The 144,179-nt window shown below is 38.1% G+C and overlaps 3 protein-coding genes and 1 long non-coding RNA gene across 9 annotated transcripts in view; 2 read left to right on the forward strand and 2 right to left on the reverse strand.

Moving 5' to 3' along the window:
• Positions 1–415: 415 nt before the first annotated feature.
• Positions 416–85,695, reverse strand: hmcn2 (hemicentin 2). Its single transcript, XM_084390370.1, has 81 exons — positions 85,051–85,695; positions 82,501–82,571; positions 81,120–81,278; positions 80,774–80,896; positions 73,354–73,525; positions 73,117–73,223; positions 72,880–73,000; positions 72,349–72,612; positions 71,721–71,865; positions 70,582–70,703; positions 69,170–69,442; positions 68,236–68,377; positions 67,780–67,907; positions 65,501–65,614; positions 64,439–64,597; positions 62,834–63,028; positions 58,059–58,154; positions 57,847–57,974; positions 57,596–57,740; positions 56,293–56,405; positions 55,599–55,758; positions 55,344–55,503; positions 49,813–49,940; positions 49,094–49,339; positions 48,756–48,839; positions 42,552–42,749; positions 40,494–40,624; positions 39,835–39,982; positions 39,502–39,628; positions 39,257–39,414; positions 37,416–37,694; positions 37,200–37,342; positions 36,188–36,338; positions 35,865–36,098; positions 34,323–34,436; positions 34,010–34,197; positions 33,738–33,834; positions 31,444–31,605; positions 31,236–31,349; positions 30,953–31,149; positions 29,599–29,680; positions 29,335–29,466; positions 29,096–29,239; positions 28,821–28,980; positions 27,958–28,082; positions 27,700–27,883; positions 27,494–27,591; positions 26,793–27,071; positions 26,468–26,661; positions 26,281–26,362; positions 21,099–21,235; positions 20,878–21,019; positions 19,546–19,690; positions 19,327–19,454; positions 18,978–19,134; positions 18,632–18,753; positions 18,174–18,338; positions 17,952–18,059; positions 17,706–17,840; positions 16,999–17,133; positions 16,604–16,873; positions 15,958–16,148; positions 15,652–15,865; positions 15,436–15,570; positions 15,062–15,252; positions 14,545–14,626; positions 13,427–13,597; positions 12,471–12,623; positions 9,739–9,876; positions 9,482–9,603; positions 8,280–8,520; positions 8,113–8,172; positions 7,376–7,495; positions 6,953–7,087; positions 6,591–6,710; positions 5,484–5,609; positions 5,273–5,401; positions 4,776–5,087; positions 4,525–4,644; positions 4,280–4,406; positions 416–2,022 (listed from the first exon to the last, which is right to left on the reverse strand). Exons 1-81 carry the CDS (start codon positions 85,304–85,306, stop codon positions 1,644–1,646), a joined length of 12,642 nt encoding a protein of 4,213 aa, XP_084246496.1. The 5' UTR covers positions 85,307–85,695; the 3' UTR covers positions 416–1,643.
• LOC311279104 lies at positions 53,941–56,857 on the forward strand. The gene is made up of 3 exons (XR_014625523.1): positions 53,941–54,030; positions 55,347–55,523; positions 55,612–56,857. It is a non-coding gene; the product is annotated as an uncharacterized lncRNA (long non-coding RNA).
• A 6,049-nt stretch (positions 85,696–91,744) lies between the features above and the next one.
• On the reverse strand, positions 91,745–138,071 carry ncs1b (neuronal calcium sensor 1b). Of its 2 annotated transcripts, XM_084390372.1 has the most exons (10): positions 137,908–138,071; positions 134,954–135,071; positions 133,988–134,135; positions 119,033–119,057; positions 104,617–104,755; positions 100,204–100,282; positions 96,750–96,838; positions 96,565–96,642; positions 95,252–95,374; positions 92,283–93,328 (listed from the first exon to the last, which is right to left on the reverse strand). In XM_084390372.1, exons 3-9 carry the CDS (start codon positions 134,049–134,051, stop codon positions 95,276–95,278), a joined length of 573 nt encoding a protein of 190 aa, XP_084246498.1. In that variant the 5' UTR covers positions 134,052–134,135; positions 134,954–135,071; positions 137,908–138,071; the 3' UTR covers positions 92,283–93,328; positions 95,252–95,275. The 2 variants fall into 2 exon arrangements, with proteins under 2 accessions (XP_084246497.1, XP_084246498.1); XM_084390371.1 differs by lacking the exons at positions 134,954–135,071; positions 137,908–138,071 and having other exon boundaries at positions 91,745–93,328; positions 133,988–134,941.
• Positions 138,072–142,621: 4,550 nt separating this feature from the next.
• The window catches only part of LOC311278900 (Rieske domain-containing protein), a 5,207-nt gene continuing 3,649 nt past the window's right edge, over positions 142,622–144,179 (forward strand). For 3 of the 5 annotated variants that reach the window (XR_014625496.1, XM_084390034.1, XM_084390033.1), the window contains exons 1-4: positions 142,631–142,679; positions 143,295–143,503; positions 143,963–143,997; positions 144,100–144,179. The exon at positions 144,100–144,179 is cut by the window's right edge and continues 224 nt beyond it. Coding sequence is in view for 3 of the 5 variants with exons in the window: in XM_084390034.1 (XP_084246160.1) it covers positions 142,633–142,679; positions 143,295–143,503; positions 143,963–143,997; positions 144,100–144,179 (371 nt within the window). In the remaining 2 variants the exon portion in view is untranslated. Of the gene's footprint in view, positions 142,958–143,294; positions 143,504–143,962; positions 143,998–144,099 lie in introns of all 5 variants that reach the window. The other 2 variants (XR_014625495.1, XM_084390035.1) reach the window with 2 other exon arrangements.

Below are 144,179 nucleotides of genomic sequence, written 5' to 3' on the forward strand. Positions count from 1 at the left end.
TCCATTTATGACCAGTGTACCCATCTTGTGATGGCTACTTCCAGCAGGATAACACGCCATGTCACAAAGGTCAAATCATCTCAAACTGGTTTCTTGAGCATGACAATGAGTTCACTATACTCAACTGGCCTCCACAGTCACCAGATCTCAATCCAACAGAGCACCATTGGGATGTGGTGGAATAGGAGATTTGCATCATGGATGTGCAGCCGGCAAATCTGCAGCAACTGTGTGATGCTATCATGTCAATATGGACATGACAGAAGCCAAACAGAACATATAGGAACATTTCCAACAGGAAGACATAGGCATTCACCTAATTTTTAATTTCATGTAATTCTAATTGCTTTTCAGCTATTCAAAGGACATTATATATATATATATATATATATATATATATATATATATATATATATATATATATATATATATATAATCAGAACTGTTTCTACACAAAGACGGAAAGAAAAAACGGCTACTTCTGTAAAAAGTAGCAACATTTTGAATATTTGAAATTTGCATGTGATAAAACTGTAATGTTGAATGAGTATGTCTTTAGTATGCTTGAGTAGACTTTATTGCAAATGTGATTCAAGTGGATTTTTTCAGATGTTCATAAACAACAACATTGAAAAATATAGCCTGCAAGGTATAACTTGTGCACATTTTAGTTTCTTGTGATCTTAAAAACCCTTTCATCGCAATGCCTGTGCTTATGCTTGTAATTAATTTTTGTAGAGAAATAAAACGCTAATGTGCTTTTGTATGACTTTTTTTTTTTTTGCAAGAATCTTTTCCACCAATGAGTTGGATCAAATAATTAAAGGAAAGCAACCACCAAGAACCCATTGATGGGCACTCCTTCAGCACTGCTGGAAAAGCACACTTGTTTGATACTTGATCTAGAACAAATGTGGCTATTAAATTAAAAACATACCCTTTTTTAAAGCAGGAATATCCTAACATATTTTGTGCAACGATTGAAAAGGGATGATGTTTAGAGGTGGTCTGCTTGACTAAAATATATATATATTTTTTTAAGAATTTCATAATCTACATTAAAGTTTCAAGGAATCATGAGCAGAAAGGGCACAACCATATTCATGTTCACATACACATCACAAACACACTTGCAGTGATTCATACGCACACACACTCGTTTACATATAAGAGTACACTCATTAATGTACAAGAACATACCAATACAACGTATGAAAAATATTGTTAGGTAAATACATCTAAACATACCAGTAATTCATTTTAATACAAGAAATTAGCCGGTGATCACGTAACGCTGAAACTGAAGTCTAGCCAAAATGTCAGAAATTTTTCTCTGTCTTTTGTTTCTTCTGCTTATTTTTGCAGCAGATTTAATACTGGATGCATGACTAATATCACGAAAATGCAGAAATAACTGCACAACAGTGAAAACAAAAGATTTGAAAGCTACTAAAATATTTTTCAAATAATAGTAATATTAAAAGGTGCAATGTATTTATTATCTTAATGATAATTCATGAATCCAACATTCCACTCCACAACAGGACACATAAATAGGTGGGAATTGAGTTAATTTACAAATGCTTCTCCTATGTCCCATAAAGCAACAGTACATCAGGGACTGAGTATGCAATCTCGCACACTCAGTAGGGGTATTTAGAAATGGAGATGTAGATAATAAAGATACTCTGGTAGGTTATGCGCCCTTGGTCTGACAGCGTAGTGGCTTGTACTCGAAGTCGCACCAGGCCGGGCCAGTCTAAAGGCTTTACTGTGAAAATGATGCCTCTTCCTGCTTCGTCCTTGATGCCAAATGGCCTCTCTCCATTTTCTCCTCCTTGCTCCAGGATAGTGAAGGATGTGTGGTCTTGGAGAACGCCTGACTCCGAGAAAGCTGACAGACGGGCCACGTTGTGGTGAGCTGGTATGCCCAGAGGAAGAGTGAGGAGCTTGTACTGGAGCAGAGGAAAAGAGCCTGCGGAGCCACAGTCCAGTCTGGAAGTGCAAGGTTTGTAGCAGGTGCTGGGGTCAAAGCAAGACAGCAAATGGTCAATAAGAGTGTCCATGATTAAAAAAATGGAAACATCTTGTGACAAAGCATGTGGCAAGTACTTAGAATTGTTCTCTTTGTATTCATGATTGGTTTTAATATAGTTTTAAAAACATTTACTATTTTTTAAGGAAAACTTAATGACTAAATGACTAGTGTGTATATACACAACCATTACTTAAAAAGTTTTTTCATTATTAGATCACAAATAACAGTTTTTTGGGGAACCACTATTAAACGTGAAATGCTATTTCATGCATACTGAGTTTTTTACACTGTTAAAGAGTTGGATTCCCATGCTAAACATGGACAAAGTTTCAAAAATTAAGTTGTACGTTTGATGTGAGTATTTCTGTGCCAAAAATACTCCTTCCGGTTTGTCACAAGTTTCGGAAAGTTTTTTTCGAGTATGGGCGTGTGTGACGTCAGATGCGGCGGAATTTCCTTATACGGGTCCTAAGGGCACTTCTGCCTCCCGCGATATTTTTTTTCCCAGGATGGTAGGGGAAGACTCATGAATATTCATTAGGGAAGTCATCCCTGATTGGTCTTAACCCCAGTGACGGGGTTAGGGGTAGGTCATCAGACCCCCAGTGACGGTTAGGTTTAGGGGTGGGGTTAGGGGTAGGTCATCAGACCAATCTGGGATGACTTCACTAATGAATATTCATGAGTCTTCCCCTACCATCCTGGGAAAGAAAAAAAAATCGCCTCCCGGAAGGGCGCGCGCGCACCCGTTGACCAGAGCAAGAGAGCGAAAGCAGTACGCCCATCAAAGCGCTGTGCTCGGCTTTAGGGAAGTCATCGGCTGCATTATAATGCATTTCAAGACATAAGTATAACCAGTTCTATTTCTTGGCAGCAAACGTTTTCCGCCTCAGTTGGCATCAAACTGCACTTCCCACATGTACACCTTTAAAGAAAAAAAATAATACGACGACATAAAGTGGAAATTAGTCATTTACAAAAAACGCTAAGCAAATATATACTGTTCCAGTACACACCACATAGAGACGTCCTGCTGTAGTCGTTGCTGCTGCTGCTCGTGTTCAATTTCAGCCTCGGGATCTGATTCTGGATCATAAATGTATGGCTGAATCTGATTGTTAGCCATGGTTTGTTTTGGATAACGTTTTTTTTCCTCACGGTAAAGGATGTCACAGCTTCCAGACGCTCTCAACGCAAAAGCTGCACGCGTTAGTGATTCTTTAGCTCCGCCCACACGGCACGCCTCCAGCCGCTCGTTTTTTTCCGGAAAGACTCAGTACAGCCTATCTTTCTTTTATAAATATAATAAAACTAAAGACTTTTTGGAGATATGAAGGATGCAATACTACTCTATAGGTACTCAAGATTAACATGAGATTGACTGAAACTGAGTGTTTCACCCCCCCTTTAATTACTACTACAGTGACAATGGTATCTCCTTAGCCAATGATCTGAATTAGTTTTTTTACACGCTTTGAGAAGCCAGTTTTAAGCACGGTTATTGCAGGTTTTAAACAAACACTGAGTCCATCTGCCTCTCCGAAATTGTATGTTCTTAATGTGACTAAACAGCTGAAAGCTACATCTTTTATCAAAGCTCCTGGACAAGATGGCATCAGTAGTAGAGCCCTTAGACCTGGTTTCAAAGACAGGGCTTAGATTAAGCTTTTTAAACGTGCCTTAGAAAGAAAAAAAAAAAACAGTGTGGTGTTTCCCTCATTGTTTCAAGCTTCATTGGATCAGGGTCCACAGCTATGGAAAACCTCTGTTATAGTCCCCCATCCCTAAGTGTCTCACTCTATTAATGATTCCCGGCCAATTGCATTAACCTCATTAGTAATGAAAGCCTTGGAAAGGGAGGTTAAGTTAAACAAGTAAAGTAAGACCCATTACAGTTTGCATATTGTGCTAAAAGAGGCATGGATGATGCAAAACTGTTCCTGATGATATGGGAGGCACTTTTGCCAGACTGTTTGTTGATTTCTCCTCAGCGTTTAACAAATCCCATTATTTTAGCAAAAAAACAACAACAACTTGTTAATGAAATTAAAGTCAATCATGGATGAATGATTATAGTTTTTGACTTTTTGACTGGAAGGCAGCAAAGGGTCAGGGTAAATGGAGTCTTATTGAACACTTTATACATTTATATAGTATACATGTATATAAATTTATTCAATTTTTCAATAATTTCATACTTTTACTCAGGCTTTGAGTAATCACATTACAAACAGTTCTCACCCTGGATTGCGTCCTCTTTGGTAGCTGGTGGGGCAGGGTGTGTCAAGACACTGGTAACCCCCCCGTGTGTTAAAGCACATTTGATTTGGTCCACACTGGACACCTTGCACAGTGCACTCATCAACATCTGCAAGGAAATGAGATTTTCAGGCTGTTTATTGCATGTAAAAAGCGTTATAAATCGAGTTTATGAAAGCCATTATGTATCAGTATCATCAAGCATAAAAAAAATATTAAAGACTCACCTTTGCATGTTCGGCCATTGGATAAAAGTTGGTATCCTGGCGGACAGGTGCACTGGTAGCTTCCTATTGTGTTTCTGCACTCATGCTGGCAAGGCTTTCTAAATGCACATTCATCGATATCTTTGACAAAGATTAAAAAAAAAGAAAAATCTGTTAAATTACAGTCTTAAATATATGAATTAAAAATTAAGCATAAATAAACCAATAAAATTAAATAAATAAAACAAAATAAAAGTTATTATGTTACACACCTATGCAAGTCCCATCCTTGCTGGTATATCCAACTGGGCATTCATGCCTGGGACGACGTGAAGATCCGAGGTGCTCCGGTAAGACTGAGAGGCGAGTGAGGTAAGGTCTCTCTAAAGTGGATACCAGCTGGGGCCGCAGCCTGGCTTGTACCCGAGTACTGTTGGTAAAGATGTGCCCTCTCTCAAGCCCAGCACAAGAGCGTCCATCCCCCAGAAGAACAGACCCTGGTGGGCACAGACAGCGGAAGCTGCCTGGGACATTACGACACTGAAAAGCACAAGGGCTGGGCACCTGAGCACATTCGTCAATATCTGCAAAGCCAAAAATAACTTGAATTAGTCTTACTTCAACAAAGCTGGACATTTACTGTACATGTTAATTTACATAGTTTAACTGTGAGTGTCAGCCAATTCACTGACTTCCACTTCTTTGGTAATATCACATTGCACTGTTAATGTATATGTGTGGCATTCCTTGATTATGTTATGAACTTCACCTAAGCAAGGTCGACCCAATCCTTGAGAGCGGTAGCCTCGAGGACAAACACATCCATACCCACCAACCGTGTTCTGGCAGATTTGACTGTATCGACACATGTGACTGCCGTCCTGACATTCGTCTATGTCTGCGAGCAACAGAAAGGCATGTCTCATTTCAAATATTCCCACTGGTTAACGTAACAGGGTTTTAATTGAGTGACGTCTTACCCACACACACTCCATTTTCTGCTGTGGTCATGCCAGCTGGGCAGCTGTCAAAACACTGATATCCTCCATCTGTGTTTCGGCACTGCTGGTGTGCTGGACACACGTTCCTCAAACACTCGTTTATATCTGATTATAAACAAGCGTAAATTATTTTAAGCAAAAAACAAACTTACTAAGCTACAGTATTGATTCTGTTGATTTCTACTGAGCTCAATATTGCCTGTATCATCCAAAAACTTCTATGTATGTGTATTCATTTGAATTTCTGGTTCCACTATTTCAATTGTCCATTTTAGACATTCTACTAGCTAGAAGTAACTTTTCAACTACATGTCATCTAACTCTCATTAGAGTATTAGTACACTGTTAGGTTAAGTTTAGGTGATAGGGTTAGGCTTAGTAGAATAAGATGACGTAGTTGCAAAGTTGCTTATAGTCAGTCTGTTGGGGGAGCATCAAAATAAAGTGTTAGCAAAAATTAAGCAGTCTACTAATACTCTAATTAACTTTGTCAACTTCAACATGTCAACTAAATCTCATAATAATTAGTAGAATGTCTAAGGTGGACCATCCAAATAGTGATACCGAATTTCCTCATAACTGCATTTTGAAATAATTTTGAGCAAAATGAAAACAGAAAATATATGTAAAGAGATAGTTTACCCCCCAACAAAATTCTGTCATCATTTATTCAGCCTTTGATTTTATGTTTCATAGAATGAGATGAGGATCTGTAAATGATGACTGAATGAATTTTCATTTTTGGGTGAACTATCCCTAGTACTTTAAATATGATGTACAATTTTAATATTAGAATTTAATAATATTCAGCTACCAATACTCCATATATGATGCATTTTGCAAAATGTAGAGAACTCCAAAATGTATATAAAAAAGTAAGGTTCCTCTGTATGTGTCTTTAACTAGGTGTATTTAATTCGAAAAAATAAAAAAACTGTGTGCTACAATGTTCTTATTGTGTTCACGCATTGCAAAACCTTTTTACCACCATAGAGGTGGAATACGAGTAAGGTTAGAGACAGATGTCATGGAACTAACAACAATGAACCTGTGAAATTCAATATAGTTTTACAAAGTGACACTGACCCAGGCAGCGATGTCCCACCAGCTGGTATCCTGGGTGACAGGTGCAGCGGAAGGAGCCTAGAGTATTGAAACACTGCTGCTGGCATGGAGACACTGCTGATTCTTGACACTCATCCACATCTGAAGGAAAAGATCTGTCAGTTAACCTTCATCTATGGTTCCTGTATCTAGAACAATCACTTTTACATTCAGTGATGTGATATACAAACATGATAATATTGAGTTTCATAGTGGAAACATCGTTGACTTGAGGAGTAAATAAAGGTAATACATTCTCCATCCATTAAACATGCTGGGAGTATGAACCAAATGCTGATACATATAAAAACAGTTACATTTTTTTTTATAGTAGTCAAGCTAACCTTCACAGCTGGTGCCAACTAAACTGGGTTTGAAGCCTAGGCCACACTTGGCTTGACAGCGATACGTCCCAACAGTGTTCACACACTGCTGGTTGGGGTGACACAAGTGGGAACCTTGGCTGCATTCGTCAATATCTGAATCCAAACAAAATCACTCAGTGCATAACTGTTCTATTTAAAAAAAAAAGAAGAAAATAAGTCTTCCATAACATTCCAGTTTATTTAGCTGATATCATCTAGGAATCTTTTAACTTTATTATGGATAGTGCCATCAAAATACTGACTTCAAGTTAAGCTCAACAGACAGTACAGATGCTTATTTTGTACTGAACTGGAACATCTCCTAAAACAGATCATTTGCATTTGAATTTGACTAAAAAGTCTAATATAAACTGGAGAATTAATGATTAATATAGATCTGACCTTGGCAGGTGTTTGACTCGGTAGAGATGGTGAATCCAGACGGACACGCGCAGGAGAAACCGCCCATGATATTATTACATGAGTGTGAGCAGGGAGAGTCAACAGCACATTCATCCTCATCTAAGAAAAAATAAATCATTCTGATCACATTCTGTAACAAGTTTTGTATTAAAGGTTGTATCAGCGGTTTCAGGCCCAAACATAAATGATCACATTCATCTAATCTTTCCTAACGATCCGCTAGCTACCCGCCCCATAAGCATGCCGTCAAAAAACGCATCTCTGTAGGCAGCCTAGGCTCTGAGATCTGCACACAAAAACAGTTGGTTTCACCACCACTCAAAACCAAAATAAATAGTGTTCCAACCAATCACAGACAGGGGTGGGTGTTGTGAGGTTTTGCGCTCGTGCACGGCCGCCTATGACGGCTGCACGCGAAAACCTCACAACACCCACCCCTGTCGGTGATTGGTTGGAACACTATTTATTTTGGTTTTGAGTGGTGGTGAAACCAACTGTTTTTGTGTGCAGATCTCAGAGCCTAGGCTGCCTACAGAGACGTGTTTTTTTGACGGCATGCTTATGGGGCGGGCAGCTAGCGGATCGTTAGGAAAGATTAGATGAATGTGATCATTTATGTTTGGGCCTGAAATCGCTGATACAACCTTTAATATAGGTGAAAGAATGAGGACTTTTATAGCTAGTATGCAGCAGCATATGATTTTTTGGGAACATACCGGCACAGTAAGATGCCGTGTCCAAGACAAAACCTTTTGGACATGTCTCTCCATCGCCCTCTACACAGAAATGAAACATTGATTATGTAATTTTGAATTGAGCTATTATTTATAAAAAAAAAGTGTATATTATGAAAACATAATGAAAAACTGTACCACGGACTGACCTGGTATGAGTAAGCTGGCAGTCATCTTGAACTCCAGGCTGAGAGTGAAAAGACTGTAGGTGCCACTAATTCCTGTCAGTCTGAGGAGCTGCAGCAGGGGCCCCTGACGATTCTCTGGCCCCTCAAAAACCACAGAATGATTGCAGCGCAGGGTCATGGGAGCCCCGTCCCATATGTGATTCTGTGAGGACCAGGAATAAAGCTGCCCGGAGCCTGTCTGCACATACGACTCGTCAAACTCCTAATGAAAAGAAGAAAATAAAACAAACTTCATTTTTTGGTTAACTATCCCTTTAAAGGCCAATTCACACTGCACAGACAAACGCCAACAAACACGCTTGTTGGGTTTTGTTGGATCGGTGTTACCCCTGTGGGTGTCTGTTGCCGTTGGTCGGGGAATGTTTTCACACGACTGAACATGTTCAATCAGTGTTTGTTGGCGTCTGTTGGGGCAGTGTGAACATGACTGTTATTTTTCATACAATTATAATACAATGACTAACTAATTTGTTCTTTTGTCAAACAAGAACAAACTTGTTTGTCTTTGCGGTGTGAATTGGCTTCAAGAGTGTTTCTAACTACACCCAGGTATTTAGTTCATTATAATTAACTACTTTTCTAACAATATAATGTACATACACTACCGTTCGAAAGTTTAGGGTCAGTAAAAAAAAAAAAATTCGGTTTGAAAGAATGAAATTGATGCTTCAATTTAGCAAGGATGCAAATGTATCAGAGTGACAGTAAAAGACATAACATTACAAAAAGATTGTTTATAAAAAAACAAAATGCTGTTTATTTAGAAATGTTATATCCATTAAAATAATTATCATGGCTTCCACAAGTCTTAAGCAGCACAATTTCAATATTGACAATAATAATAAATGTTTCTTGATCACCAAATCAGCATATTAGAATGATTTCTGAAGGATCATGTGACACTGAAGACTGGAGTAATGATGCTAGAAATTCAGTTTTGCTATCACAAAAATAAATTACATTTTAAAATATATTAAAATATAAAACATATTTATCTTAAATTATTAAAATATTTCACAATATTATACAATATTTCACAAAATACTGTTATACAGTTTAAATAAGTCAAATAAATGCATAAGAAAAACTCTTAAAACTCTTTAAACGGTTTTGTACCTAAATAAAGTCTGAAAATCTTACGTCCATGAGTGTGAAAAACTAACCTGTAGATTGAGATTAGAAGTCAAAAGCATAGGAGGAACAAAGCCGTTGATAACAATGTCCACTAAAAGAGTCCCCTCTGCATCCAGACCTCTGGCCACATGAGTCAGCTTTAAGACCTCTCCTGTCATTCCAAGGTAGAAGACACATTCAGTGGGTAGAATCCGAAATGCAGTCACTTAGCAGTAATTCTGTCCCATTTACAACCACATATATGTTAATTAGGCTCTTCAAAGTAGCATGTATGGAAAGCTGTAACCTGTGTCAAACTCCAGTTGAGATTCCTGTCTGAACTGCCCTTCAGTGAGGGAGAAGCCGTTCTGGGTCTCCGGTGACTGATACACAGTCGTCCAGTAAATCGGGGCAAATACAGACACCAGTACTCGCAACAAAGGACCTGTAATGCAGGAAGAGTTTAAATAATAGATTCAAAAATAAAAACAGTGTTTTATTGCATTAATGTAACATGTTTATGGCAGAGAAACAACATTGGCAATTCAAAGTTGCTGAAAACAGAAATGCTGGTACTTCTTGGATTTCCTTTTCATGTTATCAAGGACCAGGTTCTGCTTTAAAAAACATTTCATGTTCTTAAGTTCTTAAGTCAATACTTTTTTAATGGCTAGTCAACTTTACATTCCTCCACTGCGTGATTCTAGGATTGTTGTCAGCGCAAAACACATTTTTGAGCATGTGAATGCTGATTCTTGTCAGCGCTGGATTCTAGTCAGTGCCATTCTAGTCGTTGCAAAAGAAACAATACATAGCTTACATGTCGCATTAAACTAGCAGATTTTAGAATGTTGCAGGCGATTATTTTACAAGTAATTACATGTTTAATCTAGCCTTGCCTGGATCTTTGGTGTAAACTTGTGAACGCCCCCCATAAACACCTGAACCCTTTCAAAAATCTTGCTTCCATCACCCCCCGTTGTTCTCTGAACGCCCCCGTTGAGAATCACTAGATTAGAGTTTATTAATTAATTAATTCGTTACATTTATATAGCGCTTTTCTAGGCACTCAAAGCGCTTTACAAGGAAGGGGGAATCTCCTCAACCACCACCAATGTGCAGCATCCACCTGGATGATGCGACGGCAGCCATATTGCGCCAGAACGCCCACCACACACCAGCTTACTGGTGGAGAGGAGACAGTGATGAAGCCAATCAGTATATGGGGATGATTAGGAGGCCATGATGGACAGAGGCCAAGGGGCAAATTTGGCCAGGATGCCGGGGTTACACCCCTACACCCCCCTAGTTTGGTTTGGGTTTAGCTTGTACTTATGCATAATTTACTGTTATTACTAAAGTACGTACATGTAACAAGGCCACTGTAAAATAAAAGTGTTATCAGTTTTTGTTCTAGAAACGGAACAATTAATTCATGTATCTGTTGTGACAACACTTCCACAAAACCGAAATGAATTTTTACCAACACACCTTCATGATATTTTGTAACTATTTTACATTATGGTGAATTGGGATTCATTTCTACATTTCTGTCATGACCACTATTGTCAAAAACGATTGACAATTAGCATACAGTTAGGATTGGCGGTATGGTTCTATTCTGGGCAAGAACTCCCTGCGCATCCATGCAGCCTAGCATGGATAAGAGCAGGGAAAGCAGCAATAACCACTCTTAGGGTAAACAGAGCACAACCAACATGAATGTATTGCAGATATCATTAATTCAAGGTTTTAAAGTACAACATAATTTGAGAATTTATTCTGATTCAAAGGGCACTCAGAAGGCCAAATCCTGACTGCACGAGAGGAGGAGCTGGGGATGGAGGAGGGTAAATTGCTCCTGAGAAACGCGATAGCAGCTGATAATACTGAAGGAGCTTATATATGTAGACAGTAATAGGCGTCGTATTACTATAGGTTGTGGTGGATTTTTAATAGATAAAATAGTAAACTGTATATTAAACTAACCATGTTTCTAACATCTAACCTTATTTCTCTTTTTAGGCCTAACATGATAACACTTGTACTAAACATTGAAACACAATGTACTAAAACGTTTTGTCCTGTGTTTTTGAATGTTGTATGTTGTGTTGCCATACCCCTTTGACTTTGGTTGTGTAAGTGTAAAAAAAACACATTTGGGAAATGAAACTAGACAGATGACTAAGTTTGAACCTTGTGATTAACAATGAAGTAATCATCAAAACAAAGTTTGCTTTAGAAGGTTTTGCATATGAAGAAGAACCAATCAAATTCATATAATTTTGCCATAACTCCCTATACTATAAAAACTGTTGTATTCGTGTTAGCTGGTGGGATTCTCAATGGAATTTGTCTGAGATTCTCCGGCCTTACTTCTTCTTGGGGGAGATTCTCTGAGAACTGCTCGAGAGATCCTCCGGCCGTGATTAAAGCATTTAGAGGACATTTGCTGAAGTCTGTTTGTCGATTATTCCTGCGCAGGAAGTAAGCTAGTTAGGGGAACAGGGATTAGCACCCAGCCGATGTCGATGTGTAGACGCGCTAGGGTATAGGGTTAGACTCGGCCGTCGTCGATTGTAGACTCGCTAGAGTTTAAATATTATAGGACATAGTTAGATTTAGGGAAAAATCTACGACAAGGTAGACGTGGATCAGCTGAGAGTCAGCTGATGCGAGCTTGACTAACGTGACCTGCCAGAACTGACGCTACGCTTGATTATCATTTGTACATTTTTGTACAATCTGCTTACAGCATGTCCCATTGATGGTTAGGTTTAGGGGGGGACTATCATGCTTATTTTTCCTAATTCTTTTTTAGTTTTCATTCAAATCAAATTGGACGAATTTATATTAAACATAAAATTTTTATGTTTTCTTCATCGGGTTGCTTTTACTGTTGTCTGAATGACAGTTTCTGCTGTTCTTGTAAGCTTTGAGTGAACATTGCATTGATTAAGCGTGACGGATTGCTTTAGTACACTCAGGCACATGGCCAGGCTACACTGTGAAAACAAATACATAGCAAAGTTCACTCACCAACACTTGGAGGAATGTTTTCCACGTGGGCCTCCAGGGTACTGGTGCCCTCCACGGCATTCTCTGTAATATTGGCCTCTAGAAACGCCACTCCAAATTCCTTCTCATTAACCATGCCTATCAAACTGCCCCGTGTACGCCGTGGAGACTCCCCTACTCGACAGAGAAGAAAGACAGTGTGTCAGGATTCTTGTAGTCTGTAAATAAAATGGCAAGCTTTTCAATCTGCTTAAGTTACGATGAGTAACGGCATATGCTACAGTGAGTTGCTTTTGAATATTGTTTGATTCTGACAACAATGGTATTATAAACTACATTTTGGTAGCGTTTTGTGGTTGGATCACTGAAAAAAACACCTACTCGCCACCCACTGACCTAACACATGATCATTCTGGGACGCGTTATGATGAAAGTGCATCAAAAAAAATGATTCACAAAATCATTGACGTTATTTCTGCATTGTACCAAAACACAGATTTATTGCTGTTATCCTTTAATCCCTTAATTAGCTGTACAGAATCTGATCGAAAGTGGTCACAGGAGACACATTTGAAACATTCTAATATCAGCTGGAAATGGTAAAGTGTCTCGGCTGACCACTGGTGATCTGATGACAAAACACATGTTAATGCAAGGTGTAAATTGGATCTAGGAACATCAGGTTCCCTCAACAAAAACCCAATGGGATTTTTCCACAGGCTTTTGGATTATTCTAGAAAATAAGGGTAACACTTTAGTTTAGGGTCCAATTCTCACTATTAGCTAGTTGTTCATTAGCATGTATATTACTAGGATATTAGCTGTTTATTAGAACTTATAAAGCACATATTAATGCCTTATTCTGGGTAAAATCGTTTCTGGGTTTTGGTCTACAAAAATACATGGTCCTTGCAGCAGTCTATTAGGATTTAGAAGTACATGGTTTATTATTGTTATTTCCATAAACAGAAATGCACCTGGACATAGTGACGCCTGACATTTCCTGGAATCCACGTTTGGACCCTCACATAAAAGGCCGCCATTGGCTGGTGGTGGGTTGTTACAGAATCTGATTCGTTCCTGGATGCCTTGTCCACAGGTGACACTGCACGGGCCCCACTCCTCCCAGTTTGAGTAGCCTCCTGGGACTAAAACAGTACAGAATACGAATAAAAAAATAAAAAAAATGTTTATATATATATATATATATATATATATATAGTGCTATGCATAAGTTTAGACACCCATACTAAAGTTGACTAAAAAGAGGAATAAAAAATCATCTTTTGGAAACTGAACTTAAGGCATTAATTAAAAAAATTAGGAAAAATCCAACCTTTAAGGACACCAATTTTCTTTGTGAATGAATAATGTATTGTAAATAAATAAATGTTCTTCCTTAAAATACAGGGTGCATAAGTTTGGACACCCCTATGTTAAATTCCCATAGAGGCAGGCAGATTTTTATTTTTAAGTATTTTTATTTATTTTTGTTTTAGGATACTATGCATCCTGATAAAGTTCCCTTGGCCTTTGGAATTAAAATAGCCCCACATCATCACATAGCCTTCACCATACCTAGAGATTGGCATGGTTTTATTTCAGTTAGCCTAATAGCTAGTTTGATTTGCATTGAGAGATGATCTTATGTAAAGTACCCCATGCCAATCTCTAGGTATGGTGAAGGCTATGTGATGATGTGGGGCTATTTTAATTCCAAAGGCCAAGGGAACTTTATCAGGATGCATAGTATCCTAAAAAATTGTTTTTAAATACTTACAAATAAAAATCTGCCTGCCTCTATGGGAATTTAACATAGGGGTGTCCAAACTTATGCACCCTGTATTTTAAGGAAGAACATTTATTTATTTACGATACATTATTCATTCACAAAGAAAATTGGTGTCCTTAAAGGTTGGATTTTTCCAAATTTTTTAAATTAAGGCATTAAGTTCAATTTCCAAAAGATGATTTTTTATTCCTCTTTTTAGTCAACTTTAGCATGGGTGTCTAAACTTATGCATAGCACTGTATATGTATTGATGAACATAATAATATGGATAAACATGACATAGGCTGTAATAAAATCATTTACCTTGTACTTTCAGAGATATTGTTCTTTCCGCAGTACCTGCCTCACTTTCAGCAACACATCTGTACTCTCCTGAATCTCCAATCTGGAAAACACACACTTATCTCTCAAACACATTTCTATTATCAGAATTTGCAGTGGTGAGCTGGTCAAGAAGCATTTAAAACCTTGAGAAGCCATTAAAATATTATTCAAGCATTTTAACATTGTACCAACATGGTTGACGGATTGCTTTTGCTCCTCTTTTGTAAGATGCTTTGGATAAAAGCAATAGGCTGTGTGTACACCAAAGTGTTTTTTCCCTAAGGCTAGTGTATTTTTCCAATTGTTCCAGCAGTGTGACAGCATATATTTCATGCTATGCGTAAAAAAAAAGACCACATCAGAAGTACGCCTGCCGTTTTCAGCTGGCTAATAAATCTTTGTTGGACACGCAGCCTTAGTGTAATGGAATACAATGTAAATGTACCAGAAGTACTAAATAATGTAGACATTGTTCACAAAGATAATGGGTGGTTACCGTAGCACTGTAAAGAGCCAGAGAGCCATTACGGAGGGGATGAAACCGCAGAGAGCCAAGTAAGGGCTGGTCATCTTTGTGCCAGCGCAGGGAAGGAACAGGGTCCCCGCTGACAGCACAGTCCAGCATGGCTGCTTTGCCCTGAACTACAGTCTGAGAAGTTTGGGCTTCCCCTCTCAGCGTGGGAGGTTCTGTAGGAACAGGGTATATGCTTAAACTTTCAAACAGTGGCTAGATGTTTAATTTAGAAAAGGTTAATATATTACATTAAACAGCCAGAAGGCATCATATAGACGCAATCAAACATTACACAAACTTGAACTGCTTTTCCACACATTATGGATTTTGGATAGGATTTTAAAAAGTATGCATACCTCTGACACGCACAAATGAAAGAGCCCGTATTGATCCAACGGTGTTCTCTGCAATGCAGACGTATGTGCCACCATCACTTACAGTGACATTGTCAATAATCACTGAACTTCTGCCAGATTCATCAACACTTGCACCTGTAGGCGAATATGAGAGCATTCTTGTGATGTTAGAAAAGTAAACTTCAAAGGAAAGAAGATAAATTCAGACTCTCATACCTGTATAGGGCCTGTTGTTGGCAGTCCAGGATATGGCGGGGGTTGGAGTTCCCTGAGCATGGCAGGATAGGGTGAGACTTTGACCTTTATTCAACGTCACATCACCAGGTAACTCTTTAAAAGCAGGTCTCATGTTGACAGACAGGCGAATGTCCCGTCGAGCTGTTCCAGCAGTGTTGGTGGCTACACAGGTGAACAGACCTGTATCACCAGGCTGCAAATAGATTGTAACATTATGATTTCATACAAGGGTTATTTTAAATGGGCATGCTGGTCATTTATACCTAATTAAAAACATATACTGACCTCTGCCCTTTCAATAATCAGTTCTCCTGACCTCAGCAAAGTGAACTTGCCAGGCAGGTTTTGCACAAGGATTCCCTGTTTCTCCCAGCTCACCCTGGGCTCTGGAAGACCCTGTGCTGCACATGGCAGCAGTGCTTGAAATCCCTGGATGACGGACATCTCTGACTGACCAACAGAAATATGCGGTGGGGCTAAGTGAAGAAGCACATAAAGATATTTATGAACAAAATGTAAAATATATCATTAACAGGTAATATATTTAAGCATATATATATATATATATATATATATAAATATAGATTACAGTGCCAATAAACATTTTCTTAATGAATACTTTTGTCCATTTATATATATTTTTTTATGTCGTATAATGTTAATACTTACAAAACGTGTTTTGGTTGTTTTAAGCATAAATCTCAAAACACTGCAATTAGCATTAATTATCAATGCTTAAAACTAAAAGGTTAGTTCAAAAAAGTTAGTTCAACTTAGCTCAAGGTCTATTTCTTATGCAGTTTTGTATAAAGTAAATGTATCTTGTTGTAAGTGTATCAATAAGTGAGAAAAGCATGAGGCACATAAACAAATTAAAGGGAAAACCCTGTCATGGACTTCAATGATTCTCTTTGTATTGTGCGGAACTCACTTTGCAGAATGAGTCTGACGTCATGGCTGGCTCTACCAACGTTGTTTCGAGCCGAGCAGGTGTAGATTCCTGCATCACTGCGTTGAGTGGCAGTAATGTGCAAGGTCCCGTTGGAGAACAATCTCAAGTGTGTACCTTCCACCACTGGCCTACGCTCCCTGTGCCACGTCACATCTGGCTTTGGCTGACCGTCCGCAGTACAATCCAGACTGACCGGCTGGCCAAGAACAGCCGTGTACTCCAGACGAGGCACAGACAACACTGGAGGAACTGTCATCGATTTTCATTACACAAAGCCATCTTGTGATACTTGCATTGACTAAAACACATGAACATGTAACTGAATCTTTAGTTTGAGGTATAAAGGCAGACTCCCTCCAATAAATGTGACATACCTTGTAAAATGAGGTGGGTCCTTCCCATAGCTGTTCCTGCTTCATTCTGTGCTAAACACTGATACGTCCCAGCATCTCCAAGAGTGACCCGTGAGAACTTCAAAGCTCCATTGGAGAGCACCGTCAGTCTATGACCTTAAAAAAATCAACACTAAAATATCATGCTAGATCATTTGTTTAGCAGATGATCTTTTACTATTATTCTTATCTTCTATTACTATGCATCACACTTTATTTCTTCCTCACAGTATTAATATGACGTGATGTAAAATGGAATGACAGAATGTTGTCTTAGACCTTCTGCTCATGAACATTATTATTTCCTGTTTTATAATGCCATTGATAACTTCCTTTTGTGTTCCCTTTTAAAGATAGTCAAGGTTGAATGTATAAAAAAATATATTAGCTCTATTATTATATAATATTGTTATATTGGCTTCTCCGTACATACACAACCACAATGTGCATAATTTGGTTTAACAGATATGGTTTAATTTTCTATTGTGAAGCTGATAACAGCTTTTTGGAATGTACTACAAATGCATCTCACAGTGTGAGAAGTAAATACTAACTGCGTTATGGAGGATGATCAGATTTCATTTTGGCAGCCAGGCAACAGACAAGTCATAGTCTCAAGTCACCATCGTTTGATGTCAAACCTGTCACGAATCCAGTTTTAATTACTAGGCTACAACCTAGTAACTAACCGGTTGCCACAGGAATGCCTTCTCGCTGCCATGTAATGGTGGGTCTTGGGAATCCTTGTACTTCACAGGGCAGAACTACCGAGTGATGTAATACCACCTGGACTTCCTCTGCCATGGGCCTGATCTCTGGGGGCTCTAAGAACACAAACCAAATCAAACCATATATATTCTGGTAATCGCATTTACTAAGTGTACTTTTTATTCATCGGATGATTTCATGATTTCACTAATAGTTCTGGATCTAACCTTGCACAGTAAGAGTAACGTGTTTGTAAGCCACTCCAACTGAATTGCGGGCAGAACAGGTATATTTTCCAGCATGACTGGGTGTTGCAGCCAAGATCTCCAGTGCACCTACATCAGGATGAAACAACTACAATTACAAACTACTACTACACTGTATAGGTTTAGGAATATCAGTAATAGCTGGAACGTGTAGATTATGGTGGAAGTTTGACTCAGATTCACCTGTGGGCAGCACACGGTAACTGCCACCCCGAGCTCCCAGCTGCATCCAGTTCTTGTTCCAGCTGATGATAGGCTCTGGACGTCCCTTGGCATGACATGGCAACACAACAGGGGACATTTTAACAGCAGTGACACTGCTGACATCATCTTTAATTACAGGAGGAACTAGAAAAAAAACAAAAACAAATACAAATTCGGTTAATGAATTTGCACAGACATACTGTAAAGTTCACAATATGCTACAGTGCTCAAAAATAACTTAATTTTTTTAACAAGTCTCTCTTTGTAAACAGTTTTACTTAAAAAGTGCATTCTTTTATTACAATTAATGCCACTTGGTTCGATTTTTTGCTTGGTATATAATGTACAAATAGTATCCAAATAGTTTTTGGAGCCATAGTATATGAATATGAACATGTATTTTATGTCTTATCATCCATGAACCTGATACATAGTACCTTGCAGAATGACCTCTATGACCCTTCGCTCTTCTCCAACCTCATTGGTCACTGTACACTCAAAGTAGCCCTCATCCTCAACAGACGGCGAGGTAATGATCAGAGAGCCAGAAGACATTAACCTTCAAAACAAAATCATGTTGTAAAGATATATTATTATATATCATAAATAAACTGTCAGTGATTAAATTAAATTTGTATTAGTCAATAAATAAATGCTAACTAAAAATAATGAAAATAAAACAAGTGGAATATCATAGAAACTATTTTTAAATAAAAAATAAAAATTGTTTTTTTTTTATAAATAAACTAAACAAAAAACCCCACAAACAATAGCACTTCAAACCTGTAAGCTCCAGACTGAAGATCCATATTGAGGGGTGAGCCGTTCCTTTTCCAGCTCACCTGAGGAGCAGGTATGCCTGTGCTCTCACAACTCAACACTGCCCTCTGACCTGTGACCACCGTCACATTAAAGGGGCCAGGGCTGATCGAGGGCCCAACTGACAGGATAAATAAGGACAAAAAAGGCAGAGTTAGTCATGTAGGAGGTTGGTGAAAATGTCATTATGTCTCTTTAGTGCAACCCTACTATGTAAAGCGACCTTGGGTTTGAGAAAGGCACTATATAAAATAAATGTATTATTATTATTATTATTATTATTATTATAACCCAAAGAAAGTAAAAAAAGTACCGTAGACTTTAAGGTCCATGCCCCGATGGTCTGATCCTGCCTGATTAGATACACTGCAATAGTAACGCCCAGCGTCGGACAGCTGCACTGTTGCAATACGCAAAGAGCCCTCTGACAGCAAGGTGAATCTGTGTGCAGGCAGAGATTGAATTGAGTTGGTGGCACTTTGAGACCCAATAAATTAAGGCCAGGATTAAATGCTGATGTTCACAAACTTGCCTGCCATTGTGAAGAGGGACTGGACCTCCATCTTTCCTCCATAAGACAGATGAGGAAGGCCCTCCCTCCACCTCACACGGCAGCACTGTATCCTGATTGACATGTGCTATGATCAGTGAGCTGCCCTCTCTGATGACCGGCGGCACTAAGTGAACATGATCAATAAGATATTTATTTCCTGACTGAATCATTAAGAATTAAAGGTGCAGTGCGTAATATTGACAGCTAGTGTTTGAAATGGGTACTGCTGTCCAAATTCAAAATATTGGAGAGGGTTGTTTCTCCCTCCTCCTCAGACTCGACGCTCACGCGGGCGCAATGGACAATGTTTCTTTGCTGGATTCCGTGACTACAATACGCTTGTGTTTTCTGCCAGAAGGCAACCCAGGGTTTACTATTTGGTAAATTGGCAGCGGATCACACAGACCAAAAAATAAATAAAAAAACACAGACATTCCGAAACGGAACGCATATTTCAAAGTAGAATAACTGGCAGTAGCATTGTTTTTCAGAGAAACGAGTATGTGAACTTAGCATGTTTCATAAATATCTGCAAACATATAATTTATGGTATTTTTGTGCTTTAGTACAATCAAAGAGTTACGTACATTCTACCTTTAACAATGAAATGAAATGAAAGCATAAGGAGTATGCTTATGTCCATGTCCACTATAGTCTGATTGACTATTTTTCACTGTACTTTTTTCACAAAACTTTTTGGAGCTTGACAGCATCTGGACACTACACTACTATTCAGAAGTTTGGAGTCAGTAAGATTTTGTTTTTAATAAATGAATATTTTTAATCAGCAAGGATCCATTAAATTGATCAAAAGTGACAGTGAAAAGATTTATAATGCTACAAAAGATTTATAATTCAAATAAATACTGTTCTTTTGAACTTCCTATTCATCAAATAATCCTTAAAAATGTATCACACTTTCCACAAAAATATGAAGCAGCACAAATATTTTCAACATTGATAACAAGAAGAATGTTTCTTGAGCACCAAATCAGCATATTAGAATGATTTCTAAATGACAATTTGACACTGAAGACTGGAGGAATGGATGCTGAAAATTCAGCTTAACCATCACAGGAATAAATTACCATTTAAAATCTATTGAAATAAAAAACAACATTTATTTGAAACAGAAATCTTTTACCGTGACTTTTGATCAATTTAATGCACCCTTGCTGAATAAATACATTTCCTTAAAAAAAATTCAAAAAAATCGTACCCAATCTTTTGAACGGTAGTGTATATGCTTTTTATTTTTTTAAACGTTCATATGTGCTTGGTACATCATGAGTGTGAGTGGCACAAACTTACAGAGAATCTCTACAGTGAAGAATAGACTGGTGCTTCCAGCAATGTTGGTGACCACACAGCTGTACTGTCCACTATCATGGGTCCGGACATCTTGAATTTCCAGATACTGTCCACCAGCAATGGACTGAATTCGACCTCCCAACTGAGAGAAACAGAAAAGGGAGATTAATGTGATGTAGTAGTTATAAATACATCCAGGATGTACATTTATCTGCTCTCACCTGTAGCTTGACATCATCCTTGTACCACTCAATCTCTGGTAGAGGGTCACTGTCGGTTTGACATTCCAGTGTCAAGTGACCTTTGGCTGGAACCGATACAGTTCTGATATCATTAGAGCCAAGAAGAGTGGGTGGAACTGAAAGTGATCAGACAAAACAAATGATTCAGCCTTGTTAGTTCTAGTCTGCACTGAAAAAATTATAATTCTTAATCAGCATTTCTGTCTTGTTATTTGTATTTCTTAAAGGGATACTCCACTTTTTTTGGAAATAGGCTCATTTTACAACTCCCCCAGAGTTAAACAGTTGAGTTTTACCGTTTTCGAATCCATTCAGCCGATCTCCGGGTCTGGGGGTCCCACTTTTAGCATAGCTTATAGCATAATGAATTGAACCGGACAAGACCATTAGCATCTCTCTCAAAAAAATGAACAAAGAGTTTCGATATTTTTCCTATTTAAAACTTGACTGTTCTGTAGTTACATCGTGTACTAAGCGACGGAAAATGTAAAGTTGCAATTTTCTAGGCTGATATGGCTAGGAACTATACTCTCATTCCTGCATAATAATCAAGAAACTTTGCTGCAGTAGGCCTACCATGAGTCCAGCAGGCGTAATGATATGAAACCCCCACCCTCGATCTGAGATGTCTGAATCGTGCCCTCATGAGACGGCCTTTTAGAATGTTAACTGATTTGCGTTCGCTTACCAATATACAGTCCTACCATTCAGACTGTTTCTAGCTCCATGCACCTTTATGAAATGAGTGGATGCAGCTCTCTCCCCACTAAGACAGAGAGGAGTTCGCATCCTGAATTACCTCGACGATTGGAAATGGACAGAGCCCATGTTGAGCTAGCCTGGAGATGATGGCAGTGCTCCTGGCTTTCAAGGATTTTCAGCAGGAGCTCAGGGGGCACCATGTCCTGGTCCGGTCGGACAATGTGACAGTCGTAACCTATATAAATCTCCAGGGCGGTCTCAGGTCCCGTTTTTTTAACAGACTGGTACTGCTGTGGGCACAGGACAATCTCCGCTCAATACGAGCTTTGCATGTGCTGGGCTCCATGAACATGGGAGCAGATATTCTGTCCCGGGACGGACCGCCCCCAGGGGAATGGAGACTCCAGCCCCTGATGGTCTACATGATTTGGAACATTTTCGTCCAGGCGGAAGTGGATCTCTTCGTGTCTGAAGAGAATACCAACTGCCCAATATTCTTTTTGCGCCTCTACGCCTTCCCTCCGGTAGCTTTGCTCCCTCAGGTCATCAGACGAATCAGGGAGGACAGATGCTCGGTCTTACTCGTGGCACCACTCTGGCAGAATCAGCCGTGGTTCCCGGGAATGGTCCAGCTGCTATCTGATGCACCATGGCCGATCCCTCTGTCACAAGGGACCTCCTTTCCCAAGTGAAAGGGTCAATCTCCACCTATGGCCACATGACGAGAGCCTCCAAGCCTCCATCAGGAGAGTCATGAACACGGGCACTAGGGCACCTTCTACCAGGCTTTTACCAGGCTCCTCTATAGACAAAATTGGGCCATATTTTCCAGCTGCAGTTCAGCCCGGCTTATAGACCTCATATCCTGTGAGATTGAGTCCATTCTCTCTTTTCTTCAGGAGCTGTTGGATGGCCACTCACGAAAGCCAACCTTAGGCCTCTTTTACTAAAGACTGCTCTCCTGCTGAAGCAGTCAAGCAAATTGGTGACCTGCAGGCTCTCTCAGTGGATGCTTCCGGCCTCGAGTTTGGGCCTAACGACAGCAAAGTGGTCCTTAAACCCAGACGAGGCTATGTGCCTAAAGTGCTCTCCACGCCCTTTAGAGCATAGGTTACATTGCTCTCTGCTCTCCCCTCACCCTCAGGGTGATCAGACACCACACCCATTATGCACGGTACGGGCCCCTAGGGTGTACATTGAGCACTCCACCCAATTCAGGCAATCGGAGCAGCTAATTGTGTGCCTCGGAGGCCGCTCTAAAGGGCTGTCAGTTACGAAGCAAGAGACTGTCCCATTGGATAGTGGATGTGATAGCACTAACCTAAACATCCCTGGACTTGCAGTGCCCCACTGGAGTAAGGGGCCACTCCACCAGAGGAATGGCCTCCTCTTGGGCGTGGTCTAACAGAATATCCATGGCCGACATCTGTGCAACGGCCAGATGGTCCTCTCCGTTCGGGTTCTACAACCTGGACGTCCCAGCCCTTTAGGCACGGGTTCTGTCGGCCTAGACCGGGCTTCATCCACAGGGGTTTTTCTAAGATAGCAATATCTTTAGACTCCGGTCACCGAACCTGAGCCTGCCATTTCTGGACATTCTAAGTCCTTGCCCCTTCTCACTGACTGTCCCCGGACTACGGCTTCACAGGACGGCTTCTGGGAACGACCATTGCGTATTATGCCGTGCTACTGTGCATAAGCAATGTGTAGCATCTACCTGGATGATGCGACTGCAGCCATATTGCGCCAGAACGTCCACCACACACTAGCTTGGATCATTCTAATATGCTGATTTGGTGCTCAAGAAACATTTCTTATCTATCTATAAATTACAGAAACGTCTGTCTGTCTGTATGTCCGTCTGTCTGTCTGTCTGTCTGTGTGTGTGTGTGTTAACCACATATCTCTCGAACCGTTGGTCCGATGGATTTCAAATTCGACAGGTGTCTTGCCACGGGCACGAGTAAGTGCAGTGCCAAGTTTGACTTTGTTTTGATGAGAAATGCAAAAGATATCGTTAAATATATCATTTTTAGAAGGTTGTGGTTTAAAAATAAACATTCTGACAATCTGTCAGCTACACTGTTTACTTCTGAATATTATAGTTTGGTTCCAAAACGTGATAAATCCATTTTGATTAATTTGAGTAAAAATGTGTTTTCTTTACCAAGAAACCAACAATTACTAAAAACACACACAAAAACTGATTTTGCACGGGCACTTTGCACTGCTTCCTGAATCGACACGCTTATAAAACACACACAAAAACTGATTTTGCACGGGCACTTTGCACTGCTCTCTGAATCGACACGCTTATAAAACACACACAAAAACTGATTTTGCACGGGCACTTTGCACTGCTCCCTGAATCGAGGCGCTTATTCATTTGTGGTTGTAAACTGAATCTGTAAGTCAGCTATGCTGTTTACTTCTGAATATTATATTTCATTCTGGTGCGCTTAACGCTATCGCTACTGTGTAATAGTAGCCTATGCTATTCACCAACTAAACATATCCTATTCAATGCGTTCACGGTCTCTTTCACGGGCATCATTGTAGTTGCCTATTCACAAACTGTTTGCTCAAGCATAACTTTTTCTCGGAGTTCACTGTGTGCTTTCAGACCGCTGCGAAGTATAACACACCGTTGCCATGAAAAACAGAGCGTTGCTATGGATGCGGAACGGACTATTTTCTTTAGCGGAAGCAATACAATCATTTTTAAATCAATAAACTCCTTTTTAAATCAATATTTTGTGTCAATTTATTTATTTATTTTGTAGGTAGCCATGTAATAAGCGGGATAATGTATTGCGAGGTGGTTGTTATAGCGAATAACAACCCCTTCAGGCTGATTCAAGTCCCGTTCAGCCTGTCGGAGTTGTTATTCGCTATAACAACCGCCTCGCTATACATTATCCCTTACATATTATATTTCATTCTGGTGTGCTTAACGTTATTGCTGCTGTGTAATAGTAGCCTATGCTATTCACCAACTAACTAAACATATCCTATTCAATGCGTTCACTGTCTCTTTCACGGCCATCATTTGTAGTAGGCCTAGCCTATTAAAAAACTGTTTGCTCAAGCATAGCATTTTCTCGGAGTTCACTTTGTGCTTTCTTCCATGCATGCACAAATAAAAATGTCACTGAACTTTTGCTGTGTAATTGTAACAATGAGCACTCAAACACACCAAACCAACAATTACTAAAAACACACTCAAAAACTGATTTTGCACGGGCATTTTGCACTAGTTATTATCAATGTTGAAAATGGTTGTGCTGCTTAATATTTTCGTGGGAACTGTTAATTACTTTTTTTCAGGATTATTTGATGAATAGAAAGTTCAAAAGAACAGCATTGATTAAAAATATACATCTTTTGTAACATGTAAATGTCTTTACTGTCACTTTTGATCAATTTAATGCATCCTTGCTGAATAACAGTATTAATTTCCTAAAAAAAAAAAAAAAAAAAAATCTCACTGACCTCAAAACTGCAGTGTATCTGTCACATTTTGAGTTTGTTTTTGCTCTGTTTTTCCTGTTTTGTTCATGTCTGTGTTTCTAAGTTAGCTTTCCAGTTTGTTAATTAGTTCAGTTTTCCTCCGTTCCCTGCCTGTTTGTTTCAATGGTTTCTGATTAATTTGAGTATTATGTTCAGGTGTGTCTTGTTAATTTACTCATCAGCTCCTTTTTTGCCCTCATGTATTTAAGCCCCCTGTTTGAGTGTGTCCGCTCCACTGAGAGAAATTCCTGTGGCCGTGTCTGGGAGAGCGGGTGGCTCGGAGAAGGCCCCTGAGTCCGCTCCAGTGTCGGCTCCAGTCCCTGAGTGCGCTCCAGCCCCAGAGCTAAGCCCCAAGAGTTTGGCAACTCTGACCATGATGGCCATGGCTATCTTGTGTGTGTGGTTGGCACACATCCCCAAAGCTTTCGGGGGAGCTACCGGTCCATGGCCACAGAGGCCGTCCCAGAGCCACCTGTTCTCCTAGAAATGGCCACGGAAGCCATCCCAGAGCCACCAGCTCTCCCAGACAAGGCCACGGAGGCCATCCCAGAGCCGCCCATTCTCCCAGAAATGGCCATGGGTATTTTACCCATCCACGGCCACGGAGGCCGTCCCAGAGCCGCCCGTTCTCAGACTCAAACAGGGGGCTTAAACACATGAGGGCAAACAAAGGAGATGATGAGTAAATTAACGAGACACACCTGAACAGAATACTCAAATCAATCAGAAACCATAGAAACAAACAGGCAGGGAATGGAGGAGAACTGAATTAATTAACAAACTGGTAAGCTAACCTAGATACACAGACATGAACAGAACAGGAAAAACAGAGCAAAACAAACTATAAATGTGACAGTATCTTAAATTAATTGTATTTTTCCACCATATTATTCTTGTGATGCATACAAATTGTAATCTATTTAGTGCTTAAAAAAAACATTTTACTCACGCTGTACGCGCACCCAGTGGTTTCTACCATCCTCTCCCGCTGGGCTACTAGCAAGACAGGTATACAGACCTGCGTCCTCCACCTATTCCAAAACATGACAGAACATATTGGCACAATCACAAAGCCACACACAAATGCAAAACAAGCTACACACCTTCATTCTGAATTAGCCTTAAATTCAAAGCACCTGGACTTTGTTGATTCTGAGTAGCTGCCCATCTCTCTCTATTATTGCCATGTTGTCCTGTAGTGGACGCCCATCTTTCAGCCAGCTTAGGGTAGGAGGGGGGAGACCGGTAGCGATACACTCCAGCTCCAGCACACTGTCCACTGCAACCAGCTGCTCCTCAGGGGATGAAGAGCCGGATATCTTGGGGTGCTCTAATATGTGCAAATACATCATCAGATTTAATGCTTATATCAGATTTTATGTATTTTTGCTCCTAAAAGGACCCAAAAACCTTCTCTAGACTCTCATGTTTACATTCATACATCATTTCGATTGCAAATACCTAGGACAGTCAGGTTGAAAGTCTTGGTACTGCTTCCTGCCTGGTTGCTCGCCACACAGCTGTAGAGGCCTCCATCACTGGGACCCACATCAGAGAGCAGGAAGCGGGTTTCCTGTCCATCGAGGAGAAGATTGCGGTGCAGTGAGAGAGGTTGGCCATCTTTCATCCACAACAAGGTAGGAGGGGGCACACCACGGGCTTCACAGGTCAGCGTTACAGAAGAGCCCTGGACTACGGCCACCTGCTCAGTCGGCTCTGTGCGCTCAACAGCAGGGGGAGCTGATGAGGGAGACAAACAGCAATGGCTAAAAACATGTAGCTAATTGCTAAATGGAAGTTGCGATCGTCTCTTTTCCCTATTGTTACTCAAATCTGAGTGAAATATAAGAAAAACAGGACATGATTTTGAATATTGATTGGATCGTTGTTGAATGCTTTTGCTGCGATCTCATGTGCGAGACAGGTTGCTGAGAAGATATGTTGATGCTAGAGGAAGTAACAAATGCTTGTTATTTGTAAGGGAAATGACAAAATAAGTCATTTTGATGAAAGATTATGAGGGCACATAAACTTCATAACAAATAAGAATGTCCATTTTGATTTCATGGTGACTTTAAAGTGTTTGTTGTGATTAAGTTGTTTCTTTATTCATTTTATTTATATTATTTATATGTATCAATTAAAAAGATTTCCTGATGTACCTTGCACTTGGAGGTCAAAGTTGAGTTCAGCTAATCCAGCTCGGCTACGTGCCACACAAGTGTAAATGCCAGAATCAGACAGCTGCACCGATGCAATCCTGTGCCGACACAAGGATACAGTACACGTAAAACTAATGTAACGTCTATATCAGAAAAGAAAATATCAGAAATCACAGCATTGTCCTTAATCTGTTTGTAAAACTGACCTAAGAACAGAATCTGCAGAGAGCAGGCGTATGCGCGGTGACAGGAGTAAAGGATGACCGTCCCTCAGCCAGCTGATTTGAGGCTGGGGAGTCCCGGTGGCTTTGCACTCCAGTGTGACCACACTATGCTGGGTGGTGTGCACCTCACGGGGGACGCTGGTCTCCCCACTTATGGAGGGAGGAACTGTAGTGCAAAAAATATGAAAATCAATTCACAGATTTGTGCACAATAAACTATACAAAGACAACTGCTCTCACCCAATACAAACAAGGCATAGATTTTGCTCTCTTGGCCAGCGGAGCTGACAGCCAGGCAGGTGTATGTTCCTGAGTCCTCTGGTTTTATATTCAGAAGTGTTAGAGTGCTGCCATCTGGAGAGATACTGAAATACATGCACACATCAGCAAATCAGTTAGTGCTACTTTGAATCATAAAACAAACATTGTTTTACTATTTATAAAAACTATTGATTTAAGTACAATTTAATAGAAAAATACAAATAATTGTTCTAAGCAAATAATATTATAAGCATGTAAGCATATAAGATGTAAGAATTGAAAAATGTAATTAGTTTTTATAAAGATACATTTTTCTGATATTAATCTGATTAAATCTATTTTATTACATAATGATACCATATGACATTACATTACATTATACATTGGGATCAAAAAGTCCCACTAGTGATTTGTGTCTATTTTAGATTTAATTTTTAAACAAAACAAATAATATATAAGATTAACAATCGGAGTGAAAGGTGTAAGAAAAGTGTAATTAAACAATTTAATTTGTTCTTTCTTTTCAGATATTTTTATATTTATAAAAAAAAAGAAAGAAATCAACTCTGTGTGAGAGTTACTCTATATCCTCTTTATATACAGTAAATACTTTTTATACATATTATATTATATTAAATTATATCACATCTTAAGACTCATTTTTAGGCAGGCTTTTAAGTGATTGTATTTGTATCCATTTAGTTAAGGTTGTAATGATGATCATTGTTATTTAATGTTGATTGTTTTATTATGTTTGTAAAGTGTCCTTGAGTATCATGTGACGTGACACTATATTATATTATTAAAATGAAGAGATTAACGAATCAGTTTAAGAGTCTTACTCTATATGCTCTGTTTGTCCATTCTCAAGAGTCTTTCCATTCTTCAGCCAGCTCACTTTGGGAGTCGGTTTACCCATCACCCGACATTCAAGAGTCAGTTCCTCCCCAACAGGTGCACTGACCTCTGATGGGTGACCAGAATCTACAATGGTGGGTGACGCTGATGGTGCCAAATACATTTGGTTATTTAGAGTTTTACATATCACACACAGTGTGAATCAAGAAACAAGACTGAGATTATTTGAAACAGAGATTATTGATTAAGGCAGTTTTACCATATATAGTAAGTGAGTAGTCTTTTTGTGTCTGCCCTTCACTGTTTTTGGCGATGCAGGTGTAAGTGCCAGCATGAGAAAGCTGCAGAGGGCCTAACTCCAGTCTGTTTCCTCTCAGTGACCAATTCCATTGCAAACTGCTTTCTACACATAGAAACAAACAACAAAAACAGCAGCAACATAAATAGAAGCACACTAACAACACACTGACATCTGAAAGTGTGTGGTATTTAACTGACCAATAGGAGAGCCATCTTTCAGCCAAGCAATGTTTGGTACAGGTACACCAGAGGCCTCACAGATGAGGGTGATGTGGGAGCCCAAGTTCTGAGTGAGGGTCTCATGAAGAGGGCCCTCCATCACAGGAGGCACTAAAAATGAAAGTTAGAAAAACATCTGAAATTGCTTACAGCACCTGTAACTGTTGTTATGCATAAGCAAACAGGGAATATTTACATAAAGGTTGCAGTTATGCAACCTTTGATTGGGTTTTTAGGACTCACCATGGACTGTGACTCTAAAGGTGCGCTCTACTTGACCCGCAATGTTGGACACCTTACAGGAGTACACCCCGCCATCAGCCACCTATAGAAAAAGTCAGAAACCATGTCAACAAAGCATTAATTATAAATCAACCACTTATACCACATATATTTACACTTAAAGTCACACCATCATTCAAAAGTTCAATAGTAAGAACAGTAATGTTGTTAAATATTATTTCACAATTTTCTGTTTTCTATTGTAATTAATTTTAATATATTAGCAATTACTCCAGTCTTCAGAGTCAAACAATCTTTCAGAAATCAATCTAATATGCTGATTTGCTGCTCAAGAAACATTTCTTATTATTATCAACATTGAAAGCAGGAAACTGTTATACTTTTTTCAGGATTCTTGAACCATGACTAGAATGTAAAGAAATACAAATTTATTTGCGATACAAATCTCCTGGCATTGTAGATGTATTTACTGTCACTTTCAGCAATTTAATGCATCCTTCATGAATACAAATATGAATTTATTTCAAAAAGGAAAAAAAAATCTTCCTTAAACTTTTGAATGGTAGTCTACAGTGCTATGCATAAGTTTAGACACCCATGCTAAAGTTGACTAAAAAGAGGAATAAAAAATCATCTTTTGGAAATTTAACTTGATGCCTTAATTAAAAAAATTAGGAAAAATCCAACCTTTAAGGACACCAATTTTCTTTGTGAATGAATAATGTATCGTAGATAAATAAATGTTTTTCCTTAAAATACAGGGTGCATAAGTTTGGACACCCCTATGTTAAATTCCCTTAGAGGCAGGCAGATTTTTATTTTGCATGGAGTACTTTCCATAAGATCATCTCTCAATGCAAATCAACCTAGCTATTAGGCTAACTGAAATAAAACCATGCCAGTCTCTAGGTATGGTGAAGGCTATGTGCTGATGTGGGGCTATTTTAATTCCAAAGGCCAAGGGAACTTTATCAGGATGCATTGTATCCTGGATCCATGAAGTAACTGGCCTTTAAAAATAAAAATCTGCCTGCCTCTATGGGAATTTAACATAGGGGTGTCCAAACTTATGCACCCTGTATTTTAAGGAAGAACATTTATTTATTTACGATACATTATTCATTCACAAAGAAAATTGGTGTCCTTAAAGGTTGGATTTTTCCTAATTTTTTTAATTAAGGCATTAAGTTCAATTTCCAAAAGATGATTTTTTATTCCTCTTTTTAGTCAGCTTTAGCATGGGTGTCTAAACTTATGCATAGCACTGTATATGCTATATAACTGTATATGCATTTAAAGTTGTCTATATATTGGAGTCTCTTATAAAACACGAGTTTTCTCAGTGCTTTCTTACCTGTACACCAACTATCTCTAGCTGCTGGCGCTCTATCCTCAAACCATTTCCAGAAGCCAGCTGAAGTCCATTACGATACCATGTGACCTCTGGTTCAGGGACACCATTGGCTTTACAACGCAGAATAAGCGATGACCCGACCTGAGGTGTCATAACCTCTGATTCTGATTCAATACGTGGCACCAGTGTAGGCAGGGCTAGAAAGGGCCAAATCAAAAAGTGTTCATTGCTATAGTAATCTACTGAAGCAACTAATTAACTAAAAAGTCTATAGACCACTAACCATAAACCGTAAGGAGAATGCTCTTTTGGTCTTGTCCAGCTGAGTTTGTGGCTGTACAGACATATTGGCCAGCATCCTGTTGTCCAGCCCTGGGAAGCTGCAGCATCTGACCACCTTTGGACATGAGAATGATGGCACATTACATAAATACATGCTTAATAAGGCATTGTTTATAAACACAGAGAGTTACATTTAGACTGCAAATTACCTGGCAGTATGTGGATGCCAGTGGTGAACTCCAGCACCTGCCCATCTTTGGTCCAGATGATGTCAGCAGGTGGGTATGACTGCACATCACACAGCAGAGAAATCATGTGACCCTCCACCACGCTCATATCTTCCTCACGGCGGCCCACAATCCTTGGTGGAACTAACATTCAAATAAAAATAATTAAGCTACTAAGCATGTATTTTTAACAATGCATAACATTATTTGGTGTTGCATGAACAGATAAGGATGATATATTGTACAGTACACAAAAACAATTTACACTGCCATTTAAAAGATTTTTCATGTTTTTCAAAGAAGACTGATCGAATTGAAATTTTCACATACATATGGCTAGACTAGAGAATACCCATAATGCACTGTGAGAGTCACACATATTTCCAGCATCTCACCAGAAGATGGCACCCTCAGCTGAATCATCCATCCATCCATTTTCCAAACAGTGGGTACAGCGTAATATCATACAGGTAAAAAATCCTTTTTAATTGATTATTAAATATTTTAGTTTAATTGTTTATACATGCTAGTTTCCAACATGTTTAACATAATATCAAGGATCGCTCCTTAAAGGATGTTGGTTTTATTATAAATTTTATTTTATTTTTATGTAAATTTCACATTCATAAATGCAAGTTTACAAAAGGCAAACCTCTTTTTATGGTGCTTGAAAAGGAGATTAAAATGTATGTAGATGCGATGTCAAAATCTAAAAATAGTAAAGCAATTAAAACGATTAATATACGCTCCTCCTTTAACATTTTCACATAATATAAAAAATAAAATATAATGAATGGTGCTCACCTGCAAAGTATATTTTCTGTATTTAAATTGCATTGTAATATCCTATGGAATTGTTATATGTATAACGTATATCTGTTTGTAAACTGATGATTATGTACCCTCTTGTCTCTTTTTTATCATTATTATTATTTATTTATTTATTTTTCTCCCTTGTTCCTTCTTGTTTAGGCATTTGAATTTTTTTTTTCTGGTTATATGAGATATGGCACTGTACATGCTACCTGCTGTTGACAAAGCATAAAAAAAAAAAAAAAATCTTTTCATTTCTACTGGAGCAGCCAGTTTGCTAAGTTTCAAATGATTATTAAGAAGCAGGCAAACACTATGCAAATGCAGCAGCCCTTCCATTCACTCCTTCAAGTGGACTTTATTAGTGGAGTAATGTAGGAAATAGTGAATGAGGGAATAGAGGGCGATTTCGAAGCCAGCCCTGTAGTTTTCAAATAAGCCTGAAGGACTTAATTAGCTGGATCAGGTGTATTTAATTAGAGTTGAAGCTAAAAGGCTTGTTCGACTTCATGCAGCACAGACCGATCGGAGGCTGACTTGAAGCAGTGCATGCAAGCTTCAAATTTTGTCCGACTTGAGACAGTGTCAACGTCACGTCGGTGTGACGTATGGCATCAAAGTGCAACGATTCGACTCAGCCGGCGCAGCTTCTCCAGAGCGGCTGCACAAGCTCTGGTGACGACAGCGGTTCCACGATTGTTTCATGTTTATTCTGACACATTCAGTTCCACTAATCCTCACATATATGTATTTTTGTAACAGTAAAAGCTCTTTTCATGTAGTCGTGATGTTATATTGTGTAATGTTTATCAAAATTATAAAAAAAGTAAACCCACTGCATTGCTATTTATATAGTATAGGCTTATGTTGAACTTTATTCTTGTTCAAACAGAAGCTGTATTAAGCAGTACATCAAATATTGAATGAAAATAACATAAAAGCGCTGTATTACGCTGCCAGGCCAGTAGTTGGCGATATAACTTTGTAAAGAAATTCTACGCACTTATAGTCTGACCACATAATACGCGTGTGCATGACATCACCGTTTACTCACATTCGCGTTTTTGTAGTTTACACTGAAAAGATAATGGTATCGTTTTCAAAAACCTGCACTTTGAAACCAGTTTTCAAAAGTTTGCATTTTCAGGCCCATAAACGCCATTGTGTAAATGAACGGCCAAACCGCATAAAAAGTTTTAAGTTTTAGTTGAAAATGTTGTGTAAACGGCCCCTGAGTTTGCACCCCTGTACTAGAAGATGGGAAACTGCTGAAGGTGATGAAGGTGATGAATTTTTATGTTGGGTAAGTCAAATATTTAGCCTATAAAATATTTTAGAGCAGAATATAATTCATTATTAATTACATTTATTAAGATTTTATTAATTTCTATGATACTTTCAGGGCTGAAAATCAAAATTCCCAGATTTTTCATGACTGTGGGAACTCTGTCAATTGCTCCTACCTTGAATAGACAAGCTGTAGAGTCTCTCGACAGCTCCAGCCTTATTCTCCGCCAAACACTGATAACTGGCTGCATCTGACACTTGTACATTCAGTATCTACAGAAAAGCACAGGTGAGTTATACAAGATGTCTTGTAGCAAAGTAGCAAAATCTTTTAATTATCCATGTCAGATTAATTTATGATCCATTTAAATGCACATACAAACATAATTCACTGATATTATGTTTAGAAAGGGGAGAATTGGGGTAAAACTGGGCTCATGAACATCACCTCCAGCAGTTTCCCATCCTCAAGTATCTGATGGTGAGGGCCGCTGTAGAGGGGCAGACCATCCTTCAGCCAAGATACAGCTGGAGTGGGGTTTCCTGTGACATCACACCGTAGTGATACAGTGGTGTTGACCACGGCATCCACTTCCTGCATGAACTCGTCAGTCTGACCATCAATCACAGGAGGAACTGCGTAAAATGCACAAAGAGTCACGTTTATGAAGATCATTCATTCTGATTATTAATAAAGCTAACATATGATGCTCATATATTTGAATGCCATAGAGATCTATCTGTTGGATTTACTTCCTTACCCAACACCTCCAGGTCATAATGCATTTTGTCTTCTCCAGCTTCATTCACAGCCTGGCAGGTGTATTTCCCAGCATCCTCAATCTGTACTCGTGGGATCTGCAGGACATGCCCTCCTAAAGAGGAACACACAAACAAACAAACAAACAAAAAAAAAATACTTTATATACTGTATATATTATAGCTGTCACGTTTATGTGCTGTTTTGGTTTAATTCTAGTTCCTGTTTCCTTGATTCTCATTTTCCCGCCACTGGTTTGTTTCCATGGTTGCTAATTAGTTCCCCAGTTCTGTTTCTACGTTGATTACCCAGTTTGAATATAAGCCCTGAGTTCTTCTTAGTTCTTTGTCCTGTATCGTTTATGGTAGCATGGTTGTGTTTTTCTTCCTGAAGTTCTCCTATGTGTTTCTGTTGGATTTATTATTAAAGACGGTTTCATTTGATTCCTCAACTTTGCATGCATCATCACAGCCAGCTGATGACAATAGCATAGACAAGACCAAGATGGATTGCATAGTTTGTTTTGAACTACTATAACTAAAAATAACCATGGTGTTAAGATGGTAATACCAAGTTGTTGTTTTTGTTTTACATGTTAATGTGACATACTAATACCAACATAAATATATAGAAACAAAATAAAAAATGTAGGGTCAGTAAGATTTTGTTCTTTTTTTGAAAGAAATTAATACTTTTATTAAGCAAGAATGAATTAAATTAATCAAAGTAGCAAGTAACAATAAAGACTTTATATATCAAATAAATGCAGATCTTTTGAACTTTGTATTCAACAAAGAATCCTGAAAAAACTATCATGGTTGCCACAAAAATATTAATCAGCACAACTGTTTCAACATTGACAATAATAATAGGAAATTTATAATAATTGGAAATTTATCAGCATATTAGAATGGCTGCATCCGAAATCGCATACTTCCCTACTATATAGTAGGTGTAAAAAAAAGTGTGTGACAAAAGAAGTCCGAATTCACAGTACCCGGATGACCTACTTCTTCCAGCGAGATTCTGAAGTGTGGATACGATAAACACTTTACCATCCCATGAGGCCACGGGAGAAGATTTATGAATGGCAGTGAAGTGACGTTACGGACGCTGGTAGGTCACATGATAATGACAACATGGCGAATGTAGTACGTCCAGATTACATTCATACTACACACACTAATACTATATAGAACATAATATTTTTAGTAATATAATTATATATATATATATAATGCATAAATATAATTTTATAAATAAGTACCTACTCAAGAGAGCCAATGATTTCTGAAGGATCATGTGACACTGAAGACTGGAGTTATGACTGTTGAAAATTCAGCTTTGACATCACAGGAATAAATTAAATAATTTTAAAATATATATATACAGAAAAAAAAAATGCTGTTTTTACTGTTTTTCATCAAATAAATATAAAACAGGATATAGAAGTTGTATTAATACTCCATTTCATGTCTAAAACATGCTGTCTGAATTAAATAAAACCTTATATACTTATATACTAAAATTTCACTCCACTCACCAGGTAAAAGCACAACTCCGTCTGAGCTGGTGAGTTGCCGGCCTTGTCTGTACCAACTTAGTCGAGGAGGAGGAATGGCATTGCTCTCGCAGGACAGACTGATGGAGTGTCCCAGGACCACCTCCCGTCTTTCAACCATCCCTTCAGTGCCATCAAGGTCCTCTTCATCCCCCTCTCTTTCTCCCAGTGAGAAACCAGCAGCACCATTTATTACCCGATGAAAGATTGGAGGAACTGAGGAGGTTTGAGAAACAAACATGAAAATCTTAAATAATCAAATACAGCAGTAAAAAACTGTGTATCTGTGTATAATTTGCACTGACCCTGTATAGTGAGGTGGAAGTCTCTCTTATCCTCTCCAGCAGAATTGGTAACCACACATGTGTACTGGCCCTCATGGGATAGCATGGCATTCTCGAAGTGAAGCATGTGACTGTTCACTCTCAGACCGGTGTGTGTATTCCCATTCAGTAGCTGTGGAACATGAATAAGAGAGTGTTTTATCATGACTATTTCATTCATTATTCCTCAAAAGCTGATCAGAAGACCCCTGGTGCGATTTCAGGTTCAGCCGCTCCCTGGACATGAGCTGCTGTGGCTCAGAGGAATATTTATTGCTTTAATTTTTTCATTATTTGATTCATTTCTTGAATCAGTTATTACCAAAGAACAACTAACCAGAGAAGAAAACAAAGAAAAACACTTTGACTTGATGGGTGGCTTTTCGATGTATACAGTCCAACAGCACTCTCAGTCTGTGAATTAGTGGTGGAGATTTTCATGGACTCTTTGCAGTTACATCAATACGCCAGTAGGTGGTGACAAGGGACTGTCTTTAGAGTGAGTCACTGAGGGGATGTTTACACCTGGCCACTTCATGCGTTTTCTCAGATCGGATAGCTATCTGATTTATCAAAACGATTCCATTTACACCTGGTCACATAAATGTGTTTTAACAAAACGGATATAAATCCGAACTTCAATTCCTGTGCTATATGCAGATTTAATGGAGTTCAAGTCATCGAAAGCAACAGGTATGAGCTGCATTTTATTTTAAGTCTTTTTAAATTATTAATTAAACCAATTCATTCAAAATTGCTGATTTGTTTTGGACCCACTACTGTTTGTTGTTCAGAGAGGAACAACAGTTGATTCTGCTTTAAATTCGTTTGGAACTATTTTACTGGGAGGAACAAATAGTAAGTGACTCAATATTATCTTCTTGTTTGTTCATTAACAGCTGAATAAAAGAAATATCATATTCACTATTATGCAGTGTGGTCTAAAAAGAGCTAGTATGGAAGAACCTGAGAGATACTAAACAGATATACGGACCTGTCCATCTTTGAACCATTGTGTGACAGGTTCTGGAAATCCTTTGGCCAGGCATGACAAGATCAATGTCCCATTAATTCTCACTTTCTCTTCTCTTCTGCCAAAGCTGAGAGTCGTAGAATCCCCCTCTATCTGTGGAGGTACTGAGGAAATGGCACAGCATTAACCTCTGACCAAAACAAACAACATTCAGCCATGAGTCCCATGCCTACCTACCCATTATTCTTAGCGTGTGGTGTCTGTGTGCTGTTCCAGCCGGGTTGGTTGCTCGGCAGGTGTAGGCGCCAGCATCGTCACCACGGGCCGCAGCCACACGCAAAAACTGTCCACCCTGTGTGTATGTGAGTTGAGGGCTGGACACAATGGGCTGGTTGTCCTTTAGCCAAGTGATAGTGGGAAGTGGGATCCCCTCAACTTCACAATGAAGAACAGCAGGGAAGCCCAGAACTACAGTCACCTCCGAATTCTCACCAGAGTCACGAATCACGGGAGCAGCTGTGAAAAGACAGAATAGTGATTAGAATGGAGAATAATGAGGATAATAAGGACAAGGTGGGTGTTTTGAAAACAATGAGGACAAAAATTTCCTAAATAAAGAAATGGCTCTTTTTAGTGAATCAAAAAAATAAATATAATAATAATAGAGCCCAACCAGTGTATTCTGATTCTTGAACAAATTACTCTTAGGCTATGAGAGTTTTTTTTTTTTTTTTTATCAAAAACATACAGCATGACCAGTGTAGTCCAATCCTTAAATGACTCGGGTCTTGATTCAGGTCTTTTTAGTAAATAAAAACCATACAGCATGACCAGTGTAGTCTGATTCTTGAATAAATGACGTATGATTCAGTTCTTTTTATGGATCGTTTCCACCAAGCGGTACAGTACAGTAGGCTACAGTACGATTCGGGACGGTAAACCCTGATCTGCCAGCAGTACCCTTACTTGATAGGTGTGGAAGAAGAAGAAGAAACCCACACAGTAAACAACAATGGAGGACATACAGCGGATCTTGTTCTTGCTTCTCAGCATGTGGCTCTTTTGTCACAAGACAAAACAAATTGTGTTGCAACGGTATTGTGTTTCGACTGTATATTAAAAAAATGGTGCCTCTTGTCATTCCCCTCATAGCATGCGCAAGTGACGATTCTCTGTCAACCAATCAACGTTCTTCAGTGAGTCTAGCTCCACCCTTTAGGTACCGGACTACTGTGCTAGGTACCCCAACGGAAGAGTCTCAAAAAAGTGGTACGGTTCGGTATTTTGGTACAATTCACAACTTCTGACAATTGAAACAGAAATAATTGCATACCGTACTGCACTGTACCATACCGCTCGATGGAAATGAGCATCTAGTAAATCAACAGACATCACAACCAATGCAGTCTGATTAAAAAATGAATGACTCTAATAAGAATCATACAGTGCAAACAGTGTAGTCAAATTCTTGAATTAATGACTTTTACGCGACAGTTCTTTTTAATGAGTCAAACATATATAGCTTATAATTTGTTGTAATGTTGTATTTAAAGGCCCACTGAAGTGCCTTTGAATGTGTAGCTTTGTATGATGTGTTAACGTAATTTCCACTGAAACAGGAAGCTATAGCTATATTGAATGGCCCCTTCCCCTTTTCAAATAACCAATAGCGTTTAGTTTACCTCACAGACTGCAAGTCGTACTTGACAGCACCATGGAAGCGAATCCGAGCGCTGATGATACGTTAAGATTCTAGAGAGCATTTGATTGGACAGAAGATGTGATGAGCAGTTGAAGTCCGCGGTGATGTCATAAAAATCCGTGATCCATTTTAGCGGAAGTGAGAGACTGTAAATTTGTAATGCTTATATCTCCTAAATGCGAATTTTGTCATTGTTCTGGAACACACCATCTTGTTCATAACCTTAAGGCTAACATATTCATACTAAAAGCTAAAAAAAAAATTTTTTCAGGGGACCTTTAAGGCTTGTAAGAATTAATTACATAATAAAAGAATCGTTGATAGAAACTTGTAGAAAACCGTTCAATTACTTATGATTCCCATCCCTACCGTTTACCTTGTACATTCAGCCTGAACTGCCGTGTCTGAGTCCCAGCGTTGTTACTGGCCACACACTGATACAGGCCACGGTCCCTCGGCCTGACAGACTTCACCCTCAGCACCTGCCCCTTCTCCAGAAACTCCACATGAGGGTCTCCATTACGGGATAAAACCCTGAGAGAGAGGGAGGGTATATACAAGCACACATGAGCATAGAAGCTGGAAAAGAGGAGCATGTGAGTGTGTGTGTCATTGACTCACTCTCCATCGTGACTCCACTCCACTGTAGGCAGTGGACGGCCGCTAACTCTGCACTGCATGTCCACTTCCTGCCCTGCCATGACGGTCAGTTCCTGCACTCCTGAGGAACCTGAAATTGCTGGTGGAGCTAAATATACATAAGAATAAATGAGGGCAGAGTAACTCTAAGGTCATTCTAACAGCATTGGAACAACCCCAAAAAAAAAAACATAAAGGGAGTCAAATGTTACAAGTTAAAGACAAAAACAAAGTCTATTATTTTGCCTAACAACACTTTGTTTTATTTATCTCAAGGTTACTTTAAATTACAATGCCTGTCTATCTATATTTCACCTTGTACTTCAATAGTGTACTCCTTCCTGGCTTCCCCAGCAGAGTTCTGGGCAGTGCAGGAAAAGCGGCCAGCGTGATCATGCTGAACACGATAAATCTTTAAAAGCCTTTTTCCATTCTGCAGATACACCCCTGGGGTCTCCAGTACCTAGAAGCACAGAGCGGGTAATTGATTTACAAGAGTAGCGGCCAAGACTTGTGATGAATTTCATGGCCACAAGGTGGAACTATGCTACCAGCAGCACACTGGAGGAGAGTCATTCAGTTTGCATTGAAAAACAAAACTAAACTAAACAAAATAACGCTTCTTTCTTCTGTTGAACACAAAAGAAGATATCTTGAAGAACTATGGTAACCAGACAGTTGATGATTGCCATTGATTTCCATGGTATTTGTTTTACTTTATTTTCTATACTACTACCGTCAACTGTCTGGTTGCATATTACCAACATTCTTCAAAATACCTTTTTTTGTGTTCAGCAGAAGAACATATTTGGAACAACATGAGGGTGGGTGAATGATGACAAAATTGTCATTTTCGGGGGAACTATCCCTTTAATTTTGATTGTTCACTTGTGGCATTCTGCGGTCAGATAAAATGACTACATATTTATATAACGAAATGTTTATGAAAAATCCCCCTACAAGAGGAAACCTACAGGTCTGTTATCTTTAGTCCAGATAATGGTTGGGTTTGGGGTGCCGAAAGCATCACATCCCAGTGTCAGGGGCTGCTTCAGTGTGACCGTCAGATTCAAATCCTGACCATCGTCTTGGATCTCTGGAGGAACTAGATTTGTGTAGACACAGAAATCATTCATTATAATTTAATCCATCATTAATATAATTAATTAGGCATGTAATCAAGCAATGAAAGACCTTCAAATAAATCTACTGTAAGTACCTACTCTAAAACCAGAAATATGTTTCAATTAGCTCCTACATATATTATACCAGATATATTTAGTATTATCATGAATATTATTAAAGGGATAGTTCACCCAAAAATGAAAATTACCCCATGATTTACTCACCCTCAAGCCATCCTAGGTGTATATGACTTTCTTCTTTCAGACGAATACAGTCGGAGATAAATTAAATAATGACCTGGCTGGCTCTTCCAAGCATTATAATGGCAGTGAATAGAGGATCAAATTTTGAAGCCCAAAAAAAAGCATCCATCCATCATAAAAATTTAAATTTAAAAACTTTATAAGCAAAAATAACTAGCTTCAGGCAGACGGCCTACGCAAGTCGATTTAAGCCAAAAGAGTAACCCCTGATGCGATGTAGGAGTATCGTAAGCTTTGACGCCTCTCGCAGTTCAAACAAATAGGGCTGGGTAACAATATCAATCTCTTCTTCTCTCATATCAAAATCCTCCAACATTTCTCTTTAAAAATGGTCTTTTTAGACCTCTAATTCGTGACAGGTGTTTTATTTTGCTCTATTCTCTGCGATTCCGCGTTTCGTCAATACGTCATGCGTCAGGTCAAGGAGTTACTCTTTCGCAGTAAATCGATGCGTAGGCTACGGAAATCGATGTGTACGGACGTATGTCGGAAGCTAGTTATTTTAGCTTAGAAAGTTTTAAATATGAATATTTTTCTTACACAAACGCTTCGCTTCAGAAGGCCTTTATTAACCCCCCGGAGCCATGTGGAGCACTTTTATGATGGATGGGTGCACTTTTTTGGGCGTCAAAATTTCATCCTGTATTCACTGCCATTATAAAGCTTGGAAGAGCCAGGACATTATTTAATATATCTCTGATTGTGTTCATCTGAAAGAAGAAAGTAATCTACTCTTAGGATGGCTTGAGGGTGAGTAAATCATGGGATAATTTTCATTTGTGGGTGAACTAACCCTTTAAAGAGAAAAAGACTGTCATACAGACAAATTTGTAAAACAAATTGCATTACACACGTTTTTTTACTCTAAAAAAACCTCCAGTTTCATAATTTTAAATCATTCAAAGTAAAAAAAAAAAAAATCTAAAATATATTAAATTATATATAAAATCTAATCAATATAATTTGCTAATCTATTATTAAAGGTATAGCGGAGGATTTTCTTTTTCCGGGTGGATCATCAAGACTATTGGTCCTCCTAAGTGTCAATCATTCTGGTGATATGTTTACGTAAGGCCGTCGTACGTGCTCGTGCACACGATTCACACGATGGCGTGCACTCAAAACACAGGTTGGGCTTCCCACTGATGCCTCAGTCGCGAAGTTTCTACTTGACAGGTAAAGTTTGGCATGCTATTTGGAGAAATCCATTTAAAATCACTGCTAGTAAAAGTTAATGTAAGTTATGATTAGCTCGTGCATGCTCTCTCATGCACACGTTTAATAGGCGTTCCCTCTCGGGAGCAGGTAGAGTGCTGCGCATGTGCATTTTTTTCAAAAAGTGGAGAGGGCGGTTCTTTTCTAAAATTCGGGAAAATCCTCCGCTATACCTTTAATTAGTATAAACTTATTATTTATAATTTTATAAATAACATTTTATAATATAAACAATATATTTATAAATATTATAATGTTTGTAAATGTGGATTTTATATTTATAATTTGCAGTAGATTCTTTTTGTCCTGTGACAGGAATGCTTCATGTAGCTCTTGTTGGGAATCAACGATCTAAATAAGACTAAATAGACATTCATTTCAAATTTATTATAAAGCTATTGGCCACTGGAAATGCTGCAAGTATCTCACCATTGACCTTCAGCCTGGTCTTCCTCTCCACTGATCCTGCTTCATTAGTGGCCACACACTTGAAGTCTCCACTGTGACTGGCTGAAGCTGAGCCAATCACCAAAGAGCCATCATCACCCAGAGACACACCGTGCTCCGATCGCTCCATATGGATCTCCAGGCCATTTTTGAACCATCGCACCCTAGGAGCAGGAGACCCTAGCCAAGGGATGACAACAGAAAAAGAACAATTGAGAGAGACAGAGAGAAACTGTGTGAAAGAGAAGACATCGATCAGAATCAGAATTCCCCACACACACTGAACACAAGGCTCGTCAGAGCTTAGAAATAAGACCAGATATCCATCCATCTGACAGCAAGACAACAAAGAGCAGAAACAAAGAGGATGCCAGTAAATTTCAGTGTCCTGTCAAACTGTACTTCAAGGTGAAACACCCTGAGTGAAGATGCCAGGCACAGTGCCAGAAGAGAACTGATCAAGCGTAGGGAAGACAAGATTTATAGCTCAAAGACAAAAGTCTAGAGACTTCAGGACAACAGTAAGGGGAGTAGTTCAAACACACCAATGAGGTCCTATATCAGCCTCCAAGACCCCTCTAACAGATGTGTTATGAACTTTACTAGGTTTAGCTTTAAGTGATGGGGCAGGGGGCAGGGGCTCTTGACCTTGTACTTGTTTTACAGTCATGTCTTAAACCTCCTCAAAAGCCATTTAAGCAGAAATGACAGACACTGAGAAGTGGTTACTTGTGTTTGGTTTCACGCAGAGCACTTTAGATGAAACTCTTCCATGTGACATGTAGAGTCTATAAAATGGTGGAAGGAATATAGTAAGAAAAAAAGAGGTCCAAAAGTATTTGGACTTGTTTGGACTTTAAGACTTAAAGGGATAGTTCACCCAAAAAGTCTTCACTCTTCAGCAGTATGACTTGCTTTCTTCTGTGATGCTTACAAGAATATACATTGAAGAATGTATCAGTGTTTATCTGTTTATACAACGAAAGTCAGTGTGGTCCAGTCAGTGTAGTTTTGGACCCTATTGACTTTCATTGTATGGACAATGCAGGCTCATTGGAAAACCGTGCTGGTGACAACATCTCTGAAAAATTACATTACATTGCTTCTTGCACGTTTCACAACACCTTCAAAGTGAAATGTCCAGTGAATGGCTCTAAAAGAGCGTTCAGTTTTATCTGATGAACTTGAATCTGGCAACGTTGGTTGCCGTGCGAATCGCAGCAATTCACAAATGAAATGTCCAGTAAGTGACACTAAAAGGTTAAATCTCTATCGTGTTTGAAATTTATGTATCACCTACACTAAACCTAAACGAGAGTTTAAAAAAGAAGAGAAAATTGACAAAACAATTGAAACATTCTTCAAAATGTCTTATTTTATGTTCCACAAAAGAATGTAAGTCATACAGGTCTGAAACGACATGAGAGTCAGTGAATGATGACAGAAAATATCAAACCAGGAGGCATTCCCTAATGAAATTTGAAGATTTGAAATATATTCCCTTTTTCAATTGTACATTGCAAATATACTAACAAAAATTGTACTCTCTTTAAATATATTAAAAGTATATTAGCATCATGCTTTTACCTATTTTCACAATACAACTTTTACCACACTTTAAAATAATTGTAGTAGTATATTTTCTAAAAATATATTTTCTAAAATTCTATTTTTTAAATTCAGTTTATTTTTTAAAAGTGTATTTATTTGCACTTTATTACAAATATATTTTAGGTATATTTTAACTGTGTGCTGGAAATTATCATTGTAACAATGCATTGAAAGTATACTTTCAAAATACATTATAGTATACAATAGTATTTTGTACAAAGTATAGCTACTATAAGCTTTATTTGTCTAATAATGTACATTTGTTATTGAAGACAAAGTATGCAATTTGTAATATTTGGAATAAGCCAAAGGTATTAATGTGCCTATACTTTTTACTCAAATATGTCACACCATGATAGCCTCGTGGGCGAGTGCGCCGACGTGCTTCGGGAGACCTGAGTTCGAGTCCCGGCTCGTGGACCTTTCCTGATCCCGTCCCCCCTCTCTATCTCCCACCTCACTTCCTGTCTAGCGACTGTCCTACCCTAATAAAAGGCTTTACCCTAATAAACATTTTTAAATACACTTATGGTATATTGCTTGTATGTTTCGAAGACACTCGTAATGAATTTGTAATGTACATGTAACACAAATAAAGTACACTTTAATATCACTAATCAAGCATGTAATTAGTCCCTACACAGGCATATACTTAAAGTATACTTGAAGTTGGTCCAATTTAGTACACAAAAGTACACTAATACACTTAAATTTATGCTTTACTACAATTGAATTACAACTAAAATATACTTAGTACAAAATTAGTGTTTCAAAATAGCACACTTCGAGTTAACTAATCATTAACACACTTGAAGTATACTGATAATTAGTCTGGCTGCAAGTATACTTAGCTTCTTTTTTTTTTTTCACCAGGGTTTGCTGGAGCTTTTCTCAGAACCAGCTTTGTTTGAAATAACTTGTAACCAACTGGTGCCAACTAAGGTCAAATTCACACAGGTGTCTTATCAGAGTAAGCACAGGTGTAGTTTGTCACATTAACTATGAACTTGATCATTGTTTGACAACTACAAAGTGTATAAATACTTTTTGTCTTCACTTTCTTACAATCTTTTTTTTTTGGTGAAGTATTTTACTTCAAGAGTGTGTTTGTGCGATCGTATAAATGTCACTTGGTGTAATATTACGTAATTCAAAGACTTTCATACATTTTAAGTGTATCTTAATTGTCCAAATGCTTTTAGGTACACTGTATACAATAAGTCAATTTTTTTTCTGAACAACAAGCCAATCAGAAGTGGAGGGAAGATGCAGAGCAGATGTTTACAGTCATAATGTTTGGATTGATTGTTTTTGTGACTTAAAGAATGATGTGCAGCTGGTCCCGTTTACATTACAGGATAACATTAGGAACAGTTTATTTGTCAGAAATCTCTCGAACAATACTTCAAATGATGCGCGTTATAAAAAGAGGCTTATGTGCGTTCCTTGGGTGCGGTCATGTCTTTCAGTGCGAGCCAGATTAAATGGATCGGTCTGAAAAGGACAGACTTCCTCACTCCTACTCCTTTAGGCACATTTAGTTAAAATGTGCCTAAAGGAGTAGGAGTGAGGAAGTCTGTCCTTTTCAGACCGATCCATTTAATTGTATATTTTTTATATACAATTTTTATTGTTTTTTATTTTTTGTATACAATGTATATACAAAACATGCATACTGGTTTGTTGTAATAGAATGTCTCAATCCTGCAGGTGTGAAGTCTTACACACCTGCAGGATTGAGACATTCTATTACAACAAACCAGTATGCATGTTTTGTATAAAGATGTTTAAAAAAAGTATAATTTAAGGGCCACTAAAAGCATCAAACAGAATTGCAAAAATAATGATTATTTCCAAACCATTATGATGCTAGCGGTGGTTCTCAACCAGGGGGCTGGTGCATTCTTAAAATGATTTAAATTTGGTAACATAACCTTAATTAAAATGCTAAAATATAGTGCCTTTAAAATGCTAAAAAGCACAAAAGAAATAAACGGAGCAATTCCAAGAGGGTCCTCACACCATCGGTGCTCGGGCCCTAAATAAAGATTTGGGGTTTGGTGTAAGACTTTTTTCAAGCAATAATTTTATTCAACATGGATCCATTTAATTGATCAAAAGTGCATGAAATTTCTGTTTCAATAAATGTTGTTCTTTTGAACTTTCTATTCATCAAAGAATCCTGATTTCTGAACGATCTCTTTAAAATAATTATATATAGTTTTTATTCATTTCTATTTTAGCTTTATTATTTTAGTTAAACTAAATGGATAAGGCATTAATATGTGCTTTATAAGTACTAATAAACAGCCAATATCCTAATAATATACATGCTAATAAACTAGTAAACTAGCTAACTAGTTAATAGTGAGAATTGGACCCTAAACTAAAGAGTTACCAAAATGTTTTTTTATGGTTTTGATTTAAGTTTTTTAGTTAACGCTAATAACCCTGATCTTAACACAATAAATTCAAATCAACTGTAAAGCTTGTGTTTGGTTTGCTATTTTTCTGTGAAGTGTGATTATTATTCACAGACAGACACATTCTCCTATGCATAATGTTTTCCGTCATCTGCCACCAAACATGCAAGACAGCACAGCCATTTGCACGTATTTACTGTCATATCTGTATTAAGTACCTCTCATTAAGAGCAACACAGATGTCTGAAATTCTCAGTCACCATAACAACATTACAGATACAGCACAAATGCAGGAAAACAAACAGCAATTCGGCACAAATTCCAATTAATAGTAAGGATGACTTGACAATCTTTGTTCTGATTCAAGACAGACTGATAACCGCCTCTTTTCTAGCTGTAAAAACGACCCATCAGACCCTGTACTCTCGCTCTTAGCCCTCCTCCTCTCCGCCTGCAACAGTCCCTAATTAGGATTCCTCTCCCAGTGGGCCATCTCATTCAGGAAAGCAGATGTTGCCCACAGAGACAGAGGAGAAGAGTAGTGTTCCAGCTGCTGCTCACACACACACACACACACACACCATGTCATATCCGCGACATGCAGGGTTGCCATGGCAGGTTTCCATCAAAACAACACCTATTAGCTTACAGGGTGTACGGGAAGAGCTGGGTATATATCACAGTATAGAGCAGTTCATAAACAGACACAAATTCACACTAAATACCTCTCACTCCAAGCAAGTGAAGGCATTTGACTTCCTCTCCAGGTCTGTTTATGTGAATTGAGTTGTTAAACCTGTACAAAGTGTTACCGAAAGAGGATGTCACCAGCAGCCAAAATGAGGCTGCGCTGAAAAAAGAGACCATATGGTAAGAGACAGCAGAAAAGAAAAAAAAAGAAAAAGACTCCCAAAGAAACCAAGACAGCTTTCAGTACAGCTTTTATCACATCACTCCCTCTCACACACACACACACACACATATTTGTTTACTTAGATATCTAAATGGAGTATACCATAAACTTATTGCTTTTATATAAAGATAGCCTACTTATAAGTACTACAGACTACTTTTTTTTTTTTAATTACAAGTATTCCTTTATTTGCTTGCTTGAATTATTGTTACTTCATCAATTGCTAAATTATTTATATACACAACTGTTCAAAAGTTTGGGGTCATTGTGTTTTTTTGTTTTGTTTGTTTTTCAAATAAATTAAAGGGGACCAATTATGCCCCTTTATACAAGATGCAATGTAAGTCTCAGGTGTCCCCAGAATGTGTCTGTGAAGTTTCAGCTTAAATAATCAATTATTATACCATGTTACAAATGCACATTTTTGAGTTGAAGCAAAAACATGAAATTTTTGTGCATGTATCTTTAAATGCAAATGAGTTGCTGCTCTCCGCCCCTATCCAGAATAGCGCTGTGCCTTTACAGCTCGTGCTTCGGATACTTTGCCAAAAACTAACAAAATATCTGTTTGCTTTTCATTATCATCTCTATCGCGATCACGCTCACGTGACAATGCAGGTCTTCGTCATATCTATCTATCTATCTATATAGAATAAATCGAAATTTCAAAAGAATATATATATATATATATATATATATATATATATATACACACACACACACACATACATAAAAAATTTTTATATTATTTGAATTTGCAGCATGTTTCCATAGCATGCATATAGCATGCTTGTCTATAAACTCACCTCAATTTCAGATCTATTTTGTATGTAATATTTGAAACATTCTGCAGCTGAGTCAAAAGTAATGGAAATAAAAGCTGATTTTTTTTTTTACATAAACCTATGTTCACTGCTGGTTGAGGTGGTTTATGATGGTTTGGTGCTGGTCTTGCTGGTGAACGAGCGCTTGTTCAGCAGCAAAATTAAAAAAGCTAGTAAAGCTGGTTGACAAAAGATGTTTCGCTTGTTAAACGAGCTTAGACCACCAACAACTCATGTTTGAATTACATTTAGTCTTTTAGAATACTCTTTTGACTTCCAAAATGATAATAAACCAAACATAAACCCACGGGAGCATAGAAGAAAATACACAACATGTACAGAAATATATCCGAAAACCAAAATCATATGCAGGTGATGACCTAGTTTATGTTATGCTGGTCTCTTCATGACCTACCTCGTGCAGGGCAAGGGATGACCACTCTGCTGTTAGCCACACTCTCAATGATGGTCTCTCCATTTGTCTCAAAATAGGGGCCCTCTGTTACCACATACACAGTTCACAAGGTTAAGATAAAAGACACAAAGCCAAAGGTCAACTTAAGGGTCAAAGAGGAGAGCACAGGAACACAGGGATTTGTTTCCATATCCACTGGTGATGCTTACACATGCATATGTTTAGTCATCATTTTGATTGGCTAGGGATAATGATTTATTGCCTTCATAAAATGTTTTGATGTGCAAAGAGTTCTTTGTACAATGACAAATGTTCATAGTTATGCACAACAGACGCACCTAACACTTCCAGGACGATCTCAGTGGTATCTTCTCCAGCACTATTCTTGGCTACACAGCTGTACGTCCCGCTGTCCGAGCGCTGGACCGCCTGGATCTTCAGCATCCTGTCACTGCCCACAAGAAGTCTGTTGTGAAACCAGGTGATCTGAGGGCTCGGCTCTCCTTGGACCACACATGGCAACACCACTGTCTGGCCAATCAGAGCTTTAAGAGATGTAGGTGCTGGCTGAATCCTTGGTTTAGCTGTAAGGATAAAAAAAGTTAAAAGTCTGGTTTCTTCATTGTTTGGTAGTTTGTTTATCTCAGGGAATTAATGCATTTCTACACAGGCCACACTATTCAAAAGGTACCATGGTGTTTTTATACACTACAGTCCAGAAGTTTGAGTTCAGCAAGATTTTTTAAAGAAGCCTCTGTATGCTCACCAAAGCTGCATTTATTTAATCAAAAGTGCAGTAAAACTGCATAAAATAATAAGTGTTATTTTATATTATATTATTATATATATGTAATTTATACCTGTGATGAACCATTCGAATATGCTGATTTGGTGTTCAAAAACACGTTTATTATTATTATTATCAGTGTTGAAAATAGCTGCTTAATATTTTTCTGGTGATATCTTTTTATGTCATTCTGTGATTTCTTTGATTAATCCATTTCATTTATTTTGAAGGTTTTTTCCACAGATAAATCTTGAGATTTTTGGATTGTACCTTGTACTTGCAAATTGTAGGTGAGTGAGATGTTGCCAGCTGGGTTAGCAGCAGAACAGGTGTAGAATTTACTGTCTATCAGCCTGACATCACTAATCTTCAGAGAACCAGACGGCAGAACGGTGAACCTGCGTAAGAAGAATCAAAGGTCAGGCTCTGAAGTCACAGGAGTTATGTTTTAGAGTGAGCATTTCTGTTAAAGAATAATGTCGCATCCCAATTCGACTACTTATACTACGCCCCAAAAATAGGTACTCTTTTTGTGAAGAAAAGTGTAGTGTGTAGCAGAAGAGTAGATAAGCTTTGGGACATACTATCACATCATAAAATTGCTAGTTACATTGTTACGTGCATCATGTCACTGTAAACCGGCCTGTCAATCATCTTGTCACTGTAAAAACCCTCCACATTTCCCTCCACATCGCCGTTTTATCGTGAGATCCCACCCCCTTTTGGCGGGTTGAAAACATGTGGAACTAGCTCCTACTACTGGCTGCAGTCTCTAGCCTCTGGCCAAAAAAGCCTCCGATGAAGCAAAATGATGATTTTTGCGTCATCAGAGGTTTTTTTCCAGACACACAATACAGAAATCTCTCGTCTCAGGGGGACATGAGGGAGGGAAGCACGGTCATTCGAAAATACTACCGGGTTTCTACTGATACAAAGCTTAATGCTAATCGGTGAAGTATCCCTTTAATCCACCTCTCAAGCACAATTGGGTTGTGGGCAATATGGACTTGGACTCACTTTTGGCATACCCCTTTAAACATACTATTCTTTGGAACACACTTATTCTAATCTCACATACTATTAAGGATGAATACTATGCACATTGGGACGCAATGTTAGTGTTCTGTATATGAATGTGTGGACTTGTGTATATGCACACAGCTTTCTAACTTGCACAATTGAAGCCAATTGAGAAAATCAGCTTTGTTTCATTTGGACTGCAGTCTTTTGAACATTTGCTTAGCAACTTTATTATGGTAACCTAAATACAAATACAACTAATAAATCTGAAAACTACAAGCTACTATATTCAACAAACCCCATTTGGGACAAACTACTCCACCTCCCACAATTTTTCTCACTAGTCTTGCACATGTGGACTAATGAGGTCACTAAACAGTAGATCACCAAGGTCACTAAATAATGGATCACAGTCAAGATATGTACCCAAGATTGGCTTTACACAGACTATACATAATCATGTGAAAAACGCAGTTATTATAATGAAGCAAAAAAAAAAAAAACAGATCTTTGTTTTAATTATTTCTGATTCTATGCTAAGCATTAGTCTAGGGGAGATTTTTGACTTTCTCTTTCATTCTTTCTGTACAAGGCATTATGTTTGCCAACTTGAATATTTATAATGAATATTTCTGAAATAGCATCAGTTTTGAAGTGACTGTTTCTTTATTTGAGCTCTTAACTGTTTACACTCCAAGGCATGATCTTCGCTCCTCTGACTCTGGCCTTCTGACTATTCCCTTAACTTTGAGACAGCAGAGAAGTAACATTTAAAGGCGCTATATAAAATAAAGTTTATTATTAATATCATTATTATTTCTTCTTTTTTATTTTTTTACAAAGCATTCTTGGCTGCCATCTTGAAAATTTACAGTGAATATTTCTAAAACAGCATCAGTTTTAGAGTGACTGTTTCTTTCATTCTTTTTTTTTTTAACAAACCATTATGATTGGTAACTTGAAAATGTAGTATGAAATGCATTGCATTTGCAAATTGTGCATTTCTTAGCTATACAACTGGCACCTAAAACATGTATGACAAAAAAAAATTAGATTTACCTTCTTAAATATATGTGGTTACACGACAATATACAACATTTTATTTTTAGATTAGTTCAAACTCCCCCAGCAAATTCCAACAAACAGCGGATTCTGGATGGATCAGTATACACCATGTTGGGGCAGTTTGAACCAGCCTGTAGAAACACATGTGCACGCTGGCAGATTTGGACTGTGGGTAATTAGGGTAATCAGGAGTTCCGGTTACGGAATCAGGAGAGAAAGAGAAAGAGAAAAAAAAAGAAAAAAAAAAAGAGAAAGAAGCTAAAAAAAGGCTTCTTTTTTTTAAAAGCAGTTCACACAGTTAATGCTCTAATCTTTAAGGTTAAAGCAAGCACTGGTGCCCCCTGACATCCCCACAGCCACCCGATTCTAGATTAAACACACTTTCCACACATAATCTTCTTTCCTGTGTGGCAGATGTCTCTGGAGTGGCGTGTTATTCTCGTCAGGCAGACTGAGACGTTGACATGCTGTTTTATGAGACAGGAAGCTCCTGGAGACTCAAACATTATGCAGGCTACACTTCTTCCTATGTGACTATCACTCAAAACACACACACACACACACACACACACACACACACACACATACATATTCACAGGTCTGATACCTTGTCTTACCAGGAACAGTGCCTTAATGTTCCAGTAATTCCCAACTTTTACAGACAGACCCTATTACCTAATCCTAAAGCTGTCATCCATTCATCCTTGCAATACCTGTCTACTGCATCCCTCTGACTATTGCCATCAACATTCTTCAGCTCTATCTAAAAAAACCAGCACGCTCTAATTCTGATCCCTACACCTCTAGCCCCACTGTAATCATCAGTTTACTGTTTCGGAAATACATAAACTTCGACGTAATGAACTTTACATCTGTTTTCCATTCAACCCCAAGTGATTTTAAACCTTGCACCTCTAACGATTGACCTTCATGATGACTGGAGTTAAAAAAAAAACTTTTCTCCAACACGTGCTCTTACAGGTTTTTGGTCAGATCTTAATTTGATAAAGCTGAAACCATTAAAGGAATAATCTGGACACAATACTTAAGGTGTGATCACATAAGTAAATGTCAGCAAAATTTTGCATGCAAAATTTTCTATTGTTAACAGTGTAGGGATGTAGCTCACAAATAAGTTACTTTCCAACCAAGATGCTTTCTGTTGTTCAAAGAGGAAAAAATCATGTGACCAACTTGAAACTGTTGAAAAATCTGCATGGGGAACTTTTCGCCCTGACGCAAAAGTCCAGATTGCAGCTAGAATGACAATATTTCGCCAGCAAAATTTCAATGAGCAATGGTAAATGTGACATTATTTAAGTTTAAAAGGTTCAGTCAAGGGCATTAAGTGATTTTTTTTGCAATGAGTCTGTTGTTTGATTAACATTAAAATCAGAGAGAGTAGTATATTGGGTAGAATATTAGGCTGCTGTTAATTAAGACATAATGCACAGATCCAATACTGATAATGTACACCTCACACATACATGTAAAGCTTAGCAGGCAATGAAATGATATCTGCGTTAAACTTATTTAACTCAATTACAGGTGAATGTAATCATACAATTTACTAGCCATTGGCTAATTAAAGACTTTTTTAGTCCCCTCTCGTGAAATTTGGTCCCATACGCGAGTGATTTACTCGCATTGTAGAGGGTTGTGTCTATTTGTGTCTTTTATGTTTGTGAATTGAATCATATGTGATTCTGCAAAATTGCCCTGTGAAAGGACAATAAAGATTTACTCACTCGTGTATTGTTTGAGCTGTAAAGCTGTTTATAGGGTTAGTTCACCCAAATATTTCTTCGGAACACAAATGAAGATCTTTTTAATGAAATCTGAGAGCTTTCTGTCCCTCCATTAACAGCCTACACAAAAACCACTTTTAAGCCCCAGAAAGTAAAAGTAAAGACATCATTGAAGTAATCCATGTGACTCCAGTATTTTAACCTCAGTTTTATGTCTTAATCCACTTTATTTATAAAATATTAATCTCTGACATGTCATCCTTTTAAATGATTGTTTTAGGGTTTACATTTATGTAATCAAGGGAACAAAGTTGTAAAATTGGATATTGTCACAAGGATGAAGAGGATGAAGATGGTCAACAGGATTATAAAACAAACAAGGTTTTATTAAACTAGATACTAGAAGGTAGCAAACATAATGTGTAACGACAAACAACAACCGACAATTAAAGACTGAACACAGAGGAACTAAATACACAGAGGTATCGAACTAAATGATGTGCAGCTGTGGTGGAAGATTAGTGTTCATGGGAACAGATAAATGGCGGGAAACAAAGACAAAGAAACTTGACTGATGACAACAAACTGGAAGTCCATGAAAATAAAGATAAGTGAGTCCAGATAACCGTGACTGATATAAACTTGCACAGAAAAGGTTAGGATGTGTTTTTTTCTCACTAAAATTATGTTAACATGCATATTGTTTATGTCTTATGTCTATACTAATGAAACAGTGAGTACTTTGTAATGTTATGAGTGCCTCATATAACCCAGATTTTTGTAACCCAAATGCTGTTGATTAAACTAAACTTGTATTGAACCCGAAATATTCCTTTAAAAGCAGGCAAAATGTCAACTGTAGCTAGTATAAGACAGTCATATTTCCATTTATTTTCCTATGTTACATCATTGTACTTCTGTATACAATTAAAAACACTCCAACACTCTCAAACATGAAATGCTGAGACAAGATGCTTGCAGATGAATTGGTTTTAACTTAAGCCAAATAAATGCAAAGCATCAGTCCATCAGGGTGAAATCTAATGTGTCTCCTTTGTAACAGAGCACCAGTGGCTCTTGTTGAAGCCTAGCTGGCTCTTGCTCTTGTCCAGGGGAGTTAGAATGAGGTAAGAGAAGTCAGCTGGGGTGAATTTTGACACAGCTGAAGCCTTTTATAGATGGCTACATCACCACATCAGGGCCCATTTTTTTCTCAGCAAGAAAACTTCATCACTCATCAGGACACATTTTGCCATTTATTATGTAGTATAACACTGCTCTAAAAGCAAATACCGTGCAAACGATTTCGGTTAAAAATACCACATCATTTTTGGCTTTGTGAACTGGGTTTTGTGACATTGTCAAGAGTTAGAAACACAATTAAGGAGCACTTCCACCACATTTGGCCTTTAGCCTTTCAGCATGTTATCTAGTTTTTTGGTGCAAATCTTTAAATAAAATATTAGGACATACAGAAAAGCAGGCAGCTTTGTGTCCAAACTGTGTCAGAATTGTTTAACATTTCCTTTCACAATTTTGTACCTAAATATTTTTTTTCTATTATTACACACTTTGGGTAATAATTTGAGTAAATGATGACAGAATTTTCTTTTTTGGGTGAACTATTCCTTTAATTAATTTTATTGTATGGACAGTAAGTAATAAGAAAGTCATACAGGTTTGAAAGGAGGGTGAATAAATCATGTCAGAATTAAACTGTTTTGATTAACTATTTAGGGTGAATGTTTAGGCAGATCAATGAAACTTTTTAACTAATTTTAATATGAGTCAAATGTGACAAGTGAGCACAGTATTTCAGGACAATAGGTGGGTTAAATGAGAAAATGTGGAAAAAATACACTACAGCTCAAAAGTTTGGAGTCTATAATAAGTCTGAATGTTATAATTACCTTTGTCAATTAATGTAATGAATATGGTGTGTGACAGGATTGGTTATTATGATCTTACCAGGCCGTGACAGGAGGTATGGGCTGCCCATTTCTGCTCCAAGTCACCAGAGGTGTAGGACTTCCATGAACTTCACATGGAAGGATGACTTCTGATCCAACCTCAGCTGCCATTTTAACCGTCGCCTTTGACCCATCAACACCAACAATTCGTGGTTTGCCTATCGAAATGAGAGACTCGGTTAGAAAATCCTTAAAAAGCTATTTGTTTTTGAGTAAATCATCAAAAATGACGTATATTCATGAGATTCCTCACTGTTAACACTCAGATGCATCTCTCTGCTGGTGTAGCCCACTGCACTGGTGGCGGTGCAGATATAGACTCCTGCATCTTCTGCCCTGGGACTGGGGATGTACAGACTCCCATCAGCTGCCTCAAGAGGTGCTGATACAGGCCTGTTAGAGGGATCTCGACCCTGGGGAGAGAAGGATATGGCAGATAACCTGAACACCTCGAAACAAGCATGCCGGTCTGAAGGGAAGATTGGAATGCACATCCTGTCCAAAACCTTTGAAGCGGCTTCTCAGGTTACCAGGAATCAGGCATTCCTCATGCATATCCCCCATCCCCTTTTTGCTCTGAAACAAGATGGCTTTAGCAGACCTTCTTTCATGTGACCAGAATAGCAATTTACATGCCTACAGTGGATACTGCGGACAATACACTCCCAATCTATCGTGTTGTGAAACAACGGTGGAAAACTTAACTTTCCATGACAGGGGCAGGCGGACGTGAGCTTACATCCGTTTGAAAGGCAATTGGGAAAGCAATGCATCAAGGACGAATGGGCTGCATCAGCATTTCTCCTGCTTCCATTAGGCTAAATTATTCCAGCTAACTGTTTCACACAATGCAATCAGTTACTATCTGTCACTGCTGGGATGGTGACACAGCCAGAAGCACTATTACTGAAAATAGGGGCCACAGTAAAGTGATCAGGGTGATGTACCTTGGACCAGACGATGGTGGGTTTGGGGATGCCACTTGGTTCACAGGACAGGGAGATGGGTGTGCCCTCGTTGGCTGTGTAGTGAAGGGGACCAGCCTTGATATCAGGAGGGGCTGGAAAAGTAGGTCAGAATAGCAGCTGTTCACAAGGCCTTAACAACCAGCGGTTCACAATTAGAACTTCGCCAAAGATACTTCACAAGGAATCCAGCTTATCACTTCTAAATATGAAACTCTAATATTAGCACCTATTTCAGCTTCATTAGGGACCACATGAGTTACTGTAATGCAAAAAATTCTTAATGTGTTTTTGTTTTCCAGTAAAAATAAAAACTTGCTTAAGATGGGACTGGTTTAGCCATAAATAAATAGAATATATAAAGCTGTAAATGTATGTATATTCATCTGAACTCTGCAACAATTTTTTTTTTTTATTAACCAGTATTTTTGTATGTTTTTCAATAAAAATATTTAAAAGAATTTGTTTTCAGAGAATACATACTTAATTGTATTATGTATAAACCTCAATGATGTTTTTACTTTTATGCTTAAAACCTGCCAGTGGGAAAATAAAATAATAAAAAACAATTTATTCTCTTCTAAGTTTATTATGTTACACATTTTTGTTTCTCAATTAAATGTTATATATATATATATATATATATATATATATATATATATATATATATATATATATATACATATACATATATACATTTACTGGTAAACAGACAAATTTGCTGATTTAAGGATACGTTTGGTAAGCACTCATTTGTATTTCTTTCTTTCTTTTATATATATGTTTGAATCAATTCCCTTGAATCAGCGTCTGTCTGATTTAAATCTTTATGATTATTATTTCAATAATATGAATTATTAACTAGGTTTTCAATTGTGAATTTCTCAAGTATGCTTTTGCACCTTCAATGAGAATTATTATTATAGAATATATTTATTATATGAATTGTTATATAGAACAGTGTTATCAACAGTTTTTTGTCATGAAAAATAAAAAAACCTAAACCTTTGACAAATTTTTTTTGTTCAGTTGTAAATATTATTATTATTAATTAAAGTATCTAAGCATTAAGTAGTTAAACTACAAATTACTTGGGATTATTTGAAACTGATGTATTGTTTCTTTTAATCTCTGAAAAAAGCACATTACTGCATAAAGCTGTGCATCGTTCTTCCTCTGTTATTTCATTCCTGTCTTGTTATCACCACGCTGTTCACTAAATCTGGACAGTGAAAACAAATAAAAATCAATTATACTCAATTATAAAAATGCCCTGCCCACTAACATTGAACTTCCACTGTGACCGTAATATTGGCTGATCCTGCTACATTGATAGCGGTGCACACGTATGTCCCCGCATCATCAGGTACAGTCCTGTCCACATGTAGACTGCCGTCACTCCTTAGAAAGACTCTTCCACCAACACGCACCTAGAGACAGGATGATCATACAATAAAAACATAAGCATGAACACAACACATACATTTTCCGGTAATTTCGACTTCGCTCCTAAGAAGCGTCTCTCTCGTTACTCACTTGTTTTCCATTGTGCATCCAGACTCTCTCAGGAAGAGGAATTCCATCTAATAACATACAGGGAAGGTTCAAAGGCTGACCGGTCATCGCTGTGACAGCTGGTGCACCTTGAACTAATAACGGTGGTTCTGTAAACAGGACAGATAATTACAGTGAGACTTTATGGTCAGATTATTTGTGATGTTGATGAGAAGAACAACACATTTCCATACCTAAGCCAGTAACAGTGACTCTGGTTAGTGCCTTGATGGATCCAAACTGGTTTTTGGCCTCGCAAACATAAACACCTTCATCATCAACCCAAACACCTGGAGGGATCAGAGCAATGCTGATTAGAACATAAAATACTCTTTTGTAATGGATCTCATAATAAACATCTAATTTCATACTTTAGTCATTACCAAACCATTAAGCTTAATTACGGCTTAATTATGTGAAAGAGATGTGATATCAGTAATCAGCTCACATATGGATGTGTTTGTGTGTTTTTGTTTTTAGTAATAGTTTTACTTCATTAATAAAGTGTCATCTTGACCTAGTATCAAAGAATAAAAACAACACAAAACAATCAGTCAACAATGTTACTAGTTTAACAAAACACACAAATAATAAGCCACAACCTATAATATTTTACTCACTCATGACAACTCATTTTGAAATCATATGTTATTTTACAGATAAAGCCGCTCATTTGTAAGAGAGACGCACAGTATATACAGTAACTATCAGTTGTCTTCTGATATTAGAGATTTATCAAGGGATAAGGTAGTAACCAATAACAAAATTGATACTTAAATTATGGATGCACATTTTCCCAATTTTAAACCATTGATCATTTAACACTCATTTTAATATATATATATATATACACAAAGTAACATAATTAACAACAAACAATAAAACATTATAATTATTATTATTTAATTTAATCTTTTTATAATCTTATAAAATATTTTGATTACATTTAATTTGATTTATTTTATAATTTATAGTATTAAGAACATTATTATTACATTTAATTATTATTATTTTTACATTGAGGTCAAAATCTAACATTCACTTAAATATAATTATACAATTAACAATAAACAACAGTGATAAAAATCATTATTATTACATGAATTTCTTTAGAATATGTCTTACATTTTATAATTATAATATTAAAAACATTATTATTAAATTTAATTCTTTTTAAAATTATTTCATTATTAATTTAATTAATTATTTTCATGTTATAGCATATGAATGATAAACTGCATTCTTCTTTTGTATAAATATATTAAAAATAAAACACTAAAAACTAAAACCAACTGATATTCATTCTGAGACTAATATTATACAAATATTACATGTGTTTTTAAATTACTATCAAATGTAATAACTGTTAATTATTAATCTTTAGCAAGTCTCAAAATGAGCATCAACTGTATGTATTTTTAATGTATTTATACAAAATAAATGTATTCAGGGAACCTGGTTAAAAATTCAGTCATCTGCCATTTATCAGTCATCTGCCATAACATGAAAATAATTATGGAATTTTAAAATTGGCGCATTCCTAATTTTATTTCACGACAGTTTTCTACCTTATGGTTCTATAAAAATTAATGTTACAGATGATGTCTTGAATTTAAAAGTGGTAGCCATCTATTATGATTAATGCTTGATGATGACACACATTTGCAAGCTTGTTAGAGATATTAACCATTTGAGTTTTTAGATTTGTTCCAAAACTCGTTCAACTCTTGCCGCTGTTGGGAATTTTGGACTAAACAGAGAATTTATGGCATTGTTGATTTGCTTCTATTTACAACCCAGCTATTAATTCCATTGTGATGACAGTTCTGACTTCATCTGTTATCCACTCTTGTTTGAGACCACTACGCACACACTTTATATACAGCTTATTTGAAACAACAAAACTGTTGTAATGAATATTGTGCAACACTTTGCATGTGTGAAATTTACACAATAGTCATTTGCACACAGTGGTAGCTGCTGAAATAGTTTTATAAATCACTGTTACATGTGGCATTACATTTGTTTGCAAGTATGTGTGTGTTATGTGTATACGCAGTGCTATGTGAGTGAATGATCTCAAGTTTTCAGGCCTAACGCACACACTCTCAAAGACAGACAGGAACAGCCCAGCTAACAGGGAACATTCTCAGAACTTTGGCAAATGTTCTGGTAAGGTTCTCTTAAAGTTATGAACAAACATTCTTCCAGTAACATTAATTGAATGCTTGTTCAAAGTTACCTATCTGTCAGTCACTTTGCTGTTGTGTTAAGACTGACATTAGGAGTCACTCTTGGGAGCCCCAAACACCTCTGACTTATTTAAAAAGGCCAATGAAGCAAGTAGAACTTTCATGCCAGCCACTTCCCGGACATCCGGGTATAAAAAGAGGCTGGCGTGCTCCACTCATTCAGATTTGTTCTTTGGAGCTGAAGCATCGCATCTCTCAAGCTGAGAGAAGTGAATCCATTCGCATCCACATGCTGCTGGATCAAAGAGCACACATAAGTGCAAGGAGCTCCCCTGGGTGCTTCAGTGGTGGTCTAAAAGAGGCAATTTCCTTGCAAAAAGAGCAACTTCCTCTGAAAGAGCTACATGGAGGATCGCGTCATTGTAAAGATGTCGTTCCGTCCGTGTTCTTCTGGGGGTTGTCAATTTCTCTCTCCCTCAGATGGCCACGATTGCTGTTTTCAGTGTCTGGGCCGTGCTCACATTGAGACAGCATTTCAGAATCAGAATCTGAAAGAGCTTTTTTGCGAAGGAATAGGAATACACAAGGAATTTTTCTTGGTACTGAAGCTTCCGGTGCACATATACAAATACAACAAGAAATATAGTAATAAAAATTCTAAGAATAAAAATATAAAAATAGTATAAAAGTATAAAAGTATAAAGTCACAGTTGGGTTTAGTCAGAATAGACATTTACAGATTATGAACATATTTACAGTATTTTGAATAGTATGAATAAATATAAATATGAATATCACCTGAGTTTAGAAGATATTGCACTTAAATATTAGTAGCATTATTTGTAGCATTTTGCTCTCATTGGTCCTTCTACCCTTGGGTATGAGGCCGTGGTGGTGAGCACTGAGGGCGATATGCTGGTTACAATGGGAGAGTTTCTGGCAGGTGAATTCCATGGGCCTCGTTCCTCAGCATGTTCGTGTCTTCCGGTCGAGTTTCTGGATGAGTTAGGAGGTTCCACCCTGAGGCTGAACTTAATATCTCATTTGGGGCTCGAGAGGAAGATGAGCAGTCAATCTCAGCATCGGAGGGTGGGCTTATGCCTTCCGAGGTGAATGACTCGCCTGGGCTTCCACCCTGGGGTGTGATAACCCAATCTGAGGCTGACGTCAAGATGGCAGCCATGATTGGCCTGGTGGCCAAGAGCATCTGGCTTGAGTTGGACTCCTCCTCCCTGCTTGTAGTTGGATGATTGGTTCCTGGGGTCGGAGGACAAAAAAGGTCATCTTCGACTGAAGGGACCAATTCCCATTGTGAGGACAAGTCCCCTGAGAATGGGAGACTCTGGGTCACTTACCCTGAGCATTGGAAGGTTGCAAGATAGTGTGAGTGCACTTGCTACTTGGCAAGCAAGAGCCTGCCTGCCTGCATCTGCACCGCCAAAACTCGTAACACAGTTCAGCTGGTTGTTGAGTTTACTATAGGGACCCTTAAGTCCCGGGTATACTTTAATTTCTTCACGCACAGCTTTCAAAGTATACTTAACCGCGGATGAGCGCAGATGGCCGAGTTCGACACATGCGCAGTGCAATTGATTTTTTTATACTCTACAAGACATCGGAGGGCAGCACTGAGAAGAAAATAATTCCACCATTGGAAGTATTGCAAACAAACCATTGCAAACCATTCTACCGCTGCAAACAATGTTAAGAAGAAACAACAAGAGAATAAACGCTCATTAAGCTCGCCGTCAATTTGTAATGTTTTGCTCTTTCCGCACTCTTTTTCGATGACTGCACAGTACTGTGTGTATTGCTCCTTTTATACCTGTATGTCCGGGGGAGTGGCTGGCGGGCGAATTCTACTTGCTAATTCTCAATGGTCTTTTCTGAATACGTCAGAGGTGTTTGGGGCTCTCAAGAGCGACCCCTAGTGTCAGGCTCAACACAACGTCTCGTCCCCTCCATCAAAGAACAGAGGTTACAACAGTAACCGAGACATTATCTGGTCTTTAATAATGTTCTCAAAATGTAAATATAAAAACATTATTTATACATCGTTTGTGAAAGCTTTTCTGAAACGTTTTAGTTGTTATTTTTAATCGTACTACTCGTGTTAGAATGTTCAGAGAACATTCAAAATTAACGTTCCCATAATATTAGCAAAATAAACTAAATAGAATGTTCCCTTAACATACGCATTTCCAAGAGAAAACGTTTTTTAAAAGATTTTTACATTCAGAGAACTTTCAGAAAAAACATATTCATGACTTAACGACAGCGTTGGCAAAACGTTCTTAGAACACATTTTTTTATTTACTCCGACTGCTTTTAGTAACCTGGTTAGCTAACAACAAACAAACTGCTCAGTGCTAATACTATAGCAGCCTTCCAATAAAAACATTATAGCCTATAAACATTTAGAGCTACTTTGTCCATATGCAGCTCCCTGTTCTGCCAGAAGCTCCGGCTCAGGCTCAAGAGGCCTGCGGTTTGACTTTTTACCCCACCCAACCCCTGAAGGGGCCTAGGGTGAGGAGACCTTCTCTCAGCCCACTCTCTAAGAGAGGAAGCTCTCAGCTGTACTGTTTCTATTTGTTCTATCGCAGCAGTTGGTTTCAGACCCACCTCCCCTACGTGTCAACACCTAAAATAACATCTTCATTATTCTCCTGTGGGTGGACCATGTCCGTTAGATCCTCGCGTTTGGTATCTGGGAGGGATTGTGCTAGCAGACGACCTCGCAAAACATCTATTCAAAGATAGATATAGAAACTCACTCTGGATCTGAAGGGCACCAGAAGGCAGTTGAGAGGTGCCGACGTGGCCAGATGATTTGCCAAAAATGTTGCGTCCGTCCTGGCGTCTCCATGTCAGAGAAGGTGTGGGAAAACCGCGGACGATGCAAGGTAGAGTAATGTCATCACCCACGGCAGCCGTTATGTCCACGGGGGACTCGACGAACGTAGGAGCAGCTGCAAAAATAAAAAAGCAAGCCATCAAAACAAAACAAAATATATTGTAACATTCTGTTTGCTAAAAGAGGACAAAATGTATTGTAACATACAATAAATAATGTTCAGCTCTCCTTCTTTGCAATGTATATATGTTCAAGAATAGCTTTTTCTAGTGTTTTTCTAGGGAGTGTTTCTTCACCTCTGCCACTATTTTTTGTAAAGCTGCTTTGAAGTTATATTTATTATGAAAGATGATATACATAATAAATTAATTGGAAATGTTCGTCTTTTAGTGTAATATTAGGAAGTAAAAAATATGCTTTAAATTTAACAAAGAAAATATTTTCAATTTAAATAATATGTTTTGACTTTAGTACAAATAATATTTAAATAATATTTAAATCATTTGTTAAGCCAAAAGTAATTTCATGTTTTGTGTTTTGCATGCACGGTATAAATGGGTTGTTATGCATAACTGTCTTTTTTTTCGTGAGGGAGATATAATCATATTTCGGGTGCCTTAGCATTAGAAAGTGTGAAAACTCCTGAATTATAGAACAAAGTGAAAATATGCAGATGAAAAAAATGCGCTTTACAACCAACATTCCACTGAACAAATTTATTTCCAACATATTTGAATTTTTTCCACACACATTATATGTAGGATAGTAATTATGACTTAAAGCTGAAGTGTGTCATTTTTACGATGTTAAAACATTTTCTTCCATTCCAGTTTAATATGCAGAAATAACTTTAACTATGACATCTGTAGGTTGATTCTCCCAAAAAGTTGAAAATACATTGCTCTGTTTATTTGCCAATGGTGTGAGTTTGGGAGCGAGACTGACCAATGGAAGTCTGACCAGTGGCAGAAAGAGTGAGTGTTCTGGGAACTGCATCATTATTCAACCAAAATTTCTATCATTATTTGTTCAATTACAATTAATGATGCTAGTGGCACATAAATGACACATTTTACTTTTAAGGCAAGTTCTATACAAAGTTATGGTCCCTGTTCTGGATCATTCAAGCATACTCATAAACTGGCCATGAGCTACTTAGAGTCTAAGAATGCTGTCAGGAGCTGTTAAAAGTCCTGTAAAAAAAAAAAACCCAAATATCAAGTTGAAACCAAATTTCGCTCTCCAAATTTCACACGCTATAACAGAGAGGGGGAACATTTCCTCTTGCGGTTAAGAAGCCCATGGGCTTATGGGTGTGCTCTGCTTAAAATCAGATAGCTCTGTCCAAGGTTTTTGATTCATGCTATGAACTACATGTGTTTCAAAGGTTTGGAAAAGCAATAGAAATACTGCGACATTGAGCTCAATAAATAAAAGCCCACATAAAATGAAACTGTTCCGTATAAACTGTACAGTAATATTTATATAGTATAAGCATGTAATGCAGATGAGGTCTTGTTCTCACCTCCCACCTGCAGTATGACCACAGCAGAGGTGGACCCGGCAATGTTTGAGGCCACACAGGTATACTCTCCAGAATCCAGTTCCTGAACCCCACGGATCCGCAGCGTTCCACGATGGACATCCTGCTCTGCAAATGGAACTGTTCCCAGATCCAGATCCCCTGAAGACGGATGGTGCAAGAATCAAAGAAAACATACGCCGTTGCTGTAACAACCCACTACACCTAATGCAATATCCCAAACAGACTCTAAAACTCAGTCTCTTAACCATGAAGAAATAATATCATGTTGCATTTTCTTTATGCTGATGAATCTTTAATACGTTTCATTTGGTTAAAGTTTGACACATTGTTGTTATAAAATTTTATTTTGTCAGCTACATTTTTATGACAGTTTAGTTAAAAAATACTTTTAAAAATGAATAAATTTGGCAAAAATGATCATTTTCATCAAAAAACAACAACAAAATTTTTAAAAGATGTGAGGTGTCTTGAGGGTCCATGTATTATCCTTAGGCAGGATGCACACTGTGCAATTTATAATAGTCCTTTACGATTGTTTCTTGTCAGACTGTACGAACACGATAATCGCTGTAAGATCTGAGTTGTCATTAATGTCAGACTGTACGACAGTCAAGACGCGCTAAAAATGGACGCATGCAAGAAAACCTGTCTGGAGTTTTACATCAATCAATAACACGTTCGGTGACAGTGAGCTGCATTATATGCGGGATTGAAATGGTGGCTACAAATAAATCTCTAACGTTAATTTTGGTCATGGCTTGTCTTGAAAAACGAAGACGATTTGACGGTCGTCATAGGAGAAGTCACACTGCAGGACTGTGAGTAAAATCTTCTGACACTGCCAGAATTTCGTCTGAGGTAAAAAATTTATCGCAACGGCCATTAATCGGCTGTCGGTGAACATGTCAAACTAACGATCAAAGACTTCAGATTTTAGCCTAGGATAAGAGGAATCTTTTAGGATTTGCTAAATTTGTCTCAGACGGCAAAATCGTGGCCAAAATCGCACAGTGTGCACCTGGCTTTAGGGGCAGTGTTTACCTTTTTGCCATTTTACAGATGGAAGAGGAGTACCAGAGGCCCGACATTCTAGAATGGCATCTTCACCAGCAACGACCATCACCACCTGCTGTACCACTGAGATGCTCGGAGGCTCTGAGACAACAAAAAGAGAGAAAGGAATTAAACCTAGCATTGTGTGCTGTACTTTATGTCATTTTTTTATTACCACACATAAATTGTTTCTACTTCCTGACAGATTTCATTTGAAAATCTGTCTATGGTTATGTTCAGAATAACAGAATACTAGCTAACTACTGAATATGTTACATTTTTGTCACATGACCCCATCACATCACCCCATCAAAAACATTTTGTATTTTTAATCTAATGATAAAAAATTAAACATTAAAAGGAAAAATGTCAAAAAATTGGGCAGTCTAACCAAATAATGAGTCAAGAAAAAGACTCAAAACTGACATTACTTCTGGTTCATCTATTAAACTTGTCTTTCTTCCTTTAAAAAAACAAAACAAATTAATACTTTTATTTAGCAAGGATGCATTAAATTGATCAAAAATTACACATTTATAATGTTACAAAAGATAGTTTTTTTTAAAAGATAGTAAAAAAAAAAACGTTCTACTATTTCTGAAGAATCATGAGACAGTGAAGAATAGAGTAATGGCTGCTGAAAAGTAAGCTTTCCCAACACATACATAAATGATGAATGAGTGAATGAAAGAATGAATGAATGAATGAATGAAAGAATGAATGGACAGATGAATGAATGAATGAATGAATGGATGGATGGATGGATGGATGGATGGATGAATGTATGAATGAATGAATGAATGAATGAATGCATGAATGAATAAATTAACTACATATACTATATACAAACTAAAATACAGTAGTCAACATTTGAAGTGGATCAAAAAAGTACAGTAACTACAGTAAACTGCCTAAGTGTTCACCCCCTTAACTACAGTAACTGCCTAAGTGTTCACCCCCTTAACTACAGTAACTGCATAAGTGTTCACTCCCCTGAACTACAGTAACTGCATAAGTGTTCACCCCCTGAGCTACAGTAACTGCATAAGTGTTCACCCCCTTAACTACAGTAACTGCATAAGTGTTCACCCCCTTAACTACAGTAACTGCCTAAGTGTTCACCCCCTGAGCTACAGTAACTGCATAAGTGTTCACCCCCTTAACTACAGTAACTGCATAAGTGTTCACCCCCTTAACTACAGTAACTGCCTAAGTGTTCAGCCTGAACTACAGTAACTGCATAAGTGTTCACCCCCTTAACTACAGTAACTGCCTAAGTGTTCAGCCTGAACTACAGTAACTGCATAAGTGTTCACCCCCTGAACTACAGTAACTGCATAAGTGTTCACCCCCTGAGCTACAATAACTGCATAAGTGTTCACCCCCTTAACTACAGTAACTGCATACGTGTTCACCCCCTTAACTACAGTAACTGCATATGTGTTCACCCCCTTAACTACAGTAACTGCATAAGTGTTCACCCCCTTAACTACAGTAACTGCCTAAGTGTTCACCCCCTGAGCTACAGTAACTGCATAAGTGTTCACCCCCTTAACTACAGTAACTGCATAAGTGTTCACCCCCTTAACTACAGTAACTGCCTAAGTGTTCAGCCTGAACTACAGTAACTGCATAAGTGTTCACCCCCTTAACTACAGTAACTGCCTAAGTGTTCACCCCCTGAGCTACAGTAACTGCATAAGTGTTCACCCCCTTAACTACAGTAACTGCATAAGTGTTCACCCCCTTAACTAAGGTAACTGCCTAAGTGTTCAGCCTGAACTACAGTAACTGCATAAGTGTTCACCCCCTGAGCTACAGTAACTGCATAAGTGTTCACCCCCCTGTACTACAGTAACTGCATAAGTGTTCACTCCCCATCAAAGAACGGGTATTGTTCAAAATTCATGTATAACTTTGATGAAAGGTTTTGATCCACTTCAAATGTTGACTACTGCATATATACTGCATATAGTTGAGCTGAGTTGAGTTGAGTATGCCATTTGACTTAAGTATGACAATCTGTGGCTTGAAAAAATTCCACGGAAAGAATTGAGTGCTAAACAGTTTAACAGGAGCAGCTATAGAACATTTTGGTATATTGCATTTGATATGCCTGCCAACACCTAAAATCTCATTTCATTTTAATGCATGTCTCTATAAAAGTTATTGTCAGTCAGTTATATGTTCCATCTCTAACTCAGTATTATATAAGAATGATTTACTACGTGCACTCATTTCATCAACAGAGCCACTGACTCCAGCACCTGCATAACTGACGGTAACAGACTGAGATGCAGTGCCAGCCTCATTGGTGGCCAGGCACGTATAGTTCCCAGCATCCTCAGGGACAGCTCCTCTGATTTTCAGCATGCCAGACTCAGAGATGCTCAATCTGAAAGCACAGCCAGTGTTATATTAACCAAAGACTGCTGATGTAATGATTATATTACAGAGACCATTGTGTTTAACACTTTTCAAACTGTATTTTCAAACTGAACAGTGTTTTCTTTCCATCAAACTGACTTCTGACTGATCACAGCATCGATGCCAGATTTATTCTGATATCTTGACCAAATCTCAGACTGTTAATGGTTTGCGGTCAGTTTATTCAAACAGAAATTAAATATAAATGATCCATTTTAGGAAAGTGGATAAAAATAACCATCTCAAACAGTGTGTAGATGTATAGTGAGATGAAGGAGGGGGAGCTGGTTGACTACCGATGGTGGTTGGATAGAAAGATGTTGCCATGGCTCCAGAAAACCTTTGGAGGAGGGGATCCAGATGCCGAACAGGAGATGCGGACTTCTGCACCCAGAGAGAAGCTTTGTGTCTGAGGGGAGACAACCACAGATGGGGCCTCTGTAAAGGAAACAGAAATAAACTGTGAATCATTGTTTTCAAAGGAATAGTTTGTCCAAAAATGAACATTCTGTCATTATTTACCCACCCTCATGTCGTTCCAAATCAAACCCATTTGCTGTATTCTTTTTTTCCATGGAACATAAAAGAAGAAAAGAATCTTTACATTCCTTTCTGTAACAGTTCATAGTATGATGAATGATGTGAACCATTCATAATTTAATTGAGATGCCTTCACAATTCCAATTGATATAATGGTAATTATTAACTAGAAATAGAAAAAATAAGTTTATAGACTTTACAGATGAATGGATGGATGGATGGATGGATGGATGGATGGATGGATGGATGGATGGATAGATGGATAGATGGATAGATAGATAGATTGTATATATAAAACAACAAAAATTAAAAGCCCACAGGTTTGGAATGGCATGAGGTAATAAGTAAATCTTTTCTATTCCTACACATTACTTGGCAAAAAGCCTTTCAGACGGCAGACATGGCCAAATAGATAATGAAAACTCCACACGCTATATAATGGTATAATAATGGTGCAAGTCTAACTGCACATGTTGAAGTGGCTCACAGCTAGATACACTTCATCCATTTGTTCGGTTATTTGTCTCCAAAAGGAACCGCCAATCTAAAATCACATTAATCTTGCTTATTCGAAACATGCAGGGCTCAATCTAGCTGGCTATGTAGAACTTGCGCTGTGGTTTGGAGAGTTGTGATGGAAAACACATGAGGCTGCAGGAGCTGAGTGTTTGACCAGGTGCTGTAGAATACCTAGGACCACCAGCCATACGACAGCCTGACTCTCTCCATGGGCGTTTGTGGCTCTGCACTGGTAAGGTCCAGCATCCTGGCTGCGAACCCAATTGATCTCCAGAGAGGAATTGGCAAGTACTTTCACCCTTCCTGAGTGGGACGATAAAGCACTACCAGCCAGATACCAGGTCAGATTATGCCGCACAGAGCCTTGAACCTGGCAGGACAGCACTGCCACTGTCCCCGGGGATGAAGTCACATTCACCGGAGGATGCAGAACAGGAGGGGGCTCTACATTAAGAGAAACGATGATGACATGCTTTAAAAGAGATATTAAAATACAATGTGTGTGAGGCAACAAATCTCTCAGTTTAATGTTACCATAGAAGTCAAATACAAGACTTTTTTGGCAGTGACTTACAATTTCATTGCAAAGAGCATTTCTCATTTACAATTTCCTTTAATTCTGGAGATTACACCCTCCTTAGCAAGCTGAAGCCTTGTTTATACTTTCACATGACTCTCTGCAGACTGTGCACTTAGTTCACGATGCTCAAGAGGCATTTATACTTGACACGTTCCACATTGAACTATTTTCCGCAACAACAGAAGGTAGTGTGCAGAAAATATTTGCTTAACCAGCAAGAAACAGCTGTTAAAAATACTATTTACATTTCACATTAACCTTGCCAGAAGAAAAGAAAACTTCATGTTCCCAGTGAACATTAATCTAGCAAGGAAAAAAACAAAACAACAACAAAACAAAAAAACTAAATGTAAATTTATTTTCTTTGGTCATATACAAAAAGTGGACAAACCAACAAAATACTCTGACTGTGTCTCTGGTTCTAAATTCTTACATTTACAATTATTTTATTATTTTTATATTTCATATTTATTGAATATATTAATTTTTTTACAAATACATTTCATATATTTTATAATAATAATTTAATATTTAATATATTAAACATTTTACATACATGTATTTATTTTATATTAATAACTTAATATAATTTAATTATACAAAAATAATTAATAATTAATATATTTATATATTGACAGGGGAGCTGGTTGACTATCGATGGTGGTTGGATAGAAAGATGTTGCCATCAATTTGCCAATATATATATATATATATATATATATATATATATGCTTCTGAAAACAGAAAACACAGTCTTACACAACGTTGATTCTGAATGTGTCTTGTTTTGAGGATGTTTAAATATTTTACTGGAAAACTAGATGTTGTGCTTGATGGTCCGAAGTAGAGCATTGTGAAGCACTACATGATGGCACTTTTGGCACATGCACCCTCGTGCTTGTGCGGACGTGTGAAGTATAAACTAGGTTTGAGGGTGTGGGTGTGAATACAAGATTGCGAATGGTGCAGGAAAAAGTATGTAAAATGTGTGTCCATGCAATACCTCTAACAGTGAGTTGCGTGAGAGCTCGTCCCATGCCTGCAGTGCTCTGGGCCACACATTCATATGCTCCCTCATCATTGCCTGAGGCATGTGGAATTTCCCATGATGCTTGAACTGAAGACCTTCAATTACAAAAAAATGTGCAGGTTTAAGTGATGAGTCCAAAAGTGCAGCCTTTGATCACAAACATGCATTTAGCCTACGCAGAAATTCACATAACGTGAATTCACAAATCTCTGATGTCACTAACAACTAGCTTGCACAGAATACCTTTCACTATAAGTCAGTATTATTTCATGTTCAAACTGTAATTCAAAACAGAGTGCCCTTTATAGGGAAATAATTTTTCATGATGACTTTCTTTTGTGCAATACACACAACCCCTGCTGTTCATATTCATTCCAAGATTGATATGTCAGTGAAAGCTCACAAATCCTCCTTGGGTTAGGTTAAATTTCGAATGTAAATGAATGCCGTGTCAGCACATGGTATCAAACGGAGCAAAAAATTGCCCAGCAAATGTTCACTTTAATATCTCCTCCATTATGTTTATTTATTTAGGCCATATCACAGGAGAGAATGCCTGCAAAAGGGTTTGTACATGTTTGAAATGAGAGAGATATAGATATGCGAGAAAGAGAGAGACGAGTGGCCTGAAAAGAGGTGCTTAGCCTTTAGAAAATATAAGAGATCGTATAACATTTTATGACAGCTGTTTTATTTTTCACTTAATTTGAGGTTTGCAATTGTTGTTAACCTGTTACCGATATTTGAAACTCTTCCAAATGCAATTAAGAAAAAAAGAAAAGAAAAGAAAAAAACTGTTTAAATTAGTGATTTTGTTATTTTCAAGGAATAATTACTAATGGAAAAGAAAAACGTTTAATACAATAAATATCAATTCAACAGATTATATGATGATTTTAATTGTTAGCTCAGGAAGATCCTCTGAGGTTGGCCAGGACAAAAATACAATTTTAAGGAGGAATGCAGCCATTTGAAACAAGCTATGTTTCATGCTAGGTTAATATTTTGATTATCAACAATATCTAAAAGTACTCTAAAAAGAAGAAAAAGTAAAAAAAAAAAACTGAAACAGATGGAATAGAGAAAAAGATCATATTTGAGAAGAGCCTCACTCATAGGTTCTTTCCTCTCCTATTGTTCTTCCGCCTTTGGTGAATCTCAGTTTATAGGGCAGGTCACTCTCCACAGAGCAGTCAATCGTAGCAGGCTGCATGTAGAACCCTCTTATCACAGTGGGCATACTCACCAGTGGAGGCTCTGTAAGGTGAGAGGGGGCCAAAGGTTAAACTGGATCATCACAGCTGGGTTAACAACAACACAACATAAACAATGCCATCTTAAGAAACAAAACAAAACAAAAACCAAAAAGTATTTAAACAGTTTAAACTGTTCAAAGTTCAAACTGAGTCCAGTGGATTTTGAATGCGAACAAAACAAAACATGTATGTTTAAAGTTCAAACTGAGTCCAGTGGATTTTGAATGCAACTTAAATGCAAACAAAACAAAACAAAACAAAAATCAAAAAGTATTTAAACAGTTCAAAGTTCAGAGTCCAGTGGATTTTTAATGCGAACAAAACAAAACAAAACAGAAATACAAAAAAAGTATTTAAACAGTGTTTAAACTGTTCAAAGTGAGTCCAATGGTTTTTGAATGCAACTTAAATGCAAACAAAACAAAACAAAACAAAACAAAACCCAGAAATAAAACACTCATCTGGGATGTTGAAAGAGACTCACCTGGGATGATGTTGGTATATGACACACTAGACAGTCTCTGAAAGTTGTAGCCTTCTCCATCATTTCCAGACACTTTGAGGAAGAAGCTCTGAGAGGGTGTTCGAAACTGCGGGATGCTCCAAATACCTCCTGAGCCTCCATCGCCAGGCAAAGGCACAGGAATGGTACGCAACGAGCGCCCCCCTAAAGATACTAACTCCATATTGGTAACCAGACCTGGAGGCTTCAGACCTGAACACTTCAAAATCACATGAGCGGGTACACCTGGAGGAAAATGGGATGCATTTAATATATTATCCTTAATACAGTTAAGGCAGTTCTGGCACAAACTGAGTATTACCCTTTTTCCTTTTTTTTGTGGCTGGAGCAATTATTAAATTACTTTTTAACATTAAAAAAATTATTAATGATATAAATACTAAATACTATATATATATATATATATATATATATAATTAGTATTTTTTTTACTATCACTCCAGCATCCAACAGTGGAAAAGGGCTACGTACCAAATGGTGATGTAGTAATACCTTTAATAGGTCTCTCTCTGGTCCTGATGAACTCTGTGACAGGTATACTAGAGAAACCTGCCCTGAAGTCCAGGTTGCTCACACCTGTTACTCTGAGTGTGTGTCGCCCACTGCATCCCACCTAGAGAAGAGAAAAAGCAGGTTTCAATCACTGACATTTTTCAGAAGGATCTGTGATGTATATACCTCAATTTTAAATATGATCTAGCATCACTGTCCAAAGCTTTCAGGTGTTACCTTTAATGTCCATGGTCCAGGTCGAGGGTTCTTTAGGTTGACCACCCGTGCTGAGTTTGGGATGTTGAGCAGTTCTGTTAGACCCTGCCTCTCTCCAACTATACGGCCTATAATTATTCAAATAACAATTTAAAAAGGTTTAGTAATAGGGGTTCTTTGTAAAGTACAATAACTTATACTCCTTTTAGTGAAAAGGCATGAACAACCATTCAATACAAAACAATAGCATGTTCCTACCAAGAGGGTCTCTGAGCTCAATTTGAGGTGCTGGACCACTCAATGACACAGTGACTTCTTTTAAACTAGGGTCAAAGGGCACCTCCCACTGGGTCTCCTGGGCAGTTTCATGGTCAGATGAAAGAAGGTGGACCTTCATGGCCTGGACAGTTTCCTCAACCCATTTAAGAACCTAAACAAAACCAAATGAATTGTCAAAAGTAGAGAAGAGGTTTCATTGTGTAAAAAGAAAAGAAAAGAAAATAACATTATTGGACATTATAAATCTTATTTGTGGAAAAACACAAAGGACAGCTGGGATCTCCATTCACTTCCACTGTATGGGAAGAGCAGCTTAAACATTCCCTTAAATATTTTCTTTTGTGTTCTGCATAAGAAAGAAAGTCATGTCTATGACTATGACCAAAAGCTCTGACGTGAATCCATTCAAAGATGTTAAATGCAGGCAAGGTAGGATCTCAGTGACATCATCTCTGTTCATGCAGACTGTCTCACAGAGGTATGTCACAAGCAGATCCTTATTAAACAGTGAGGAAATGAGATCAGATCATCTATCAGAGAGAGAATGCAAACTATTCCTGGGCTGACAAGCTATAAAATTCTCAAAGACCAGCACAAACAGTCAAACAGTAAAGGATTGCTTTTCACCCTAAACGATCACAGGGATCACAGTAGATATATTAACAGTACATGGCAAAAAGCACAGGTAATGCATTAGTCATTCTGAAAACCAGACAAGCAGCATCAAAAATAGACATGGAGGGCTTAAAAAGAAAGTAAAAAAAAAGTTGTTTCATCATTTACTCACGCTCATGCCTTTACAACCTTGTATGACTTTTTCATGGATCACAAAATAAGCACAAAGAGCAGCATAAAAGTATCATGGTAATGGTCAATATATGCTTCTGAAGTCATATGATAGCTTTGTGTGGAAAACTAACTCAAATTAAGTTTTTATTCACTTAGTCATCTCAGCCAGCTGATGCCTTTAGCCTTCTCAGCCATTGGATGCACCACTTTTTTGACACTTTTATGGTGTATTGCATCTTTTAATTCTGTGTTACAAAAGAGAAAGAAAGTCACACAGGTTTATAACAACATGCAGGTGAGTAAATGATGGCAGAATGTTCATTTTTGAGATAACTATCCCTTTAACCTCATTCATTTTGAATATTGCAAGGTGCATGAACAAAAAAAAGCAGAATGTGCACTAGGAGATGATGAGTCTTCTTTGGCCGGTAATGTGAATTTATGTCCATTATCTGACAGAACAACTGTCTGAATGCACTACAATGATCTGTGAGAAGTCATTTACACTTAACACCAACTTTATGTCCCTTAGACAAACAACTTAAACTGTTTCCTCAGTATTTTTAGATTTCAGCCATTAACTTCTTTAGAGACAGCTGTGTGTATTTGTACTGAACTTTTTGTATTGACTACAGACATAATGGCTGCTCTGTGTCCATACCACTGAACGAAAACATCACTTCAGTAAGCCTGTGAGAATGACGCTTATTTAACACATCTTTATATATTTAGGAATGAGAGAGAAAATTGGAGCGAGTGTAGCCTTTGATAATTTCATTACTCAGATTCTCCCCTATTTCTTTCTCTCTAGATCTCTCTCACTCTCTTTGGCTGCAGACGGCAGCTGGTTCCTTTCGGAGTTTACAACTGGAAACAGCTGTAATGAGTGCCACATGTGCAACTATCCCCCACAGAGCAGCAAAAAGCTCACCAATGACCTACATCTGCCTCACACCAGTGTCTGTTTCAATGGACGCCTCACGGGAGTTGGGAAGATTAAACTAGTAATAGATAATAGACAAAAAGACAGCAGCGGAGGAATATAAGGTTAACTATGTTCGGATAACGGCCTGTGTGTGTCCCGAAAAGGTTTGAAAGCTACCCCTCAAAAGAGAACATCATAGTCAAAAGGATCCTGAAACCATATCCAGTGTGAAGAACCTTAATGGGAGGCAACAGACTGGCTTACTCTGGAAGTTGAACTGTCATGTTTCAAAGATTAGTTGTGGAGGAGTGTTGGTCGGGAAGCATACGTGAAAAGGATGTGGACTGTGGAGGTCAGCTGAGGATCAGGCGAATTCCAACTAAGCACCCACACTGTTTGTATAACTGATGGTTTAAAGGGACAGTTCACCTAAAATAAATAATAAATGACCCAAAAGTCATCAATTACTCACATTCATGTGGTTCCGTGACTTGTTCCTCCGTGGAACACAAGAGGATACAACGTTTAAGAATCAGCTCATAATGAAAGTGAATGCATACTAAAAAATGCTGGGTTATGTTTTTAAACCTGGGTTCAGCCTGTTCAGCCAGCCCGGTCATTTTATTGGGTTATTGGTAATATTTTTACCCATGTGCTGGGTTTATGTAACGCAGCTGCTGGGTCATTTTTAATGTCAATACAAATGATGAAGCACCTGAACTGGAACTGGGTCAATGTAACCCAATGTTGTGTAGTCTGTGCAAAATGGTTAAACTGGATACATTTGTCAACGGTCATTTTGTGTTCTGTTCTGAGAGAAAACTTCTTGAGGGGATATTTCCTGAATGAAATTAAGGTTTGTATTACATTGTATTTCTATCAAATTATTACTGTACAAATAGGAAAACGTCTGTAGTCTCACAGTTTACCTTTTTGTTTACGTCACAGCTAACGCCTGCTTGGAACTAGCCTTCTACAAACGTAGCATCTAAACTCAAAGCGAACAAAGCGCCGGTGCCACCTGGAAGTTGAACACTTAAATGTCAGATAGATGAGATGGCACAAGGTAAAGCTGTTTTTGATGTAATTTTTCAAACATGAATATATAAGATTGTCATTTAATGAATTACTTACTTAGCTTACTGATGTCAATTTTCTTTCTACAGATTTTGTGTAGAGTATTTTATGATTGTAAAAGACTGACTTGCCATTTAATAAAAATTAGGCAGCAAATAGTAATAGATTCTATTTACACTAAGTGAAAAATAGCATATTCTTAGCGATTGCTGCTATTTACACTAAGTTTATAGTTTATTACTATTCTATTTATATTTTACAATACGTGTAAATAGTAGTAAGATGCTTATAAATAGTGGCAGATACGATTTGCACCTCAGTGTTGTTGTACATTAAACTGTATGCAATAATAACAAATATAATGTAAATGATTATATTTATTAAGATTATATGGGTGCCACCTTATTGGGCTAATAAAGCCCTCCCTACACCTACGTCTAAACCTAACCGATAAACACTTTATTATTAAACACATTTTTTACACTTTTCGAATATTTTCAACCTTTTTATTGAAAATAAATACCTTTCCAATGTGATATGTGATGGGAAATGGGAGTAAATCGAGTTTGGAGTTGTGAGTAAACCTCACGCCTTACCCCTACACTATTACTGCTATTGTCAATCTAGCATCTTCCGTAATTTTGTTTGGCCCAACCAGATATCAGTAGGCGGAGTTAGTGTAAATAGCCTCTGCCAAAAGGCTGGCTATTTGCACTTAGTGTAAAAAATATTGAATATGAGCTGCTCCTGTCCTATTTTATTTTTAGTATTTAAAATGAAAAACCTTCAATATCAGGTTTACTGACCCAGCACTGTCAAAAAACAACCCAACAAATGGGTGAATGAACCCAATAAGCTGGGTCAATATAACCCAGCATGTGTTCTGTCCAATATTTACCCAGCTCTGGGTTGCCAAATATCCCAGAAGCATTTTTTTAAGAGTTTGGGGACTCTCAAAAAAGCACCATAAAAGCATCATAAAACTAGTCCATGTGAATCATGCAATATGATCCAAGTCATCTGAAGCCATGAGTAAAAAAAAAAAAACAGGAATTTAGGAGTTGATTTTTATTATTTTGACAGCCCAAGTTCACTTTAATTATATGGTAAAGAGCAGCAAGGACATTCATCAACATTTCTTCTTTGGTGCTCTACAGAAGAAAAAAAGTCTTGCATGTTTAGGATGACATGACGTTGAGTAAATGATGACAGAATTTTAGTTTTTGGGTCGAATGCCCCTTTAATGCTCTACTGGAAATATACTGTAGTATAGGGACCCAGGAAACACACATACAAGTGTGCGTTGGATGCACTGTAACTCGCTTTAGATAAAAGTATCTGCCAAATCCGTTAATGTAGGGACCAAGACAATTAAGTCTTGAACTTAGTTCCGATGGTTTTTATTTCATCTATTCACTGGAGAATGTCTAAAACTTGCTTGTCTTTTCCTGTGATACCAAAGCAATACATTTTTCTTCCTCTCTCAAAGGTGGCCCACAAAGGTTCTCCATATTACAGACAAGACTTTGGTCACCTATGACAAAAACAGAGCAGGAGATCCAGACTAGACTGGATCTAGTTACACTTGCTCAGACACTCTTGCTGTTAGATCTGTCCGATTGAAAACACCTGTGGGCAATGTCCATGTGCTAGTTTAAGTGGTGTTGAACCACTTTGACTGTTAATGTGTTCAATTGGATGGAAGTTTTGCATAATAAGCTGTTGCAAAGGTAGAGATACTGTATTAATAATTCTAAAACGGATAGTTCCGGTACTCAACAAACATACACCTGTGACCGCATTACATTGGTATTACTCCGCTCCGCGTCGTGTCTAATAACGCCCCTTAGCTGTTCTAAATGCACTATAAAACACGGCTTCAAGGGGATTATTGCTTTAAATTCTCATCCCTACATTCTCTTTAGTGATTTACATGACATTTTCCTTTGTTCAGCTAAAACAATTCATGCATATTTCTGTGACTACGTCAAATTTCTGAACAATTGGTGGATTAGTGAGAATCACTATTGTTAAATTCAGGGGTCTTCATACAGGTCTGTGACCCCAAGGGGTCAACATCAATCAAATCTATTAAAAAGTTAAAGTTCAGCAAAATTGTCTCTATCAATTCAACTAAAAATTACATGATGCCAATGATTTTTAATGGCTTTGCAATGTACAGTCAGCATCTTTACAATATTTAAATAAATAAATATGATACTATACAGATCTAAATATAGGCCAGGCTTCAAATGCAACACTCAATATGTAACAGGGTGTCCTCCCTCCATCTCTTTATCCACCAACTGAAAAAAGTCCCTGATTTAGTTATTCCATCATAACAAGATATTTCATCAATACTAAAGTCGCTTACACTTACACTATTTTAAGGTGTCCGTGTTACAGTGAAATATACATTAAAGTACTGAGTAACGATAATTAACTACATGGGTTAGGGTTAGGATAAGGGTGTGGTTTGGGGTTAGTTGCATGTAATTATGTACAAATAGCATACTAGTATGTAACGTGTAACAAGGACACTGTAAAAAAAAGTGTTACCCTAAAGTCTTCTGCCAATAAAGTCTTCTGTCAATAAAGTACCCAAATCTCCACCTTCACCTTAACTTTGGCCGGCCTGGGGTTTCAGCCAAACCATTAGACTCTTTAAAGCACCGACACGCTTTCATAAAGCTTTATCTGCAAATCACTCCAGTGATTAAGCTGAGCACCGTCCTTTGTTTAAGTAGTGCCTCCTCCTTCAGCTCCACAAAGAGCTGTCTGTTGGAGACGTCCAACCTGGACGCTGGACAGGCAGCTGTGCTGGATAGAGCAGGCATGATAGATCATATCCGGGATTACTAAGTAAAATAAGCCCTGCTCTCTCTCTTTGCCCCCTTCCCCTCCCAAAAAAATGACAAAGCGCTGTGTGTATTTGATTTGGCTCTTGCTTATTTAACTCCTATCAGAGAAGAACGATTCAGGGTAGATGTGGAGAGCAATCTTGAGGTTTTTGCGGATTTACGGATTTGCCTTCATTCATTTTTCAAAATCCCACCCATAGACTAATCAAAAGTAAAAAATGCACCTGACATGGGAGCGTGTTTTCATACTTGGACATAAAATGTCGGAGAATTTAGGAACATGTATTAACTAGGGATGAAGAACACTGGGAAGAACCTGTATGGGGCACTGTGTAACCGAACCATATAAAAGATGTTTAAATTTGACACAAGAAGAGCTTAAAGGATTAGTTCATGGCCAAAGTAGTATACTTTGAAAGGCTGTTTCCGGAGCGGAATGTGGACGATGAAGTAATACCTGGGCCTTTAGACTTCTTGGTGAATGTCAGCGGGATGAAAGTAAACTGTCAGAGCTCTAAGAGCAACTGTGTGACCCTGACCTTGAGACCATTCTCACAGAGCAGCAGGGGTGTTGGAGAGTGTTAACAGCTCGAGGTTGCCCAGTCATCCTGAGCGCAGACATTCTCACCAACAGGTACAGGTGGTAAAGCTCTCAAACACAACTACCATCAGCTGCCCACCTCCACAGGACCATAAATCAATTACACACACATATCCAATTACAAATACACATCCGCAAACATGCTTTTCTTTACTTTTCAGGCCTTTTTGCCTTGTTGTCTTATGGATAACTTTTTCCATAGTTGTTGCTGGAAGACTCCGGCTCTGCCATGTCCTGTGTTGACATGCATGATACCACTGTCTCACAAAGAGGAAGGTCTGCTTTATTTCATGTCTCACTATGACCGAACATGCTTCATTTTAGTCTGCATACCATGAAACACAGACTGAAATATGTGCCCTTTCAGATTATTGAGTCAAGTGGATTTTGCATTCAAAACACTGCTTTACAGTTAATGTTGTGGCAGATATAATTCCTTCACATGTCCTTCACATCTGGTCAGTCCATTCGAGCAGCAGCTTTCAGCGATCATTGAAACCAAGCCACATTACACACTGAATGAGCACTGTACTTCTAGATAATGGAGTTATTTAGTTTTTTATTGTGCGTCCAAAAAAATTACAAGCAAAACAACCAATGTCTTTTTTCCAGAATTTTTTTTTCTTTCTTTCTACTACTGAGTTTAAAAACATTTTGCTTGAAAAAAACTTTTTTTTGTGACTTTTTTCTTCTTGTTTTCTTTTTTTGTGAATCAAAAAGTTGAAACCCAATGGATAAGCAACAGTTGCTGGTGAATATAAAAAATATTAGTGCTGTCAAATCGATTATTGCTGTCTCGCATCTAACACAAAAGTTTTTGCTTATATATGTGTATTATATATACAGTATATTATATATAAGTGTGTGTATGTGTGCGTGTCTGTGTGTGTGTGTATATATACACATACACAAATATATGATATAAACAAAAACTTTTATGTTAGATGCGATTAATCGTGATTAATCGGTTTGACAGCACAAAAAATATATATTAATTGATTAAAAAAAATAAATAATAATTTTGGTGCACAATAAAGAAAAAAAAAATGATGGTGCCATACTAAACTTACACATCACACCACTATACTGCCCTATGTGTCTGCAATTTACATACATATGAATGTCATATGACTTCATGCGTCTCACCTCATTGACTTGCTGTTTGTCCAGGTGAAAAATTTGACCGGAGCTGGTGGCAGCAATCTCCTCGTAGGCTCTGTATCCCGGCTGGGAGCGATCCCCACAGTCCCCCGTCAACACAAACACAACCTGGATTCAGAGGGGACGTTTATGAGTGTGAGTGTTTGGTTGGGGGGTTGGGTGTCGGGATTAAATGTCAACACTGGGGTATATTCCATGAAGAGCAGATGGATTTTTAAAATGGGCTGTGAGATATTTAGATTTATGGCTTATAACTTCACAACCTGAAAGTTCAATATTTAAAGGTGAAGTGTAATTTCTGCAAAAAGGTTTTTCAAACTGCCGTCGGTACCTGAGACTGTCGGAGCTGTACTAACTGAAGAACATCTCTTTTCAGGCGATAATCTTTGGCTCTGGCATCTGTGAAAACATAGATGAAGGATCCAGGTAACGAGACCTCCAGAGCCTTCTTGATGGCCCCAATGCTCATCTCTGGACAATCCCCTCCACCCTGAGAGGGAACAACAAGGCCTTCATCGTTGACATTGACATTTATGCAATGACCAGAGCACAAAAAAGCACATATTGTATTGGCCCGGGTACAAGTTCTAGTGTGTGTGTGTAAAGTACTTACTTTAGAGCCCAAAGGGACAATAAGAACAGACTGCTAATAAAAATTTTGCGCTGAAGACAGATCAAGTGCTGAGATGAGCCAAGATACTCAGCAGAAGCCACAGAGAGCAAATAAGAACACAGAGCACAGAATATGATTCGATGATGATTTATGAAGGAAGAGGCCAACGGCTGCTGTGTCTCTTGCTGCTAAAGAATACAAGTGTAAACACCTGAGTAAAGGTAACTAGGGGGGTCTGGAGGTTGAAGATGAGCGGACGGCAGCATTTTGGATAGAGGAAGCGAATGCTGGCAGAGCAGTGTTTGAGTTGCAGTAATCACCAATAACTAAAGCCAGGCCATCATTTCAGCAAGTTAATGCAGTTTGAGAAATTAAGAAATTATGCTAAGTGGAGCAAAGATTATTTGCATATGATTTGAATATGTAAACTTGACATTGTATCAATCTATCTCAGTTATTTAGAGTATTATTTATATAATTTCTATTTTTCATTTAGCAGCGTTGACCATCATGTAACACTCAAAGTTATTAGCAATTTAACTCACAACTTATAAAACTTTAACTAAAAATTGAATAACACTGTTAAATGTAATCTTCAGCAAATTTCTAAATTAATATTTTTTCACACTGTACATTTTAATGTTGTGATGTCTAATTGCCCTTGTAGCACTTACAATGATTGTTTTTCAAAGTGTTTTATTTCTAATTTATTTTGACAAAACAGAATAAAATTTCAACATCGGCCATTCATCAGTTATCAGCCATTAAAATAATTATCGGTTTATTGATACTAGCCTGAATTTAAATATCAGTACTATCAAATAATGTAATCATTCATAGGACTACTAAATCCTTACAAAAATGATTAATCTCTATTAAACAAATAAGGTGTTATAAATTATTAATTATATTCTATAAACATTCTCTGCTGGTCTGTTTTAAGGGGATTTGGGGCTTAAACTTAAAACCAGTTAAACCATTTGAAAATCAGCTTGGGAGAATAGCTAGACCAGCAAACCATAGGTGAATCCCTATTAAATAAATTACAATAGGGTTATTTTTCCTCTGAAAAGTTGCTCTTTTATAGTTTGTTGCCCACCTGAACAAACAGCTCTTGAAGATCCTTCTGGAACTTCTTAGGGTCAGTAGTGATGGAAACAGGGCCGATGTCTGGTGAGGAAAAACAAAGAAATCAAGAAGCATCTATTTTACAATATCAAGTCTTAAGGTTCAGGTTACCGGCCTTTTGGAGCCCCTCATTGAGTGCTTGGAAAGTCTATCACAACACTTCAACAAACAAATCCCTGGGGAGTAGGAGTTTTGAAAAGATTAACCTTCTTCACCCTCATTAATGAATTTGAAACAGTGAGGATTAGGTCTAACTAAAGCCCCTTCCTCAGATACGACCCTACTAACGAGTGTCTCAAGTCTCTTTCTAGATACAGACCCAGCCAACTCCCAATCAAGAAACACATTTGTCCCGGATTCTACCTCATCAACATCTGCGGTTACAAATGACTGTCCTGAAACGTTTGACAGCTGAGAAAATAAATGATAGACCATGCAAAATTCCAGCAGTCCTCATGTGATACCAAACTGGGTTCATAACCTCATTCATTAATTGTTTAGGACTGTCATCATCCAGCTAGATAATCTTTGACCTCTTCCCCTTTCTCTACTTTATCTCTCTCCCTTTCTTTTGTCTCAGGATGAATTGTGTCCTCCCTGAATTTGGCATTTATTTGGACTCACTCAGAATCTGATTGATTAGAGAGCTGAATATACAGCACATGGATGAACCAGCATACACAAAATACATTGTTTATGGTCAGAGTATGGGTCTGATATCCCCACATTATTTATTACTCTGACTTACTTTTAAAGGTTATTAAAAAATAGAAGACAAAGAGGAGGATTACAATTTTGACAGTGCTTTGGGAGAATGGACAGAAGAGAAAAATTTGGACCATGTCTGAGGGGAAGTCTGTCTTCTTCTGACAGCAAATAGGACAGATCAATACACCATTACATGATAGTAATAAAAATAAATAAAACTTTTGATCGTTATGATCTTCAGCACTGAATGCCAACATCCTATGAATCCTGATCCAATGCTGAATCCTATTATATTAGAGTAGGCTATATTATAAATAATAAAATAACATTATATTAATAATATTTTGTCAACAATAATATTAATATTTTAGAAACATTCTTTGCTGAAAAAAATCAACAGCATGATTCTCTGGTCTCCCAGCATGGTCAGGCTGGTCTGTTTTGAGGGTTTAAGTTTTAAGGGGTTTTGGACATTCTTAAACATAAAACCGGTTATACCCATCTCTAAATCAGCTTGGACTAGCTTAAACCAGCTAAGAACCAACTAAGGTTTTTCAGCTTATTATATTATATATATAAACTTGTATTTATGATATTTTATCAACATTAATATCAATATTTTAAAGAATATTTTCTACTGTAAACAAGCTGTTTTGCTGGTTTAGGGATGTTTGGGGCATTGGAAAAAACAGTTAAACCATCTGTAAGTCACCTTAGGAGAGCATCAAGCCTAGCTTAAACCAGCCAAGACCAGCAAACCAGCTAAGGCTGGTTTAGGTTCCTTATTCATTTTCATCTTCTGCACTTTCTCCATCCCTCTCTCAGCTGTGAGGGGCCATTAAGTTGTGTTGCTGTCACGCCTTTCTGTCTGTCACCGGCTGTCTTTGTGATCTCAGCGGTTTACAAGGTCCTCAAGGGAACGCTACATTAAAAGGTGAGGGAAGGACTGGCACCATCCCCCCTACCAGTCTAGCACTGACGTCTCTCCTCTGACTGGGGGGCTGGGTTGACTCTTCCGGAGAATTGGATGGAGGACTGGGGGTGATTGTGTTAATTACATACTACCAGACAACATGTGCTTCTCATCAGCTCCATGGGCACCCTACCCCCCTAAGGCTAACAGATACTTGGTTTGAACCAGGCTAGATTGTGTAAGTGTACCTGAGAACACAGTGCTCTCGCTGCAGTCTGTGAGCAGATGTGGAATTTAAACAGATTTAATGAGCGTGGACAACATACAGTGATAGAAACTGAAAAATGGTGACATGGTTTGAAGATTCACACCAAAGCTATTTGTTTATCTTTTGTTTTGTTCCTTTCGTTACATGGGAGCTGTGGATTGTCCGTTTTTTTTTTTTACTATTCCTTCAATTAGTAAATTACATAAAATAATTATAATATTATTATTGTCATGGTATAAGTAGTAGGCCTAACTCAGTCATGGCTGATCATGTGATGTTAATGGCGACACCCATGAGGGTGCTACCCGCGACATGAATAATAAAACATCTTCTACATTCTCTAAATTACTTTTAATTTTGTACGGATCACAACCTTTCAGCGGTCCCTGGTGGTGAAAATGTTCCTAGCAGCCCAAACACCTTTGTTCAAATTAGTTCATTGACATTATAGTGCTTGGCCAAACAAACTTCTCAAAACTTTATCAAGCGTTTCTCCATATGGAACTTTAGGCATAGATATTCGATCAGCAGTTATTCATTCTTTGGAATCACTTTTATAAGGCAACGTAACTGACAAGAATGAATTATAATTCACATTAATCATAAGATTGAAACATAGGATTTTGTAATACCTGGATCATGGAAAGGAACCAGCACGAAGTTCCTGATTGGTCTCGTTCTGCGGCTCAGAGTTCTCTCCAGGATCCGAGACGCACCATCTATCACCTGTTTGAGATCGTCATACATAGAGCCGGTAACATCGAAGACAAAGGCCAGTGTTGAAGCGCTGTCATCCGCGCCGGAGTGACTCTTCGCGGGGGGAACGGATGAGGAGCGCGCGCTGATAGTCAGCGCCAAGATGAGGAAATTTGCAAGAAACTTATTCATTCTTGCTTGAAATGCATTAGACCAGTATTTTAAACGTGTCAAACAAACATATGAAGAAAAAAAATAACCGTAACATGAATGATAAAAATGTAAGCGATGTAAACCCGATGATTTGAGGGAGAAAAATAATGAAAATCAGTTAATTCCAAAAAAAAAAAAAAAAAAAATTGTCCCTGAAATCTTCAATCCAGTCGTTCTTACAAAAGTTCTTATAAAAAGGTCGGTGTAAATAATCCTACTCGCACTGGATAAACGCTACTTGGAGTAAATTCCATATGTCTTGTCCCATCCTTGGCTGAGTTTTGGAGAAAACGTGTAAGAAGCGCGTGGACCCTCTGGAGCTGAACACTGCAGTGTTGGGGAGGGGTGTGAGGAGTCCTTACAACCTGATTTTTTTTGTGTGTGTAACTTGACCCGACTGTGACTCCCAACCCCAGCCCACATGGCCTGCTCCAGTTTACCAGGGAGCCACTCAAGAAACTCGTGCCAACTGCCATGAGACAGAGATGGAATGGAACTATTGTATATTACAATAACAATGTCTGGAGGAATTGATGACACTGCATAGTAAAAACGGGCCAAGTTGTCACACGATTTATTCCAGTAAATTTGTAGGCTATGAGGTTTGATTTTGAAAGTCAACATATACCTTACACACACCTTAAAGTTTTGACAACAAGAACCATTCAAGGTTCATTCAACACATAATGAAACAATCGCGGGGCATGTTGTCAACAATTAATCTGCCATTAAACCTTTTATTATAGGCTTGTAAACTAAATTTAAACAGTAAAACAATTATGAAACAAAATAATTAATGCAATTAATAACTTTATATTTTTAATAAATTGATTCTATTTGCATGATTTAAAACAACTTACCTGAGCTGACATTTATGAAAAATGTCCTTGTCCTAAAACACAGTTCAACATTTCAAACAAAATAATTGACTTATGTCAGAATGTATGCCAGTGTGTTTTTATTGTGTTCACTTGTTAAACACAATAAAAAACACTTTCCATTCCATTGTGGGGTTTAGAGGACAGAATGCACCAAAGTTATTATAATTTAAGAGGTTTTCAAAACTAAAATAAACGATAATATAGAAAACATACATTTCTAAACAACAAGACCTTTGGCTTAAAACATTACAGATACTAAAAGCTTTTGTGACAACTAGCCCCAACCTCCCTGACATTCTTCTCGGGAGTAATATTTAGTGCATGGATGGGTTGAAATAATTTTAGGTTTATTAATAGAGTGAGATTATACTCAGCTGCCACACATCTAATAATATACATGCAATTCTCTGGACTCGGTTTAATGTGCGGCATAAATGACAAGGCTCCAGTAGAGGCATCCCAGATGCTTTTTGAAAGGAAACACTCCGGATATGCCTTCACCCCGTTTGTATATCCGGTTGTAAATTATCTTGCTATCAGTAATTCTCAGATACATCAATCAAACCTCATGCAACATTTGGTCATCAAGCATTTATTGTTGCTTTAACTTGATATCGGGGCAGCAAATGCTGTCAAGAAAAAAATTGATAACATAACATTACAAAAAAAAGGAAGGAAAGGGGGATGTCAATGACCCTGTAACCTCCGAAATTTAGCAGTTAGTTCTATTTACATGGTAGCCATTATATTTTTCTGGAATCACACCAAAAACTAATAGCATAGGGTTTATGACAGTATACAGATGTTGTTTTTGTGATAATTCGATCTAAAACCAACAAGGCATTTGCTTTCAGGTCAGCACATGGTTGGTCAAATGATCAAGACTCACCCAAATAGCCTTGCCAAATGACACACTGCAATTCAAAGACACTTAACTTAGGAAATGATTTCATCTTTAGGATGGACATGTCGTTTAAAAAAGTTTGGCCATTGGAGAAGTCTTTACCTAGTACTTTCTGAAGGGATACTTTCACAAAAAAAATGAATTCTGTTACCATTTACTCACATTCATCTTATTCCAAACTTTTATAACAAACGAAGATATTTTGAAAAAAAAAAAGCCTTTATTGTTTTTGTCAAGACAAGGAAAGTCAATGGGGTCCAATGTTGTTTTGTTTGGACACCACTGACTTTCATTATACTATCAACAAAATTTAAACATCCTTCAAAATATCTTCTTTTCTTTTCCAGAAAGAAAGAAAGTCAGGTTTGTAATGATATAAGGGTGAGTAAATTATACATTTTGGGTGAACTATCCCTTTGACTATACAGTGGTTAAAATATTTTATTACTGAGGGCAAAAATGTTAAATGAAATACTCTAACACACTGTTTGCCTGCTTCTGTCCAAGTCTTCTCATTTTTCCAAACAGCTGGTTCATCACCCCGTTGCACTTAACAATGTGGGATAAATAATCCAGACCTCACTGCAAAAACCATGTTTATGACCCTTCATGTAACAATTTGTGCCTGTGCAAAACTTACATTCCTGTCCTCCTCTACTCTCTGTTATTCTCTAGCTTTCCCGTGTGACTAGGGTGTGAAGTCTGTTTTGATTTAGTGCTGTATCTGGAAACTAAGCCTTGGAGCTGAGCGTGATGTCTGTCTTACTTTAGTCAGGGAGAACCCTTCTAGTTATTGCTGATTCAGAAGCCCCAGATGCCGCGTTGACTGGGCCACCGGCCTTGAGTACCTCGTAATGAAATGGAAGACATGCCATAGATGCACAATGAGAGCTCAATTACAACAGGGCTAGACATAAACATTCAAGAGGCAAAAACAAGCCATCACAAGACTTAGCTGATACCTAAACCTGTGTGTAGCTTTATGAATTGTTTCAAGACAGTAGTGCCATGCATCCCAAAAAAGAAAGAAACTCCAGTCAAGATTAAAATGGTGCTATATATTAAAGGTTTTTAAACTTTTTAATGACAAGGACCCCCAAAAAACAGCTGTATATGTTATATATACTACCCATTATACTGTGTGATGTCACAGTCATCAGCTCAGATCACCAACTCTGTAACCTGTCACTTCCCAGCATCCCTTCTGGTCCCCACCTGCACTCAGTCAGCCATCACCACACCTGCTGCTGATCATCACCAGATACTGATTCCCTGCACCTGCACTCCCTCATCAACACAGCCTATATCAACCTGCATCACCCTCACATCAGGGTCTAGTCTCATCAATGTTACTACGAATGTAACTGCCCCTGTCTTCCGTCTGTCATCCAGATCTCCAGTCATCTTGTTCATCCAGCAGAGAATCCACTTTAGTCATTACCAGCTAAATCTCCATCAATATTCATCAAGTCACTATCCTCTTACCATCGTCTGGTTCCTGCTGTTGTCCCATCACTCTGCTCAATAAACACTGTTTTCACCTTACCATCTGTCTGTTCCCTTCTGTGAGTGTGACAGAAGACCAGACCACAAAGAAGCACAGGATGGGAATCCTCCTAACCCCAGTGAACCCAGTTAACTTTCTTCTCACCCGCTTTCAAGATGGTCGGCCGATCGAGGACTATGTAGAAGAGTTCCTTGATCACGCGCATGAAGTACCCTGGAACGAGGACACATTAAAGACTGTCTTTTAGTGTGGGTTGGATGATCACCTGTATCAGCAAGTTCCTGCAGCTGCAACAACAGGTTCCTTGAAGAGGTACACCGATGTTCTATGGTTATATGGCTCGCCTTATATGATAGAGGAATCCACTCCAGAGTCTCGTCCTGCTGACACCACCCTTCCAGATCCTCCCAAGATGGTCGCCGTCGTTCCAAAGCCTCATTCCAAGATGCCGGCCGCCACGCCTCCTGAGTCCTCAGTCAAGATGGCTGCTACTACATCTCCTGAGCCTTCAGTCAAGATGGCTGCCACCACACCTCAGTCCCTAGCCTTTGCCCCAAGTCTGGAAACGACTCCCGTCTTCATCCTGAGTTTGGAAGCGACTCCAGTCCCCATCTTCCAGAACCCTGAACTCCTGCCCAACCTTCCTCTCCCACCTCCTCCTGTCTACCAGCCCCCTTCATCTCCACTGCCCACTGTTAGTCCAACATCTCACCCTCAAAAAAACCTTTGGAGAGGTGGGCTCACTGTGGGACTACCAGCCCTCAGTGCTATCATAGTCAGGGGATCCCTGGGTTTCCGCTCCGCCCGCCGAGGCCAGGATTCTAAATCTGCCCATTGTTCCACTGACTCAGCCTTTGCTCCTACCTCCCTCATCTCCACCGTGGCCCATCAGTGCGCCAGCTTCACCAGGCTCCCTCGTCCCCCGGATCCACCATGGTCGTTCGTCAACCTGCCCTCACCTCTGGACTGCACTCCTCTGGCTCCACCTCGTTCCTTCGTCCCCTCTGGCTCCATTGGACTCCTCACTCCCTTCAACTCCTCCTTGGTCCTCTGTCTCTGTCTCCACTGCGCCCTTCTAAGTCCCTGCCTTCACCTCAGTTGCCAGAGCCATCGAATTCCCCATGTCCCTCTGAATCCTCAGTTTCACCATGGCCCGTCAGACCTCCGTCTCCACCCTGTCATCCTCCATGGCTCCTCCCTCCATCGGCTCCACCATGGATCACGATCCTTCCCACTGGACTATTTGTTGTGCGAGGTCTCGCTTTCTGGCAGGGGGAAGTACTGTCACAGTCACCAGCTCATTCACCAACTCTGTAACCTGTCTGCACTACACTTCCCAGCATCCCTTGTGGGCCCCCCCTACAGTCAGCCATCACCACACCTGCTGCTGATCATCACCAGATACTGATTCCCTGCACCTGTACTCCATCAACACAGCCTATATCAACCTGCATCACCCTCACATCAGGGTCTGGTCTCGTCAACGTTACTACGAACGTAACTGCTACGTAAACAGTCAGACTTACCTGAACACTCATCTGAGATCGTCAAGTCTCCCATCTTCCATCTGTCTCCTGTCCGTCATCCCGATCTCTAGTCATCGTGCTCATCCTGCACAGAGGAATCCACTACAGTCATCACCAGCTAAGTCTCCATCAATATTCAAGTCACCATCGTCTGGTTCCCGCTGTTGGCCCATCACTCTGCTCAAACATTTTCACCTTACCATCTGTCTGTTCTGTTCTGTTCTGTGAGTGACAAGACCAGACCACAAAGCACAGGATGGACATCCTCCTAGTAAACCCAGTTAACTTTCTTCTCACCCTCTTTCAAGATGGTCGGCCGATCGAGGACTTTGTAGAAGAGTTCCTTGATAACGTGCATTAAGTTCCCGTTGTTGTCCCATCACTCTGCTCAAACAGTTTTCACCTTACCATCTGTCTGTTCCCTTCTGTGAGTGATATGATAGATGAAGAATTTTCTATGATGTCATTTTAGTTTTTTCCCTTTCTGTAAAAATTTGTGGCTGTCAATAGAATAAATTTAATTGCTCTAGTGATTAAACAAGTTTTAAGCCATTTTAATATATAGTACCTTGCAGAAGTATTCATATCCCTTCCTTTTTTTTCACATTATGTTGCTGCCTAATGCTAAACTGCTTTAAATTACTTTTGTCACATCAATCTTTACACTCTACCATAATTACAAAGCTAAAAAAAAAAAGATTTGTGGTAACTAAAATAAAAAATTGACAAAATTGCTTAAGTATGCTTACATTTAGATAAGGAGTATTCCAATTTCGCAGGTTCATCTTTAAGAGGTTTTAATTAAATGGACATGATTTGGAAAGGCACACACCTCTCAAAAAAGGTCAAACAGCTGAATGCATATCAGAGCAAAAACCAAGCCATGAAGTCAAAAGAACTGCCTGTTGAGCTCAGAGACAGGATTGTGACAAGACAGAGATCTGGGGAAAACTACAAAAAAAGCATGTAGCCTTTAATTCTTAATGGAAGAAATTTGGAACAAGGAGTCTTCCTAGTGCTGGCCTTCTGGCCAAACTAAGCAATTGATGGAGAAGGGTTTTTGTTAGAATGGTGACCAAGAAGCTGATGGTCACTCTGGTGGAGCTTTATGAACATATATGGAGATCAGAGAAACTTACAGAAGGACAAACATCACTGCAACACTCTACTGTTCTGGGCTTTATGAGTGGCCAGGCTCAAGCCTCTCCTCAGTGTAGACACATGAAAACCCACTTGGAATTTGCACTTTTTTTAATGAAAACCTAGTCCAGAGCATTCAGAACCTTGGACAGGGCAGAGGGTCCAACTTCCAAATGGAACCCTAAGCACACAGCTAAGACAATGCAAGAGTGGCTTATGGACAGAGCATGGGCTTGAAGCCAATCAAACATCTCTGGAGAAACCTGAAAATGGCTGTCCACCGATGTTCCCCATCCAACCTGAGAGGGCTTGAGAGGATCTGCAGAAAAGAATGGCAGAACATCTCCAAATGCAGATGAGCAAAGCTTGTCACATCATACCTAAAAATGCTTCAGTTAAGTTAAGGGTACAAATACTTATGCAATGTATTCATTTTAGTTTTTCCTTTTTAATAAATTTGAAAAGTTGTCACATCTGTTTTTTGCTTTGTCATTTATGGGGTGAGGAGTGTAGGCTGATGTGAAAAGAAGTCATTTAAAGCCGCTTAACATAAGGCTGCAAGAAAACAATATGTAAAATGTAAGGCAGTGTATTAAATGCAATATAACTGTACCAGTATAGAAGTAAATGAGCAAGTGCAATGCTTTTGTGATTCGATTCTCTAAGACTGGTATATGCAGAGACTGGCACTCTATTTTATGTGTTTTGTATGGTGAATTTGATTTATACTTCACTTTTGGGTGACAGACTTAATTACATCAGGGATTCATTGACCACAGCAAATTCTTTTGAAAGAGTGCCAGCGAATCCATTGTGCTGATGGAATACAAGGTCTATGCACCTTTGGAATACTGTCCGATTGTGAGCTCAACAATTCTACACATACCATACAGTGATGAGAATGGAAGCAGCCATTATTGAAATATCAAAAGGGAAACATCAGATATTAAAACCTTCATCTTACTTACCAACGGCAAATAAAATTAGAGGCAATTATGCAGTGACTCAAATTTAATCATCAGCCAGAGAGCGACTGATAAAAGCATGAGTCCCACTCAAACCCGCCCAGCACATACCGAATTACTTGCTTTGAGAGGAGAATGTCATGGTTCAAGTCTGTGGCTTTGTTTGACAGGGAAACGACACAGGAAAAGACAAAGACAGAGGTGTAGTTTAAACTAGCAGATGCTGGACTGTTTGCTTCTCCATTACAGAGGTACTTACATCAGTTCTGAGGTGCAACTGTACAGGAATAACAGTGTAGCATGTTGCTTGGTTACAGTGCCTTGCTTAGGAAGTAGCTTGAGGACTTCGCAATGAGTTTTGCCAGCAACGGATGAGCAGCACACTATTCACAATGGGAGCTGCATAACGCAAATATAATAGATGAATCCCTTTCACATTCATAGTTCCAAAGAAAAAGAAAAAAGGATTAAAGTCTTTCATTCCAAGAGGCTTTTAAAAATGTTGAGGCTTGTAACAGCTGCAATCCATACACTTCAAGGCAAACAAGAAATAAATAAAATATCAGCAGTTTCTTAAATTATACATGAAGAGCCACGTCCACAATATATCAGCGAAGTATGATTAAAAAATATGAAATGTTTACACATATTTACATCTATAATTTAGGTTCGTCAGCGTGCTTTTCTATAACAATCAGTGCCATCCATATAGTCTCCAGTGTGTTTGTTCAGCAGAAAACAAGCATTGTGGAAATCCCATGGAAACCTGCAGTATAGCATTCACACACACACACACACACACACACACACACACACACACACACACACACACACACACACACACACACACACACACACACACACACACACACACACACTCACGTTTCAGGATGACAGTTTCTTCTTTTCTGTCATTATTGTATGCCGAAATGTGGTTTGTTGTTGTGAGAAGATAAGGATGAACTCTTCTCTCCAGTACTTCTCAGTCTTAAGCGTCCAGAATGAGAGTTCAAATGAAGAAGACTCATCTCCTTGCATGGCATTTTGGAATGGCACCACACGGGCTCCTTTGCAGTACCTGTACAGCAACCATGAAAAAAATGCTCACAGCAGGTTGGGTAATTTTATTCGAGAAATGGCTCAGTTTCTGTTTATGAGCTGATATTTGAATTGAATTGGTCCTTTTTAACAACAGGATGTTCAAAATGGAATTTAAAAGGAAGAGGAATTTACTTAATTGCAATTCTAAAAAACTAACCACAATACAGAAATTTCATAAGTCCAACACAAATAATAAAGAATAAATAATTACATCATTGATGATTTATCCCGTCATATAGAATATAATTTTTTTTTCTCAACTTGTAAGACATACAGCATATTCTTCTTAATATCTCTAAAATTTCAATAGTGTCAAAACAATTTACATTTTTGCATAAGTTTTGCATAAGTTTTGCATAAGTTTTGCATAAGTTTTGCATAAGTTTTGCATAAGTTTTGCATGTTTTTGCATAAGGCACCACAAAATACACACCATTTTAATTTTGAATCTAATCATTATATAGGTCCATTTAATCCTAATAAATATAAAATAATAACACAATTAAATTTTGTTATGTATTCAATCAAAGAACCAATATAAGAAGTCTAAATGTATATAATATAATATAATATAATATAATATAATATAACATAATATAATATAATATAATATAATATAATATAATATAATATAATATAATATAATATAATATAATATATAATATAATATAACATAACATAATATAATATAATATAATATAATAATATACAATTCTGTACGAGTTAAGTATGGCATAAAGATAAGAAATATAAATGTAAATATAATATTAATTAAAAACATGAATTTCATTTCATTTCTTAATTTTGATTTCATTTGAATTTTTTATTCAACTTAAATCCCGATTATAATTGTGCATGCCTTTTGTTATCTCAACTCGAATTCAGTTGAGATTCAGGAATTAAATTCAACTCTGAAAGATTGCAACATCTGCCTCAATGCTGTTCTTGTAGGTGTTTATGTACAAAAAAAGGTGGCAATATGAATTCCATGAGGTAAGATAAGGCCATTAAATGGACGCACAGCTGACCTTGATTAGCCTGGTAATACCAGACTCTGCTACTTCACTTTGCTTCGTAGACAGAGTCTGGAATAGCATAATAGAGAAGTGTTTTCTCTCTCGCGGGGGGCGCTTGTCTGAAGTTTAAAATCATTGGTTCCCGTAAGCCAATCACATAACGTTTGGTTATGGCGTGTGTTATGCGCATGCTCAGCCGCATCTAACTTCCACTGTAAACACATGTATGATGCAAAAACTAAACCATCGAGCGAAATACCGGAGTGAACATGGCTGTGAACGACTTTTGCAGATTATGTGAAGAAAATCTACGCATCCACGGTACAATCAGCGTCTACGTCACGGCTCTCAGCCCGCCCTCTGTTCGTTTATTGGCCCGGCTGTTTTCAGGCCGGTGGAAAACTGAAAGATAGGCTGCTATCTCAGACTGACTACAGGAGCGAAATGAAATTAGCGGAAGTAGGAAGTCTGACGTAGTCAGGCTAGACCTTGATGCCAGAAACACATAAATAACAACGATAGTGTCATTCAACCAATTACTGCCTTAACTGAAGTCATCTGTCATTTAGCAAAGGCTATAAAGCTCTAGAACATAAAACGGACGTCCTAAATCTAAAAACAATCACCCGATTTCAATATTATATCTCTTTCTAAATGCTTTTCTAGGCACTCAGTGGCAGATGCTCCTAAATAACTAATTTAAGCATCAAATTTGGACAAATGCCCTGTATTTTGAATGTGTGAGTCTTATCTTTACATTGTCATCAGTAAATGCCAATGATTATGAATATGAAAGTACACTAAAATCAGTTATAACGTGAAACCGGGATGTAGTCAGGATTTAATAAAACCAACAGAATACATTTCTAGTCAGCACAACACACCTGTATCCTTAAGGCAAGCTGCTACTATACCAGGCCATCATAGAGTGACAGAGCTTGTACAATCGAGGGATCTGCCTTTGATCCCTCTTGGAACTCCTGTAGGGTCAGCTTCCCATCAGCATTCTGGGTAAACAAGCAAACATTGTTTAGAATCACAGCTGTCCCAAATGTTGAGTACAAACAACTAGATGTGTTATTTTAAGGCTGTTTGTGGTTTTATGCAGATGCATGGAGGTTTTAAAATAATGTGGAATAGACTTGAAGGTTGTATCTGTTTACAAACTAGAGGATAAAAAAACAGCCATGAGGTTTTTAAATTATGCATGAGGAAAAAACTCACTTTTAAGTTGCTTCCCATGCCCAGCAGGGGGCAAGTGCTAACAGGCTGATCCACTGAGGAAACGTTCATAGCAGAGTAGGCAATGGAAACGCTTTTTTCACCTTATGTGGCTCAGTGTGGTACTTGTTTGAAGAAGCATTAGCAATTATCTAACTCCGGAGAGTAACCGCACTCATTCTGATCTGAGATTGCTATGGTGAGAGCATACAATCTCTGTGAACATTCCCTAGCAAGTCCTGATGTCATCTTTCAGAACTTGAAGTGGGCTTGAGCTGGCATTTATGCTAGGCTCCAATGATAGCGGTAGCGCATGCCACACTGGCGTTTATAGACCCGAGGGCAGCATTAGTGACGCTAGCTTTACCACAGAAATGAGCTCGTATTCCCTACTGTATCCTTGTTCTGTCCTGCACTGGATTAATGATGAGGATGCGGTTAGTAAACTGAATCAGAGGGTTTGGTGATGGTTGATTGCTAATACTGTTGTGCTCGACTGCATAAAAATCCTTAGTTCTAAAGGGATAGTCAACCCACAAATGAAAATTATGTCATCATGTACTCACCCTCAAGGCATTGCAAACTTTTATGCATTTCTTTCTTTCTTCTGCTGAACACAATAGAAAATATTTTGAAGAACGTTTATAACCAAACACTTTTGGTTTCCATTGACTTTCATTGTATTTTTTGTCCATACAATGGAAGTCAGTGACAACCGAAATTGTTTAGTTACCAACATTCTTTCAATATAATTCATTTTATGTTCCTCAGAAGAAAGTCATACAGGTTTTGATGTACATGATGACAGAATTGTATTTTTGGTTGGACAATCCAAATTGTTTAAAGTAATTTCTTTAAACAAATCCATGAATTAAATATAATGAACAGTCCCCTGCATAATAACATAAATTTTTGGTTTGGATTATTAACTTGATCGGTGAGATTGCAGTCAAAACAAAAATGAACATATCCTTACCTTATCCATCATGGCAAAAATGCGATCCACCCTCTTTTCTGGCGTGTTTTCTTCTTCTGGAAGGTCCACTGTGTTTCCCTAAAACAAATGTAATTAATATATAAGACATCTGAGAGATGTTTCTCTCATTAAACGAATGCCATATGATCCGATTGTAATTACAGCTGAAATAAATGGTGACTTACCACCATCTGATAGATGGCGTCCACGATATTGAGCATTTCATCACGTGTGATAAATCCATCGTTATCAAGATCATAGAGCTTGAAGGCCCCTAAAGCATGTAACAAGAATCATGGTGAGTGTGTGTAGAAATATTATAGCACTTTTCGTAAATATAGTGCAAATATACATTCATCCACATTTTTTTCTTTCAACAAATGGTTGGTATTTAACCTTTACATAAAAATCACCAATTTAAGAAGCAATACAGACCAGTGATGTTATTGTTAAAACTATATATTTTTTTAATTCGTTAATCGAAATAAAGCTGAAATGAACTATATTAGATGAAAAACTTAAATGAAAAATAGAACTGAAGTAGAATAAGTTTAATTACTAAAAATACATATATTAAAACTGAATTAAAACAAATTAAAGCTAAACAAATTTTTTTTTAAATGAATGAAAATGGCAAAGCATAAAAAGCACAGGTTTTTTCATGCTATGCTGATTTTATTTTAGAGGCTATCTAAAATAATGTATATAATAATCTTCAGAATAAAATGTGGGATTTGTGTCCCCCCCCAAAAAAACAAAAAAAAACATGAGGTGTACTGTACAGAGAGTGGTCATGTTTACATTTGCAATAATACATTTCATTCAACATAGAAAACCCTGAAAAAGCACCAACGGGCATCTTGTTGGACTTTTTGAGTTTTGATTATGAATTGAAGAGCAATGTTATCAGAGTGCAGACATGTAAGCTTATCAGCACTGCAATGAATAATGGATGCAGGATTGAGTGATGAAGGCATGCTTTGTATGAGCCAAATCATTGCACAGCAATTACAGCAGTGAGGAGAGACTCTTTCATCTCGCCATCTATGGCTTTCTCTTCACTCCAGGACTCTGGGACGTCCCACCCATACAGCACTTTTTCATTCCACTCATCTACAACAAAGAGTCCTGCAAAGAGACAATCCTACGACTCATGCAGAGTGCAAACACAGGTCAATGCCTGGGGTGAAGAGTCAACAGAGAAAGAGGGCAGTACCCAACCAGTGTGTAAAAGTGTGGCCACAAAGGTATTCAGACACTTCAACCTTTTATTTTATTTTATATCTATATTGCTTGGTTTAGTCATGTTATTGGTGAGATATATTTTCTTTATAATATTTAAACTTTCTCTCTTCTGTTTGTCCTGTATCGCATGGTCATCGCATTTTAGCCATGAAATACTATTTTTATATTTTTATATTTTTATAAAAACTAATATTTGAGTGCCTTGGATTGTTTTTTCTTATGAGTGAAACCATCCCTACACCCAAAGAGCACCGATATACAGAAGTTACACCCCGTGCAGCACTTCTTGCATTCCTTGTATTTACAATAGATATTTTGCTAAGACAAAAAACTTGGAGAACTCTTTCTGGGTCGAGGTGGGGTGGTTGCCGTCCGTGAGGGGATGGAGAAGTTGCCGCCGTTCTCCGGAGGCCAGGCCTGCTGCCGTCTGCCATGATGGGGAGGAGCAAGCAGATCGAGGGAACGAGGAGCGAGCTTGCTGTCGGGCCGCTGTAGCGGAGGAGCCATCGCCGGCCACCAGGAGCCGGAGGAGTGTTGAGCCGTCCACGAGGAACGTCCAGTACCATAGCATAGCATTGCAAGTGAGAGTCTCTTGACTGGTTGAGGACCGAGCGCCAGTGTTTTTTTTTTGTGTGTTTTTTTCCCCTCTCTCAACTCTGTTGCTCCTCATACTTCCGTCTCCTTTTCTCTCGCCTCATTCTGTCCTGGGCCTGGACTTTTCTATGTGTGCAGCAGTTGTCTGTGAGGGGACTCAATGAAACATGGCATGACTGCAACGTCCATGCGCCATTAACAAGAGTGAGGGGAGGGAGGGGTTCTTGGAGATGGGCGAGGAACTGGTGAAGAGCCCGGAAATGGAAGAGCTTAGTGTGGAAAACCCCATGGTGGAGATGAAGGCGGGAGAAGCCAATGCAGAGCCATGACAGACCTCTTGGGAGGAGCTTTGGAGCAGATCAACAGAGGCGGAGCTAACCAGAAGTTCTAGGCAATGCCGCTGGCTTGAGGGAACGAGGCAAGGGCCTGGCAGAACGGAGTGGCACTGGAGAGAGTGAGGACCAAACAGGAACCTGAGGGAAGGAGGAACCCGGTGGAGCCGAAGGGGTGGAGGGCTGAGGCGCAGCTATAGGAGCGTATAATTGAAGACTAAGGGCTGACAGACTGAGGTGGAGTAATGGGACTGGAGGTCCAAGGTGAAGCCAGGGGATCTGTTTCACAGTGTCGCACTGGTGTTGTGGGGGTCTGAGGTGGACCCTACAAGCTGGCGTGGCTGCGCGGCGTGGGCGTAGCCGAGGAGCTGAAAGGCACCAGCGGGGCAGGTAAGTCAAGGGAATTTGATGGAGCCAGCGGTGAGGATTGCGACAATTGGGTGGTTAGGACATTGGGTGGGACTGGGTTATATAGTTTTTAGGTTACGCATAATGTATTTATTAGATGTGGTATGCAGCGGACACAGGCTTGGGCTCTGATTCTGTGGGAGCATGGGCATTGTCTTGAGAGTCCTAGAAAGTCGGAGTTGATGGTGGTGTCTTCCTCAATGACTCCCAGGGTGAGGGAAGATCCGCAACCCACAAGGCATAATCGATGAACTCGATGAAAGGAAGATGATCCTCCTTCAACAGCAGCTTCTGCCAGATGATGCCATCCATTCTGTTCCAGAAGAGCTGTTTCAAAGTCTCATTGTCCCAGCATGCATCGTGATAATGTTCTAGGAACTCCTCCACATACTCCTCAAGCGAGCGGCCGTTCTGTGAGTAGCAGTCCATTTCAAGTTTACACATTTTGAGGATTAGTTTTTCTGTCACAAGTATGGTGGTAGATAAGAGATGCATGATGAGATACTTTAATAACCAAAGAATAATCACGCTAACCACACTAAAACATGACGAGAAACAACAGAGGTCTGAACAAAAAAGTGAGTACTTATTCACAGAGAACTAAACAAGACACAGGTGGGAATCAGTAACCTATGTGACAAACAGGGAGAATTTAGTAACTATGGAAATGGGAACTAAACTGAAAGGAAACAAAGGAACATAAACAAAAATACAATGAAACATAACATAACCATGACAATATGATATAATGTAAAAAAAATGATATGATAAAGAATTGCTAATAAAAAGCTCCAGCATCATTTGTATGGAAAAGCCACTTGGTTTAATATTTTATTTAATGAAGTGCATGGATTTTTTAAGTGGAACTTGTGTCCAAATATGTTTTGGGGCCACTGTATGTTATCTAGAGCGATAAATGAATGTATTAAATTCATTACAGGGATTTAGTATTTTAAGACTGCTTCCTGTTTTATGACACATCTCACAAAGGTATTTCACTGCTTCTGTCGTTGACTGATTATCGCTTGAATGGGCTTTTATTAATCAAATACTTGCTTACAGCGGAGCTTTTCATCCAAGGTCCCGCGTGAGGTCACAGACAGGGCCTGAATGAACTCTGAGAACTCAATCCGTCCATCCTGTGAAAAAAAAAAAAAGATATTTCATTGCCCTGTCATCAAGGTGCCCAAAACCCAGTAACACTTTACACCATGCGATTTTATTAAACTTTGTTGAAATTCATTTCTAAAAGTAGGCCACTAATACATTTAGTAAAACTTTACAATAAGGTTCCATTTAACCGAAATTAATTATATTAGTTAACATGACCTAACAATTAACAATACTTCTAAAGCATTTATTAATCTTTGTTAATGTTAATTCCAACATTTCAAGTTTCTGTTAATATTATTTAATGAACCTGAGCTAACATGAACTAGTTAATCAAAAATACTGTTCATTGTTAATGTTAACAAAGATGAATAAATATTGTAACAAATGTAATACTCATTAGTTAATGCATTAACTAATAGGACCTTACTGTAAACTGTTACCATACAGCATTATTAACACTAAATGTTGTGTGCACTAACATTAGATTATACATTATTAACTAACAATGAACAATTAAAGAACAAATGCTTGTTCATGGTTTGTTCATGATATCTAATGCACAGCTCAATTTAAAGTATAGAACCTTATTGTAAAGTGTTACCCAGAAGCCTTAGTTGATTGGCAGATTAAAATGGGCCAGTGGACTGCTATTCCTATCCCACCCCCTGCTCTTCCTTGGGGCTACAGGCTGGCACCACTAGTCATTACAAGATGCATTCTGCTGCCAAATATCCAGCAGATACGTTATGGCACATTTTCTGATTTGTCTATTGAAACCTCTCTAGTCTAGTGCAAGAGAGGTAAATGAATGCAGTTTTATGTTATTTAGTATACAGGTTTAAAATCTTCCAAAATAATTCTTAAAACCTCAAGGGGTGAAAATTCTCAACTTGCTTGTTCAAACCTTACTTTATTGTGTGAATTGTTATTATTCACGCCTGGGCACTGTGTGGTCTTAAGGAACCTCTGAAGAGGCACTAACAATGACAGACAACATTTAGTTCCTATGTTTATTTATTTTTGCAATATATAATTTCAGACTGTGTCAGTGTCTCGTTTCATCAGAAGCACAACTTCGTTTTCTACTATAAAGCAGCTCAACAGTTTCTCAAAACGAAAATTGGTCTGATTTTGTTCGAAATTATGTCTTTGATTTTGCCTTAACTATTCCTTATCTAATAAGAACAAGTTATAAACAAGATTTCAACTTGATAACATGCATCAACCGTCCTCCATTTCACTTTACTTTTGTTTGGGAATTAAACATAAAAAATAAAAAATAAACATTATATGCCAAGATAAACAATAATAGATAATAAATAAAAGAGAAAATTAAGAGAAAATAATTGTAAAAATATAATAATAATAATAATAATAATAGAGTATAAGTTCATTTTGAAATTGCTATCATTATGTTATGTAACTCACTACATTGTGGCTAATGTTCTGGCTCGCTGATGGAATATGAAGCTTACTGAATTCCTCTGTATTACCTCAATCCATTTTTCACTTCTACCTTATGAGTTTTCCAGTCCCTGCTATAGAGCTGAATCTAACATGCAGTGTTAAGTTTCAGTCAAATACAGCCTTGAGGGCCAAAGGTTCAGTTTTTGTCTCACCAAGACCACAGAATTTCATTAAACCAAATTGCTGCATTTCCTATACGCCTCGGGCAAACTCTAGGTGACTCAACTTTCTTGCCCCCCTTCCATTTGTGAACTGTATTTGCTTCCATTGTCTCATGCAGTCTTTCAGGGAGAACAATAACAATAGTTAATGTCTTACAATGCTTCCACTATTCTGAGCACTACGTTTTGGAGGACAGCCATGCATTCCATCTTTTATCTCACTTTAAAGGGTGGCTTTCATTGTGCTCTGAGTTGTGTACCACAACGTAAAACATTATTAATTATATCCCTACAGACTTGCATTTTATATGATCTGCCTGAAATGTTATGTAGTCATAATGGTTTAGTGTTTCCTTGAAACTGCACAAAGTTGGGATCAAGTCAAGTTTATTGTTCCAGCTTATACAAGGTGTTGAGGTTTGGCTCATCATTGTGGCCCCATCAGCCCCTGCTGGTAAATGCTGAAACTACACAATTTGCATACATCACAAATACTTATAGTAATTTATCTTATAGTAGATATTTGACCAGGGCCTGATTTGTTTTGGAGGGCTCTCAAAAGTGTGAAATTGTCTTATATTTTTCCCTGTGTTTTATCTTTCATTGATATGAAGTGGACTGGGAGGAGTTAGCTTTCCTCAGATTATGTAGATCAGATCCTGATTCTTATCAATGTTAAAAACAATTGTGCTGTTTAATATTTTTGTGGAAACCATGATACATTTTTTCAGGATTCTTTGATGAATAGAAAGTTATTCAAATTTGAAAGAGAAATCTACATTATCAACATCTTTACACTCACTTTGAATAAATATAATCCATCCTTACAGAATAAAAGTATTAATAATTACTTAAAAAACATTCTTACCCAAACTTTTGAATGATAGTGTAAGCAATTAAATAATTAGGACAAGAGAGTATTTCTCATGTCAAGCTGATAAGTTAAACAAATAAACATGAATTATTTTCTATTTCTACATTTTTACATCGTACAGCTGTGACATAATACAATTTTTAAAAGGATAACGTAAATGTAATATCATAGAATAAGATTGGTAACTTGTAGAAACACACACTCAAAATACAAAACTCAAGCTGTTGTCAAACTGTTGGAGCACTAATGTCTGGGTTTTGCCTCTTTGACCTCTGCTCTACAGTCAGACTACTGAGTCTGTTCTGTAAGACATTACTGGAACTCTTAACATGCCATCTCCATAACACTGACAATGAGCCGGTGGCTGAAAAAGTGAACCTGAGGTGAAATGCATTGCAGAAGAGTGCAGATCACTAGAAAAGAGCAAAGGCCAGGGCTAATGTGTCTCACTAACAACAGCGGTACCTTTCAAAACCTATAAATTAACTTTAAGGACTTGTTTGACTGTGTGTGTGTGATCTCTGAAAGTGGTTTTGCTGCCAGACGACTCTTATCTGGCTGGGCTAACTGGCTTCTAATCACATTACAGATTGCACAGATAGCAAAACGAGGCTATTTAATAAATAATTTATAATGGGAACCAAGCACAATTCCCAAGAGAATGGGAATAATTAACTTTTCACCTCCCATCCATATTCATACTGTTCTGTTGCAAAGCCTGTTGTCTCTCGCTGTCTGCTGCCTATCCTAACAGTCAACGAACCTAATAAGTGACTGATGTAGAACACTCTACATAGACATCGACTGCAAATACTGCTCTGCATTAGAGACTCGATTTGCAACTGATTGCAATAGTGAGGCAACAGAAATGATGTGAAACATAATTATACACATAAAAATAAGCAAAATCTTATATTGTTATATTATTATTTAATATTAATAATTCTAATTCAATATTTTAAACAATATTTATATATTAATAAATTAATTATGTATGTTTATAATTCTCTTATTTCATTTAAAATCGGGTATCTAGAAAGCAGCGTTAAGTTGCCGACATTTTGGGACAGCATTCGTGTCGAGAGCTTCTATGATGCACTAGGTTTTGAAACAGAGCACCAGTTTCATTTTTACACTAACGTACACCGATCTCACACTTAACACATATCTTTTTTCCTAGCTCATACACAGAAACACACCTAAAAATGACACTAACATCTGAGCAGAGAGATGGTTCACTCTCACAAGCACCATCCAGTCATAAACCACTTTTAGTTTGTTCTTGTCTTCTTCACATGGTCGACTCATGTCAGTATTTTGATCATTGCTGGAACTGTGAATGTATTCCTATGTGTGTATGAAAGTCTGTAAAAAAAGGCATTTATGCAGCAACATAGTGATCTGACGTCATTAATAATTGTTCATTATGTTCATAATATGGTGCATTATTGCTGTGAAGTGCACACAAATGCTTTTCCATCCAGAATGGTTATTTTTATCAGCAAGGAAATGTTTTTTTATACTGTTTAAATTACTTTTCTCTTTTATTTACATATTTATCATTATTATTATTTTATTTTTTTGTTGATGTTGGCAATATATCTAATTTGTGCTCAGATTCTTTTAATAACTTAGCTCAGTTATGTAGTTCATTAGGGCATCTATCAGCAGAAACATGTACTATTAATCAAAAAAAAAAAAAAATAACCCGTGAGTCGTGACCTTTAGAGATAAAATCACTGTCTGTGTGAATGGGACATAAGAAAAAGACAGAGAAAGAAAAAAAGATATAGAAAGAATGTCTCCAACCCTAAAGAAGAATCTGTTGTGCAAGACCAAACAGTGATGTGCACTTCACCTTGTTCTCGTCAAAAACATTGAAGACAAATGAGGCGAACTTGGTGGGGTCGCCAAAGGGGAAGAACTGCTTGTAGATCTTCTGGAAACCTGCAGCATCAAGCTGACCACTCGGGCAGTCTTTTATGAAGCCCTTGTACCTGGAAGAGGAAAAACAAAACATTATATTTTCATACGATGTCTTTGATATCTCTTATATGTTGTGGTATCAAGGCACTCATGAAAAGTGGGCAAGAAAGAGAAGACTGATAAGTATGTGAGCAAAGCACCTGACTGGTCTGCACGCTAACAAAATAGGCTTATGCCTTTGTAATCTGCCTCCTGCTTCAGGAGATCTCTGAAGTCTGTTCTCTTTCTGACAGTTAGAAATAATTTATGGCTAGATCTGTCAGCTTCCTGAATCCCGCAGTGACTTGAGAATGACATTAAACAAGAATGAAACTTTCACAAAACTACAGGTATAAGACAGATGTCTCCTGTCTACTATGACCTGCTGGTCGAACTATATATACACAGTACTGTGCAAAAGTCTTAGGCATGTTAATATCCCCATTAAATGCATTAAACTGATCAAAACTGACAGTCAAATCATTTATAATGTTACAAAAATACTTCTATCTCAAATGCTCTTTGTTCTTTTGAACATTCTATTCATCAAAGTATCCTGAAACAAAAATGTATTACACTTTCCACAAAAATATTCAGCAGCACTTCAAAATTGATAAAAAAATATATATATATATTAAAAAAAGTTGTTTTTTTTAGCAACAAATCAGCAAACTAGAATGATTTCTGAAGGATCATGTGACACTGAAGACTGGAGTAATGATGTTGAAAATACAGCTTTGCCATCACAGGAATAAAAAAAAATATATATATATATATATATATATATATATATATATATATATATATATATATATATATATATATATATATATATATATATATATATATATATATAATGCTATTAATAATAGTATATTCACATTATTGCTGTTCTTACTGTATTTTGTTCAGATAAATGCTGCCTTGGGCATCAGAGACTCTTTCAAAAACTTCTTTTTTTTTAAAAACAGTTTGAGTTATGTATCTTAGTTTAAGGATGTTTACATATTTTACATGGAAAACAAGACAAACTAACAAAGAAAATGATTATTTTGCAGTGAATAAAAATGGAAAAGAATAGACCTTTTTATTTCCCTTTTCAAGATTTTTTTTAGATAATCTGTGCAGGACTGGTGAGCTGCATTTCAAGGTACAACAGACCTGCACTTTGAATTATTTAGCTCTCATAAATGCGAATTCCAATTCCAATCAAGCGTTAATTTTCACCTGTGCAGCTGCCTGTCACACTCAAACTCTGCATAGCATTTATAACCACTAATGTCAAGTTCACCCAAGTAGAATGTTAGTGCAGCTTAGCTTATTATAGAATGTGAATTCATGCTGTTATGTGACGTGAACGTAAAGAGACGCTGGGAAAATTCTAATGGAGATTCAGTGTGGTATAAGTCATAAGTTACCAAACTCTCTCATCAGCCTCTCTCTTACTCAGTTTGTCAATTTTTCTCTCCCTTTCCTAATGATAGGTGGCAGGAACTTCCTTCTTGTAGGAAAGAAGACTCTACTAACATGAGAGCAGGACAAGCGGAAGGCCATATGGGTCTGTTTGCATAGCTGTTTTGGTTTGGACTAACACCAATTTTGGCTCCAGACTCTGATGCCTCAATACTAAAATCAGTACCAGACAACTAATAAACAGCCTTAAACAATGGATGAAATAGTCAAATAGGACTGCAGCTGGTTTCCCTGCCAGACCAACTGTAAAGTGCCTCTAAAACAAGCCAACAGACTGCTAAGAGAAGCAGGAAAACTTAAATCTTAAGGGACAGTCACACAACACTCTGACTTCCATTCATATGCATGCAATGCAGGAGGACAGGAAACACAAGCTTGAGCAAATTTCACTGTGCTCCAAAGTTTGATGAACGCTGACTTGCAAATTCGTATCACGTGAAGACGTAGGATTTGCAGTCATGTTTACATAGAAATGCACAAATTACATCGAAATTTGTGTGATGAAAGTCTACTGTGACTGCGGCTTTAGGCTGATTTAATCAGTTTTATTGTCACCACCTCTGTGCATATAGGCAGAGTATATCGGTCTATTAAAAGCATCAGACTCCTCAATTTCTTAATGTTACAGAAGTAGCAGACGATCATGTGTTCTGTATTGTGACGTATATCGAAGAGAAACAATTTTTGGATTATTAAAAAAGATCATAATCATTGGTTGTAGATTGGATGGAGGCAGATGTGAATGCAAGCTTGCTGGGATGGTGTTTAAAGGGTTAGTTCACCCAAAAATGAAAATTAGCCCATGATTTACTCAACCTCAAGTCATCCTAGGTGTACATGACATTCTTCCTTAAGACAAATACAATCTGAGTTATATTAAAAATGTCCTGGCTCTTCCAAGCTTTATAATGGGAGTGAATGGCTGGAAAAAAATTTAAGCCCAAAAAAGTGCATCACTTCTCATTTAAGTCCAGCATTTATGTGTACCAGAGAAATATTTTGTACACAACCACAAAACCAGTCAAAAATATTTTCTGCCACATGCTCACACAAGCATCTCGCAGAGGGTCATTGGTCTGTATAGCCTCCTGTGGCTTTATGACGCCATCCTCTTGCCACATGCAGAGCAATGCCAACTGTGTAACGTCTCAGCAATTGGCCCATTACATCACACTGGTCAGGAAAAAACACTCAGTCAAGCATAGTCGGATGATTCACAAATCAATTTGGGCTATTTTTAAAGCTTCAAGAAAACAGAAAGGAGAAAATGTTCTCTGTAAGTATGATTCATGCTTTATCCATTCATTGGCAAAGGGGTCTGTAGGTGGTTTGGGAGGGGACTATTGCGCTCTGTCAGTGAGCCTTGAACAACCTGCCACCTCTCAACACACACACACACACACACACACACACACACACACACACACAGAATTCAAACTCTCCACAGTATTAAGCATGCACAGAGTGAGCACAGAGCAAACGAGAAGGGTAAAAGCATTTCGTTCTCGGTTAATCCGACTTGATTGCCGCTTAATTTAAGGGAGCCGCTGTTGTCAAAGCAACGCCTGGTATTTTTTGAAAAGCGAGGAATGCAAAGCACTTACAGTACACTTCAAATATGACGTGCATAAATGCAGCACTAGTAAAAAAAAAAAAAAGATTTCAAATGAAAACAAATTTGCCCCCAAACATTGGCTTTCATTTAGACAGGATAATGACCTGTAGGAATCTTACATTTCAGTGTCTAAAAGGCACTTTCTAATTTCCAAGAAAAGTCGCCTCGTTCTCTAATTACACATTATTGAACTGTCTGTAAAAGTCCCACTTTTGACTACTATGAATGTCAGCCTACAATATCAGTCCAGACGATCTGGATCACTGATGTAAAATCAATAATTATATGCCATTTCCCTGTTGAAAAGACCAATATGGTCCAAGCTGTTTTTTTAAGGTTTGGTGCAGGTCTAAGTGGCAATATCAAATATTAAGGTTTGATGTCAGTTTGGCGTTTGTGGTTTGCATAATCATATTTGATGTAGTCTGGTTATACACTTATTGATAATGAATAAAGGCTTAGGCCTTATTTTGAATGTTCCATTGACTTTTGATGTATGGAAAAAATAGCTGACATTCTTCAAAATCAAAATTTATATATTTTTTTGTGTTCCACAGAGTAAACATGAGTGTGAGTGAATAATAACAGAATTTTTGAGTCAACTACCCTACTCCTCTCCTTGAATCATTTAAAAATGTAAAAAAATCAGGTGTTCATCTGAGTGGTCTAAGAGCTTGCTTCAAATGTTCACACTTGAAATGGGAATACACACAAAAAATGACTATATTCAAGGAGTTGTTGTGGTTGTAATAAAAATAGTAACAAATATGCTATATATAACAAATATAGTTAATATTAAAAATTAAAAAAATCCGGCACAGTCCAAGAACAAACACATGCATAAATGAAGACATGACACTATATAGAACATTCCCAACACACACACGTAATGGAAAGAGAAACGATAAAGGAATCTGAATGCATCTGTGTTCACTGGAATTTACTGTACGCATTGATTTAATCAGTGCTTTATATGATGACAGCGTATCATTTTTGTAACTTGTTTTTGTTCTTGTACACTTACAGTCTTTCCTCAATCACTTTTGCTCAATTCTCAAATGAAAATTTTCTCAAAACAATAAGTTCAGATCTATAAACTGCCATTTTGTGCAGTATAGTAAGCAGTCAGTGTCAACAACAAGGTAGTCCAAAAAATGAAATTTGCAGAGGTGCAATAGAGTTGTGATGTCCCATTAAACAGCTGTGACAATTATACTTAAAGTTTAGTGTTAAATGAGAACTCCGGTCAATTTTAACATTGAGCTCATTTTTTTGTACATTTGGAGTGCTGTCAATACAGAGAACAACGACAAAAATCGGTGTTGCCTACACCGAGTTATTCTATTTTTAAAATTTGCACCCTATTGACTTCAATGGGGCAAGTAGTAAGCCTGCTTTTTAGCCTCTTAACATCCTTTAAGTGTCATTACAAGTGCACAGAAAATGTGAGTGATTCCTTCCGAGTGAACACGGGTGGATCTGACTGCAGTAGATGTTAGAGATATTAATAAAAATGAAGTTAATTCAGCCAGCGCTCATACCTTTGTTTACATCCTGTTTTCGGTCGAAGTCCACAGTAGTCGATTGTCGAGTTCACGCGCGTGATCATAGGTACTAAACCTATGCGCGTGAACTCGACAATCGATTACTATGGCCTTCCACCGAAAACAGGTGGCATTGACAGCACTCCAAATGTACAAAAAAATGAGCTCAATGTTAAAATTGACCGGAGTTCTCCTTTAAGACAAAATGAGCCAAAGCATTTGAGAAAAACTGTAACATGACATGTTCCTGCATCAACATCCGTGATCCCCCGGAACAATTTTACTTTCAAACTCATGTGAATTTTGTGGTATCAGTCAGGAGTTATTAAGCAGAGAACACACAAAAAAGGAGTAGCAAACTTCATCCATCTCATTTACTCTTCCCTTCCGTTCTCACACACATTACGTCATTACACAACAGTTCAGACTTCCTTTTCAAAATAGTAGTCCACATTAGAATTTAGAAGAATTGTATTGGTAGCTCTTTTCCATGCCATTTAAATGGAAACTGAAGCTTTTAGCTTTACAATGGACACAAAAGTCTTCTTAAGTCATACAATAAGACCAAAACTTAAGCCATTACTTACTGAAAATGTTGACACCCAGCTCAGGAGTTCATGGGAGCAGTAGCAATGTTTAATTTGTGAGCAAAATGTGAGTCAACTCTTTTGAATTAATCTGCTGCTAAAGATCACAAAACCAATCTAAATGATTTATTTCACGAATTGAACTGAATAGATTCTCAAGTTCAAATCACTAACTTGTTGATTTGGTTGCAGATCCAGTCCTCCTACTGGAGGGGAAGATTATCTGTGAATAATGACTTAAATTTCAGTCTATTCCCCACATAAAGCTATCATATGGCCTTGTGTGCGTGTATAATTGTTTAGCAAGGCTGCTGACAAAAGCTTCGCCACCTTTGCAGTATAAATACAGACTTTCATTGTGATGTCCAGCACACACAAGTCCATTAGCTCCTGCAGGGGAAGACAAATGACTAAATTAATCGCTCAGATGTTTTGAGTTGTTTCTCCCAAGGCTGTTGGTTAACCTATGCACAGCCATTAATTCAGCCACTGGATTATTAGCCGCCGCAAGACAATAGTTGGATGATCAATACACATCAGCGCATATAAAAACGGCCATTTATATGCATATATAGGGAATGGAACTCCTGGTTAATACTGGGAATTTTATTTCTGTATGAATTACCAGCGACAGAATGTCTAGGTCTAGTATAAGAGGACAATAAATGCTGTAGCCTATACCGAAGAGAATGCAATCTGCCAGGCTAATGTCACAGTTTTCTAATTCAGTTTGAGATCAGGGAGGAAGATGGTCATGTCAGTTTCATTACATTTCAGCTCTGAGATTGAAAGACAAAGATTAAAATCACTATCACACAAAAAAGATTAGCCTCAAACATGCCTGACAGTCCGTTCACTGACCATCAGATGAATATTGCTAACTGGTTAAAAACTGCCAGTTCCACATGCTTTATCCAACTCCTGGAAGTAAACACACCGGTTTTAGCAATAAACTTAAGAGGGCACCTTAACAGCAATTTAATATCCATGACCAGAACTGTATAATCTGCTTTGTTTTGTGTGAAATAACTTGACCTTATTACTTTTGAACTGACAGAATTTCTGATATTTTTACAGTTCTTCTGTCCAATTAGTTACAGACATTGCTGTGCCATTATTCAAACACTATAATATTGAATTGAATTGAATTTATTTCAGGATAACCCCTTGAGATGTATCATCTCATTTTCAAGGGGGTCCTGCGCATATGTACAGACACAAAGGTTAATCACACAGTACATATACAAAAAACACAGATACAAACATATATACAAAACAATACCGCGCTCACCTGCCCTTGCACCCATAATTAACATAGCACACATATTAAAGTATATTTACAAATAATCAACCGAATACATAATAAAAAAAATAAAAAATAATAAAAATAATAATAATAATAATAAATCGATTATCAATATGATACCTTATGACAAAATGTAACATACAGGATAACGTCACATCTCACATGGAAATGTAAAAGAATATCAAGATAAAGAAAATAACAAAGAAAGTCATAATTGTACACATATTACTAAATGTTTTTTACATGAACCAATTATATGTCATACCATTGGTGTCCCTAATTACAAGAACATGTAGTTTTAAGAAAAGAAAAAAGTGACGATTTGAATAACCCAAATTTAGAAATAGACCTCAAAAAAAGAGGAAGGTTATTCCAGTCATGAGGGGCTTTATATTGGAATGCTCTCCTACCAGCTACAGAAAGTAACCTTGGTACCAAAAAAAATGTTGAACATTGGAGGTGTCTAAGTGAGTATGTTGAGCAATAGGGTATTAAGTGCTGTTTCAGGTATGCAGGACAAATGGAATGAACACATTTAAAAATAAACAGAATCCAGTGGTAATCCCTACGTGGTTTCGGTTGCAACCAGTGTAGTGAATCATACATAAAACAATGATGAGTTTTAAATGGACAGTTCAATATAAATCTGCAAAGAGAATTGAATACAACATTAAGGGGTTTAAGATTGGACTCAAAGGTATTAGTGTAAACTATGTCTGCATAATCAATAATTGGTATTACCAGTTGAGAAATAATTTTTTTCCTGACTTGAGTCGAAAAACAATTAATTGATCTGTACAGAGTGTTAAGACATCCATATACTTTCTTAATGATATTATCAATGTGTATCTTAAAGGTAAGGTTGGAATCGAGCCAGAGGCCCAAATATTTAAATTCTTCCACAATCTGCATAAGGGACCCATCTAAAAACTTTATTTCAAAACAGGAAGCACAACGGCGATTTTGTATCGTGGAAAACACCATGCAGCAGGACTTCTTCATGTTCAACAGAAGTTTATTAATGAACAGCCACTGTTGTACTTTATCAAAGTCAGATTGAAGAGTTCTTTGAACTTGCAGCAAATCCCGATCAGAGGTATAGATGACAGTGTCATCAGCATAAAGCTCTAATTCACAATGAGAACAAACATGTGCCAGGTCATTGATAAAAATAGAAAAAAGTAAGGGGCCTAAAGTAGAGCCTTGAGGAACACCTTTATCAACAATTAAATAATCTGACTGGAATCCTTGGTAAACAACACATTGACGTCTATTATGCAAATAAGAGTTGAACCAGAGCACAGCATGTTTATTCAAACCAATAGAGTAAAGCTTATCCAGTAGAAGATAATGGTCAACCATATCAAAGGCCTTTGAGAGATCAATAAAAGCAGCTCCAGTGAAATGACCATTATCAAAACCCGAGAAAACATCATTTGTCAATTTTAAGAGAGCAGTTGAAGTAGAAAAATTGGATCTAAAGCCAGATTGATGTGGAGATAAAATGTTATAATTATTAATGTACTCAGTTAGTTGATTAAAAATTAATTTTTCAAATATTTTAGCAATAGAAATCGGACGATAATTATTCACATCAGATTGATCTCCACCTTTGAAAAGAGGTGTCACTCTTGCAGCTTTCCAAATTTGTGGCACAGTACAAGTAGTTAATGATAGATTAAAAAGATCTGCAAGAGGAAACATCAATATGTGAGCTGCAATTTTGATAAACTTAGCTTCCAGATCGTCTGGTCCTATACTACACTTTAATTTAAGGTCCTGTAATACATTAAAGACATCAGTAGGCATGATCTTTTTAAATGAAAAAGAACCAGCAGGCATAGAAGAATAAGAAGACCATGCCAAACCATCAGGGCAAACAGATTTTAAACTACATAAAGACGAAAAATGATGATTAAAGGCATGAGCTATATGCAAAGGATCAGATAAAATGTCATTATCCTTGCATATTTGTTTCACAGAAGTTTTTTTATTTTTGTTAAGAATGTTATTTAAGTGATTCCAGAATTGCCTAGGATTATTGAAATCACGAGAAAAGCAGTCTCTATAATAATTAGATTTGGCATTCCTAGTTTCAGTTTTACATTTATTCCTTAACTGCCTGTATATTATCCCATCCGATTCATCTTTTGATAAACGATATTTAACCCAAGCTTTATCCCTTTGTTTGAATAGTTGGAGTAAATTAGAATTTATCCATGGTAAATGTCTACCTTTGACTTTAATCGTTCTCACAGGAGCATGTTTATCAATTACGGTTTTAACTTCAGTATAGAAGAAATTCCATGCCTCTTCCACAAGTGGAATTAGTTGAAGCCTGTCCCATCTAATATCTACTAGATCACGTATGTAATAATCAACATTAATATTTTTACATTGCCTTATTGTGATATATTTATAGGGGGAACTCTGTATTTTAATTTTCCAAATGCAGTATATTATAGAATGGTCACTAAAACAATCTGATAAAACACCCGATTTAATAATCCTATCCGGATTGGAAACAAGGATCCAATCAAGCAAGGTAGAAGAACGGCCATCAACTCTCGTGGGTTCTTTAATTAACTGAGTAAGGCTTACACTACCCAAAAGATTTCTATCACCTGAGGAAGATCGATCCAACCAGTTATTATTAAAATCACCTAATATGATCAGTTCATTGTGTCTATCAAGAGAATTAATAGTAGCCAAGATACCATTTAAGGAATCAGTGGGAGCAGAGGGAGGTCTGTAAATATTACCGATAGTAAGCTGTTTATTTTCATGAAAAATTATATTAGTAAAAAGACACTCAAAGTTAGTAGGCTCAACATTAGGAGAGACACACTCAGATACCAGATTTGTATCAACATAAGTAGCAACACCTCCTCCTCTTGATGTCCTATCAGCTCTATATAAAACATAATTATCAATTCCGACCTCATCATTAGTGATTCTGTTATGAAGCCATGATTCAGAAATAGTGATTATATTAGGTTTATGTAAAGCAGCCCATACCCTGAGAAGATCAATTTTAGTAGCAAGGCTCCTGATGTTGAGATGAATGACTTTTAATCCTTTAATTAAATCAATAACTCACAAATAAGTAGTAGGCATATAACAAATAGGGTATAAGGAGCAGTGGCGAGGACAACAATGTTAACAAATTTTAGACAAACAAAAACAAAGACAAATATAAAACAAAAAAGACTAAACAAGCAAAACAAATAATCCATAATTGAGCAATAACTATAAAGAATAAATGACTCAGGGAGTCCCAAAACCCACATAAATAAGAATAATTGTTTTCTATAAAAAAATATATATTTTTACTTTATTTTAATCATTTATCGGTTCCTAATGGTTTCACAGTGAATAGCCTACATCAGATAAATTAATAACTAAACAAATTATGAGTAGTGTATGTGACAAAGACTACTATATTCTGGAGTGCCAAACTAAAAACTCACATTAGCTACTCATAAGCAGAGCAAAAGGACAAACCAGATCAGGTCTCAGACTATCAACCAGCCATCAGCAGGAACAAAAAAAAAAAAAAAAAAAAAAAAAAAAAATTTTTGGCTAAAGCAGAAAAGTCGAGACAGAACTACTGCTGTCCAAACGGTATCAAAAAACAACCAAGCCTTCAAAAAGAGCAATATGGCATATCTATGCAGTTGAGTAGCAAATTAAAATAAAACAACAAAGCCCAAAACTGCAACGCATAGTAAGGAAAAACAGCAGTAAGTTCTACGTTAATTAGCAGGAAGGAGTAATGCTGCATATATAGTCTCTGGCTTCATCAGCTGAGGAAAAATTTTCCTACCTCCCTCCTTCGCATTGATGGAAAGTCTTGCAGGAAACAGTAGCGCAGGCTTAAGTCCAAGTTTATAAAGGTCCGACATAACTTCACGATACTTGAATCGCTGCTCCATTACTTCGGGAGTGTAATCCTCATAGATCGCGATAGATGTTCCACGGTACTGAAGCCTTCCCCTTCTAGCTCTAGCTTCACGTATGATAGTCACTTTCTGCTGGTACCTTAGAAGGCGTATAATAACTGGCCGAGGCCGCTGACCTGGGCTCGGCCTAGCAATGAGAGCACGATGAGCCATGTCACAATCCGGCAGAGAACCCAGAACACCCTCACCGAACACCTCCATCAGAAGCCCCGCGAAGAAGGAAGTGGGCTGTCCGCCCTCAATTGATTCAGGTAGGCCGAGTAGCCTAATATTGTTGCGGTGACTACGTGATTCCAGATCAGCCACTTTAGCCAGCAATTTAGCGTTATTTGCCGACAATGAAACACAGGAAGTTTCCAAAACTGAAATACGCTCATCTTGCATGTTGGCATTGTTCTCAAGTGCTGAAATTTTCTGAGCATGATCAGACAAAGTCTCTTGCATACAGTCAAGTTTAGTTTCGAGCGAAGAAAAAGAAGCTTTAAAATCCACAGCGACTGATTTCCTGAGATCATCCAAGAGACTAGAAAGAGTCGCCACATTAAGCTCACTGCTGGTAATTTCATCGGTAGCAGCCAATCCTGCATTTTGATCCTTCCGATTTAATCTAGTTCCTTTAGCAGCCATAGTGAAATCAACTTATCAGGTTGTTAATAACAAACAAAAAAGTCGTGGGAGTGAGACTCATGGAGCTGCCGCTACACCAACGCACTCGCGGTCGTCATTTTGGAATAATATGTTTTTTGTGTGTGTGTGTGTGTGTGTGTGTGTGTGTGTGTGTGTGTGTGTGTGTCAATATTTTATATAATTCATTTCAGATTTAATTTCAGACTCCAATTTTATATGTCGGTTCGGTGGTTTCTTGCTAAGGGTGGAGTTCTTGATTAGAATAACCAATATAAAACCAAAACAGTCATGTGAAAAAGAAAGTACACCCACTTTGAATTCTACTGTTTTACGTTTCAGGACATACAAAAAAAAAAAAACATCTGGTTCTTAGTAGGTCTTAAAATGAGGTAAATACAACATCAGATGAGTAACAACACGACATATTACACCGTGTCATTTTTTATTTAACAAAAACTAGGCCAAAATGGAGAAGCCATGTGTGACAAATTAAGTACACTCTAACTGATTCCATTGGAATTAAGAGGGTAAGTAGAAGTCATACACTGCTAATCAAATGCCTTTGATTAATTGATCATCAACCAGTGTGATCACCTCTATAAAAGCAGAAGTTTTGGCAGTTTGAGCTAGAGCATTTAGGTGTGTGTTAACACAATGCCAAGGAGAAAATACATCAGCGATGATCTAAGAAAAGCCATTGTTGCGGTCCATCAATCTGGAAAGGGTTAAAATGCCATTTTTAAACAATTTGAAGTCCATCATTCTACAGTGAGAAAGATTATTCCCAAGTGGAAAACATTCACGGCAGTTGCAAAACTTTCCAGGATTGGACTTCCCAGCAAATTCACCCCAAAGTCAGACTGTGCACTGTTCAGAGAAGTCGCAAAACACCCAAGAAATACATCTCAGACTCTACAGGCCTGAGTTAACATTTTAAATGCAAAAGTTCATGACAGTATAATGAAAAATACTGAACAAGTGTGTCTTGTTTGGAAGGGTTGCCAAGAGAAAGCCTCTTCTCTCTAAAAAGAACATGGCAGGACGGCTTAGGTTTGCAAAGTTGCATTTGAACAAACCACAAGACTTCTGGAACAATGTCCTTTGGACAGTCGAGACCAAAGTGGAGATGTTTGGCCAGAATATACAGTGCCATGTTTGGCAAAAAACAAACACAGCCTATCAGCCATAAACACCTTATACCAACTGTCAAGCACAGTGGTGGAGGGTGATGATTTGGGATTGTTTTTCAGCCACAGGACCTGGTCACCTTGCAGTCATTGAGTCAATAAAGTATTCAAGACTCAAATGTGAGGCCATCTGTCCAACAGCTAAAGCTTGGACAAAATTGGGTCAAGCAACAGGAAAATGACCTTAAGAGAGCTGTGCATAAACATATACCCGCAAATCTCAATGAACTGAAGCAGTGTTGTAAAGAAGAGCGGGACAAAATTCCTCCACAATGATGTGAGAGACTGATAAAGCCATACAGAAATCGATTACTTCAAGTTATTGCTTCTAAAGGTGGTTCTACAAGCTATTGAATCATTGGGTGCAGTTAGATTTTTACACATGGCTTCTCCATTTTGGCTTTATTTTTGTTAAATAAATAATAACACAGAGTAATATGACTAATTTGTTAAAGACCTGCCAAGGACCAGATGATTTTTATTATGTCCTGAAAAGTAAAACCACAGAGTTCTAAGAGGGTGTACTTTCTTTTTCACATGTCTGTATACACTGTTTAAAAGTTTGGGGGGTCTTTTTTTCTGAAAGAAACTAAAACTTTTATTCAGCAAGGATACATTATATTGATCAAAATCATGAAAGTAAAGACATTTATAATAGATTAATTTAATTTAATATTTCATGCTTTTCTTTTGAACTTTCTATTCATCAAAGACTTGTATCATGTAAAATGTATCATGGTTTCTACAAAACTATTAAGCAGCACAACTGCATAATGATAATGCAACATTGATAATAATAAAAGTTCATAAATTACATTTCAAAATAGACTCATACAGAAAACTGTAATTATTTATTTTAAACTAATAATATTTCACAGTATTACTTTTGATCAAATAAATGCAGACTTGGTGAACATAAGAGACTTGTATATAGTATGCATGGTAATACTTGTAGGTTTTTACATCTACATATATACACACACTTCTGACATTTGTGCATCAAACAAGTACAGTGGCTAAAACCATGAAAATAAAAGCATATTTTTGCACCTTCAGCTCTGTGTTACTTTAATGACATCATTCACCCTCAGGAAGGATCCTTATAGGAATGATGGGTACTGAAAAGGCAACGGTACAGAACTCTGATAGGCGTAGTGAAATCTTACTCAGGAAATTCAAAAGCACCTAAGCTCACGTCCCACTGCAGCCTCACATCCACGTCCTTCCTCACTGTTTTTAGGTCTACCAGCAGCAACAACAGAAATGAGTCAACAATTTAGCCTGGCAAACACCCAGGGACACACAGTGCCAGGGCTGGAGTGACCTTGGGCATGCCAAAAAAAGGTGCCATCACAGACTGACGTTAAGTGAGGTGTGCCAAACTACACACTCCTGCTCGCTGACATTTGGGCAAATTAATGAAAGGACAGACTAAAGTTACAGTCAAATCTGTGTTTCAAAGACACTGAGATTTTTCCCCCGGGAAGCAAAACTACCAAATGATGAGAGGAAATAGAAAATGATGCTGTGATGGCCAAAGCAGATGGAGATATAAAAGCATGATGTACCCAGTGTGCCAAAAAAGACAAGAGGAGAGGAGAGGAGAGGAGAGGAGAGGAGAGGAGAGGAGAGGAGAGGAGAGGAGAGGAGAGGAGAGGAGAGGAGAGGAGAGGAGAGGAGAGGAGAGGAGAGGAGAGGAGAGGAGAGGAGAGGAGAGGAGAGGAGAGGAGAGGAGAGGAGAGGAGAGGAGAGGAGAGGAGAGGAGAGGAGAGGAGAGGAGAGGAGAGGAACTATACAACTGTATGTGTAGGATGGACGATAGATAGATAGATAGATAGATAGATAGATAGATAGATAGATAGATAGATAGATAGATAGATAGATAGATAGATAGATAGATAGATAGATAGATAGATAGATAGATAGATAGATAGATAGATAGATAGATAGATAGATAGATAGATAGATAGATAGACAGACACATAGAAAAATGCATAGATAAACTTACCATTGCTGAACCTCTTTCTCTGTAACTGTAGGGGAAATAGGAGAGAACACAATTAACAAATTATTGAATTAAAGGCTAAAGTAAAATACAACAGATTTGTCAGGCAAACATGATCAATACAGAGACTGTCTCATGTGATTCAGCCTGTTTCCTTCTGGAATGCACAATATTACTACTTTTTACAGTCTCATTTGATAGTTTTTATTTGCTACTTAAAGGGCAACCACCTTTGCAAGCATGACCTGTGCAGGGGTGGAAAACCAGTGTCTCTTGGACATGGTGACAAGACACTACTAACAAAGCGGGGTACTTTTTTTGAGTGTATTTTGTACTAGTTACTCTATGTACCTTTGCTGACATTTTTCATGCTCTAACAACAACATTACACACTAAAGAACATGGGGGGGGGGGGGGGGGGTCATAATAGGACCCCTTTAACTAACCAACTATCAGAAGCAAGGGAGGCAAGAAGCAAAGATGGCAGTGCCTCCTCAAAACAAAACTGGACAAAAAAAATCCACAGAACAAAAATAAAACAATGCAAATATTATGAAACATGACATTACATTTTTTTTTATAAATCACTAGTTTTTCTAAAGTGACATACTAAAAAGTATCTTGTGGTCCTAGAATTGTTTCTACTCTTAACAGTGCAGCTGGACAGCCGGTAAGTCCATTTTATGTTCTCGGTTCCGTTTTCTGTAAAGTGTGTGTATGTAGTAAGCACATGACACAGAAGACTGAGAGCAGTAAACAGTCTTTTAATAAATCCAACATAAACAAAACTCAGGAGATAAAGCAAACATGACACAGAACACTGAACAAAGGACACTGAGGACTTAAATACAAGGGAGAGCTAATGAACTGAATAGAAACAGGTGAATAATTAATTAGGAACTATGGAAACTAATAATCACAGGGAACACAGGCAAATTAGAAAAGGGAAATAAAGTAAAAGTTTGCATTGGAACTTTTGATTCTCCCTCATCTTCTTCTGCCTGCACCACACCGTGACAGAAGATCGGACCGCCCAAAATGGACGATAGGGTTAAAATGATTGTCATGGCTCAGGAGAGCCAAACGTTTTTTTCAAACGGTGTCTGGAGAGCGTCGTGCCTCGATCCGGAACACAGCCAGACCCAAGGCTTTTTCACGTCATGCCCGCCATGCCTGAGTCCTCGTCTTCAGCCAAGATGGCCACCGCCTCACCGCTTGAGCCCTCAGCCAAGATGGCCACCGCCATGCCGCCTGAGCCCTCAGCCAAGATGGCCGCTGCCACGCTGATACCTTTTCCTGCTCCCAGTTCTGTTTTTAGACCTGTTCCTGCCCCAAGGACTGTCCATTTTCCCAGACCTGTTCTGTCCCTGTTCCAGTCTCATTCCGCTGAGACCGCCCGTCCAGAGTCTCGTCCCGCCGAGACCACCCTGCCTGAGTCTTCTGTCCCCGAGCCTGTATCTGTTCCTGAGCCTGTATCTGAATCTGTTCCTGAGCCTGAGTTTGAGTCAGTTTCCGAGCCTGAACCTGAGTCTGTCCCCGAGCCAGAATCGGTTCTAGAATTCCCACCCAGCCTCCCTCTCCCCTCAACCCTTCTTCCGCCACTGCCTGTCAGCCCCTCAGCTCCTCTAACCACCTTCGTGGAGGTGGGGTCGCCGTGGATCTGCTAGCCGGCAGCTCCAGCCTGGTTAGTGGGTCCCCGGTCTCGGCCTCTAACCTCCGTGACCAGGACTCTACCTCGGCCCGTCGATCCATCTAAACGCCTTTGGCTTCGCTCGTCCCTTCGTCCCTCTGGCTCCGTTGGGCTCCTTACTCCCTCCAGCTCCACCTTGGTCCTCTGTCGCTCCGGCTCCACCAAGGCATTCTGGATCCCCACCTGCGCCTCGGTCGCCAGAGCCGTCGGCATCTCCATGTCCCTCAGGATCCTCAGCATCGCCCTGGCTCGTCGGCTCTCCGGCTCCATCCGGGTCTCCTCCCGGATGAAAAGGGCATCCCACCTGCTCTGCCCCCGTCAGTCGGCCCCCTGGAGTCGTTCGCCCTGCCTCCACCATGGCTCCTCTCTCCGTCGGCTCCGCCCTGGTCCCTCCTGCCTTCTGTCTGCCCTTCACCTGCTCTTCATCCTCCTCCTGAGTTCCCTCCCTCCGCAGTTGGTCTATCTACGGTGCGAGGACCCACCTACCGGGAGGGGGAGTACTGTCTCATGCCGGTGTTTGTTTGTATTAGTCACATGTCTTCCTTTGTTCTGTGTGTGTGAACCTTCTGCCTGTCTGTTCCTGTTTGAATTATATTGTTAGTAAAAGTTTGCATTGGAACTTTTGCATTGGAGCGATTCTCCCTCGTCTTCTACCTGCACCACACCGTGACAGTATAATACTGCGTGCCTCTCAGATTTAATCAAAAATATCTTAATTTGTGTTCCGAAGATGAACAAAAGTCTTATGGGGTTGGAACAACATGGGGGTGAGTAATTACTGACAGAATTTTCATTTTTGGGTGAACTAACCCTTTAAATCAAAGGCCTCGCTACCTCATACAGTTATAAGATTTATATACAAAATAAACCACTTTTATGATTTATTTTCACACAAAATCTGTTGCTCCATAAATGTTCAATATAAACAAACTGTATACTTTTTTTTCTGCAATCATGCACTATGGATTGCCCCATTGTACCCTACGTGTGGGTCAGGGTGCATATAATTTTAAATTAATTCAAATTAATAACATTTAATCTACTAAATTATCATATTACATTAACAGCCCCATATTACATTATTTATCGATTAAATCGTAATACTGTAGTTTCTTACAAATTAAAAAGTATTCTTGTTTTCACATAGCAAATCCTCCTGTTCTTCCTGGGCATCCCACCTCTATAGAACAGGCAAGTATATTTGACTGATTGAGTACAGACGTGGGCAACCTCATAAACAGAGCAGGGATTTGTCAAAAATACGCGTTCCTTCATGTAACAGATGTCATTCTGGATAAAGCATTATAAGGAGTAGGCTATATGAAACTGTACCCACACAACCCTAGTGCTGAGATAGCACAGTTGTTGCTGGGAAACAGCAGTAACCTAGAAGCTTGAAAACAATGACCAAAAAACGTAACCAACACAATGACACAACACATAGCCAGAAACAGGATGTCAAATCCAGCACAACATGGGTTTAGTTTAGATATGCCAAATGCATGCAAAAAATTATACATTTACTTCTTCTGTCATGTTTGACTACTTTCTATTTAATTGGTTAGGGAATTAATTGTATGTTGATAATCATTAACAGCTAAATATGTCTGTTTATGCAGTGAGGGGCTTAAGTCTATAACAGAGGCAGGAAAATCATTTGACGATTCGAGTGGGCAATGTCTGTCTCATTCTCTCTCTCTAAAACCTCCTTTGGGAATGTTTGTGAGAAAAAGATGAAGAGAAAGCGAGTAAGAGATTAAGAGAGACAAAGTACAAGAGACGTGGACGTCTGGAAAAACAGTTAGAACTCTCTTGGTTATTCAAATAGCACACTGAGATACCGTGAACAGAGCTTGCTGCATGGAATATTGTCTCCCACAATGCAATGTGCTCAACTTTCCTTTCCAATGCGACAGATGAGCCTAAAGTAATATCACCCGCAATTTGACAGCTCTTTCTTGATTCCTATTCACAGCCTGAAAATGTTGTGTTGTTTTTGGATAACCTGAATGGCTTATGAGAACTAGAGAGACATGCTCCAAACAGACGTATACCAAGAGTGTGTGAGATAGTTGTTGACGAAATGCAAACCATTGAGACAATTTGTGCTTATTAATTTTAGAGGGATCAAAAATCTGAACACAAACTTAACAGACATCTCAAACTAATTTAGTATGTGTTTTAATGCAGATTGTTATTGGTCGCTTTACATGTTAGTCAGAAAGCCTCTTCCTACCTAAGTGGGCGATCCTTTACCAATTGAAGAAACTATAGAGCCAATACCTTATGCCGTCACTCAATTGTCAGGCCTTGCTGGCCAACTAGTCAGACATGTTTTCGTATAAAGGTTATGTCACTTACACTATTTTCACAATTACATAATGATTATTCATGAGTTTTCACTGCAAAACAACAACAAGCACATTAGAATTGTTGAGAAAAGCCACAGCCAACTGTGATTTTGGGCAGCAATGATTAGAAATAAGCTCGGCGAAATCCTGCTGGGACTGCTGTAGTCAACAAATGATGCATCTAATCCTGCCCTTAGAAAAATCGACCAGATGGAGGCATTTTAGTAGGATGTTATGCAAACATTGGACTCGAACCTGCCTTGATATCTTCTTACCAGTATTCTGCCTGAGAAGTCAACATTTTTCAGGTTTCAGACACAGCCAATGTGTGCAGACCGTCCTGTGTCACTATTAAACATTAACATTTGCATGTCTAAAACGTTACACATTTTTAAATGGTTTGCTGAGTGGAAATTGTGTGAACTCATGTTGGATTCTTGTTTTATTCCGAAACCACTCAAACAACCGTCCTTCCATTTTATGAATGTCTTTTTCTGCTTCTGCAGCCAAACTCTCTCTGTGCTAAGACCACTAATTGCTTGGAAACCACACAGTGGCAAGATCTTTTCAGATATTGTGATGTGCCTCCTTGCAAAATCACAGGAACTCATTGTTGAGGCGGATTGTTCTGATGGGGGTACACAAATCATTTGTATTTCAAGCTTTGGAAAAAGAGATTTAGAAAAGCGTGACGGAGAAGGAATTGACTGGCACACAGCACAAATAACTGTGAGCAATTAAAGGAACATTTTACCCAAACAATGAAAATACTTTGCAACCCAGTGTGATTTACTGATTTACTTCAGTGGAACACAAAAGGTGACCACTCAATATAATAAAAGCAAAATTATTATAAAACTATTTTTTAACTCTTCGATTTGAATTAAAATGAAAGTATTCTTTTGAATCCAGTTTTTTAAAAGAAGAGTTTAATGCAGTTAAAAAAATCCCTTCAGGACACCTAAGGTATGTTCGCTCACACTTGTAGTTCGACACACACACAAAAATGGATCAAAGGTAACTGGACAGCTTTTATGATGTGTATTTTACAACTGAACTTACTCTGAACATCCAAAACATTGCTGTGTGCAAAATACACTTGTATATGTGTGTACATATAAGGTGGTATTTTTCTAAACTGCACCAGGTATTCCTCTGTTACACACACAAATGAAGATCTACTGCAAGGAAACACGGTTCTCACGCCTGAACTGAACTATAATGGGCAACATTGCTCTAATGATGAGAAGATCCTTGAGCATTCTGTCTTTTTTAGCGCTGCATCTTGTGACATCACATCCCGTTTTTGTCATTTAGATGTCTTTGGTCCATGCTGTGTTCATATTTCAGTCAAACTGCACCAGAGAACATCTGAAAATGGACTAAGAACCCCTGGAAATATGGGTCTTGGACTGCTTGTTTGGTGCACACCAGGATTCAGATAGAAGCATTAACACCTACTTAAATGCAACCGAACCAGAGTTCGTTTTAATCAAACCAAACCTGCCAAGTATGAACACACCCCATAGAATATAGGAAATAACTAATTTATTTGCACTATACTTTTAGGATAGATTTAAGGTCCTTTTGTGTTTTGTTTAGTTTTTTAAGCTTGAGACCTCCAGTCCTTTTTCATTGTTACTGCACAGAAAAGAGTGACCCGTGTATGATTCAAAATGTATTGAGTTCAACAGAAGAACGAATATGAGGTCATATGAGGGCATGAGAGTGAGTAAATGATGATAGAATGTTCATTTGGTTCATTCTGGTAAATTAGTCCTTTAAGAGTTCACACACTCATTTTTCATTTGAACCATATAGCCACTAAAACTCTGAAGGGAACCTAAAATGTCAATTGTATGCAAATCTCCAAACTGAAAGGGCAAAACTTTAATGGGGCTATTGCGCTACTGCTCTAAGCACTTAAGGATCTCTCCAAAGAAAGCGCTACTGGAGCCTAATACTTCAGTGAGATGTGAGCTGGCAATGAAATGGCTGTGATATAGGCCTTAGTTTAAATTTGCTTCATTAAATCATTCAGGTCTCTAATGCCCACGTTCTTTGAAGCTACAATTCTCCATAGAGCTGCTACAATAGCTTACATTCGATCAATACCAAGAGATATGTCTTCCATGAAATAATCTAATGATTGCTATGAAAATGCCATCAACCAATGTTACATAACCCGACAGAAGAGATATGCCTCATATTTGTAGTTAAATTCCATGGCAAATCTGTTTTACAACACTGAATAGGCGAGCCAGTGAGCTGATTGATCAAGTTCTTCCTGGCAGAACGAAAATTCTTCTGCCTACATTAAAATCTAGTCTGTATTCATGCACGCTTCCCTTTGCTCTTCGCCACGCAAAAAAGGAAAAAAACTCAATCATGTAGCCCACTCATGAGAAATAAACACTTGCAGCAGCAAGCCTCCACAGCTGTAAAACAAGTTAAGCTGTCCTTTAATTGCCATAAACATGTGCAAGATACAGACGTGAAACGGCTGAAACTGTAGATTTAATCAGTCGGTTACATCTGGGATGGCAATGAAGAGAGAGAGAGACTGAGGCCAGCTGTTAAATTTGTGTAAAAAACCAAAACAAAACCTAAGTATATGGAACTGATGATTTCAGCTTCTTAAACATGTTTTACATACAATATTTGCTTATTATTCAGCCCAGATTTACATGGTGAATCAATATAAACCAGCTTAGTGGTTTCTTAGTTAAAATGACATTCAGACTAAACTGCGACTACAAAGACTAAAGACTTCCCAAGTTAAATAGAGATAAGCCAATTTATGTTTAGTGTTCCAATATTCAGAGCGTACTTTATTTTTGCCTTTGTGAAAAAATAAAGCTCTTATCCTCACCAAGGTTGCATTTATTTAACCAAAAATGTTATTTATTAATGTGACGGCAAAGGTGAATTTTCATCATTCCTCCAGTCTTCAGTGTCACATGCTCCTTCAGAAATCATTATATGCCGATTTGCTACTCAAAAAAACATTTATTATTATTATCAATATTAAAAACTGTTTTTGCTGATTACAATTTTTGTGGAAACATTAACAATGATACCATTTAAACATTTGTGGTAAGATTAAAAAAGAGAGAAATTAATACTTTTATTCATCAAGGATGCATTAAATTGATCAAAAGTGACAGTGAAGACATTTATGTTACAAAAAAATTATATTAAAAAAATTCTTTAATAAATGTATATAAATGTAATAAATGCAAATAAATGCCATTCATTGAACTTTCTATCCATCAAAGAATCCTGAAAAAAGTATCACACTTTCCAGAAAAATATTACGCAGCACAACTGATTTTAACATTTATAGCAATAAGCAATGTTTCTTGAGCACCAAATCAGCATATTAGAATAATTTCTGAAGGATCATGTGACACTGAAGACTGGTATGGCCGCTAATTCAGCTTTGCAATCACAGGAATAAATTATATTAAAAAATATTAGGCGGTGGAGGCGCACATAACATTCTGGAAACTACTCAATGTAGAGCTTTGTTCAAAGATCTTGTGGAATTTATTGAAAGACAGGTTGGCATCCTAATGGATCCCTTGTTTGGTAATATTTGCCAACTATCACGAGACCTGTTAATAGACCAAGGCTATTGCCACTAATGTTGCACCAGTGGAATCTGGGGAAACCTCTAAGAATATGAGGACATAATTGCCACCAAACAATTCTAAAGAGATTCCATTATGTGTGTGGTGTGCTAAGCATCATGTATTGGAGTACTGTCAACAATTAAAAAGGAAGAAGCAAAGGGAAAAGATGGACTTTCTAAAGGAGAAAGAGCTTTGCTTTGGTTGCTTAAATGCTGGGTACATGAGTCGTAATTGTGGCAAGCGGCTTACTTAGTCAGCACCATCCCACTGTGCTTCATGTTGACAGATATACGGCCAATTCAGAGGAGGCGGAGGTATGCAAATTCTTAGGATCTGCCGAAACATGTGGTCATACAGGGGCCGGAAAAGATTGCTGTCTGCTTTCAATCTTACCAGTTCAAGTCAAGGCCAGTGAAGGAGATCAGATAATCCAGACATATGCATTCCTGGATCCTGGCAGTTCTGCGACTTTTTGTACTGAAAGATGTTGGAGCCTTGGGAAGTCATAAACAGCCATGGGGATGGCCCTTATGCTATGAGAACGGCATTAGGTTGGGTCATCAATGGTCCTTTGCATGCAGGCAGCTTTGAGGCTGAAGACTGTTCTGCGTTAAAAGGATTTCTGTGTGTAGATTGGAGAAGATGTTGTTTAAACAATACAACCATGACTTCAATGAGCGAGCTGCAGAAGAGCAAGGATTGTCAAGAGAGGATTTTAGGTTTTTGGAGATTGCAGAGAGTTCTGCCAAGCTTCAGGACAATCATTATGCTTTGAAGTTGCCATTTAAAAAGGAACATGTGTTCCACAATTTCTCTGTGGCAAAACAGCAGGAAAATTCAAAGAACGGCAACAGCGAACACAAAAGCTCTTCAGAGAAGAAGCATCGAGAGATAGAAAAAGAGCAACTTAAGCATAAAGAAAAGCGAAAGGAAGAACAGTTCCATAGTTCTGATGGGAAATATCAAGATAAAGAGAATGACTTTGTAAGATCACCGTCAACTAAAGTGGAAGAGGATAAAGGCTATCATCACTCCATCAAACTTGAGAAGTCACTTAAGAGAGAACGGGATGAAGATGAATATAAACACAAGCCCAAAAAGGTAAAAGTGAAGAATGAGAAGAAGAAAAGGAAAAAAAGGGAAAGAAACATACCACTGGATGGAAAAAGAAAGCCAAAAAAGATGGTTCCAGATGGAAGTTTCTGGAACATAAAGGTCCTGTGTTCCCCCGCCATATGAACCCCTGCCAGGCTATATCAAGTTTTATTATGATGATTCACATAAACACAAGGACAAACATAAAGACCAGTGTTATTGACAGGCCTGTAGGAAAGCTTTGTTTTTTACAGAAGTCTATGGGCTAAGGGGTTTTCTTATAAGCATCATGTGTGTTTATTGTGCTCACTATTTGTATTTATGAGTGACTCTTTGTTATGTGTTGGGAATTGGTACGTTTGATTCATCCCAATTAGGGGCCGGTATGTAAGAGCCATTTTGTCTTTATTTTAAATTTTGTTATGTAAGTGTGTGTCCAGCAGGGGTCTCTCTTTGGGTAATTGGTTACTGAATATAGGTGGGAACCTTCCTTCAGGTGACAGGTGTTGGACACAGTCTTTTGACCGCTACGCTATGCTACGGTAAATTATGCTATGCCAAGCTGTGCAAGAGGAAATCTGTACTGGTGAAGGACTTGGAACTGTGGATTTATTGACTGTTTGTTGGACTCTTGCTTACCAGAAATTAAGACCAGGCAGACACGGTAAAATAAATCTACAATGTAAGCATATTAATCTGTGTGTGGACATTGCAGTGAATAACAACCCGAGCGTGCGCGTCCATTAAAGGGGTCATATAATGGTACATGCACTTTTACAAGTTGATTGTACTGAAATGTGTGTTGGCAGTGCCTGTACACAACCATCATAAAATGATAAAAATCCATCCAGTGTTTTTTTTTTTATCTCCTTATATGTTTTCCCCCCTCTCAAATCAAGCCGTTCGACCTAGTGACGTCACACGGTCGGACGCCCCTCCCACTAATGTTGATTGACAGCAGCGTTTCAACACAGACCCGCCCCCGCTCGTGAGCGAGCTGTCTGTCATCATAGTCCGCGCGTCATTGTTGATACGCTGGAGCACTGTCTATGAGCAGAATGGCGTCTAAGCGATTGTGGTGCTCTGTTCTTGGATGCAATAAGGAACACAGCAGTCATTTTGATGTTCCTAAATCCGAACCACTGAAGACGCAGTGGCTGAGTTTTGTTTTCGAAGGGAATATTCCCCACGATCAACGTCAATGCTTTCATGTTTGCGCGAATCATTTCACACACCAGACTGCTCGAGGGTCAGTATAAAGCTGGTTTTGCTAAGAAGCTGCTCCTGAAAAAAGGATCGGTACCAACTATTTGTGTTCCTGCTGCACCTCCAGAAGAAGAAGTGAGTGTAACGTTTTATTAACCTTTATATTAATATTTATATTAATCTTTGCAAATCGCTTGCCGCACGCTTCACGATGAATGCGGCTATTTTTACACTCAGGGTACATTACGGCATGTTTTCTATATACAACGTTCTCGATATAATTCATAATCCCACGTTTATAATGAACAACGCGTTATGGTTATTGTGTTATTTCAAACGGTGTATGCACAGAACAGAGGGGCGGGGTGAGCAAAGCTCATTATCATTTAAAGACACATGCACTTAAACGGCGTGCTGAAAACAGAGCTGTTTTTGACCAGGTAAAATGAGTGTTTTCTTACAATACTAATGAGAATTTTTAATTAAAGTATATTACAAACTTTTAATTTAGACCCTAAAGAATCATATTAGCTTGTACAAAAATGCCATTATATGACCCCTTTAACAAGCACCGTCATAATTTGCAATAAATAAGCCAATCATAATTTGCAATATTACTGTACTTTTTGATATATTTTTTAGATACATTTTTATCAACATCGTTCTTTCCTGGTCATCCTATACTGCAAAAACAAGTGTATTTAAAGCCTGAATGTTCCATTCTCAAGCTTTACTTCACCTTCTTACAGTAGTCACAGACAATAGAGCTAAGGCAATCCTAAAAATAGACAATTGAAGACTTCTTTCTGATTAAAACATAATTTCAAGCCGAGCACATAGAAACTTGAAAGACGTGGAGGAACAAAGGGAGAAGAAACCGATAAAGGTTACAAATGGGGATGAAAAAAAAAGAAAAGAGGCAAAAGATAAGGGACTGCTAAGGAAAGAGAGGGGTAGGTAAGAGGGATACATGGATAGAAGGAGAAATGCAATGTCCTTCATTGCAAAGCAGAGCTGATAAGGCCTTAATTACAGTATTCCATTCCATGCTCACAGAGAGGCAATTAAATGGGACAGAGCATGACAAGAAATGGGACAGAGCATGACAAGAAAGAAAGAAAGAAAGAAAGAAAGAAAGAAAGAAAGAAAGAAAGAAAGAAAGAAAGAAAGAAAGAAAGAAAGAAAGAAAGAAAGAAAGAAAGAAAGAAAGAAAGAAAGAAAGAAAGAAAGAATGAATGAATGAATGAAAGAAAGAAAGAATGAATGAAAGAGAAAGAAAGAAAACGAGGGGCATGAAGTTCATCCCAGCATGGAGGCACATTTCCCTGCATGCTGCAATTTCCTGCCCAGCGCCTTTCCATGTAGCGCCCACCACTGAGCCCAATGCACAGCACACACCATCATTAGGAAGCCATTGGCTGTCACTTCCCATTCTTTATCTGCATGACTTCAAACCAGCACTGCCTACTTTAACGCATTTAGCCTTATTAATACAGACAGTATTTACTAACAGTGTCTTGGAACAGTGTCCATATTTGACCCAATCATGGGTTGAAACAGTAATGTTACATACGTAGATTCATTTTGCTGTAAATCTATGTAAATACTGAGTAACATTTAAAATTTCTATTGAAGCTTATACAGGTGTGCACTGGTTACACTGGTATGTCCAAATTTGCATACTTTTGCACTACTCTTTTTGTAGTAAAAATAGTGGGAGTAATGTGTTCACAATGAAAATTCCAAAAAGAAGAAGTGCACTTCAAATAACTGGATGAAATTAACCGAAAATAAACAAGTATGGAATGTTAAACACTTCGTGCACTCAACTGTCGCAGCTTTCCTTACATAGCGTAGGGAGAGGTGCTATCAGACGACAAAATAACCCTTAATAATTTAGGGGCTGTTTACACGACAGCGTTTTCAACTAAAAACAGAAAACGTTTTATGTGTTTTGACCGTTCATTTAGATGACAATAGCGTTTTGGGGGGCTGAAAACAGGTTTCAAAGTGCAAGTTTTTAAAAAAACTATAACATTCGATAACATTAGCATCTCTGTGTAAACTACAAAACCGCAAACTTGTGAATACGATGACGTCATGCACATGCTTTTACAAAAGAACTTGCAAAGAGCAAAATAGAGCTTCCATAGATTAGCAAATAGCAAAACTTGTTTCATAATTCTGGATGGCAACAGCTAAAGTATGATTTGGTTGATATGGTTTTTATGCCAGCACATAGCAATTAAGAGAAATATACTGTGACCGAGAGAGCTCAACGCGCTGCAACTGAAGAAAACGTATGCACATAGAAAAAACACCAGCACATTCATAAAACATTTTCATCAGTTTGTAAATAATAAATAAATGGTAAAATCTTAATTATTTGAACATCCTGATCATATGTATGTTATGAGTATTTGCAGCGCGTTTCTGTACTTGTTTGCGTTGTTAGTATTTGCAGCGGGTTTCTGTATATAGTTTCATTGTGAGTATTTGCAGCACATTTGTTGTCAAAGTAATGAAGATGTTTTCTTAATTTGCTGGGGTTTTCTTCAGATGCAGCACGCTGAGCTGTGCTATTTGCAGCCGGGTTTCTGTTTTTAGTTGCACTGAGAGTATCTGCAGCGCGTTTCTGTATTTGGTTGCTATGTGAGTATTTGCAGCGCATGTGTTGTCAAACTGATGAAGATGTTGTCTTAATTTTCTGGTGGTTTTTTCAGTTTGCATGCATTTTCTTTTGCAGTGTTGAGCTTTCTCGGCCACCGTAGAACTGTTATGAATAACAATTGATTTCCACAAAAAAAGACAGCAAACTAATGAATTGTGTAAACAGTGAATTGTGTCCTTAGTTTTAGTCCATTCTGTTGTCATTTCACTGCGCTAGTTTTAGAATCAAGACTCAATGTGTTTACATATATAGCCTATGCATCCATGGAAACACAATTTGCTTCACTGGCAGAGAGCAAGCTTTCAGATATCTCTCTGGGCAACCACCACCAGCCTGATTGCATATCTCAAGACCGACCAATTTGCATATTCATAAAGCTTGAGTCCCAATTGGGGGGCGTTTAAAACATGCTGATTTGGCTCACTTCCAGGCATCTGCTAATCACAATTTGCAATGTCACGAGAATTGCGATTTCTTGTGATAAAACATATGTGGTATCAGCCGCAGGATCTTGATTGCAGTTTAACAGTGTTGTTTTCAAACAACTTAGCTCATTTTTCTCCAGTATTATTTAGTGCATGTGCTGGACCCAAGTGGATAACAGATAAATACAAATCACTTTTAATATAGCCAACATGGCCTTTTAACTCAAAAGCTGAAAAAAATAAAGATCACGGTTAGCCTGGGAAAACCCAGACAACTTCCGGCAAATTTAGATTTGCTCTGCAAGTAGTCTGGCAAAGAGCTCATTCAAGCCCATTTCTAATCCGTCGAAATCGCGGCACCAATCAGAAACGTTGGGGCGGGCTTTACACAATGACGATCGCTCTGATTGGTTTTAGGTCTATCCAATTGCGCCCAGAGGCATTTGAACGACGTCCGTTGGTGAAGCGCACCAACTTTTAAATGCATTATTATATTCAAATTGCAAACACATGAGGACAGTCTCCATGAAAGACCCACTGGCAGATGAACGTGCTACTACATTTCTCTCCGAAACGGTAGGAAATTTAATTAGATTTAATAGAGGATTTTAACTGTGACAAGATGATTGACAGGGCAGTTTACGTGACAGGATGCACGCGACAGATCCGTCCGATAAAGATGACGAAGTAGTATGTCCAAAAGCTTGCCTACTTTTTTGCTACACATTCAAAAGTATACTTTTCTTCACAAAAAGAGTACATACATACTTTTATGGCGTAGTGTAACTTAGGCGAATTGGGACGCAGCATATGGCTTTACACAATGACGATCGCTCTGATTGGTTTTAGGTCTATCCAATTGCGCCCAGAGGCATTTGAGCGACGTCCGTTGGTGACGCCCCTTTGGAAATGAGTTATTAATGAAGCTTTGCCAGACCATAACTCAGTTACTACTCAGAATGGTCTGGTTTTAACCAGGCTAGATCATGGTAACAATGAAGAAAAAATTAACACTAATAAACAGCTTTTTTTTTTTACATACACTTTTTTTTTTTAAATAGTTTTTTATTGGCATCTATGGTTCCATGAAGAACCTTAAAGGTGCAGTAGGACAGCCTCTTGAAAGCATGAACGAGCACAGCCAAGAAGACCGGAGACGTTACTGCAATACATCATGTGTCATTCACCGGTGTGCAAATTTAAAGTAAATAACAGTACTACAATACCAAACGTAAATAACTTCTTAAAATGGAATTAGATGCAGCAAGTTTTTGGGGTTTTTAACTAGCAAAACTTATCAGAGTATTTTAATATTTCTTGCATGCCAGGGGTTCCATGATGAGAGTCTGGATGTGGTTGCTGCTTGCCTGCCATTCTCGCTCTGTCTGCACAGCGTATGTGAACGCACTGTTGACTTATGTCTGCGTAAACAGCCTGCGCAGTGGTATGCAAACACACATTGACCGACAGGGAACACATGCTATAGGACTGTTCTGACCGAACGATACGATTGAAAGAACATTCTATGGTCCTACGCCACAGACGACATATATTTATAAAAATACATTTTAGACCCCTTAACAGAGTGATTGCTCTCAGGAAATGAGGAGACTTTCAACCAGCCTAACAAAAAAAAAACAATTTCTGCAGAGAATCACCTACGGCACCTTTAAACATCCACGGAACCTTTCCATTCCACAAAAGGTTCTTTATAGTGGAACAAGGTTATTCAGATTATTAAAAAGGTCTTGACACAAAAAAAAACAAAGTTCCAAGAAAGGTTATTTGGGGAACCAAAATTGGTTCTTTAAAGGCATCATTATAGGGAGAAAAAAACAAACTTTTGGAGCCTTTATTTTTAAGGGTGTAATCAGAAAGTACTTACAGTATGTCTTCCTGGTCAGGTCCTCCACCACCTCTGGTTTGAGCTTGCTGTTTGATTTCCCCATGCTCTCCAGACCTCCTCAAGATAGTTTGTGTGGTCCAGCGTGGAGCTGAGGTATACCTGAACTCCTTACTACTTAAGGCAAAATCTTAGAGACCCAAACACATCAACAAAGTGAAAAACAGATCAGCACTGCCAACAAATCCAAGGAAATCCATCCATTGTGAATTTTCCTCTCCTTTTTTGACTTTGTGGGCTGTTGTAGATCTAAAGTCACTGTTAGGATCCCTCTTACCCAGCAGGTCTCTCAAAAATCCATCCTCAATTACGGCCGCCTCTGACAAGTATCAATCCTCACAAAAAAAAGCCCATTCATTCGGCTGCCATCATGAGTACGAGTCTCAGATGCTAACCGTATTCAGTCTGATTCTTCAGTGGAGAAAGCAAGGCTTTGAAATGTATCAAAGTGCCAATGGTTACAGGAGACCCTCGCCCGCTGCGTTCTGCCTGCTCTCTCACTCACACTTGAGCGCCAGTTCTCTCTGGCTCTCCACCCACCCTCCCTCTCCTCTTTTTCTTTTTACTCCCTCCCTACGCCTGTCTTGTTAGCTCTGATAGACTCTTAAAAGAGATCCCTTGCTCTAGTTGTCTTGGCAGCTGAGATGAGGGGTTTAGTCAAATTAAAAGAGAAGGACAAACTTATTCCTGCTAATTTTTAGCATTTCACGCTGTGATGTCATTCTGGTAGAAGCCAACAGGATCTACAATAATACTAAACCCTGGCTGTGATTACTGAGTGCAAATATTGTAAAGATGGCAAAAAAGCTAGATCGAAATCATATGGTGAACAGGGCTGCTCAGATCCTCCGTCACTGACAACATCAGACAATACATGGAAGCTGGAGATAACCAATTTTTCAGTGTCTCAGTCAGCTGATGGCACTCTATATGACAAAAGACATTCACCTTCTCCTAGTAACCACTGTTTGCTTATCTCCAGGCCTGTTCTTCCTCACACCTTCTGTAGTTCAAAGCAGCAACTTTTGTTCGCCAAGGTCTGGTTGTCCAGAGAAACCTCCAAACACTGCAGGAACAAACAGCAACAAGGTCAGACTGCATTGGAGGATAACAACAGTGTCATGAGACCAGCAATCTTGATAGACCCACTGAGAGATGAGGGGGAAATCGCTGACCACACACTCTACATGCAAATAACTCTCACACTTGACTTTCATGAGAATGATTTTATCCCTCAGCCTGTGTAAGGATGGCACAATGCACTGTTCCTCTGCCAGCACTGCAAGTGCATCGATATCCTAAACCGGGGTCAAACTGAATTAGTCAAATTATGTTAGAAGCAGTCTGAAGGATTCTATATTTGGTTAAGAGTTGTAGAGTTCAGTTACTGATTTAGCTACAGTATGTTTAAAACAATAAAATGTTGCTTGTTCTGGGAGCTAAGAGGTGATAAACAATCATGAATCAGATATTAATGCAAAAAAAAAAAAAAAAAAAAAAAAACATTGGTATGAATAACTATTTAACTAATAGGCTAAACGAAAGAGAAAAATCTTTGAAATGTTTTGAATCAAGGCACAGAACAAAAATAGTTTGCATAAAATAATTTCACACATGCCAACAAAACAACAAAAACAAGTGGTGAGACCAAATATTTCATTATAGTCTCAATGCAACACTGAGCACCAAAGCTAATAACCTCCTTACATCTGCTGCAATCACCACTTTAAACTCTTTACAGTGTGTGATAACTGCCGGCACAATCCATAAAATGCTGGAACAATCTTGTAGCCGGGTGAAGAGATCTCAACCTTATTAACTGAGAAAGAGAAATAATAAATAGCTATATTTCTTTATAAAGCATGTAAATATTGTGCATCTTTAATTTCTGTGACATTGGGGAGAAATAATAAAACTAAAGAAACAACATAGCTGAAATGACTTGCTGTGTTTGTTTGTTTTTTTGTAGGTCAAGCAATATGGGTTTGCAATGGCCATTTAGTGATACCAATATCTAGAAAACGCAATGGCTTACGCCGATATAGCATGCACAATATACAGAATACAATTTAATGATAATAAATGGGGTTTACACAAATATGTATGCAATACAAAAACGGAAATGTCATTGCAAAAGGTTTAGCAAGTCTATACACTTCCCTTTCAAAAGTGCTGCGCTGAAACGCTTTGGGAATGCATCTTTGGATGACCACCAGCTGTGAATCATGTGTGTGACACGTCACACGTGTGTGTGACAAGCTCTCCCTTTCTCCTCTCACTCATGTAAAAAGGAAATGAGCAACGTGCAAGGTAAAAGAGGTGTGTGTCTCCGTGTTCATGGCCCATGCCTAATTCATGACACATCAGTTTTTTAACATAATAAAGCAATCATGGTGACGTTACAATTTTACTTCAGTGTTATACTATGGCATATTTTGCACAATATCTGCAATTCTAATGACATCTAAATAAATAAACGACAAAACTGTATTATACTGTCTGAAGAACATACTACATTGTGATTTATAGTTAGGCTATATAGTAGCCTAGCCTAAATAAGTTCGTTAACTTAGCCTATTTTTGCTGAATAGCCTAACTTACTTGGCCTATACCAGCACTTCTCAAAGTCCGGACTCCGGTCCGAATCCGGACCCGGAGGGAATTCAATCCGGACCCGCCTCTGTTTCATATTTCAACAGCAGTAATTGTGTGTAGCCTAAGGGATTAAAAGTCTGGATTTCCTACTTTGATAAACGTATGTCAAAATCATTTGTTTAGCGTTTTATGTCTTTTTGGAGATGGTCCGAAATTAAAGCGAAGGCGAGATATTTAAAGTTTTCCTCCGTGATTCAGTTGCCATGACATCCAGTGAGTGTACTTTTCACGTAATCGGGCGCGAGCCGCGCAACGCGACACTTCACCGCAGTAAGCGTTTGAATGGGTGTGGAGGATGTAATTGTCCAGGAAAAGAAAAGTTGACGAAGAAAATAGAGTTTTCAAAGATGATTGGACAGAGAGGTATGCGTTCATTTCGCCACAATCCAGCACGAAGCCATTCTCAGCAATGAATGCTGTAAAGAACTCACACCGCAGCAGCTTGGCTAATGAACGTTTAGGCCAGTGTCTCCGTCTAGCAACCACACCTTTTGTGCCATGGTTTCGGCAGCTGATGGGAGACAGACAGTGCCATTTCTCACATTAGACTGCTCTGTATTTTGCACCATGTTACTTTTGTGGTGTTTTGTTAAGAAAAATCCAGACACTTAAATTAATTGTTTTACCACTTTTGCACTTGTTATTCATGTATTTTGAATAAAAAGGCACCTTATTTTTTTCATAAAATGAATGTTGATTTGTTATACATGTTTATTAAAAACAAGTTTTGTAATTACCAATAGTTCCGGATCTTTGTCATTGATGAAAATTCAGATTTGGACCTTTGAATGTAGACTTTGAGAACCCCTGGCCTATACCATGGTAATTTTGTTGGAAGGGGCGCTCTCATGCTGAAGTCTGGGATTGACTGAACAACAGCCCGAGGTTTATTGATGAAACGATGTATGTTTACACTTTTACAGTCATTAAAACGATAATAGCCAAAGGGACACGTTTTGACAGGTGTTCCAGCGACCGCTATCACATCAACTGCTACATAGTGAACAAACGTTATCTTTAAAACATAACTGGACTGAATAAACCGCTACCTCTTATTTTCTTTCACTGAAAGCTTACACTTTTTAGCTGTTAAACTTGATAGATGACTTGTAACCATACGAACTCAACTCTACCAGCACGGTGAATAAGGGCAACTTGCCATCCAAGCTACGTGTCGTCCTTCTCCAGTGTCTATCTGTTGAAACGCAATGTTTTTTGAATGAAAGTCGACGTCATATGACACTTACCGAGACGTTTCTTCTTCATAGATCGTCAAACGTGTGTTTGGCTTTCCTCCTGCTCTCTCTGAGTATTTGTAAGCTTTAGTCAGACGGGACTTTTCCCGCAGACTCTCCAGAGGCTGGACATGGCAAACTAAACTCGCCACTCTCCATTAACCCCTGTGCTTCTCTTGGTGTGGAGAACCTTCACTTCTTCATAGGGGACTTTTAAATGCTATAATAAAAATAATAATAATATACAGTGTGTGTGTGTGTGTGTGTGTGTGTGTGTGTGTGTGTGTATATATATATATATATATTTCTTTTTTCTTTCTTTTTTTTAGCCCTGTGGCCCAGCTTATGCTGCTCACCTCTTGCTGAGAACCATCTGTCTGTCTGTAACCTGGATAAAAAAAGAAGAAAAGAGAGAGACCTACATAGCCACACCAGGAAATCAGGTTAAGCTGCTATTTAATACAGAACAAAAATGTCTCATCCTATGCCTTGCTTATTAGGCTTCAAAATATTCAGATAATGAGAGAGGACTGTCACCTATTGTACCATGTGTTTAATGTAGGCTATATTATACAGTCTTGCATAAGCAAGTGTTGTGAATTATTGTGTCAAAATAAGCATAAATTACACCACTATTCTGTGTTATAGTGTATAACATGTAAAGCAAATGAATGCGTAAATTAAACCTATGAGAAGATTGACTTTAAGTACCTTTTATTATTCATGTATTCATTTTTTCCTTTGAAACTTTTTTTTTTTTCAATATGACTAAAACTAATAGACTATTCTTCACAAAAGGTAGTAGGGTAGAGTGGGGGGAAAGTTAGATCACTTACTGTAAAATCCGATTTCTCTCAGATTCACAGTGAATACTTCTACATCACTCTTGTCAATTTAGTCCATAGCAACAACAAAAACATATATTGACTTTATCTAATTGGTAATTTTGGTAAACAACTATGTGTGTGTGTGTGTGTGTGTGTGTGTGTGTGTGTGTGTGTGTGTGTGTGTGTGTGTGTGTGTGTGTGTGTGTGTGTGTGTGTGTGTGTGTGTGTGTGTGTGTGTGTGTGTGTGTGTGTGTGTGTGTGTGTGTGTGAGGACTACATGAGCCATGAATATAAATGCAAACTTGTCCAGTGGAAAATGCTATTTATTATGGCTTAAATTCAAAGCAACATACTAGTTACATGATTTTAAAGTACCAGCAGATGCCCGAACCTGGATGAGCTAAAGCTATTTCATAACACCTCCTACTGTAGCATCTTGAGAATGAACGTACGTTTTGGCTCCCTGTTTATAGGAAAGCCATTTATTTAGTAACACTGAGGGGCTGCACAGCAGCCTGTGAAGTTACAACTGCCAAGCCATGTGTACTGTGTAAAGGATTCCGGCCCCTTTGCCATTTGTTATTGGCTATAGCAAGTTCACAGTTTCACATGAACCAAAAGCATTAATTAGCTGTGCAGTTATATTTACAAATGCACCCTCATTTATATTTTTAATTGCTATTCAAGATTGCCTGTGCCATTAAGTATTCCACAGATTCTAATGTTACACAGATTCTAGATTTACTGTATACTGTATAATGGTTACGTGGAGCAATACAGTTCAATGGAAAAGAATAGGAGGTCTACAATGGAATATTGTCATTTGTATACCTGTACTTTATATTTCTATTTTGATAGATAATCAGTTTCAGGGAATGAGTGCAAACTTATTTATCACTTTTGCTGCTCTCTGATGTAAATAAAAACGTCCTGCACTTAATTCCCATGAATTTTAAATGTTTATACCCAAACGCATCAGGTCAAATGATGAAATGCATTTTAAAATGATGCTATCTGCTATTTGATGAAGACTGTTTTATTGTTTTGTTGTTTTTGAATGATTAGAGCAGATGTATCCCATGATTACTGGGGAAACAGGCACGGCAGAGGATATTGCCACCCTAATTTACAATAAATTACCTTTTTTTTTTAAACCCTTGTACATTTATAATTTCCGAAAGCTTGAGTGCTGGCTGCAACTGTTCATTTATTACCAACTACTAAGTAAACATCTGTTCTGGTCTGTGTTGGAGATTCATTCTAGAAAAAGTCACTGTGAGTTATTGAGCTTTCTTTCTTTCTTTTTTTTTCTTCTTTTTTTACATTAGTCTAAGCTTTTATCTTCTGACTGAAATCTGATAGGTTTAAATTTTACCCAAACTATCTATTCCATTCATTCTCTCCCTATTAAAATGTGCTAGGCCTTTGCATATGTCGACCCTGCATGTGTTGCATTTTTTACTGTTTGTATTTATTGTTTATTTTACAGTTGAAACCAGATATTTACATACACTTCAGAAAAAAACACAAAAACTTTTATTTCTTTACTGTCATACATTAAATCAGAGTAAACTTTTTCTGTTTTAGATCAATAAATATTAACATATTTTTTGCATTTATTAAATGTCAGAATCGAGCGAGGGAGAATTTTTTTATCACTTTCATCAAAGTCAGAAGTATACATACACTAAGTTTATTGTGTCTTTAAACAAAAAGAAAACTCCAGATGAATCCATTCTGAGCTTAAGAAGCTTCTGATAGGTTAATTGATTCCATTTGAGTTAATTGGTGGCACACCTGTGGATGCATATGCACAACTCAAACACAGAGCCTCTTTCTTTGACATCATGGGAAAATCAAGAGAAATCAAGACATCAGGAAAAGAATTGTGGACCTCCACAAGTGCGGCTCATCCTTAGGTGCAATTTCCAGATGCCTGAAGGTCCCACGTTCATCTGTTCAGACAATAATACGCAAGTATAAAAAACATGGGAATGTACAACCATCATACCGCTCAGGAAGGAGACGGATTCTGAGTCCCAGAGAGGAAAGTTTTTTTGGTGTGAAATGTGCGAATCAATCCCAGGACAACAGCAAAAGACCTTGTGAAGATGCTAGCTGAAACTGGTAAGACAGTGTCATTATCCACAGTAAAACGAGTCCTGTACCACCATGAGCTAAAAGGTTACTCTGGGAGAAGAAAGCCATTACTTCAAAACCACCATAGAAAAGCCAGACTACAGTTTGCAACTGCACATGGGGACAAAAATCTTAATTTGTGGAGACATGCCCTGTGGTCTGACGAAACAAAAATTGAACTGTTCGGCCATAATGATAAACGGTATATTTGGAGGAAAAAGGGTGAAGCTTTGAAGCCTCAGAACACCATCCCAACTGTGAAGTATGGGGGTGGTAGTATAATGTTGTGGGGCTGCTTTGCTGCAGAAGGGACTGGTGCACTTCACAAAATAGATGGCATCATGAGAAAATAAAATTTTGTGGATATATTGAAGCAACATCTGAAGACATCAGCCAGGAAGTTAAAGCTCGGGCGCAAATGTGTCTTCCAAATGGACAATGACCCCAAGCATACCTCCAGATTAGTTCCAAAGTGGCTTAAGGACAACAAAGTCAAGGTATTGGAGTGGCCATCACAAAGCCCTGATCTCAATCCCATAGAAAATTTGTGGGCGGCACTGAAAAGGCGAGTGCGAGCAAACCTGACCCAGTTACACCAGTTCTGTCAAGAGGAGTGGGCCAAAATTCCAGCAAACTATTGTAGAAAGCTTGTGGAAGGATACCCAAAACGTTTGGCCCAAGTGAAACAGTTTTGGGGCAATTCTACCAAATACTAAAGAAGTGTATACATACTTCTGACTTTGATGAAAGTTATCAAAAAAATAGATAACAATTCTCCTTCGCTCGATTCTGACATTTAACAAATGCAAAAAATATGTTAATATTTATTGATCTAAAACCGAAAAAGTTTACTCTGATTTAATGTATGACAGTAAAGAAATAAAAGTTTTTGTGTTTTTTTTCTGAAGTGTATGTAAATATCTGGTTTCAACTGTATGTGCCATCCAAAGCCAGTTGCCTTAGAATTCGAATTTTATTCTTACAGTCGGCCTGTTAAAATAAATAAAAATGGATTTCTCAGAAAACATAAAACACTATAATTGGACAGAAAGAAGCTTTGTAAACTTCGCAGGACATAACAGATGGTCACTTCTCCAACTAGGTTACATTTTAATGCGTATCAACAGCACCCCCTAAAGGTCTTACGTTACACTTTGTATAATATTTTTCGGTGTTTTGGGCTTTTACTTATTTATTTATACATATGGGCTGTTGACATGAAATACCAGGGATAGATGACATGTCCTGTGGTGTGACATAGCCTACTATAGGCTACTCAATTAAAAATTGTATATGCCAATCTTATGCAGCATTTATGACCTCATATTAATTGAGACTATAGCCTATAGACAGTTTGTAGTTTGAAAATGACTGGTTAAGGCTTTTTTAATATTAAAAATGTTTTATATATGTATATGTATGTATGTATGTATGTGTGTGTATATATATATATATATACATACATACATACATACATACATACATGCATACATATACAGCTTTAAAGAAATGGAGCCGAAGATAGACACTTTCTCCTAAGAAATCGTATATTATTTTAACCTGTTGAAAGCATTATGATCAAAAGAATGTTGTCAACTACTGCTATCAGTTTAAGCGTTTTAAAATTACAGCACCATCTATTATGTCGTTCATAATTTCTACATAAATAATTTAAGTGACTATATAAGATCTTCGTTTAGAAAAAAAGAAAGGGAAAAAAAAAACTCTAATATATGGTCTAAACTCTTATTTTGAAACGCAAAAGCTGGATATGACCGGATATGATCCACGCTTTCGTTTCGTGGATTCCTCTTTTAGGTATTCGTTAATAGTTACTAAATCGCTTATTTTGAAAATTATACAAGCAACAAATAGAGACATATGTCAAAGTAGATTTAGTACACGTTTGGAGTCTCTGGATGCTTACACAGTTACGCACTATATGTGTGATCTATTCTGGATACCTGCATATGATCGATTTTTCACATTTGACAAAGTTAAGGAGAGTTTACTGATCTTAAAACTACCACAGGATCTCATAAAATGTAAACAATCGGGCCGTTGGAGAGAGTAAACGTCATTCGCGCCATGTCGTCGTAAGTACAGTAATTTTAACTTGTACGTCCTCGTAGCAATCGTAATTACAACTTTTAACCAGCTGGGCAGTGGGCATCTCCAAAGTCACGTGTCAATGCACGCAGAGCGCAAATCACGAACCAATGAATGTATGATGTATGAGTTGTGGCTTTGCAAAACCCCATAATCTGGCCATTCTCGGTACTTTTTGGTACTAGTTCACCCCCGAAATGACAGTTCAGTTCTGCCATTATTTACTCAATTATTTCACTTGAATAGAGATTGTAATTTAAGATTGTTCATCACATAGCATTATTGTGTGTTTTTTATTGATCGTATTGTATTATTATTGTACAGTTCTGACGATGTGTCGAAGAGTGCAGAACAAGTGTGGGGGGAAAACATGAGCTCTGATGAAGAGGTGGCGGCTGCATCCAGACCTTATTTTATAGGGAAGAAAGAAAACATAATTCAAGCCAGACGAGTGCTGAAGTCAGTTGGTGGAAGAGATGTTCTAGTGATGTACCACCAGGGGGACTTCTATGCTATTGATGCACGTTGCTACCGTAAGCTTCTGCATGCTACCTTGAAATCAAATTTGACAATTATTGTTTGTTAGGGATTAAATTTCTTAAATGATTTATCGTTGGAGGGCATCATTTGTGCCCTTGTAAACTTTAATCAGAAAGAATAACGTCCCTTCCTTCTTGCTATGACATCTCTTCTTTGATTATGTGTTTACTGGCATGAAGGCGGGACAACCTGTCACTCACATGAGATCACAGCAATAGCAAACCACAACCATCCAATCAATTGAGGATGGACACATTACATGTTATTCCAATCCCATATCATTTTCTTTACCTTAACCTCACCATAATCAAATAGTGTTTAATTATTTGATTTACTCAGAATTTATACAGATTGAAGGCGTCCTCCCACCCTCATTAATATTTGACATTATCAGACATATGTTTACATTACACTGCTTTTATGCTTTCCATTATGCTTTTATTTTGTTGCAGACTCTGGAGGTCCACTTCAGGAAGGAGATATAGAGGTGGGTTGTTGTAAAGCCTTTCATCAGGCAATTTCTCTTCCTATTTATATCTGTATGCCACAAATCTGCTTCAACTTTAAATTTTCTCTTTTGCCACTGAAGGACTTTGATGGACGGCCATGCATAGTGTGCCCATGGCATAAGTATAAAATTACATTAGATGAGGGTGAGGGTCTCTATCA

The sequence above is a fragment of the Rutilus rutilus genome, assembly GCF_951802725.1.
Source record: "Rutilus rutilus genome assembly, chromosome: 19".
Lineage (NCBI taxonomy): Eukaryota > Metazoa > Chordata > Actinopteri > Cypriniformes > Leuciscidae > Rutilus > Rutilus rutilus.

Excerpts from the sequence above, each read along its gene's own strand:
- hmcn2 (XM_084390370.1), bottom strand. The coding sequence starts at position 85,306 with ATGAATAAGTTTCTTGCAAATTTCCTCATCTTGGCGCTGACTATCAGC. Across the intron at positions 63,029-64,438 it reads GGTCATACTGCAGGTGGGAG|CTGCTCCTACGTTCGTCGAG; the intron begins GTGAGAACAAGA and ends TTATTTTTGCAG. Across the intron at positions 39,983-40,493 it reads GGACTAAAGATAACAGACCT|GTACTGGAGACCCCAGGGGT; the intron begins GTAGGTTTCCTC and ends CTGTGCTTCTAG.
- ncs1b (XM_084390371.1), bottom strand. The coding sequence starts at position 134,051 with ATGGGGAAATCAAACAGCAAGCTCAAACCAGAGGTGGTGGAGGACCTG. Across the intron at positions 119,058-133,987 it reads CCTGACCAGGAAGACATACT|TTACAGAGAAAGAGGTTCAG; the intron begins GTAAGTACTTTC and ends TTTCCCCTACAG. Across the intron at positions 96,839-100,203 it reads CTTGGATGAAAAGCTCCGCT|GGGCCTTCAAGCTCTATGAT; the intron begins GTAAGCAAGTAT and ends TACATGCTTTAG.